Below are 144,179 nucleotides of genomic sequence, written 5' to 3' on the forward strand. Positions count from 1 at the left end.
GGGTCTTCAGGTTACCGATGTAGATTGTGTACTTCTCAGCCGCGGTAATCACATGAGACAATTCCTCAAGTCTCTTTATATCTATATCTATATCTATATCTAAATCACCCCTATTGATTCTGTTTCTCTGGAACCACTAATATAAGAGTCCACTGAACATTGTAGATGGAAATAAACCTATGCTCAGCCAACCTGGCAATCTCCTAAACAACCCCTCTCCCCACCTCCACACACTCGTCTACCTGAATTCCATTTTCCATTTTTCATTTAGTGGTTTAGAAGTGATGGCCCATGTGAAGACAACAGCTGTTTCTCATTTTAGCATCTAACCAAAATATACCATCACTGAAGGCAAAAGCAGCATCTCAGAGATCTGTATTTCCTACAGGGTCTACAACCTAGAAGCAAGTGCTTTGCACATAGGTAGGGGTTTCAGTGAACTAATGAATGCAACTTCCGAATTAAATGCTAATATTTAAGAACACTAATCAGTATTGCATTATTAATCCCCAAAATTAAAGAAAGCTGAATGGCATAAAGCCCATCCTGCCTTGACAGTTCTCACCCAGACTTCTTCAGAATGAGACTGAAGTTCAGGTCAGGAACGTGTAGAACAGACTGCAGTCTCCAAGCTATCAGTTTGGTCCCTTCACCAGCATTAAATTAGCCATGATAAAATGAACGGAAGTCCTATCGGCATGTGATACACATTAGCAAAAAGAACAAATGAAATCATTTTGACAAAATCTGTCTCTCTTTTCTATAGAACTGTGTGTTTGATCTTTATCCCAAACTTTCTTTGACATGATTAAGCAAAGATTGACAACTGAAGATGTGAGACACATAAAAACCTATTTGGTTATCTAGTCTATATTTTAGGCCACATGTACTAGAATGTATTACCTATGGAAATATTTTCTATAACTTTGTCTAATCCTTTTCCAGTAAACTTCCTCTGAATGTTTTAAAGTCTTTTCTGAAGACCTATTCAGTTAGACACATCTTAGATACTTGGCAGTTTTTCTGAAACTTCTATTTTAACTTCTCTTATTTGAATTTTGTGCCATTAATCCAGGTTAACCTCCTTTCCTGTCACTATATTGTAGATAGTTCCCATATTCCTTCTTAGGCATAATTTAACCATGCTTCACACATTAACTTGAGTAGATAGATGGTAGATGGTATAAATTACAAAAAACAGTGATGTGTGAAGACATTCCGTGGTGAATAAATTAAAGCATTAATTTCAGATATATCAAACTAATACTTTTAAAATTTGTGGTTCCTATAATTTTCAGACCTGCTTCCAAAGTCTTTGGAATGAAGGAATTAAATGGAAAAGATCAGTTTAAAATTTCTTTTATTTCATAGGTTGGAGGCCTATGAATATTTAAAAGGGGAAAAAAATTAAAAAGAGGATTTAGCACAGAGGGCCTCCTCAGACTATTGCCAATCTGGAAAGTGCTTTATCACCCCCTGAATATATGTGCAGCTTGGTACAATGAATCTGCATTGACTGAAGAAGTGAACATGTTTATAGTATAAAGGGAAGATTTTAAAAAGGAGAACCTAACTCAAATTTAACCAAAATCTCTATCTGGAAAGGAAAACATTCCCAGCACAGGCTCTCCTGGGATCCTGGTTTCTGATTTCCACAGGAATACACATGGAACTGGCACCAAAACACACACACACAGACACACACACACACACGTTTTTTAAATAGTGAGACAAGAAAAAGAATCACGTTTATCCTCATTCTCAGTTTTATTTTTTCTCCATAGTATTGATCATTTATACCATATTTCCATTTATTCTGTTTACTGTCTATGTCCCCCACCTAACATCCAAGCTCCATGAGACAGAACTATTGTTTTATCTTGTTCACTTCAGTATCCCCAGGACCAAGAACACTGCTTGACCCATATTAGGCAGTAAACACAGAAAGAATTATCTTATTTGGCGCTGATTTCTCTATTTTAAGATTCAAACAGAAAGATATCATGCATACTTCTCTGCTAAAAAAAGATAGACCTCTCCACTCCAAATGGTTATGCTACTACAAGTTCTTTAAATTTTCTAAACTTTATTTAACTGTTTTTAACTTTATTTTTGTTGTTTATACTATTACAGTTGTCCCTGTTTTTCCCCCTTTGCTCACCTCCACCCAGTCCTCAGCCCCCCTTCCCTCTGGCTATCACCACAGTTGTCTGTGTCTATGGGTTTTGCATATAGGTTCTTTGGGCTAATCTCTTTGCCTTCTTTCATCCAGTTCCTACTTTCCCCTTCCCTCCAACAGCTGTCAGTCTGTTTCAAGTTCTTTAAATCTCTAAAGGCAGGCTTTGGGATAGTATTAATCCTTAAAATATAGACTAGGAAGCATCTCAAATCTGACCATCTAATTAAAGGTGCTAAAGATGAAGTTTCATGAGGGCAGAGGCAGGGTCAATTTTCTGTCGATACCTGCTTGGGACATGGGCCTGGTGTGAGTCAGTAAATATAAGCCAATTGGAACAGCTGACTGTGCTAGCCACTGGTCTAAGCACTCTCATTCATTCATTCATTCATTCATTCATTCACTTTTTACTATAATTCCATGTGAGGAGTACAATTACGACCCCCAGTTTTCAGATAAAGAACATAAGGTAAAAGGGAATAAATAACTGTTAGTTATCAATGTATTGTCTCTCACCTCCAAACCCATCTGTCTTTGCCCTTCGTAAGCTGGAGCTGGGGGGATGTTAAGCTATGTCAATAGAAGGCACAAGAGGGACACTGGAAGGGTTCATCCTCCCGGAAACCCCCTCCCTTACAATTTCTGACCCTCCATGGTCTTTATTCCATGTGGGAGCACAGAGGCCAGCCTGGCAGAGTTCCAGCTGCACCTTGGGCCACACTCTTCTCACTGGTTGCTGCTTCTGCAGACCAGCTCTGGCCCCATTTCTGCAGTCTTTTGCTACCAGTAGGCTGCATGTTCCTCTGGTAGCCCCAGTTTCTCTGAAGAGGACTGAGAAGACTGAATCCCAGCCTTGCAGTGGTGGTGGTGGTGGGGGGGGGGTGTAAATTGGCATAACTACTTAAGAAAACTCTTTCACAGTATCTACTAAAGCTAAACACATGTATATGCTATAATTCAGAAATTCCACTCATGAATATATACATGAGATTAAGTGTGCTTATTTCCACCAGAAGAAATGAACTAAAATGCACAAGAATATCCACCAACAGATGAATGAAAGCTTGTGGTATATTTCTATACTAAAATAATATATAGCAATGAAAAAAATGAAATGTTACTATACCTAACAACATAAATGAGCCTCACAGACATAATGTTGAGCAAAAGAAGCCTGACAGAAAATGGTACATACTGTATGATTCCATCTATATGAAGTTCAAGACCAGGTAAAACCAAGCTATGGTGGTAGAGGTTAGAATTGTTGTTTCCTTGGAGGGGGTTATCTGCTGGGAGGGACACAGGGGAACCTGCTGGAAATGTTCCCTTTCTTAGGGGGTCAGGGGGTTACATGGATGTGCACTAAGTAAAAGAAATTGATTGAGCTGTACACTTAAGATTGCTGTTCTTTATTGTATATGTTAGATCTTAATAAAAAAGAACATTAAAATTTTATGTTAAAGAAAGGACATAAAGGTATTAAGGTTAATGCATCATATTTAGGATAGTGAAGAAACCAGCATGCCATTCAAGTTTCACTAAAAATTGTCTTATGAAAACTGATTTTCCTCATTTATGAATTCGGAATATTAATATCTACCAAACTTATATAGCAATTAAGCATATTAGGTAATGTATAAATATCTTTGTGTTCCTTTAAGAATAGACCTATATAAATATAATTATAAACAATAAATATAAATATATGGAAATATTACTTGTAGAGCATGCCAAGATCTCATTTTCACTTAAGTATTCTCATAAACACTACTTCGTTTCTTTTAAAATATAATCGCTAAAATCCACAAAGTAAATGAAAGTAGAAACTTGAGTTAGGCCAACAACAAATTGATAAATTGGGGCTAAAGTAGGGCTGCCTATTCTTTCCATGACCCTTATGGTGGACAATTGTCATAAAACTGGAAAGTTAATGTTTAGACTTATTAATTCTTCCTGAATGATACTAGAATCTACTTAGTGACAGGATTTTCAATTCCAGAGACTCCAATCAAATACTTATAAACAATCTCAAGCCCAATAACACCATACAGTTCATCTTCTTTGTTTTGAGAGTAATTGAAAAAAACAATAATCTGGTTGTAGTCATATCTATGCATAGAGATCACAGAAGTCCTCTAAATTTGAGCTGTCCAATGTGCTAGTCACCAGCCCCATGTGGCTACTGAGTACTTGAAATATGGCCAATGTGAATTGATGTAGCTTCTAAATATAAAATACACACCATTTCTAAACCTTCGTAACAAAAAAAAGTGCAAAATATCTCATAAAATTTTTTATATTGATTACACATCAAAATGGTAAATTTAACCTGTTTATATTTACTCTTTTTTAATGTGGCTAATAGAAAACTTTAAATTTCACATATGGCTTGGATTATATTTCTGTTGAACAGAAGATCTTTAAATAAAGGTGGAAGTTTTCATAATGCTATTCCTTTTGAGACAGTTTTCGGAAAGAGAGTTTTAACAATTACATTAAGAGTATTTAATGTTTTCTGGCCAAATTACATGTCACTGTCCAAGATTAAAACCTACATTTAATTTTAATCTATAATAAGCTGAGTTTTAGAATGGTCATATGATAAGAAATGTGGCTTACATGAAGTCACAGAATACTTGACATATACATTGACATGTGTATTCAATAACATGTAAATCTGCAGTTCTAAAACTTTTGAGGGCTTTGAACTATAGAGGTAGAGAAATGACCTTAGTATATCATCTACAGGACTTCCCAAGACACCCCAACATAAAAACTATATTCAATTAACCAAAAACAGTACTGATATGGACTGAATTATGTCCACCCAAAATTCACTTTGAAGCCCTAATTCCCAAGGTGATGGTATTTAGAAATGGGACCATTGGAAGGGAATTAGGTTTAGATGAGGTCATGAGGATCGGACACTGATGATGGGATTAGTGTCTTTATAAAAAGAGAAAGAGATCATAACTTTCTTTTCCTTTCTCTCTGACATGTGAAGACACTGCCAGAAGGTAGCCGTCTACAAGCCAAGGAGGAAGCCCTCACCAGAAACTGATACTGCCAGAGCTTGATCTGGGACTTCTGGCCTTCAGAAGTATGAGAAAATACATTTCTATTGTTTAACGCACAGTCTATTGCATTTTGTTATGGCAGCTTAAGCAACTAATACAGATACCTACCACTTAAGCAATCTCTTTTTATTAAATATCATAATTAATATTTACCTGTTTACAAATATATACATTTTGTTATATAAAGGTAATGTGACTTGCACAATGTTGAGAATAAATATCTGTTGATTTTCTCTATATGTCAATAGGGCACAACTGACCTATGGCCTCTAGAGACCAGATAGCTCACAGACCATCTTTGGAAAGCCAGAAAAACGATTCAAGGAAAATGATTGTTACTTAAAAATATTAATTTAAAATATTTTCTTAACTGTATAAAAAATATTTTCTTCAGTAAATGGAATTCATATTCCTATTTGAACTGAAAATGCTAAATTGTGAATATCTCCCCTAGGGATTTGCTTCTGGGTATGGCACCTTCAATTATTTCATCACAGTTTAAGCTTAATAAAATCTCATTTATGCTCCAAGGCATGAATGATCCTAAATGTTCCTCACTCAGTATAGTGGCTTTTGGAATAACTCTTTTTTTTTTTTTTTTTAAATAAAGGAAAGGGTCCTAGCCTGGGGAACAAAATCCTATGTTTCTTCGGAAATGTTCAAAATCTCTTTGAATTTTTTTAAAATATGCTTTATTGTTTATGCTATTACAGTTGTCCCAATTTCTTTTCCCTTTGTTCCCCTCCACCCAGTGACCCGCCCCTCCCTCAAGTTGTCCCCTGCCTTAGTCCATGCCCACTGGTTGTGCATATAGTTCTTCTGAACATCTTCCTATCTATTCCACTCCCTCCTACTACGCTTCCTAATTCCTGTATCATCTCCCTCTCTTTCCCCTCTGCCTCCTCCCCACTGACCTCCCCCCAAGATGTTCCCCATACTCATAATTCTTTTCCCACTCTCATTGCCTGCTTAGTCTGCCTGTTTCAATTCCCTAGCTTCTGTTGTTGGTTGTTGTGATACAGTTTTCATTTTAATGTTCATAGTTTTGATCTTCCTTCTCCTAAACAAGTCCCTTTAAAATTTCATATAACAGTGATTTGGATCTGATGAACTCTTTCAGTTTTACTTTGTCCGGAAGCACTTTCTCTGCCCTTCTATTCTGAATGACAGCTTCGCTGGATAGAGTAATCGTGGTGGTAGGTTTTTGCTTTTCATTACTTTGAATATTTCTTGCCAGTCCCTTCTTGCCTGCAGAGTTTCTTTTGAGAAATCAGCTGATAGTCTTATTGGGACCCCTTTGTATATAACTCTCTTCTTCTCTCTTGCTGCTTTTAAGATTCTCTCTTTATCCTTGATTTTTGACATTTTGATTATAATGTGTCTTGGTGTGGTTCTCCCTGGGTCCAGTTTTTTTGGAACTCTCTGTGTTTCCTGGACCTGTAAGTCTATTTCCTTCCCCAAGTTAGGAAAGATCTGCTTCATTATTTTTTCACATAATTTTTCAATTTCTAGTTCTTCACCTTCTGGCAGCCCTATGATTAAGATATTGTCCCGCTTATAGCTGTCCGATAAGTTTCTGAGCCTCTCCTCATTTTCCTCACTTTTTGTTTTCTCTTTCTGCACTGGTTGACTGTTTGTTCCTTCCCTATGTTCCGATTTTTGATTTGATCCCTGGTTTTCTTGCCCTCACCACTAGTTTCGTATGTGTTTTTGTTCGTTTCAGCAGGACTAGCCTTCATTCCTTCCCTGTCTTGTTTAAGATCTGCTGTTAGGTCTGTAGGCATTTTTATAACCAAAGCTCTGAGCTGAGGCTCAGAAAGATTTCCTATCTGCTGAGCCATTAGATTAGATATTTGCTATCTGGTCAGCTGCGTCACCGGGATCTCTATCATGATCTGTGCCATCCTGACTGTTTTGTGTTTACTTTTGCTTCCTGGGCAGGGCTATCACACCTCCTACACTATAGGGGGCAGAGCCCATGCACTCATCAGAACCGGGTAACCCTTCTCACCATGCTGTGACATTTTCTGAGGGGCTGGGGGTCCAAAATGGATTTCTGCCGTTCACTCTGCTGAGAGACCAGGAGCCTCCTCCTCTGTCCCCATCCCCTCTGGGCCTCACAGTCCAACGCAATGGAGGTCTGCCTTCCCCAGCTTTGGAACTGTAAGCTGACAGATGTGGTCTGCAGCTGGGGGTGCTCCCCAGGCGCTTCTCGCCTCCCCCTAAATACGGGTGTCTGTGCTTACCGCTGTCCTGCCTACGTCACTGCTGCTGCCACCATCACAGCTTGAACTCTCCTCCCCGCCTTCGTCCCTTCTACCTGTCTGGATGAGCACCACTACTTTATAACTTCATACGTTGGACTTCCATTTATTTTCTGGAACTTCTGGTTATTTCTGGTTTTGCAGTAGTTGTATTCCTTCTTAGTTGTGGAGGGAGACAGAGCATGTCAGTCTAGGCCTCCATCTCTGCCAAAAGTCCCTCTTTGAGTTTTTAACTGCCTGGTTTTAAAGAAAAAATGCGGTGGGGGGGTAGGGGGGCGTGGAAGAGAACCAAATAGGGTAACTGATCCCTTCTGCCCCCTTTTAGACCTCCAAGGAGTTTAAGAACTCTATGAAATCTATACAAAATTTTGTTTTTCCTATACATATTTTCTGGAGAAAGGGACCTGAGCTTTGGTTGTAATCACCAAGGAGACAGTGACCAAAAAGTTTAAGAACCTCGTTTTGGGGTTTGCTTTAACAAAGTGAATGAACAGTTCCCTTTGAGCTGGCCAGGTATAATTGTCTCCCCACTTGTTGCATAGTACCTAAGACCTCAGGATGTGTACCGGGCCCTCCTTCCACTACGTGGTTGGCTACCTAGTTCCTTGGTTTTGTTTCCCAGGGTGTGTAAGTTTATGCTAGTTGCCTCCAACTTCCCCCTTCCTCCCAGTTGTCCTACTCTGAATACTGTATCCCTGCTTAGTATGAGTGAACCCTGAGTGGCTGTCTCCTTATTTGAGTGAGACTCACAGTAGAACTTACCACATTTATCAACATACCCCTTTCCCTTATTTTTGTTTACTCTTTCAGGGCCACTGAATTTGCCACAGTGCTGGATATGTTGTCCACCTCTCTTCGCTAGAAATGGGTCTAGAAATAATCAGTTTGGCCAGATACTTTATAAAGCACGTCAGGTCCTGTACAGCCATTCCTAGGTGGCATAACGTTTTTTCCATTCAATGGTTTTAGCACTATTACATCAAGTGGCAGTCCCTTCACCTGCTTTGCCGATGTCTTCCCTAAGAGTCAGAGAGATCAAGCATCCACAGACTTTGCACCCCTCACCCTTACACCGGCTCCGAGTCCCACATTCCAAGTTCCCTCCTTTAATATAACTCGGGATCTTTCTACATCCCTCCCTGTATTGGAGTAAAGAATTGAAGTTCATTCTTTCTATACTCTTCTCACTAATAAATTCTAAAATCTCTTCGTTTCCTTGCAGAGCACAGATGGGCAAGTTTTTGGCATTTGTTTTTGCTAAAACTTGCTTAAAACCAGTGAGTCTGGCCCTTGGACATCCTGGATCTCAAAGCAAGGAGGGGCTGGCCAGAAGGGTCCCTGAACCCAGGACTATTTATAACAAGATCGGCCCCAGGGAGCAGCTGGAGCCCGGAGGTGCAGCACCCCGACTCCTCGACCCCCGCGTCGACTGCCAAAGGACCCCCGGGGGAAGGCCGGCCGGGCCAACCGAGGGCGCTGCGGCCTCCGGGTCCTCCGGGCACGCGCGGCCAGGTTAGTGGGTGGCGGCGGCCCGGATCCCCAGGGATGGCCGCGGCTGCGCTCCGCCAGCAGGTGGCCCCGGGGTCCCGGCGGCACCGCCTCCTCCCGGCGCCCCTCCTCCCCCGGGGGCGGTCAGCGCCCCGACCCGGCTTGCGCCCCGCCGCCGCCGCCGCCGCCGCCTTCAGCCCGCCCGCTCCCCGCCCGCTGCGTCCCCAGGGCCGCGCTCGCCGCCGCCACAGCCGCCACCGCCGCGTCCCGAGCTGCGCCCAGGCCGGCCCGCAGCGACATCCCGGGGCGCCCGCCACCCCGGCCCGCCCTCCCCGCCCCCAAGTCGCTCCCCAACGGAAAGTTCGGCTCCGGCCGGGTTTTCCCAGAAGCCGGGAAGGAGCTGGGGTCGGGGGGCGTGTGGAAGGGACGCGGGCGGCGGCCGGGAGGGGGCAACTTCTCCCGGGAAAGCGCCTCCTGCCGAGCTCGGCGCGCCGCAGCCCCAAGGAGGGTTCGAGGTGGTTCTTCCCTTCCCTTGGCCTCCCCCCTGCGGATTCCGGGGACGGACCTTGGTCCCGGCGCTCCTGCTGCGGGGTGACACGAACCCGAGCCGCCGCCTCGGCCGCCCCCGGCCGCAGTCCTGCCTACAGCACCATGGAGTTCTCTGAGAGGAAGAGGAGCAGGAAATCCCAGAGCTTCAAACTGGTGAGCGGAGGTAAGCGGCGCCGGGCCGGGCGTGCAGGCGGCGGGCAAGGACGTGGCGCCGCGTAAACAGCTCCGCGCGCGGCCCGCGCCCCGTTCCGGGCTCCGGGACCCCGAGTTTCCTCCCGAGGGGGGCTGCAGCCGGACACGCCGGGAGGCTAGCAAAGTTGTGCGGGGGGAGGCAGGAGGTTATTCCGCGTAAACAAATCGGAGAGCACTAAGGAAATTAGCAAACAATGACACTTGGGGAGCCGAGAGCCCTCTTTGGTATTCCACTCCTGCGGCCAGGTTGGGGGCTGGGGGAGAACTGCCTTTCTATCAGGCCGTGCGGACACCGATCCCGACCAATGGTTGTGGGCTTGGGGATTTTTTTCCCCCAAAGAGAAGGGAAAAGGGTGGTGGTGGTTCTTTTAAGAATGAGAAAGACGCTTGTGAGCCTTGCAAGCCCATATAAAAATTGTTGATATCCGAAATCTTTTCGATGCGTTATTTGGGTTGCAGAGGTGCCTTAGAATAGATCACTTACCAGTTCAGTTGTGTCATTAAAAAAAAAAAAAAAAAAATCTAGCCAGTTCCTGACGATTTAACAGGTGCACACCAGAGTCTCTAGGCTTGGGTTGATTTTATGAGGGAAGGAGAAAGTTTAATAGTGTCATCAGTTGAACATTTTGTGTGCAATTACTTGTTAGGAGACTTTATTTTCCTGAAATGACTTAAAAAAACAAACAAACCAGGCAGGACCTAAGGTAAGAACAGATGAAAAATGTCTATGGAAATGCATTGTGTCACTTTAAATGAGAAACAGGTGACTTCTTTTTCATGGCAATGTCACAAGTCTTAATATTGAGTTTAGAACCACCTGGTTTAACTATGTTTGAATCAACTTGAGGTCAAAATCAAACCACAGAACCTGTTCATTTTTCCTTGGTTGCTTTGTCTAGCTTTGACATCAGAGTAGAGAGCAGGACAATGGTTTTAACAACCTGGAGAAGTCACATAAAACTGTTGAAAATTAGAGGGCAATTGCTAGTAATAGAGATTTTCACGCTAAGCTAAGCTAACTATGATGCAGTCAATAGATCCTGCTTTCAGTTGGTCTGAAAATGGTTTTCTTAGAGACATTTTGAAGATCTGCTCATATGTTTCCCCTGCTTTAGTTTGACATTGTTTAATGTAAGAGGTCTGAAATTTTATGAATTCAAAATATTTGGCTCTTTTCTCTTTCTATGTACACCGTCCGCCAGCAGTGTTGATTACTCAGTCATTTGTACTTTAAAAATCTCTCCATGTGTGACTCACCTATTAGGCTACCTGATTCATTCAGGAATGTAGGCTGCTTTCTTATTTATGACCTCAGGGACCTTACTACTTTATCTTAAAAGTGAGAGTACTTCTGTAGATCTTGTCAGGTCCAAGGCAAAAAAAAAAAAAAGAAAAAAAAAGAATAGCTGTTAAGAAGGAACTTCTATTTTCTTACGTAGGTGATCTTACTTTTTAGAAATAGGTTACCAAAGCACAATAGCCTCTGTAGAGAAGCTTGTAAAATGTTGTATTTTGAAGTTGGACTGATATAGCAAGTTTTTCTTCTGTCTCTTTTTTCCCCCTAAATTATTGGTCTGGTTCTTCTCTCTGCTCTGCAGGTGCTTTTTTAGAAAATAAACTATTGCATATTAAAGTATAGTAGCTGAATGCAGAAGACTCACTTGTGTGAAAGATGGGAATCTTTCTTATCCTAATTATACTATATTTGAAATAACAAGTCAGTATCTTTCCAGTGTTATTGCCTATAAGATGCTTAAAGGAGGGGATTTTTCTGGGTAAACTGAGAGTGCTAGGTAACTCTAAAGCATACTATTATTCATATGCTCAGGAAAATGGGTTGTGGAGATAAATTCGGAATCCTCCCCTGGTCTATGATTGGACAGGGGTTTCTTTTTCTTATAAATATCCTTATAATTTGAAAGAAAAGAAGCCCACTAATTGGCATCTGTGGGCCAAATTTACTGTGAAAACCATGTGGGCAAGCAAAGCTGTTTCTGAAGTCAGAGAAATATTCAATTTGTGTGCTTTAGAGTAAGCAAAGTTTTAGGGATTATTAGCAACTACAAATTCTGTGATTGACCGAGTTCTGGAAAACTATTTATAAATTAAAGTATAGGTTACCCCTACTGTATAGATAGATTGAGACACTAGTCTTCATTGCTTATTCACATAGTGCAGGTAATTAGAATTATAATTTTTGGTTGTTTTCTCATCCCAGATTATCACCATGAGGTATATAAACTCTCAGAATTCAGCAACGATGTCAATGGGGAGGCCAAAGAGACACAGCCCAGATTTTTAGGTAGGTTCCTATGTCAGTTAATTTCTCAGGAAAACCATGTGGCCATTTGCAATTAGACAGGGGAAAAGGGGGATTGTGCCAGAGCGGGAAATGTCTGCCATTGCTTAGTGTATGACATTTTTTTCAAGACCTTTTATTTTACAGATTGCCAATATAGTCCTTATTAACATTGGTAAAAGTTGTAATTTCAGACATAAATGTTTATTAGTGTCTACACACAGTGCTAATTATTACTCACGCCCAGAGCCAGATGCTGACGGTGCAGTTTTGTCGCTCTGTGCTCACCCCATTTACATTGCATATTCGCTGGCACGCTTCACTGGCGATAGTTTGTGTAATTGGGGTATTACATCTTTGACATCTGGATAACAGAAATTCAATTTCCAGGAAGCTGCTATTTGTTTGGTTTTACCTCTCTGCCTTGGGTGGGATAGAGGATTAATATGTTGTCTTATTATTATGTCCCTTCACCTTTGTGGCCTGGTTGCTAATCCTGCCATGATAAAATTAAATTAACTCTACAGTCAAAAAGCGTAAGGAAAATAAAAGTGTGATTGTCTGTCTAACCCCCTCTTGACAGTTAGTACCAGTTATCACAGCGCAGCTCCTCGTTTTCCTGGCTTTGTGTTCATTTCATGCCAACCTTCAGGGTCAGAGACTAGCCATGCTTTGCTCTCATTGTCCTCATTCCTAGCTCAGCTCGGGGACACAGAGCAAAAGCAACATCTTTGAGACTTTCTCACAAATGTAGCTGCATGATGAATGAATAGGTAGCCCCAAAATGTTGCTCCTCTTTATGTGTAGTTTTTGGTACCTTGCATGTGCAGTTCGTTATCTGCAGATCATCAGCCCCAAATTGGGATTCTGCCTTTAAGAGTGAAGGACCCATAAAATCATAGTGGAGAGTAAATGGTGGCATTTGGCTATGACCTTGCCCATCCTGGACACCTCTCCACTGCTGGTAGTAGGGGGAAGACTGGATACTGCATAAGAAGGAAACAGAGAAGGGGAGAAAGTCTGGGCAAGGGATATTAAAAGCAAGGGCCAGAATTGCCATCTCCCTGGGGAGAGTTGACCAGGCTTAAGGTAGCAGATTGCTGCTCAGATCCAAGGTGTGTTGTGCTACAAAATTAAAACAACGTAAAAGCCAAACACATGTAGTGGTCTGTCATCAAGACCTCTCTCTTTTGCTTTGAGGAAGAGAAAGGGTGGGTGGCAAAAGACTAAGAAGTGAAACAGATTAATAGAGGTAAAATAGGGACATAGGATTTCTTACACAAGCGATCATTAAAGGCACGTGGATCCTTCCATTGAGGGAGAGAATACCACTGAGGCCAGCATTGCTCTCAGCCCCTGTTTATTGTTAAGAAAACTAATGCTATGACCCAGAAGGAGAATATTCTTGGGTTGTACTCTTTCCAGTTCCCTAATCAGTTGGAATTCTATATTTTCAGTCCCCTAAACTTGATCTGTTGGAATTCTGTATCTAGCTACCACTCGATTTCTCCATTTGAAATGAGTTTGCCTATTAGTAGTAGAAAATTTACATTTATCATAAAAATACTGTCATTGGTTTAGTATTCTTCAGTGAAGCAGGCTCCCCTCCCCCCTTTCTGTTGTATACTGGAAAGTAGTGAAATTGCTTTAAGTAGGTTAATTCTGAGTATGAGAGAGTGGTGGATGAAGAACAGGAAGATACTAGTGCTCAAAATTCAGCAAAATGTACACTCTTGAAAGGGCAGAAATTGCTGCTTTTATTTTTCCTACCTCAAGTCCAGGACAATAAGCAAACATCAATGAAAGACCAAGGTTGGAATAAGCTTTCCAAGTTGGGCAGGAAGGCCTTGGACATCAAGAGACAAAAGACAGCACAGCATGAAAGTGTGCCTAGGTTACTTCTCAATCGTTTGCTCATTCTGGGTAAGGTTTGCTATGGTTCCTAAAAAACATTTTATTTTGTAGTCTCCAGTGGAAGAGCAAGTAATTACACAAACATAATTTCTAGGGCAATTGGGAATAGTTATGGATAGCCTATAAAATTAAGAATTTTGTTGTTGATGATGTTATAAAATGGACATTTTTTAGTTTGTAATTACTCTTCTGAAAATGTAGATTTACATCATGTCTGTTTTGTAACTCACCAGTGTCTATCCATAATATCACTTAATACTGCTTAGGAAATGGTGTGAGGTATGCGACATCCAAGGGAGTTAGCAAAGCACCAGAAGAACTGTTTTAAGTATTATGCAGCCCTAACCCTTAGGTTGTTGTATGGGACTTTCTGTGTTCACACAGTGTGTTACCCTTAATACTATCTGCACCTATAAGATTAAAGTTCATGTTTTGGGGAAAGAGAGTGCTCCAGAGTTTGGCGGAAGTCCCCATAGGAAATCTATTTCTCTGCAGTATTTTTAGGCTGTTGACTATGTAGGACGTCCAACATGGGAGGACAGCTCAATCGTGGGAACAGCTTGGCTGTGTGCTCTGGGAGCCACACATTTTTAGTGATAATAGGGCCAGCAGAGGTTACTTTACCCTGTGCACCTTGACTTTGTCAAGCTGGCTGTGATGGGCTAAGGTAAAGATTTGAGCACTGTTTAGAGAAAAACAGCTTAATTCCTTTTAATCAATTCAACAGATGTTTGTCGGGGGAAATACTATGAACTCAGCACTTTTCTAGAATAGAAGTGGGGTTTCTGGAATGGAAGGGGGTTGAGGGCAATGAAATAAATGGATAGAACCGGGTCCCTGCTCTTGAGGATGAAAATCCAGTTGAGGAGATAGGACAAATTTAGGACATAGTGAAGGAACAAGATTCAGTAGTCATAACAATTACAATTGTTTGAGCGCTTACTGTATGCACTCTCTTGAGTTAGGAATGATCTCATTTAGCCTGAGAGCAAGTCTGTAAGAATCATCATCATCCCAGTCTGGTAGATGCAACTTGAAATGCTAGCTAGCTTGCCAGAGGTCTCAGATAGCAGGAGCCACAGCTGGGATCCCCTGCAGGTCTGCCTGAGCTCTAAACACCCCACTGTACTGCCTCTCTATGTGAATGATAATTAAATGACAACTGTGAACCATTAGGACAATGGGCAAAAGCAGAGTTGGAAGGAAGGACCCTGTTCAGGGTCTGGTGGAGAGCTCCTGAGAGGCTAGACCTTGAACTAGGGAATGATTTGGATAGACAGCAGAGTTGGAGAAGATTGCAGGTGGAAGGGGTGGTGTGAGCCACAGCAGCGGATACGGGACGGGGGTTATTATAATCAGACTTTGGGAGAGGGCTGCACCTCGTGGTTCAGAGTGTACTTTCACAGCTGTCATCTTGTAGTTCAGGTGGGTGTTATCAATCCCACTGACCAGAGGAGGAAACAAGCTCTGAGTTAAGTGACTTGCTCATGAACAGCAGAACCTGAAGTAAATTCAAATCTCCTGTCCAAAGATCTGTTCCCTCTAGCAAATTGAACCAGGAAGTTCAAGGGTCATCGAAGAAACCCTAGCTGGTAACAAGGCACTTTTAGAAAGTATTTTAATGAGGCAGTTAATTAATTTATTATCCAGAACAATAACACAAACACTTAACAAAATCCCTTTGTATACATTGGATGTTGGTTTAGGTTTACTATTATATAGTATATCACTTTGAAACAGTCTATTTTTCAGGTGTTCAGCATCAATTATTTATTCGTTTAACAAATATTTATTGAGCTCCAATTATGTGCCAGGCCCTGTTCTTTTCAATATTTGGTTCAGCTGTACAACTTTCAGAACATGAAGCGTAGGCCAAGTGAGCAGGGCTGAGATCTAGATTTTTGAATCTCTTTCCTGCTGACAGCTGCCCCACCAGGATCCCCAGAGTCTCCTCAAAGATGACACGCTCGAAAAATTCCTTCCCACTTTTCAAGTGAGGGAGTTAGGCCCTAACTACAGGGTAATTCTTTTTCCTGAGAAGTGGACGGGTCTGTGTGTGAGACGGGGTGGTGGGGGGTGGTGAGAGGGGTGGCGCTCTTCCCCTAGAGTCCAGTGGCCTGGGTCCTGCCCTATTCTTGTTTGGACTCAAGGACTCGGGAGCTGGGCCTCCTTCCAAGCTCTGATGTTTCACTGTATCTGTGGCTCCAGTTCCACGAGCCAGAAGCAACCTCAAAGGAAATGAAGGTCCAAGAGAGAGGAAAAGAAAGCCCCCTCCCCCAAAGGCACGTTGTTTGGAAATGAGAACATTTCACCTCTACTTCTCCTTTCTAAAGCTCCACCCTCAGCACCATGGCCCCACTATGTCCTCATGTCCCTGACCTTTTTCATATCCGTTCTCCCCTTTTTTGGTGGCAGAGTGAAGGGGAAATAACACTAAGAGTGGCTCTTGGGGTTAGGAATGTGGCCGATAATAGTAGGTGTCATTTATGGAGAGCTGGCTGTGTGTCAGGCACTATGCTACCAGCTTTGTGTGTGTTACCCCATTAACTGTCCCAAGAAAGGTATTATCATTCCCAGTCTATGGATGAGGAATTTGAGGGTTCACAGAGTTACTCAGTGACAGAACCAGGATAAAGCCAGGGCCTGTCTGCAGAACCATGCCCTTAACCCCATGAAATGCTTTGTTCAGTGCATCCCCATGTGGAACCCGCAATATCTCTAACAGTTGAAAGGGGCTGGTGCTGCTTGAAGCAGGATGAGAAGACCCAGAGCACCTGGTACCACATCCCACATTCCTCTGCCTCCCCACCTCTGTGGGTCTCTGCAGATCTTTTAGGCTATGCTCATCACAATTTAAAAGCCTCTGTCTAGATTGTTTCCAAGGTTTCCTACAGCACTAAAAGTTATACTATAGATCCAAAACATGGCTTCAGAAATAATTTCAACGATAGAGGTATAAACAGTTATTTTATTGTAAAATACATTGAATTTTCTGTATTCCCTGGTTATCATACATCTTGTCATTTAAAAAAAATGATGTAGCCCTGGCTGGTGTGGTTCAGAGGATTGAGCGCTGGTCTGTGAACCAATTAATATGTTGCCGGTTCAATTCTCAGTCAGGGCACATGCCTGGGTTGTGGTCCAGGTCCCTGGTTAGGGGAAGGAGAGATGTGTTTCTCTCACACACCAGTGTTTCTCTACCTCCCTTTCTCCCTTCCTTGCTCGCTCTTAAAAAAAAAAAAAAAGAGAGAGAGAGAGAAAGAAAGAAAATCTTTAAAAAATTATGTAAGTAGTAATTTTTACACCATCTGTTAATTTACTAACTACTTATCTTGTAAATGAGAAGTCATGGTAGCCCTCAATTTTAATTAGTTTTGATTTATAAGTTTGGTACTGTGAAGCAACTACTTAAATTTTTTTATTTTAGTTATTTAAAAGGCATTTAGAGCTTCAAGAATTATTTTCGTATGCAATGTTGTTTTAAATTGTGACTAATGTGGTAAATTGCAGTACTCTTTATTATAAGACAACCTGAAAGTCCCTTGGCTATTCTTCAAGACCCCAAACAGACTGGCTTTGGTCCCTTTTCACTTTGGCTATTTTTAAGAATAGGATCTATTGTTTTGAATTACTATCTGAGAATTTCATGGATTTACTCCTGAATGCAGGAGATAAGAAAACATTTAATTCATAATTTTTATATTAACCAATATAGTAAAAAATAAAGCTCTCTCTCTCTCACACACACACACACGAACACACACACAATTGCAAGCAACATCAAAGATGAGAGAACCTCTTGAACAAACCGGCACCGATGGCGTCTTTGAACAAAAGCACGCAAATTACCATGTTTCTGTAGTTACTGATGCAGACTTAGTTGTTCTTAGGTATTAATTAATGCCCAGAGTTTGGAAGGCATTTGCAGTTAGGCCTGTCTCATACTTTTTCATCACTTAGTTAATATCACAACTGCATCATAAGGTTGGTGTTATATCTGTTACACAAACAGGAAGCTGAGCTCAGAGAGGGAAGTGATTTGCCCTAGGTTACACAGTAAGTGGTAGTTACATCCCGTTCTGCACTCTTCACTACCTCAGAGCTCAGTACAGTCCCCACCCCTCCCATTCTACCCACATGGGCTGATCTTAAGTCAGTTACCCCGCATCCTCGCCCCAGCAGAGTGGGACTTCCAGATGTGAGGGGGGAAACCATAGGTGGGGAAAAGGTGGGCAAAAACTTCAACATGGGACACCCCCAGGACCCATTTGGGCAGAAAAGAATTAAGATTTGTTTAACATCTACTCTATGCTCAGCACTTCCCTTACTGTGTCTCACTTCATCCTCACACCAATTCTGAGAGGGTATTGTTATGTCCATTTTTAGATGAAAAAAAAAAAAAAATGGGCCTTTGGAAATGTCAGTTTGCCCAGAGTCATATAGCTCATAGAAAAGAGCCTTCATTTGGACTTGACTTGCCACATTCTGCAGCCTCGGAGGAAGTGAAGCCCCTGCTCCCTCCTTCTTTGCTATTGGCTGACTTTTTCTAATTTACTTTTCTATCCCTGTCCCCTTCCTCCTCCTTACTAAAAGAATTTGCTTGTGTCTACCTGGTCCTTCATTAATTTTTCCTGAAGCACCTTTCCTGTGTTCATCTTGGTTCCTTTCGCTATCCAAGTCTCTCCATGCCAGTATGCAGTCTCCTCCTAGGTCTTACCCATTTCCACATTCCTGCTGGTATTATGACCCTGTCTCTCCTACCAGTCTTTTTTATTTATTTTTTAAGTATTTTTTATTGATTATGCTATTACAGTAGTCCCAATTTCTTTTCCCTTTGATCCCCTCCACTTAGTAGCCCCTGGCCTCCAGCAATCCCACTCCTCTTAGGTCATGTCTCTGAGTCGTGCATCTCCTATCAGTCTTTAAAGCCCAATTCAAACATTATCTGGGAGCCTTTTCAGTTTATGAAGCATAATAGAAAGAAGATAGGTTTAAAGTCAGAAAACCTTGGTTGGGATCCCAGGTGAACAATTAACACCTTGGACAAAACTCTTGAGAGTTTTATCTTTACGACAGGATAGCAACATTGGCCCTACCTCCTCATCAGGCTTCCCTATAGCATGTAGAAAATTTTATGTGGTAAAACAGTTTTTCAAAGTAGAAAATGCTGTATTCTTGTTGTTATTGTCCCTTTTTCCCTCTTCTTCTCAATTGGAAGGTACCTCAAGAAAAAGTTCAAATCTTTGTTTTCTAAATGCATGAACATATTGGACACTGTTGTATAGGAATCTGAAGATTTGTTTTAAAATATACTGCCATATTGAGACTTCAGAGATGTTTAGTGAGCCAAACTAAAATATGCCTCATTTAACTGAAAGAAGCATTTTAACTACACTAAACTAACATAGAAATTTGGGGTTTCTGGTGTTGATTTGTGAGGTGCAACCTGAAATCTTTTTGAAAGCCAGCTACATGTTGAAACACAAAATTGAAAAATAGCATATGCTCTGCTGGTTCGGAATTCTGCTGTAACATTGAGGTGCTTAAGGTAATATCGACCTGTTTATAAATTGATTTTGGCATTGTCTAGTTCTCAGGTCCACAAGGCAACTTTTCCCACCTTAATTTAAGAAAACAACGATGGCATGAAAACAACAGCAGACTATGGCATAAGTCACATTTGGGAGGGGGCTGCCCATGAATACAGCTCGGGCTGGGCCTGCTCCCCAAAGCCCCGGTCTTGAGGGAAAGCTGCCTCCTTCTGTTCTTCATAAAGGCTCGGTGGGTTCAGCTATCACTCTGTAATTGGCATGTGTGATAGTTTGCTTTTCCTACACCGATCGTGAGCAAATCATTAAAAAAAAAAAAAAATTCCCACAAAGGAGATATATTAACAATTTAGCCTCTCTGGTTCCCATGGGAATATAGATTTTTACTTTTGGAAGAGAATAACATGGCCTTCTATAAGATAAAATAAAGATTTGGAACAATGTGTTTTGCATCTCAAGGTTAAAAATAGATCTACGAGTTTACATGGCAAGGCTGCTATTCTTTGAAATTAACAGATTATTGGAGAGAAGATTACCTGGAAAGGAATGTAACAGCAGTAGCAGGGGTTGGGCTGTGGGCTGGGGAAAAGAGCAGACAGGGAACATACAGTGATTTATCCAGAGGCTGCCTTCAAGCTTCTTGGAGCATTGTGCACAGCTCTGAGGGTTGCTCTCCTGCCTGAGCTTCTTCATTGTCCATGGCTTTCAGGTTATGACTGAGGCTCATAAGCATGACCAATGAGGCCCTGCATGCGCTGCCACCTGTCTACTTTGAGCTTCTTCCTGACACTTCCCTTCCCACCTCCCGGGCTTTAGGCACACTTAACCACTTTTCTTGCCTGCAACCGGCCCTACTTCCTCTCTTTTTAGGCCAGTCACTTTCTCACTTCAGTGGCTGCACATGCCACCTCCTCTGCTTGGTATACACTGGCACCTACCTCTCTCTTCTTTGCATGGCTCTCTGTTATCCTTAGACTCTAAATTGATGTAACTTCCTCCAGGTAGTCTTCTCTGATTCCCCTCTCACCTGCCCTTCCACAGCATCCTGAGCATGTCTCTACCAAAGTTTACTGCTGTATCTCTGCCACTAAGTTGGAAACTCCCCAAAGATCATCTCAGTATCTCCATTGCCCAATGCCATGCTGGTCACAGAACAAACATCAATAGATGCTCAATGAGTGAGAAGTCCAATTTTAAATTCAAAATAAAGTGATGAAATCAGCCATTTTGAAACATTATTATTCAACTGTTTTACCACTAAGCTCTTGCCCTGGCTTTTGAGGTGAAAATTTATACATCCTCCTAGTAGCTAACTGGACCTCCAAAGCAGGAGTAAAATATGTCAGCACTGACAAGGGAATGTTTATTTTTCATTACCTATTTTTTTTTCTTTTTCTTAAGTTTCTTTTATTGATCATGTTGTTACAGTTGTCCCAATTATTTTCCCTGTGCTCACCTCTGCCAAATACACCTCTTCCCTCCAACAATTCCATCCCCCTTAGTTCATGTCCATGGGTTGTGCAAAAAAGTTCTTTGGCTTCACCCCTTCCTATATTATTCTTAACTTCCCCCTGTATATTTTGTACCAAGCAATTTTGCTTCTTAATCCCTGCACCATTTCCCCATTTGTCCCCCTCCCCCCTCCCAGCTGATCCCCATACCTATGATTCTATTCCTATTCTGGTTGGTTGCTTAGCTTGTTTTCGTTTTTATTTTTTAAGGTTCTGTTAATAGTTGTGAGTTTGTTGTCATTTTAATGCTCATAGTTTAGATCCTCTTTTTCTTAAAAAGTCCCTTTAACATTTCATTTAATAAGGGCTTGGTAATGATGAACTCCTTTAGCTTTACCTTGTCTGGGAAGCACTTTATCTGTCCTTCCATTCCAAATAAGAGCTTTGCTGAATAGAGTAATCTTGGTTGTAGGTCCTTGCTTTTCACCACTTTGAATGCTTCTTGCCAGTTCCTTCTTGCCTATGAAGTGTCTTTTGAGAAGTCAGTTGATAGTCTTATAGGAACTACTTTGTAAGTAACGCTCTTCTTTTCTCCAGCTGCTTTTAAGATTCTCTCTTTATCTTTCACCTTTGGCATTTTAATTGTCATGTGTCTTGGTGTGGTCCTCTTTGCATCTAGCTTGTTTGGGACTCTCTGTGCTTCCTGGACTTGTATGTCTGTTTCCTTTGCCAAATTAGGGAAGTTCTCCTTCATTATTTTTTCACATAAGTTTTTAATTTCTTGTTCTTCCTCTTCTCCTTCTGGCATCCCTAGATTTGGATGTTGGCACGTTTAAAGTTGTGCCAGAGGTTCCTAAGCCTCTCCTTGTTTTTTTTTTTTCAATGCTTGTTTCCTCCTTCAGTGCTGGTTGACTGTTTATTTCTTCCTTATGTTCCAAATCATTGATTTGAACCCCAGCCTCCTTCCCTTCACAGTTGGTTTCATGTGGATTTTCCTTCATTTCACTTAAGATAGCCTTCACTTCTTCCTTTCTGTGTCTGCCGTACTCAAGCATATCTGTCAAGTCTGTGAGCATCTTTATCACCAGCGTTTTGAACTCTGTGTCTGTTAAGATGGCTATCTCCTTGTCTCTTAGTTCTCCAACTGAAACCTTGATCTGTTCCCTATTTGGGGCCATCCTTCTCTGTCTCCTCAACTTGATAGGCTCCTGTGTTTGTCTCTGTGCCTAGATAGATCTGTGGCACCTGTTATAAGAGGCAGAGCCTTAGGTATTTGTCACTGTGGGGGCACCTGTTTCACCACTTGTGGTGCTGTGGGGGGGGGGGGGGAGTCTGAAGAGGCACAATGCTACTTGCTCAATACTCACCCCTTTTCCAGGCACTTCTTCCTCTTCCCATATGGGACTGGCACCCCTCTAGCTGTTGCCCTGGCCATGGTTCCCAGAGTGGGTGGGTCTGCAGACATTCTAGGACTGTGGGGACCCTCTAAACAAATGGACTCTGCTGAGAGACTGGCAGTTTCTTCCTCTGTCCCAGCTCCTGCTGGTTTTCACAGTCAGAAGCAGTGAGGTTTTATTTTCCTCGACGCTGGGACCATGAGCTGCACAGTCTGGTCTGGAACTCGGATCACTTCCCAGGTGTCCCTCCTTACTTTTTTTAATGTGTGACTGAGCTATTGCTGCCACCTATAGACTATATTCTCTCAGCCCTGGCTCCGCCCCTCCTACCTGTCTGGATGAGTATTTCTTCTTTATATCTTTGTTTGTTGGACTTTCATGCAGCTCGATTTTCTGGAACTTCTGGTTGTCTCCAGTTTTGAGGTAGTTGTATTCTTTCTCAGTTGTGGAGGGAGATGGAGTGTGTCTACCTACACCTCCATCTTGTCTGGAAGTCCTACATATTTTTCTTTTTCATGAAGTTAATTGCAGGACCCTTCTAAAGTTTAACTCTGAAATAGGATGCACCCTATGCCCTTGTGTGGACACCACCCCCGCTGAGGCCTTGCAGACCCATTGCATTATGTGAAGGCACCTCTGGAATACTGCAGTACTGTGGCCTTGGTGTCTGCTGTGCTGGTCTCTGCCTAGAATGACCTCTACCACCCTTGTCTGTGTGATCCTTTATATCCCTCAAGTCTCTGCTTGAATTTTTGCAGGACAAGACCTTGAGTTTACTGCGTTCCTAGTGCATAATACTTGGCCCAGAGTAGACAAATAAGTGATTTTGAATAAAGAATTGAGTACCATTTAAAACATGTTAAAATGTCATTTGCCACCAGTTAGCTGATCTGAGTGGAATGGTCTGTTGAGTCGGGACAGTCTTGTGCAGGACTGCCCTACACATTGCAGGAGGTCTCTATTCCAGCCTCTGAACATTGGCAACATAAATACACATAAATGTTGGGAGCACCCATCCATCTAGTTACTGTGACACTATAAAACACCCCTCCAGCCCTGGCTGCTGTGGCTCAGTGGATTGAGTGTCAGCCTGCAAGCCAAGTGTCGCTGGTTTGATTCCCAGTCAGGGCACATGAATAGTTGCACATCAGGTCCCCAGTTGGGGGCGCGAGTGAGAGGCAGCCACACAGTGATGTTTCTCTCCCTGTCTTTCTCCTTTCCTCTCTCTCTAAAAATAAAATAAATAAACAGACAAAAATACCCCTCCATATATGAGCTAGCGTTGGTCCTTAGCAAGCCAAGGTTGTGGGGTTTTTAGCTTTGAGCAGGAAAAGACCATTGCATTGCCATAGACTGGAAACCCTTCCCTCATGGGTTGCCTCTCAGGTGCCCATATGACTAGAGAACAAAGGACAGGCTGTGGTGGCTCAGTTGAGCCATGCCACTATGTGCAGAAACGAGAGATCAAAGGGCACATTCCATTCATGGTCAGGTTATTGTGCCTCCTTTCTATATAAAGGACAGCTTATTACAAGTATATTTGATCATATATTATAAAATCATTAAGAAGTTTAGACAGATTTTCTTTCAGTATTCCAGACAATCAGCATCCTTATAAATAATAATTCATGAAATTGTTTTCTTGGTATTGCCTATTTTTTTTTCACACACATACAAATATACTGTGCTATTTGAATTCTGAGGGTTTTACAATGTTTTTTTTTTTTTTTTTTTTTACTTGGAAATCAAATTTTATATCTGAAAGGTTAATGGAGAAAACTAATTATGCTACCTGGTAACCAAATGTGTGAGGAGACATTTGTCTCTGTAATTATCGGCAAGGAACTTTTATAGTTTCATAAAATTGAATGCTACATAGGGTCTTCTGTGAGCATTTGTTAGGACGAAGTGTCCAAACAGAGATGTTTATGGATGATATAAAGTTGAACTGAAATGTAATGCAGGTGCTTGTGCATCTCCCAGCATTTCTCATTGTTGAAATGGAAGCCAGAAGATTAATAACTTTAGTTTGTCATGATAAAATAAGTAATGTGTTCTTGGAACAGTGGTATGCACATAAGTTACTCAGTAATTCCAAGAATTTATTCTGTTCCAGGAATAATATCCTTAACAATTTATTTCTACAGAAAAAGTTGATGCAACATAATAGCCTATGAAGTTGCTTGTATGGTTAATGGAATTATATCTCAAATATGACTTTATACCTACATATAAAATGTAAAGAACCCAACAAAAACAAGCAAGGTCAAGGTACAACATAAAAGTAAAAAAATCAGGAGATGCAAAAGTTAAAGTTCTTCTGTTCACATTAACTCATTCTCATTGCACATATATAATTTTTCAATTACTAGCGAGACTTTAACGGGCACCTTAATAAGTACTGCATGAGACACGGTGCAGAGGAGTTGCTACAGGAATGTTGGCTTCAGCATTCTCGATAAGTCCACTATCCCATTGTTTACCCTGGAAGAGAGAGCCTGGTGCATGGAACAACAGCAGATGTGTGGCCCAGATGTGGTGTGTTTCCTTCTGGTTTACTTCAGTCATTCTGGGCAAGCGGCTTAGTCTTCTCATTTGTCATATGGGAGAAACAACTTCCTGCCTATCAACTTTGATGAACTAGGAAGACCATGACAATGAGAAATGTTCCTCTGGGAAAGCTTTCCTAAGAAGACATGATTAAATATAGGCACCAAGTGGCCTCTGCTTGCCACCACCACACACTCCATAGAAAGGAGAAATTCTTTCAGAAATGCCATAGGTGTTCATTTATGTCTTTCACATCTTTTTTTGCACATATTTTTTTTTCAGCTTTCCTCAACTGTGGCTTCCTGTCATATTTGATAGTAGAGTTTACTTATTCTTGTATTCATTTGGTAGGTATTCATTGAGGAGCCATTAATGGCAGGCTAGAACAGCTAAAGTCTACTAGGTTATGATAAAGAAAATTAAGGATTCTATGGGAACATGGAATGGGGGACCTCCCCAGGTCTGGGGGTTAATGAATATGACCCTTGAGAAGATGACATTTAAGCTGAATCTTGAAGGATAAGTATGGGGTTGGGGCTGAGGATGCGTGAATCCAGGGGGTGAGAGCACTTCCGAGACCTTCGTTATATCTAAAGCAGAGGGTCCCCTGGCTGTTCATTATATAGTTTGGGATTTAATTGTCCTGAAGTGAGGCCTGGGCACTGGTCTTTTTCAAGTTGTCCCAGTGGTCCAAATGTGCATCCAGACCTGAGAGCCAAGACTGGAGAAAGAGGCAAGGGGGGCCAGACGCAAAGGGCCACCGGGTAAGTCAGGTGGGCAGCTGGGCTCTGTCCTAAGGTTGTTGGCATTCAGCTGAGGTAAGTCCTATAATGAGATTTGCATGTTTGAAAGATCACTCTGGCTTCAGGGGAAATGTAGATTAGTGGGGAGCAACACTGAAGGCCTTTGACAGTAGCTCCATCAAGATCTGATCATAGAAATGGGAGTGGAGAGAAGTAGAAAGGTTCAGAATAATTTAGACGCTATAATAAGCAAGACTTGGTGATTAATTGTGAGAAAGAGGGGGAAGAGAGATAAGTCCCATGTTTCTGGCTTGTACAACAGAGTAGGTACTACTTAGTAAGGCCTGTGAATAGTTGTCATAAAACACATTTTGGACATGATTTTAAGGTTGCTTTTGAAATGTACATGTGAGCTGTGCAGTAGGCAGTTGTATGTGTGGGTCTGGAGCCCTAAAGTGGGGTCCGGACTGGAGTCCTCACATAGAGAGACAGTCATTGGAGCCGTGAGAGAGTATCGGTGGAGCCCGAAAGAGTGTGGAAGGGAGAGTCCTGAAAAACTTTGACACTTAAGGAAGTGCTTTTACACTGGTGGCTGTGACCTAAAAGTGGGTCATGAAATCGATCAACTGGATTGTCACCAACACTGACCGCAACAGTAGTAGTAGTAACAACAACAACAACAATAATGGTGAAATAGAACAGAATAGAAAATATCAACATGCATTATATACCGGAAGGATAAATTCATGAGACTTGTTTTTAGTTATGTGTATGGCAAACGTGTGTATTAGGGCATCAGGAAAAATGTATTTTCTTTCTTTAAAAAGATTTTTTTTAATCCTCACCCGAGTATATGCTTATTGATTTTAGAGAGAGAGAAAGGGTGGGAGGGAGGGAGGGAGAGAGAGCGCGCAAGAGAGAGAGAACCTAGGTATTTGCCCTGACTGGGGATCGAACCCACAACCTTTGGTGCACGGGACACACTCCAACCAATTGAGCCACCCCGCCAGGGCAGGGAAAATGTATTTCTTGATGTGAACCATGTCAAAATAGTTTGGAAGCCACCAATTGAAGCTTTGGATGCCTTTCCCTTGGAGATTTCTCATTAATTTCCCTCAGGGATGACTGCCACTCTAGAAGTGCCTTTGGTCCCAAAGTTATCAGAGTTCCTTGAAATCCTTTGAAAAAAAGGTGCTGGTAATGTGATTTAGCATTAATATTATTTACATTGAAAATGAAACTGTACAACAGGACTTGTTTTTAAGTTGAGATATTTAAAATTTTTAAACAGATGAAGAAATGTAATATAGCCAGTATTCAACCATGTTCCTACTTAACTGGTCCAAGTAGTAGGGAGTGGAGAGTTGTACTTCTGTATTGGTATTCTTTTGGAAGTTTTCTGTTCAGGATAGCAGAGGATCAGCATTTCAAATTATATTAAAAGGATTATCTCGCTCTAAACAGTAGATTATGAACATTTATTTTCTCTCATTGGATGAAGGCAAGATTTTGGTTATACTAGTACAGGAATATGGAAGCAGCTCTTGAAAACCACAGTTTTTTATATTTTTTCCTATGTGTATTGTCAACCTTTGAAGACTTTTACAGTATGTTTCACATAATCATGAACACAAATTGTTATTCCACTTTTTCCAGGTTTTAATATATGGCTTTTATAGAACTAACAGGATTCTCATGATCCATGTTTCCATTTCCAGTTTGAAAGGAACCATCTGAGCCTTATTCTTCATAGTTTGAAACAGGATAGCTAAGTTGGAATCCATCGAGATAGTTCAGTTGTTACTTCATTGCTTCCACCATGTGTTAACACAACTAGGAGCTTAAGGTGTGGACTAGTTTACACAGCGCCCAGCACCTCACGATGGATCCTGGATACCACACAACTCCCTTGTTTTGTGGATGGAGTCCTTCCTGTCATTCAGTTAGTTCCTTCAGCAGTTTAGTAGAGTAATAAAGTACTTAGACCTTGGAACCTGAGGGATCCAATTTAAACCTGTAATCTCAAAGTCCTTTTCACCTGTGTAAAATGTAGTCATCTATATTCCAACCTCTTAGCTTGTTATCAGGATTCAGTGTAGGTGGAGTGTTTGCCAGAGGGCCTGGTATTGTACATAGTAAGCATTCCTAAATGGTATCTTTAATACTTACCCCCTACATATGTTCAAATTCCTTTTTTAAAAGACATGGCTTATAATGAGCTTCAAGAGGAAGTAACCTTAGGCATGTACACCAGGGGTTGCAGAATATACCGCAGCCAGCACCCCCCTTTCCTGAATTTGTTTTGCTGCCGTCTCTAGCACCCTTGTTCTCATTCCTGCCCGACTTCATCTTTCCTGGGTAACATGACGGAAAATGGTTTTATGTCCAAAGCTTCCGCTACCAATTGCCTTAGACCCAGCTTCAGAATACCAAAGAAGGAAAAGTATACATGATTCTTCTAGATTATTTTTTTCTCACAAGAAAGTAATACATATTTATTTTAAAAACCATTTTTAAAGTTAGAATTTATAAACTTGAAAGCAAGGTGAAAAGAAGAAGATCCTGTCCCAATCACCACTATTAAAAATGTGTGTGTAAAAAGTATGTGTATGGAGTCACTGAGGGAGAGGGTGCGGGGGCGGTCGCCGTGTTCCCCTTCGCGCGCTGCGGGCGGGTGGGCCTCGGCAGGGACCGCCCGGATCCTGGAGAGCTGTGGCGGAGGCGGGTGGGCCGCGCCCGGCGCTGGTCGGCGACCGGCGCTGACCCCACGGCGCAGCCGCATCCCCAGTTCGTCCCGGACCCCGGTCTTTGCCCGTCGGGTCCCGGTATAAGAGTTCGTGTAAGGGCCACGCGGGGGCGGAGTGCCAGGCGCGGGCGCCGCCTGGTCGTTGCGGGAACCTGGAGCTGTTCGCCTGCGGCGGGCGGGCGCCTTGCCTGGTGCTTCTTCCCCCGCGTCCTAGACGGCCCTGCGGCCCCCGGCGGCACAGTGAAGTCGCCCTTGACCCTTTCAGGCCGTGGTGGCCACAGAACAAGGCCCGGCCCGCCGCCTGGCAGCAGACGGGTCCTCGGCGGCTGCCTCCCGGGAGGACTCGACTCCTGTCCGTCCCCACGGGTCGCGTGGCGGCCCCTCCCGCCGGCTTCGGCGGTGTCTGTGCCCGCGGCGCTGGCAGGCGATGACACTGGCGGCGTCTGCAGGTACAAGTGGGGCGCGGACATCTCCGGCAACGCTTTCGAGGCAAGAGATCATACCGGAGGATCCTCTCTCCCCCTTGGTGTATGATATACTCTGCAAACTCAGATTCGAACTCAGAGAAAACGTGACACCGATGGCACTGTCCCTCGGGATGGGGAGTGTGCTGGAGGACAATCCTGGAGCATGTGACTCACCCAGGACCAGACCTGCCTGTTCTCCACACCCCAGACGTCTGCCAATGCTTGCCCTTTAAAACGTCCTGACCTGTGGAATTCCCCTTCTAACTATTGCATGTTTTGGGTTAGAAGATACCACTAAACTGGCCTAACTCCAAAGAGAAAAGGAATTGGCGTGAAAAGAGAAGGATGCCACACGCAGGAGGGAGAGGCCGAAGGCAGGGAGGGTCGGTGGGGCTGCGGCAGCACGGACCTCGGCTCCAGGCCAGCAGTCCAGGCGGAAGAGGGTAGAAAATACAAGTCGTGAGTGAGGCGTGAAATGTCCAGTAACACAGTACACAATTATTTTCAGTGTCTTCCACCCATTTTGCACACTTAACAATAGTTACAGCAATGACAAATAACTGCGCTCCGGCCAGCAGTCCTGTTCCTCCTGTAAGGCTGGCACACCCCAGACGGGAGGGTGTGTGCAGGGCTTCTCCTTGCAGCGTTATTTGTAACGGCCAGATGTCCGGCACTAGGGATCGCCTAAGAATACCATGAAAACCTCAGAGGAATATTATGCAACGGTGAATAAGAGTGCGGAGGCCCAGCTTTCTGCTACCAGCATCTCCGAGCCATATTGCTGAGAGAAGAAATGAGGACCCCGTATTTGCATTGGCTTTTATGTGTGTAAATATTTCTAAAGGTACACGAGGAGTTAATAACAGCAGCTGCTCTGGGAAGGAAAATTTAGTGTCCAGGAGGGAGACTCACCCAGGCTGCTCAGTCTTCCCAGTCGGGCCCCAAGTAGTGGGATGCAGGGAGAACGGGGTTCCCAAGAGTCCTGCCTGAGGTGGCAAGGTGCAGGGAGAACGGGGTTCCCGCAGGGATTTAGCCGGGTTCTTTGCGGCTGTGCAGCCTTGAATTGAGTCGGCTCGGGGCTCGGCCGGTCTGTGCACTCCGCGCCTTCCACGTGCCAGGCAGGGGCCCGTCGCTCTCTTCCTCTGCTGAGAAGGATAACCAAGTAGCTTCTCTGTTTTCCAAAAGGGACCCCTGACCTGTCAGGAGCGCCCTCGTGTAAGAGGTCACTGCAGCCGCAGGGAGGTCAGCACCCCTGAACTTCCAGAAGGACCGGCAGGTCAGCCGCTGCACCGTCACTGCACCTTCCCTGCAGTTCATCGGTGAGGGTGTCGCGGCAGGGCGGAAGGTCACGTGTCGGGAAGAAGACAGCCGGATCGCCCTTGCTCAGCTGTGAAAGAGCAGAGCTTATTTTTTAATGTAATTAACTGTTAATCGTCTTCTGCTGTGTTTACCTGATTTACAGTGTGTGTCCATGAGAACACATAATTGTGAACTGATTGGGTGTGTGCGTGTGTTCTCTATAGCAAATAAGTCAGTATTAATCTAATTAAAATAATTTAACCGTTTCTTAGGAAAAAAAAAAAAAAGTATGTGTATGTGTTACAGAAAAGGAAAATAGAATCGCGTATATTTTGCAACTTTTTTCACTTCACTGAATCTCCATATATTACACACAGGTTGAGTGCATACTTTGAGCGGGGCAGTTAGGCCCTTGTTATCCCGTAGTGAGTGAAATTATCATGATCTCAGCCATCATGGACTTAACAGTTTATCTTGCACATATTTCCAAGTGACAATAAAGGTGTCTATTTCATTCTTTATAGATATGTAAAGATATACCATAACTGAATCATACTAATATACCATAAACAATTTATCTAATGCTCTAAAGAACAATGTTTAGATTATCCCACTGTTTCCCTAGTAAAACGATGCTGCAGTGAATGTCTTTGTACATATGTTATGGGTACTTGTTTGCGTATTTCTGTAGGATAGATTTCTGTAAATGGACTTGCCAAATTTCTCCCCAGAAAGCTTCCCTACCAAAAGCATATGAGAGTGACTGTACCAAAAATCAGCTTTATGAACCTATGGTCTTTGCCATATTAGTCGACAAAGAATTTCACATTATATTTCATTTTTATCACATTAATAATTAGGGAGGTTAAGAGATTTAAACAGCATATTCTCTTGTCAATTACATGTTCATGTCCTTTGCCTGTATTTCTTTTGTTAATATTTGTCTTCTTCTTCATTGATTTATAAGACCTCTCCCCTGTATTTGGGATTTTAACTCTTTTGTTCGATTACTCCTAAACATTATTTGAAGTGGTGGCTTCTGACCCAGTCACTTAATTATGACTGGATTTACACATCAAAGGAACATTAGGGCCCTGACCGGGTGACTCATTTTGTGGGAACAACATCCCGTACACCAGAAAAGGTTGTGGATTCTATTCCTGGTCAGTGCACATACGAGGTTGTATGTTCTGGACATATGTGGGAGGCAGCTGATCAATGTTTCTTTCACATCGATGTTTCTTCTCTCTCTCTCTCCCCCTGACCTTTCCTCTCTCTCTAAAATCAATAAAAACATGTTCTTGGATGCGGATTAAAAAAAAGAAGGAACATTTGGTAGGGCAGCCATGTTATATTTATTATAAAATGAAAGTTAGTTGTTCATAATATAAGAACATTTGGAGGAGAGATAAGTAAATAAACTGAATTGGTTGGATAATTCTAGCTTTGTCATACCATTCTCTTATGAAAAGCCTTCATTGATTTTCTGTCATTTTCAGGATAAAATAAAAACATCATGGTCCTTCTGTCTTTGACTTTGCCCATTCAGTGCCTTAACTTCAACTAAGCTTATTCACCATCACCGTCTTTGTTTTCCTCTGCCCTCAAGCTTGGTTCGGTACTATTACCTCTTTTTCCAAAAGCGTCCATGGAAATGCTGACCATGTTTTTTATTGACCAGCTCAAGTCTTAGCATTTTCCTGAAGCCAGCCATCATCCTCCCAGTCTAAATGCTCTCTTCCTCCCCTTAATTTTTGGAACACTTGTAATTTATGCACTGTCCAAGGCATTTATCATATATCCTCTTGGTTTTGCCTGTTCTTTCATGGGCACTGTAGATGTATTCCTAGAAAGTGTAGTTGGGGATGTTTAAAAGCCCGACTTAAAAGCAGCAGCCCCTTGCTCTCTGTGACGGCCAGCCCCTCCCTCCAAGGCCCAGTAGTAACTGTGGTGCCTCGTGTTCTTCCACGGGCTATGGGAATCTGCACATCCCCGTGGGTGGAGAGCAGAGTATAATATTTGCATTTATTTTTTAAGATAAAACAAAGATACTAAAGGAAATTATTCCTATTCCCCTCTTAGGATGTTACCCCCAAACTTTTCATAGATGTGTGTTCTCCTTTGTAGATATTCTTTGGGGAGCACATTTGAGAAGCAACTTGACAGCCCATTTCAACTGCTGGTCCTTGATTCATTTCCTGATATTTCTCTGCTCCTTTGGCCCCTAATACCCACCTTAAGCTTTTTTAGCCGTTTTTGCCCTGAAGGCCTATTTTCCAGCTAAGATCCATGACATTCTCTCTTAGTACCTGTCCTGGCCTGGCTCTACATTCTCAGCCTGAGTGAAGAGCTCCAGCCTCCTGCCCTGGCAGTAGGTGGCTTATCCTGCGTAAGCCTGTGCATGCGTTCAAAGAGAGGCACTGAATTCTTAGAATTGTTTGTGCATTCATTTGTCTCCCATGTTAGACTGTAAATCCCTGAAGGGGAGAGACTATGTCTTATATTTCTTTCTTTCTTTCTTTCTTTTTTTTTTTTTTTTTTTTTTGGTTACCTAGTATCTCATAGTTAGTAGTAGTACAATAAATATTGATGGAATGAATAAATGAACCAGATATTTATTTAAATAGATTTGAAAGAAACTTGATTGTTCTTTAAATGAAAATGCCATGTATACATTGGGCTGCTTAATTATTCTCTGCCTGTAACATTCAGTTTAACGGTGTCCTCCAACACACAACAATGAATTTGCAGATTAGGTGTTCCGTATCATAGTGTGTGCTCTAACCAACTAAACAATTCTATAGCCACTTTTCTGCCCCTTTCCTTCTCAGTGACATTTAGACTATGCTGTGTAGTGCTCTTGGAATTCTTCAATGGAGTGCAGGCACTGAGTCAGGAATGTGTATTCTAGAACACTCTCTCAAACAGAACTGTGCTCCTCTTCATTTATCGGGGTTCCGCTTAAGATTGCATTAGAAAAAAAGACTCACTTAGAAATCATTGCTATGTTCTACAAACTAATGCTTTTCAGACCATTTTTGTGGGGTTAGAATCTCAGTCTTGCCTGTCCGTTGAAAACATGGCTGTTGTCAGTGAGGGCGGCCTGGTGGGTCCTTGATAGCATGTTTGTCAGGATGGGTTTGGAATCAGTATGCCAACTTCAGGTCCTCTCATAGCACAGTCTTCAATTCCTCTGCTTTTAGACTCATTGGTTGCGATTTGGGGTAGGGGCTGCAGAACAGGTGAAAAGGAGCCTGTCTCCTTTTTCCTCCCCTCTCATTGGTATCACGTGACAGGCTGTGGTTCAGTCTTTCCCACCACACGGCTCCACACCAACTCTAGTATTTGAAAGGAAATATTTGAACCATTTTGTACAAATCCTGGTCATCTTAGTATATCTTAGTGATACATTCAACTTTTTCTGTTTATTTTAATGTGTCAGTACCTTAAAAATGCAAGGAGTTTTAAAGCATTTTTTTTTTTTTTTAGATATATTCACAGGGTTGTGCAACCATCACCACTGTCTGTTTCCAGAACTTTTTCATCATCTTAATCAGAAAATGCATTCTTACCGTCTCTTCTTGTCCACATCTCAGATGCTTCTGCATGGTTTCTAGTATCTATGAGCTGAAGGGTAAGCTCTTTAGGACCATATGTTGTCCAGCCTCCTGCCTGGAAGACACAGTTTCAATCCATTTTTTCTTTGTTGGTGTGTCCTACCCATAATAACCCATCGTATACTTGAAGACAATGAAGTCATTCAATAGCCATTTATTTCTCAGTGAAACAACCCATTTTCTTTCATCTTTCCCTGTTTCCTTAATCTTTTTGTTGGCATTTTCCTTATCTCCTTAAAATTCTGAGCAACCTCTTTAAAACAGTACAAAACTGGACATGATACTATGATAAAGTCAACCAATACGGAGTATAGTGGAGGAATTCTCCCTCGGTGTTTTAAGATTCTGTCAGTCCTTCTGATGGATTTGATGTTGGGTGCTGGGAGAGCCAGGAGTTGGAGATGACTCCGTCCTGACCGTGGTGATTGCTGCTTATTGCAGAGACAGGAGGTCTGAGGGCTAGGTTGACTCTCTTTACCAGCCTGGAAACAAATGAGGTCACAGTTTTTTTAATGTTGAAATGGGGGTTTTGAGCTTTTTACATCCTGGATTAACAGGAAATCTGGTATCTCCATATAAGATGTCTTTTCACCCACTGAATTGTTAGTGAAGTCTAGAGACCAGCTACTACTAGTGTAGTAGCAGTGACTACTATTAACAGAATAGCTCTGGAGTACTGCTTCATCGTCAGCTTTATGTACCTCACAGCTGCATTTTCAATTGCCTGCTATCATCTATATTTTCTTTGCCAAAACTAGGCTCATTATATCTGCACTCCTCTGCAACCTTTCTTCCTAATTTTCTGACTGGTATCAGTATCCATCAGTCACCCAAGCTAGAAACCTTAGAGTTAGCTTGAATAGATTCCTCTTCTTCACCACCCCAACGCCATCCCCACTGCAGGTAATCACGAAATCTGTGTGATGAAACTTCTTAAGAGTTTCTCTCTCTGTCTGACCCCCAAATCCTGGTACAGACTATCATTTTCGTAGCCTTAAATAATAATAGTCTAACTGGTTTTCTGTCCCACACCACTTTCACCATAGTTTTACTGAATTGTTATTCTAAAGAATAGGTCTGATTATTTACTACCCTTATATTAAAAGAGATAATGGATTTAAAAGCCCTGGCTGGTTTAGCTCAGTGGATTGAGCGATGGCCTGCGAGCTAAGTGTCGCTGGTTCGATCTTCCAGTCAGGGTACATCAGAGAAGGAAAACTCTGATTCCAAAAAACCTCCGCTGCCTTGCGGCATACCTCTTCAGGGGAAAGGCTAAGGGAGTAAACCCCGACAGAAAATCCGGAGCCGGAGTCCCTAAGGCGGTTTGACGTTGTAGTCAACACCGGCAACTCCTGCGGCGCACCTGAACCCAAGCTGTATCGACTCCGTCTTTCCCTTGGACCCTTCAGCTGCGAAGAGAGGGGGGGTCTGTTGCATGGGCAACAGCAGACCCTCCATATCACCCTGCCCAGGCTCTGTAGCTTCAGCGTCATCACAAGATGTCGATTCAACACGGGAGGAGACAGATACCATGTCACTCCCGAGTCGGACTGCACAGCCATTCTCGGCGGTGCAGATAGACTCTTAAGAAGCTACACCATCGTCTCTCGAGACGGACGGCTGCCGATGACGACGAATGGATTTAAAATTACCCTGAGTAATAACCCAGTATCTCCAGTGTGAAATTACTCTTCCTTAGCCTGGCAGATAAAGCCCTTAATGGGATGACCTTCCTGTAAGTTTCAGCTTCATCACCTACCAGTTTCCCTTAAGAATCTTAAATTTCCAGCACGCAGACCTGCTGTTCAGGAAGAAGGGTGGGAGATGGTCCAGCTTTGTGGCATCAACTTAGACAACTGTGAGCTTCCTGGGGTGGGAAGAGTGACATTTTGGGAGCCATCCTCCCCAACCAGTGGGAATGGGAGGTGAATAACTTTCACAGAGAGAGCTGCTGGGGAGGGAAGGTCTGTTAGCTCTAGGAAGCAGTGTCATCTGCAATGAGTAGGGCAGTTTGCTCACTGGAGTTCTGGGGCACCAGTGAAAAGAGGTTGGGATCAATAGACTGGGAAAAATCAGGACCATTTTATAGAATTAATATAAAGGGATTTGGGTAGAAGATGTTGAGAGATTTGGAGAGGGGTGCCTTTACTGCATTCTATTAAGATAGTGTTGATTTATAACCTTAGTATTAAATTTAATTCTACTATAGTCATTCAGTTCTGATCAGCCATTTCTCTCATTAATTTAAGGAAGGTTTACAGAATACCTGCTATACATCAACACTGGTTCATTTGTAGGGCAAGGATATGCTGACTGTCCTTCATGAGCCTTCAGAAGAAGACATACATAGATGGACCTATGATCTTCATGTACCACCTCTTGCTGTTTGTACATTGCCATCTTTTTCTTCCATAATCCCAGACCATGAATAATCAATCATGTTCTGTGAAGTTCATCCTTCTCTCCTGGCCAAGTGGGAGATCCTGTGTGATGACTTCCCTGTTGCAAGACTCCGTATGTATTATGTAAATTCTTTGTGTGAAGGAAAGTGATCTGGTAGAGTCTTGAAATTTAGTGAAGCGTAGAATTCAGCCTGTAGTCTTTTTTAGACCTTCTCCAAGGAGTGTAATTACTAAACAGTTAAGGTTGTTTTACCTGGAGGGAGCCACATAGCATAGATCCATTTTGGAAGATTTCTTTTTGTTTGTTTTGTCTAAAAAGATTCCACCTCTTGGGGTTGAATTTAAGTGAAGAAATAGAGAGGTTTGGAAAGAAATCAGAAAGTGCACAGGTTTCCTTATGTAATCAGGCTGCTTTAGATTGCCCATTGTCCCTAGAGCTTCCTCTTCCTGGCACTTATCTGTGGAGAAGACACTGACTAATTAGAACTGGGAAGACAGAGGGTAACATAACTAATGCTGCAAATCTCAATCTCTTTTATACTTTGCACTATTTTTGAAAAAGCAAAGAACTTGGGCTCCCTCAATTAACAAATAAACACACAACTTGTCTCCATGGTGAGGAGAGAATAAGCCCACTTTTTTTTGAGGAGGACACATGTGACTTTCAGAGGCATCAGGCCCGGCCACCCTCCCCAGTGGCTACTGTGCACCCCTGGGTACAGAGCACAGGTCTGTTCTGAAGTTCGAGAACAGTAAGTGACTTGCCCCATATCAAGTAACAGGTTAGCATATTTAAGAAGCGAGTCCAGGTGTCAGGAATACCCACCAGGCCTGTCCATGCCCCGTGCCAGTATCTGGGGGCTGACCTTCTGCAGGCTCACCTACTCACCTGCAGTCAGCACCCACTCCATCCCAGTGTAAGTGTGTTGACTTGGCTGTTTTGATCATCCCTACTTTTAGTCCTCAGGTCTCCTTTCCGACCCTCTGCTCCATCTGTCCCAACTGTGCAAGGAAATACTTCCCCTCACTCTGCCAGAGTCCATTGTCACCTGAATGTCTAATCGGGCTCCAGGACGTGTCGTCACAAGCAGTATTTCCAGGGCTGCTCCTTGCTTCTTTGGCTGAAGACAGGACAGTTCGGTTACTCCAGAGAAACCACTCATTTGTACGTGTCCAATTGTCCTATAGGGATGCCCAGCCTGTCTCCTCCAAGAAGCTGTCCCCCAAGTCAGCCCTCCTTCAGCCTTCCCCACAGTCCCTTCACTTCCCTCTCATTGACTTCCGTAGTTCTCTGTTTTCTGTCCTTTCAAACATCCTTGTGGTCAGATGGACTGTGGGCTCTCTGCTGAGGGCAGTCAGTCAGGGGTGCCTTGGCCTCTGCTGTCCTCCCTCACAGCACTTTCCTCCTCTGTGGGCCCCCAGGTCCCCATTTGTTGTTTGTTTTTTGTTTTGACTTTGGAAGAAATATTTTTAAACATCATAGAGGCAGCTGACAACCAGAACCTCCCTTTCCACTTTTCCCCTCTTTCCTGCTCTCAACCTGCAGCTCAGGATTCTGGTCTTCCCTGTGCAAGTACAAAGTATACATAACTCAAGTTGTATTTTCAGTCCTGTGATTTTCAGAAGTATAACTTCTGGAACTAGGAAACTAGGGTCCTGACAAAGCAGATCTGCTCTTAGAAAGTTCCAGAATCCTCAGGACCACCCCCACCCCCGACACACACACCAAAGACAGCACTTTATCATAGCATTCAATCTCCGTAGCAGAGATGGAACCTTTGAAAAGAGAGTATCCCTTTTGCTGACGTGCCCGGTTTATGTGGAGAAGCAAACTGGCACCAACTCAGCCAGGCAGAGCATGGCCTTGTCGGTACAGCTCTTGCCAGGGAGCACGGAGGGAGGGGTGCTGCGGCCACCAGTCTGCCAGCAAAGATTAGTGTGCTGCAGACTTTGACGGGTGCACAACTTCCCTGATCGAGACCGAGGACAAGATCTCCACAGGAAGAAGCTTCTTCTTGCCCAAACTGTGCTATTAACTAGCCAGAAAAGTATGTGTTTGGTGCTGAAATTAATGCTACATTCACCTGTGGATTTATCTTTCAGAATTCCTCTGGGAACTCCCCCAGACACACCCTGTTGTAGACATCTTGGGGAGGTTGTAAGTTCTGCTGGCTGCACCATTGAAATCGTGCTTGGTCATTCTCATATAATCTGGAATATGATTTATTGTTTCTGTATTGTAATTTTCCCAGGTGCTTGATGTAAAAATGGTCCTATTACAAATTAAGATATTCCTCCTCTTAAGCATATAGCAACATATAACAATATTGTAAATTTAGAAATCTGTATTCACCCATGTTAGATATTAAAGGCAGAACTAATATTTTCTTGCCATTTTCAAAGTGGAAGATATTTAAAAAAATGTTTCCTTATAGTCAGTAGTGTATTTATATAATAACTAACTAAATATCTAACTAGATAACACAGAACACCTAAATTTGTTATGCAGTTACCAATTCTACAGAGAAATCTGGCTTACATTATACCAAGTGCATTAAAACATCATTATATTAAACATGCTGGGTTTATTTGCAGGTGCTGTTTTTCCTGATACTTTCTGTGGGCCTTTTTTTCCCCCCTCATAGTTTAAATTTCAAGCATTTAATAGAGTGACTGCATGAGGATGTATACATACCCTGGCATAATACTTTTACTTTAGCACCCATATTAGAGGGGAAAAATCCACTTTTCTTAACCTTTGTGAGATACTGGCTGATGCATAGTTTAAGAAGTTGTTATGTTTGAAATAACTCCTAATCAATATTGACACCTTCTATTGTTATTATTTGTAGAAAATATTGTAATCTGTATAATTTGACAGTCATCTTTAAGTAACATTTACTATGTACCCCCAGTGCAGTACAGAGATACCTTAGTTTAAGAAAAAAATACCCTGAGGAAAAAAGAATCTTTAAAAAAAGAGTCAGTGTAAAACTTCTGGAGATCTGTTGTGCAACAATGTGAACATGTGCAAGACTTACCTATGTACTTAAAAATTCTTAAGATGGTAAATTTTATGTGATGTGATTTTTACCACTTTTTTAAAAAGTCAATGCATAGGTGCGTGGGCTTTGAAACAACCTGTTCTCTTTTGCACGTAGTTACCAAGTGGAGGTGGCAGTGGATTTGGTCTGGGTAGGTCCCAGAGTGGTGCAGTCAGAAGGACAGAGCTGGGGACATGGCAGGGGTGGGGGCTCACTTCCCCTTCAAGTGCTTGTGCTGCCAGGGGCCCCTGGACATCACTGGGCTAAGTCACAGTCCCTCGGGCGTCTGCCCTGTGAGTGTGAGAAAGACAAGACCTTCCTCCCTTGCTCTGATGTTTCTCTGCTCCTACACTGTCACCTCTGAGGGTGATGTCTCCACCGACTGTGTCATACTGGAGTGCACTCTGGTCCCCCCAAAGCTCTGCATGCCAACCATTGCCACACATTCCTCCTGGTATCTGCACCTGATTGTTGACAGGTGGGCGAGCAGCCCTGAGGCTTCGCTGTTAAAGCGAACAGTTGTAGCAGCTCTAAGCAGGGGATTCGGTCTTGGAGGCCCATCCTCCATCTTCTGCCTCAGTCGATTTTCTTATGACACCCTCACCCAGAAAGCTCTCCCAAGGAGGGAATTTAAAGTATGTCCCAGATGAAAATCACTCAGAAAACCTCTTTTTTCATAAGAGAATTTGGCCAGAAATAGATTAAACTGAGATGCACCAGGAATATAATCGGTTTCTTTAGACCATGTCCTTGCCTTTAATTTTTATGGATTACTTAGTATCTAGAAGCTTGCATCTGGAATCTGGAATCTTTGCCATTTCCAGAGAAGGGGTGGTGGTATTTTTTGGTAGTAGATTATTTTTCTTTTGCTAATTTACAGTGCTCTCTTTGGCCCTGTTCTCATTAGGAGGTGAAAGCATGGAAATTAAAAAACAAATTACAGGAATGAGAAGATTACTGAATGACAGCACCGGGAGGATCTATCAACGTGTTGGCAAGGAAGGAGAAAAATTAAAAGAAGAGCCCCAGGACTTGGACTCTATCTGGCCTCAGCGTTTGAACTCCTCTGCTGAGACCCCACAGAGCCTCCACCCTTCTTCTCGGGGTGCATGGAATGAGTTCCCAGCCCAGAGTGGGCAGTTCTCAGGGCAGTCTGGCCCCCGCTCTAGAACCTTCCAGAGTCAGCCCCACAGTGCTGGCAGCGCCAATGGTATGGTTGTTATCATTTAGAATGCTCTTATGGGGGGTTGTCCAAATGTGTTTTATTCCTAAATGTTCACTATGTTCAGTAAGTCCTCACTTAATGTTGTTGAGTAGGTTCTTGGAAACAGCGACTTTAAGCAGACTGACATGTAATGAAACCAGTTTTACCGCAGACTAATCGATGGAAACAAGAATTAAGTTCCTGTAGCCCATTTCTGGTCACAAAAGCATCACCACACTTCTACATAAAGACCCCAAATGCTTCTAATATTATCCATTGAAGTAAATGGGAGCTATCCATACATTTAAGAAAGATGAATAAAAACAAGTCAGAGAATTCTTTTCCAACCCACTGATTTCGGCTTTGGATCACGGGTGTCCGGAACCTCTGCCCGCAGCTCAGGCACAAGGCATGGACCCACCATGGGCAGGGTGCCCTTCCATCACAGGGCCGCTCACACATGCCCCACACTCACTCAGACGGGGACCTTGTGGACACACCAGTGAACTTCGGGTGCACATCTTCGGGATGTGGGAGGAAACCGGAGTCCCTGGAGAAACCCACGCAGACATGGGGAAAATGTGCCAAGCCCACACAGACAGTGGCCTTGGCCGGGAATTGATTTCTTTTTCTCATCAATGTTACAAGAAAATGACACTAATGCTGTACACTAAGCCCTACCTTAATCACCTGCCTTAGTTGAGTTATTTTAAGAGACAGGGAAGACATAGAGGAAAAAGTTGCAAACTATAAAATTCCAGACTTGAGATGCAGGAAAGACTGGGGGTCCTATAGTAGAAATGATGACTTCTTAGTAGAGATTTTAGCCCTTTGAGGAGTTAGTTGTAGCTATCGTTGGTGCATGTACAGCAAAAGACTGTATGCTATTATCACAAAAGACTGAATGCTAGGGCAGAAAGAGCTCCTTCTCCTTGGTCATTAAAAAAAGATTCCTGGTCATATAGTGTATTATTAATACATCCTCTTGCTTACACCGTTGCTTTCTTCCTTATCAGAAGTCATAGTTAAAGGAGGGACTGATAACCTAGTACCCTAGTACCTGTGTTTTAACCTCACATCCCAGCTACTGAACCAAATGATTCATATTTTATTACTTGGTTCATTGGACTTGAAATGTATTCCTCTAAAGTAAAATTTCCTTAATTGAAATTTCTACTTGTTCAGAAAAAAAATCAAATGAGAAATTTTTTTCAAAGCTTTAGGAAAAAATGGATGATGTTTTTCCAGTCATGTTAATTTTTATCCAGTGACATTGGATGTTACTTGTTCTAGAAGTTATGTATAAATGTGCAAGTCTATAGTTCACAGAAGAAAAAAGTAAAAATGCATTTCCAGTTTCCTTGAAAAGTGAAGGATTCTTTCTCCATTTATCATCCTTCAAGATTAAGAGGATTGTTTTGATTATTATTTTTTAAACACAATTTTCAGTAACCAATTCAGATGCATGAAAAGCCATCCTGAGACACTGTTGGTGAGACAGTGAGGGACCCTGAGTAGTACTGGTGTCTTCTCTTTCTCTCAATATTACATAAGTCAGTATCAGATTCACAGGCTGGCCTGCTTCCAGTTTGGCGGGAGATGGCTCTTGAAAGACTCCTCCATAAAAATAAAGTAAATTCTCTTTCAAATTAGAGAATGATTTATAACAAGCTGAAAGGAGTTGGTTTTGTCATCTAAAAAGAATAAAGACAGTACTTCGAGGAGTGATTAGGAATATTCTACAGGGGTCCCCTGATTCTTCAGCTATGGAAGAAACGAGAAGAGAAATAAGATGCCCTCAGGTATCAATGGAGTTAGTAAACCCACATCGATAAGTTTTGGGTGAAAAGAGTCCTGTTTTCCAGTGCACAACAAGGTGTGTGCATTTACTGTGGAAAATTTGGTGTTAAAAGCTACAACCATAAATTCCCTCATATTCATTTGAAAATAGATCTTTTTTGTGTTTGTTTTCATCTTTTTGAGAAAAATGTATTATGTATAACTGTTACTGGTATTTCATTGAAATTATTTGCAATTTTAAGGCGTATTAACATCTCAGTTTGCTGCAACTTTGAATGTAAATACTGGTGCTACCCTAAACATTGTTATCTAGTATTTCACCAAGAAAAATTCTTGGTGAATTTTTTCTATAGGATCCACAAATAATGAGTATTATAGGATTTAAGTTACATATAATGTAAAACAAAGATGTAACTGAACCAGAACCATAACCTACCTCTTGCACCTATGAAAAAACGGAAGTGATAGCAGTGTCAGATACAATCCACTGCATGGTCATGGGTTGGATGCTGATGGTAGAGGGAACACCACGAAGAGAGTGATTCTCCAAATGCTCCATTTTATTCTAAGGACAGTAGGAAGATGTTTGTTTGCTTATAAGGGAAACAGAATAGGATAGTTATTGTAAGGAAAATATATTTGATTTAAACAGTGAAAAAGAGACTAAAATGGAGGAACTGTAAGAAATGGGAGTAGAAAAAAGACATAGGAAGATTGCCTCTATTAAGTTGAAGAAAAGCCAGCGAGCGCTTCAGTACCCTCTAACCCATTAAGCTCAAATGTATCCTCCCATCCCCTGCTTCCCCACTCTTCGCCCCCTCATACCACACCCTAAAAGTTTTAATGTATTGACAGTTCTTAATTTTTGAGATAACATGCTTAATACTAAAAATATTTTTTAATAGTGAGACACATTTAATTCCTAATATGAACCCTTATAACAAGTGCAATTGCCAGTTTTGTTGTAAGGCGGTTCTCAAGATCTAATTTTTTGTGTACAATAGCATGAGCATGTTTCTATTGAATTTGTAAGTATCATTATCTGAGATGAACTGGTGTGACGACAGGAAGGCCTGCTGTGACAGTGCATTGTTTGCGGACTTTCACTCAGGCTCCCCAGCCCCGTGTAGCAGCCCGCGCCTTATAATAAATACAGAAGACTAGATAATTAGATAAAGTCAGAGTCCCAAATTTAAGTTGTGAAAATTATTGGGCACATTTTCCTTAGGCACATTCTCATAATAATTGCACAGGCTTTGAGTCCTGTCAAGATATCTTTTTTCTCTTTATAATTTTGGTGTTGTTTAGAGTATGTCATTCTTCTCTGTTGTGCTTAGGAGAACTTCCGGTGGTGAATTCGTCAGCTGGATCAAACTGCTGTACTTGTAACTGCCAGTCAACGTTGCAGGCCATTCTCCAAGAACTGAAGACCATGCGGAAATTAATGCAAATTCAAGCAGGTACAAAGATGATACCTCAGATCAAGTCCTCTGATTCTTAATACTTATCTGACATCTTCAGTTGGGATGTTTATTTTGCTTTCATTATTGAGTTCTTCCCTCTGTGCTGTCTTGCTGTGATTTTTCAAGTATCTGTTTTCTCAGCTTTCTCTTCAATCCATTTTCCCTTTAGCAAATCTATCGATTTCTCATTGTTAATAATACTACTACTATACTTAGGTACATGTGCTCTGTATACCTCACCCCCTGATCTCCTAGCACCTTACAAATGTCAGTTCATGATATTTTGAAACAGCTACACATGAATGTGGGCCAAGTTCTTCAGCTCATTGTGTGAATGTGAATCAACAAAGAGGTTCTGATCAGGAAAGAAAACGAGGCTTCCTCGTCTTGCCCCTTGAGGTGCTCAGGGTGGGGTCGCCTGCATCTTGACAGCCCCCACTCCTACATGGGCCCCTATTGGGGCTTGCATGGCCATGGGGAAGCCCTTTAGGAAGCATGGGTCCCAGTGGTGAAGAGCGTAAGCTGATGAGAGGTGCTGGCCCTCACTCTCTGCTGGCCACCTTTCTCCCAAGCATTCAGGACATAGAAGCTCAAAGACACATTGTGTCTCTTTACTTACGTGGTGCCTTTTCTTGTCCTCACTCCTGTTAGACAAGTTGGGGAACAGAGGAGTCATGAGTGTGCAGTTTGGGGTCAGAGTGCAGTTTTCCTCTTCTCCCTGTGTGACTTCTCTGAGACTCAGATTTCTCCTCTGTCACTGGAGTGTTAATATCTCACTCTCAGGGTTGTTTTCAGAAGAGAATGAGGTAGTCAATGAACTCTGTAAAGCATGACACGAGTGTAAGCTGTTTTATTAGTGTTGTTAGGAAGATCACAGCATTTCATCAAAGTCTGGATGTCTAGATCTTCATGATAGCAGCTCTGTTTTCTAATCTTCACAATTAGGGGGTGGGGGAGAACTTTTGTGTCACAGGTTCAGAAAATAAGCAATCACTTTATTAAAACTTTCCTCTTGTCAGGGAAAACTGCTCCTTGACCTTGGCCTAAAGCAGCCCAGTCGTGTATGACTAGCATTCCCATCCTTCCCTTATAAAGGCATGCACAAAGGTCAGTGTTCAGAAATTGTGCGTGATGCCTTTTCGTGAATTCTATTAAAATTTTAGTATTCAGTGATGTGGTTTTGATATTAAAAAGCTTAACTCTCAAGACATCTCAGTCACCCAAGATCACAGGAAAGTAAGGTGAACAAAAGGCTCCCTGAAAAGCAGCATCTAATTTTATGTGCCAAATTTGGTTTGATCGCAAGGGGGAGAAAGCATTTTGGGTCAGTAAAGCATTTACTTCACCTTGTTCCACCATGATAACTTGTGTTCTTATTAACCTGACAAAGGCTCACATCTCCTAAATAAGGAACTCGGAAAGAAAGGTTACTTCACCTTGTACAGGTTCTCTTTGCAGAGGAAGAATTTGTTAGCACCTAAGAAAATATGCATAGGAAATTGTAATGATTTATTTAGTTACTTAAGCTCCTTAGCACTAAACTTGCAAACTACAAAAGCCGTTTTAGAAACTTTTAGTTAAATGCCACTTTGTTGCCATGGTTTCTTTTCTGAACCTTTGAAGTTTAGAGTAGTACCTGAGTCCAAAGGTGTAGGAAGGCAGAAAGGATCAGCGGAATAAATTACTCTTCTTTAACTTCCTTAACCTTAAGAATTTGTGTTGTGTGGCTTGGGTTTATTGCCTATAAGGCTCAGATTTGTTATATATATTTAGAAAGTTTCATCTTTAAGAAGATAAGAAGTAGAATCAAGCGATAAGATCTAAATGCAAGAAACTTCGGCTCTGTCTAGACTTGCAGAAGAAGGAAACTCAGATAGTCCCTTGTGTTCTCGAAGCCAAAAACACTTTCACTTTTCATTTGGAATAGTGAGGCTTGAGAGGTGTGTGTGCTAGACTTGACAACTGCTTCAGTTGTCCACTTGCCTTTTGGGGATAGAGACCCAGCCTTGGGTGAAAATTTGGAGAGAACAGAAGAAAGTTCCCTACTCCAACTTGCACATTGGAATTACCTGAGGAGCTTTAGAAAAATCTCAGTGCCTGGGAACCAACCCCGGATATTCTGATTCAGTTAGTCTGGGTGAGGCTGAGGCACTGACACTTTCTTCAAGCTTCAGGGTGGTTCTAATGTGCAGCCAGGTGAGCTCATACACCAGGGAGCTCAGTGAATTCCTGCACAGGTGATTAAAACTTTTCGGTTTATATGCAGTGCAAGTGCAATAGTTCATTTCTAACACTTAGTTATAAATTTCCTTCCAGCCTGGAGATGAAAATACCAGATTTAGAGTATGAATATTCTTTGTTTGCAATCTGTATTTATTTGTATTTAAAGATCTTCAATTTTCATTTAATGTATTTATAGGTGTTTTCCTATAAAAAGGCAAGCATTTCCTATAATCACATTTAGTAATCCTATAATCACATTTAGTAAACCATATTAACACATGAAAATTTAAATAACAAGGCGATTTTTTCCTATTAAACTTTCCATGAGAGTATTCTTCAATGGTTAACAAACATTACTTTTCAAAGTCCACCTGTGAATATTATAATTATTATCCTTATTTCTTTAAGTATATTTTCAGTATTAGTACTTTGTTTTTGTTCAGTGCTTTTTGTCTTTTCTGGATTTTACTCACTTGCTTGACTTGCATAGAACTATATTATTTCTCTTTTGCAGCCACATAAAACGGAGGTATGGAGAAGCAGCCTAGTCTGAACCAACAGTGTAGTGCTGTGGAGATAGTTAATGTGCGGACAGTATTGGTTTGTGGGGCAGGAGTTACTGGACCTGACAAGTGACTAGCAGGCTTTGCCCACATGCTTACTGGTGCATGCATACTGGTCCTTCCAGACTGATTAGTTTGCTCAGTCTCGCCCAAATGATTGTCCCTGTCCAGTCTTTGCCAATTTCAGTGCAAGCAACTGACAATTGGAACATTCCTGAGGCTGGCTTACCCCAAGGCATGGACAGGTATACCTCAATTTAAGTTCGGAATCCTCATTGATATAAAAATGTTATATGACTTGTAAAATTATGCTCAGATTTTTCCCCACAGCACATCGTCCTTTCTTTCATTGAACCCCGCAGTAGCGGTACAGTCGATTACTCACCAGCCTCTACAGCAGAATTCTCCCTTGGCTGTTTTTCTGCCTGTAGAACTTTAAAATGCTCTGGAGCCTGCATTTGGTAAAGTCAGGTCCAGCGTGCTTTATTTTATTCTGGTGTGCTTCGTTCTCAAGTGAGCCCCATGGAGGTCTCAGCTTGTGGAGTATGCAGTTAGACGGGTGATAAGTTTTCCTAAGTCGGACACAAGTGCCTGTACCATATTTTTGTTTATTGTTCACAGTTGGAACCCAAAACAGACAACAACCCCCAATTTCCCTTATGTGCTCCCAGCGAACTGCCGTCTCACGCAAGAGAAATAAAAAGAAAAAAGTGCCCCCTAAGACTGTTGAACCTCTTACTGTGAAACAGAAGCCCAGTGCATTAGAGACTGAGAAGAAGACAGCTGTGGCCTCAGAGCAGTCCGCCCTGCAGGCGGCTGAGCGCACCTCCGCTGAGAACCGCGTCCTGGGATTTGGCATTGTTCTGGAATCACCTTCCTCAGATGTAAGTTGATGTTTTCTGGCTGCTGACGCTAAAGTGATGTAACTGTCAGGAAATTTATCATATTACAATACACTTTCCCCTTAACTCAGTGGTTTTCAACCTTCCTAATGCCGCGACCCTTTAATACAGTTCCTCATGTTGTGGTGACCCCCCAACCATAACTAAAGCATAGTGATTAATCAAAAAAACAGTATGTAATTATATATGTGTTTCCCGATGGTCTTAGGCGACCCCTGTGAGAACCGCTGCCTTAACTCATGCTGCCCACGCAGACTGGAAAAACTTGCAGTGGGAAAGAGGAAAGGAAGACAATGAATAGTTTCCTTGCCTAGAATTTTCTCTTCTGAAAATCTTCTGCCTTATTTATTTAAACATGCTTCTATTCTGTATCTCTGAAAGAAGAAAGGTTATGGAGTAAGTAATTGACTCACTAATTTCTCTAACATTTTTAATTTTGAAGTGGCCATTTTCAATTTTCTCAGCATAGTGAGCTAAAAGAACATAATTAAATCCTTTGTAAATGGGCATAAATGAACCGAACCTTACAGATAAGGTCATACCTTTCTGGAAACACAAACTAATAATAAAAAAGAAGCAGTAGTGCTAATTCTATTTTATAGATGCAAGCTACACTGCTAATTAGGCTGCAGAGCCATGTCGTTTACTCTGTGTAATGATAGGTTAATGCTCTGCAAAGTTTTTTCTATTTTAATGTCATAGCCAGAATGTTGTTGCAAGTCCAAGATGTCGGATGACGTCTAAGATATCCATCTGACTTGCCACTTTATATTCAATGACCATACACTAATTTTGTTAATAGTGTGCTCTATGTGCAATTGCATACTCTCTTTACAGTATCTAAATACCTTGATATTGTGATCTATTATTATCAAATTGCATAGAATGAGAATCCTGCTGAGAACTCCCACAGCCCAATATGGGATTGGAATTTTGCCCTACCTGTTAAATAAGAAATGAATTGCTGTTTAAAAAATGTGTTCCCTTTCACATTGCACAGGAAGACAGTTTACTAAAATGTATCGACTTTGGGTAGAGAGGCAACAAAAATAATCATCTTGTGACTTTTTTAGACTAGAAAATCATTTGAACTTTTATACAATCCTTAGTGTCAAGTTTTTTTGTTTTCGTCTTTATTTAAGAACACATGCTATAATGGTTAAGAATTTCTTCTAGACTAAAGATTAATTTAAAAATATCATTAATGATGATAACGTTTTATTGTGGACCAGTCAACTCCTTTGATTAGATCATATTGTTATTGCAACTAAAGCTCTGGTTTCAAAACCCATGTAGATCACATATTTGGAAACAAGGTAAATTATTCCATAACACAATGTCCATTCAATATTAAGCAGTTTTCTTAATACTGTAATTTTTTCTTAGTATTCTTTTTTGATAGGCATTGATGTCTCAAGAGCAATCATTTGAGTTGTATAAAACATCTCTTAAATGGGCTGATCTAATGCTAGTAACGGAACTTAGTCTTTTTTTAATTTTTAAGCTCCAAATGTACTTCAAAGATAAATTGAGGAATAGCTGATAAAGGCCTTATGTACATTAATGAAACAGAATTTTTTATCTTTACCAATATCAGTATTATAATTTTATTTATATACCAAATAAATATAATTTGCTTTTTATTAATGATTATTTTTATGCTAACAAGAGCTATTAAATTTAATAATGCACATTCATAGTTGTCCATGAAAACTCAGTTAGGTGCTTCCTACCTTGATGAAAGAATAACATACTTGTAAAGAAAAGCAAAAAATATGTATGGATTTTATCTGCACATTATTCAACTGACAAGCCATTTGATTCTGCTGCTCAAAAGAAACTCATTGCAGCTAGGAGACTGTGCAGTGTGTCCCGTCATTGGATAAAGAAATTTTGTCCATGGATAGTGCCCACTGGCATTAATGAGGCTGGGCTACACAGTCCCTGGTGGAGGACATTGTCTCCCTTAGGTGACAGGGCCATCAGTGCTCAGGCATCCAAACTTAGGTGCCTTTATCTTGTTATTTCTTAGCCATGAGCCCTGAAAATTTGGTGGAAGTCCAGAGGAGAAAACAAAGTACATAATAATGTTATAGGAATTTTTCTATAAAACAGATTGGATGGGAATTGAGTAATTGAAGATGGACTCTGAAAAGTGCCCAGCATTGGGAGGATTAGGTCCAAAGTTGTAGGATTGGGCAAGTGGTCCTGGGTTGGTAGAACAGCTGTCTGGCCGGCATTGGTAGCAGATGATGGTATAAAAGTAGGGCGGGGCCAGTTGATGAAAGGCGTGCAGTATCTTGCGAGTGCCTTTGGCCTTTATCTCATGGGCACTAGGGATCCATTGCAAGTTTCAAGTAGAGGAATAAACATACCTGTGTTTTAGAATGGAAACTGGAACAATGTTGTGGATGATAGATGGAGAGACTATAACAGAGACAGAGACCAAAGGAAGATACAGTCAGCCAGGCAAGAGCTTGGGAGGGTCTACACTCGAGCAGTGAGCCTGAAGAGAAGAAATGAGAGGCATTTGGAGGTATCCTTGTGGAGGACGTGGTGACTAAGTAGTTAGATATTTGGAGCACAGGAGGAAGATTAGTGCTAGAAGCAATGAAAAATGACAGATAAAACCTGTGCTTTATTACTCTTAAATGTAAAAAAATACTATACATTTTTTAAAATTCACAATGTATCAAGTTATCATTTTTATGTTGTGACTTTTAGAGCCACCCAAGTACAAATTTGTCCATCTATGCCCAAGCACAAACATATGCGCCCACGTGGGGCTATAGATGGTTGCAGGTGGAACACCGAGAGTGGTTATCTGTGCTTAAAGGCGAAACTACAGTGAGCTCTAATCACAGCCAACTCTGATGTCAATGCCTCAGAGTCTTGTAAACACCAGATAATATAGAGAATGTGGGGAAATCCTATTGCAGTGCTTGCAGTAAGTTCAATATACAAAATAAACTTACAAAACTTTGGGTCTAGGACTTGGCTTTAATTTAGAACCCTCCCCTCAATTTAACTCCCATTTCCTCATTCTTACCACCTCCCTCAAGGCACCAATATAATTTCAATAGTTCTTCTTTATAGAACTTTTTATACTGGTTTGTAATATTTGTTTACTGTCCTTTGCTAAATAATTAATCACATTTCATGTTTACTCTGAGGCATGATTTAAGTATATTTTATTAATTATACTGTTACAGTTGTCCCAATATTTTTTCCTTTGCCCCTCTCTGCCCAGTACCCCACTTCCCTCCAGCAATATCCCCCCCCGCCTTAGTTCATGTCCATGAATTGAGATCCATGTAAGTTCTTTGAGGCATGATTATTATTATAGTCATTTTATAAGTAAGGAAGCCATGGCATAAAGGGCTTTCAGCACAAGTTCACACAGACAGAAGGATGGAGTTGGTTCTCAAACCAGGTCGGCAGTGAGCCCTTATTTGCGTGGAAGACTCAGGTGCTGTTCTAGCACAGCTGTTCTCCATGCCCGACACTCAGTAACTGTTTATGGGATGATTGTTACACGAAAGAGAACTGAAAGGTTAGACTACGGCTGTGCACTCTCTTCGAAGATTCTGGGTGGCAGAATTTAATGGTTAAATGTCCAGGCTCTGAGGTCAGACTGCCTGGGCTAGAAGCTTAGCTGTACAGCCCTGAGCAAGGGCACCTACCCTCACCTTCCTCAGCTTTCTCTCCAGAAAATGGGGACAGTGCTGGCCTCACAGGGTTGGCCACTGGAAGAGTTAAATAAAGTAAACCAGGTAAAGCACTTTGAATGGTACCTGGTAAATTTTAAGCGCTCGATAAATATTGATTCTTTTTAAACCTTAGCAATCTTAGCTAAGTACCTTTATAGGGAAGAATATAAATATTTGTTAAATAAACTTATGTGTACATATAAATGAAAAAATATACACGAACAAATAGTGGGTTTTTTTGTTTGTTTGTTTTGTTTTTTAAGAGTGGCCAGAAATGTTTCTCTTTTTGGGAAGGATTATTTGACTCATTTTTAATTAGCACATTAAATAAAATTGAAACCTAAACTACACAGACACAAAGGCAGAAACTCAAAACCCAATTTTAGATTTAAGTACAATATTTAATCCTTTCTATATAGAGTGCACAATCCAATACTCTACTCAGATAAGACAGTTGTGAATTTTGTACAGTTACTGTTTTTTCCTACTTAGTTGGATATATTCATTTGTGTTTTTCAGGACAGGTATACATGACTTAGGTCTGTTTCATAATTGTTGTTTGTGTTTTGGCTTTGGTGAAACACTAAGATCTGTTTTTTTTAAACATAAAAATCATTTTTCTATGTATTGTAATAACTATGAATATTTTCCAGAAATCCTAAATTACACAAAAGTTATCAGAGGATAAATTTATAGAAATCCATCAACTTAAGATACTTTTGTTAATGTTTCTTTTATGTCATTCTTAAATAATTTAAAATATATTAGTGCTTTCAACATAAGAAGCTTCTGAATTTAGAACCTGTTTTCTTAACTTATTCTTAGCCCAGTAAGTAAAGTAATTCATTGGAAACTAATAAAGCAAATCAATCAAGCAAGCTATTTTTAAATTTATTCATTAACACATTGAATTAAGGCAGTTAATGTTTGTTAGTGTAAGTTCCATCCTGTACTGCCTGGGTTCAAATCCTTACCTCATTACTTACTAGCTCAGTAATCTTAAAAAGTTACTTAATATCTCTAAACTTTAGTTTTTGTGTCTGAAAATTGGGTATAATAATAGTAGCCACTTCATAGTTGAGAGTTAAATTAGAAAACCCATGTAATGTGTGTTACTAGGGCCTGGACTATAGTAAGCAGCAAATCACATTAGTTATAGCACCATTTTCCAGGACATACTGAAATGAATGAAATAGTTCTTGCCCTGAAAGGAGCATATGAGGAAAACACAAACAATGATACATTATAAGAGGTCCTAAGCTTCAGCATGGGCTGTCAAAAGCAGCATGGGGCCTGAAAGAACAGACCTCTCCCCAGCCTGGAGAGACAAGGACAGGTTCCTAAAAGTGGACATCTCCTTGGAGGAGCAATTTCACTGGAGTTATGATGGAAGAAGCTAGATTGCAGTGGTTAAAATCTTATGTGTCCAAATATCTTTAGCATAAATCAAGCTGTAGTCCTAAGGTCATTAATTTTTACCTGAGGAAGAAAAAAGCTAAAAACATCTCTAAATTTCTTTGGACCATCTCATTATGCACTTGCATGAAGAAATTGTTTCAAGGAGCCCAATTGTATTGTCTTTTCCAGCATTAATTCTTAGTTCTACCAAAAATTTGTCAAATAATCTATAAAAAATTGGCTCTTTAATGGCTTCTTGTAATTTTTGTCCTATTCAAAATTAAATATATGCTAGTGTGTAGATTACACATACATTTTTATAGAACTTTTTCCTGAGCATTTTTTACTCACTACAGAGCAACCAACCTACAGTATTAGTTTTGAGGCAGCACATTCTACGTGGAGCCTCTGCCCCATCAGCACTGATTGTCTGAGCTGCCACCTCCCTGTATCACACCTGTTTTGAGCTGCTAACAGCTGTGCTAGCTGGACCAATTGGAGCGGGCAAGCCTTACTTGTGCCCATGATCTTGGAATAGTATTTAATAAATGGGAATAGTAGTTCTTGCTAAATCCACTTGGCGCAGACCTGGTTTATAGGAAACAGATTTTTTCTTCCCCCCAAACAGAAACAGATCACATTTGTGAGCAAAATCAAATCAATTATGGGGGGTTTTGTGTGTAAAAAAATTTTTTTCATAAACTAAAGTTTATTTTCCTAGAAATATACCTAATACAATGCTAAATAAATACTAAATGAGAATAAGGGTCAATGGATATGATAGTATTGTGAAGAGAAAGACTAAATTCACAGCCTTTAGACTTTCTTATAAATTCTGTTGTTTTCAGTCCCAAAACAATTAGTTTTAATCAACAAAAAAATCCTGCTTTTCAGTCACAATTTTCTTCTGGGTTTCAGTCTTGAGCCAGTTTGAAACTTGAGTAGCTGGCCTGCCAAGTATACAAACTATTGTGTCTAATTTATTCATTTACAATTGAAAATCTGGGGCTAGTGCTCAATATGAATATTCATGCACTTCTTTTTACTCTTTTAACCTATGACCACATACAGCTTTTTATGTCTTACTAAAATTTGGTATTAATAATACCTTATATAAAAATCCTGTATCAGAACTGTCCCCTCTGGAATTAATTTGTATCATTTCTTTCAAATTGTTTTACATATTTTTCTTTATGTTATACAGGGAAGTCACATGATATTCTTATAGGGACATAGGAGAGAAAATTTTTAATTTACCTGGTTAGGGGATCTTCCACCCAAGCTAGGTCTTGACCCCACCTACAGTTGACGCTTAAAAAGAATGCTGGGTAGGGGTGCCGATCCCCGACAGTCAAAACTCCTCGAGAACTTTACACAGTTGTCCCTCGGTACCTAAGGGGGATTGGTTCCAAGACCCCCTGTGGATACCCAAATCCATAGATGCTTAAGTCTCCTGTGTAAAATGGCTCAGAACAGTACATACAGCCGGCCTTTCACATCCCCGGACTTCCAAACATAGATCAAAAACGGTACAGGTATTTATGAAAAAAATCCACATGTAAGCTGACTCAGTTTCAAACTCATAATATTCAAGGGTCAACTTACTTCTAAGCAAAGGGAGACCACAACTGAGATGGAAAGAGAGACAAGACAATTAATGTCCACAAGCCTGGGTCTAGGAACATGTTTAAGGGTCCTTACGACTCTTGCAGTTCTTGCCTCCAGAACTTCACTCAGTGTAAGGTGTAATGCCACTGGATAAGGAAAAATCAGCCTTTGTTACATTATTGTGCTGAGTAGCTGAGGTGCCTAAAATAGACAAGGCATACGTGAAAATCCAAATTTACAGTGGGAATTTAGACCCTTAGCTCTTAAAAAGATAACTATAGGTGTCATAAATTCTGCCCATACTTTGGTTGTCATCAAAGATCTCACGTATTCAATAGAATTTATTGAATATATTATTACCTCAGTAATCAGTGGAATCTGTATATTAGTATGTTAGCTATATGTCTTCACATGAGCATCAAATAGTGATGCTGTCAAAGGAAATGTGGTTTTTAAGAGGTTATTCATTTGGAATGATGGTTTCTATCATAACCATGATTCGTAAGCACAGAGATCTCATTTAAACTAGAGACAGTAAACAAAATGAGATTCAAAGATACAATTAATGACCTTTATCCTGTTTTTAAATATTCGTACAAAGATGTGGATCATTACGTGGTAGCAATCCACTTATATTTATAAAATGGAGGAAATAAAAGGTTTCAAGTGAAAATTTTAGATTAATCTGTTTTCTTTATGTCTCAGAAAGTAAAGCTGACCCCTGTTTTTTTTTTAAAGAACTTGGTTTGCTTTGTGGCACATTGTGGATATAATGTTAGCACCCGTTCACTATCACCTAAGAAATCTGTATGAGAGAGAGGACATGAAGAGCCAGAAGGGGGCAGAAATTTGTCACCTCTGCTTTTGCTGCTGCTGGCTTCCACCTCAGCTAATAAAACTCACTCCTTTGTAAGGGGCTCATAACAGGGCGAGTTCATGTTCCTTGATCTGGAAAGAATGCTTGATAATAATATTTTTCTGGCAATAGAAAGTGGAACAGGAAGCATGGAGAACTTCTGTTTGGGGATAATGTCCCAGAAATCAAAATATTGTAATGATCTCGCAGGGAGTCGCTTGCCTCCACAGAAACTTCTAGATATTTAGTTTTAGGACTCGCAGCAGATGCCAGAAACAGCAACTGCATCTCTGTTTCCTAAATTGTACCTCCAGGGCCCTGATGCAATGCTGTCCTGTTCCCTCCTGAACCCCTTCATCCCTCACCAGTCAAATACTGCTTCGTGCCCTCTACCTCCCTTGTGTAGCATTTATCACTTTCTACTTTTTGTTTGTGAGGTATTTATGTACCTTTCCTATCTGCTGAACCCGACTTTAAACTCCTTACACACAGAGGGTGCTCACTAAATATGTATTGATTCACGCAGGCCCGTGTTCTCCAGGTACTCTGCTCCCCGAGGCAGCGCAGGGGCTGTGAGGAGACTGGGATGCCGAACTGCGGCACTCAGACTTTCAAACCACTTTCTCATTTGTACAGGGATAAAAAATCGCTAAATCAATACTAGTCGTGTTGAATGAATTCCTACATAGTGTTTTGTGTATTCTGACAAATATCTGTTGGGCACTAACTGGCGGTTTGCACTCTGAATACAAAAGAGTGCACATTCTGATGAGAAACACAGACTCCCAACTAGATGGATGCAGTGTGAAAAGGGCCATAAACGTAGCTCATAAAAAAGACTGTAGGTGGCTAGTTCTGCCTGGTGGCTAGTTATGGTCAGGGGACCAAGTCTGACAAGGTGAGACCCAATGGAGGTTCTGGGACTCTCAGAGGTGACTGGTGTTCAGAGCCTGTGGGATGACACCAGAGGTACATGAATAAGACAAATTGGTATCTTTCCCGTTCCTCTCTTGCAAATTTAAGAGCTTCTGTTTCTCCCTAGACTCTCAAATAACTGTGAGTAGCTTTTTCTACAAAGTAGATAGGGATTCTTTTTTTCATGACTTTCAAATGATGTGGAAGCACTTGGCAAAAATCTGTGATCAGTTCATTTAGAATAAAACGTCTAAATTCAGCCATAGAATGTGCAAAATAAAATTCTGGTTATAAATGAAACTTTGAGATTATGATGGTAAAATTCTCTTAATCCTAATATTTTTATGTTGAATCATTCAAAAAATAGGCACAAGTGCCTGGGGTGTGTCAGCTTTTGCTCTGGGAGCTGGGGGTCCACCCCCCAGTTTCCACCAGCCTCCTCTGCTGACCTTTACCAGAAGCAAGATGCAAACGTCAGGAAACAGTCTGACAGCACTGTTTTCATAGTGATATTTACCAAGCATTCAGAGACCAAAAGTGGAATGGCAAAGGGAAGCAGAGAAATGAGATGTCTTTCTGGATAATCCAGTCGGGAATTCCATTTGGGAGGGGCAGGGCCCAAACTATTTCCCACATCATCTGAATAATTTAAGCCCTTCTCTGACCACAATGTGCTAGGACAAACAAAAATAATTTCTATTTTCTCCAGGAGAAAAACTAATCCTGAATCCTCACATTTCTAATATGATTTGGAAAATGTAAAGTAGTACCAGGTTTGCAAAGTGATAAATATGATAACTGAGAATAAGCTTTTCTTCCACGTTTTTTAATCTTCATTCTTTTACTTCAATATATTTAAGTTTACTTATACTGGTACTATATATATTTTTGATTTCTATAACTTTAAAGTGAGTTTTCAAATTGACTATAGTAATTTCTTCATCTTTATGATGAGAATAAGCTTTTATAATACATTTTACTTAAGTGAGGTTTCCTTCTGAACTTTTTTTTATCAAAAACTTACCAGTTGCATTTCTTCATATTAAAGTTATTTTAAAGTCATGTTATGACCAACAGCGAATGACTTAATAGTTTAGATTATGACTAATGAATTATTATCTATTGGACAAGAATTTATTGAGTACCTACTATATGCCAGGCCCTAGAGATACCAAGTTGGAGTTCCAGGCATCAGGAAGGGCTGCAATCTAATAAATAATTCTAATGCAGTATAATAAGTACACTCATATAAGCATGGCAGATAATTAGCAGGGACAATGAGCACACAGCTGCCTTCTTGGGAAGAAAGGAGTTCGGAAAGGCTTTGAAAAGGAAATGGTGTGAGCTGCTGGGTGGGAAGATGAGAAGGCGAGTTGTAAACATCCATGGCGTGATGACAGAGCATGTATTATTTGTGTCTGAGCATATATGGTCAAGTCCAAGTTGAAAGGCACCTTATAGGTCTTCTGACCCAGTGTCCCAGCCATGAAATCCCTGATAGGGAAGCAGTGTGACTGGTGCACTGGTTTTTCAGTAGTGCTCTGGGGTGCAACAGATCCTCCCCAAAGTAGGGGTCAGCATGGTTTAAACTGCCTGGGGCACCTGCCCATCATTTATATTTACTTCATTTATTAGTTTACATAAGTTTTCATTTGAGAAAAATAATATCGTTCCGCAGCTAAAAACCACTGGTCTAGTACAAAGAGCACAGGACCTGTGGGAGAACCCCATATTTGTGTCGTTAGGCAAATGAAATTAAATTGTTTTATGTAGGAGAAAGTGATATGTCAACTGTAATGCACTAAGTACATTTAAATTATTTTTAAGTCATTTGGGTGTAAGTTCCTTAATTTGAAAAATCAGGGTGTTTCACCCAGAAGTCTCAAGTCCCCTGTGGCTCCAGAATTATGATTTTGTGATTATCCAGCTTTCCCTTGACTAGTTCTAAAGACAAGAATGCTTTTTCAGTGTACTCCTTTCTGTTGCTTTTGACAAGACTTAACATTGAAATTGGGACATCTTGTTTTGTGAATTATAACTAGTAATTGGTTTTGTAAGTTGCAAATACTGACACACAAAGCTGAGACTGTGGTTTGCAGGCTGTGGACATTGCAATGGCTAGTAATGTTTTTTTGTTGCACATATACCCAAAGTCAAATGCTTCCAGTTTTGCTTTTAATAAAATATTTATGTTCTTTTGGTAGCCAGAAGTGCAACTTGCTGAAGGCTTTGATGTGTTTATGCCTAAATCTCAGCTGGATTCTATATTGTCAAACTACACTCGCTCAGGAAGCCTTCTGTTTAGAAAACTGGTGTGTGCATTTTTTGATGACAAGACTTTGGCTAACTCCTTACCCAATGGGAAGAGGAAAAGAGGACTGAATGACAACCGGAAAGGACTAGACCAAAATATTGTGGGTGCAATAAAAGGTTGGTCTGCATCATTTCATTTTATGGGTTCTTTGTTGAGCTTTGCTTCATTCCATAAAGATGCAGCTGAAATTGTAGTAGACTAAGTAGAGGCTCATTTAATGGGCTCTTGGCAGTTTACCCACTGGCATGGCTTTTGAGTGTGAGCTCTGTAACTCACCACCCCATTTACCATTATAATTTGATAATTCAAAGTGATATTCGTCTGTTAAAAATCATAAACTAAGAGCCAGTTTGGTCTGCTGCAGAACCTAAAAGAAACTGTTTCGTAATTGATTTTTTTAAATGAAGGTATTTTTCCTCTCAGTAATTTCTAACTAAGAACTTCATCAAATACAATTTCAACTTCAATTTTTAATCATAAGTAAGAATAAAGCTGTGATGCTTCTTTTAAAAATAAAGAAAAACAGTTCTCTCCAAAGGTCAGAAGTTGCTTTTAGAAGGTCGCTGTTTCTAAAGACATTTTAAATGTAAGTGAACCCACTGTGAAACCAAACCCTGTGCATCTCTCCATGCTCCTGGTCTCCTCTGCTCTCCTGGCTTTGTGACATGGAGTCATACCAGTTACATGCAAAGAAGACCACGGGTCTCTCCCCTCCCACCTGTGAAATGTATCTGAGTTCCACCGTGTTACAATAGCCATGCAGGTGCATGAGTAAGTAGATATTCATTTATATCCAGTTCCACGTCCTAGACCTATTTCTTAATTTTAAAATGTTCTTACTTAGGTCTCTGATAAATGTTATTATAGGTAATAGAAGTATATGAATGTTATTTTTAAAAGAATGTAAATGAATTCTCAAATATAAACACAACTACCACAAAAATGTTGTGGATCAGACCTTAATACTAGAATCACTACTTTAGTTCCTGCACCTTGTGGATTGAAACTGGGTGCAGAGATCCTTCCCTCGCCACCCCCGTGCCCCATTATTCTGTAGAATGAGTAAATTAATTTAATAGTACTTAAAGGATACTTGGAAACCCACAATTAACTTTACAAAATAATACAATTTTTAAATGGAGTCAGCAAGTTTCAGATACCCTTTGTTCATGGTCAGAAGGACAGGAGCCTTCATTAAAAGAAAAATTTTCATTCTCCAACAGAATTTCTTTCACTTAAAAGTGACAGTTGAGTTGTAGTAAGAAAAGCTACAGAGATATCACACTCAGTGTCATTTTTTAAAAGAATGATTCAGCCTGAAGTGACACTAAAAACAAGATTACAGAATTTGAAAAATGGTCAATGATGTAACTAGGACTTGCTGAAGTGAAGAAGGGGTCCCATTTTGATGTAGTATTGCTGGAGCCTTCTGGAACATGAAAGTCAAGGCTGATAATGCTTTTCATTGCTGCAGCTTTTAAACACACTGAAAAAAGTAGTCAGGATTTGTTTTAATTTTCTTTTTTTCAGGATTGTATATTAAGATTATGAAAGTATTTGGAAATTGGGGAACCATGAATGACCATGTTCTGATTTAATAATAATAGAAAAGTTACCCTAATAATAGATGGTAATGACATATATCATTACAAGTAGACTAATATGGGTTTTCTCCATCATTTTCAATGTAGACTGGAAATCATACAATGGTCTGAAAAAGTATGTTACAAACAGAAATAGAGAAGATGCCTTAATTTTCTTCACAGCCCTACTCTAGCCAGAAATAAATATGGCAATGAGGCTTCTGCTCCCAATGCATAATAAAACAGATTATTCAAATCAAAGAACTTAAAGGTTCTATACACTTCTTATATTGTTGAATTAAATTTGCATTAAAATTATTTTAGAAAAACAAAATAACTATGAAACAAGACAGATATCTACCCATAAGCCACCAACAACCTAAGTCAACAAATATTTTATATTCACTTGTTTCCTTGTAGTGTTTATTTATAGACATATTTTAATTTTGTTTCTTGTTTCAATGTGAAAAGTTCTACAACCTAGGAATATATGAATTCTGGTAGATTTTATAAAATCTAAGAAGTGAGAATAACAGTGGAGGCTGGATTTTGTTTCAAAGTGATAAGGTTGGCTAAGACAACAATGGGGAAAATGGTAAATGAGAAGTTTAAAATGCTTATAAATGGGAACAAAAATGGACTGAAAAAGAAAATAGTTTATTGTGCAATAAATACAGAGCTCTCTATAGTGGTAATTAATATTCCCCATGACAGTACCTTGAAAATAAAACATAAAACTCTTTGTAGAGATCTCATTTTTCAGAGTCTCATCTGTTTTATGGAGGCTAACAGTTATCGGTAATTCGTTAAAAATTCACTTATAGGTATGGCCCAAGGATCCTTAATTAGAAACACACCTGAACATTTTGAGTTCAATTGGGAAGAAGCAACATATGCTCTTCTTAAATGGAGTATGAGGTCATAGCGCTGAGGATAGTTTAGCATCTTGGATTTGATTCGGAATTGATTTTACAGCCAGAACACAGTGGAGGTTAGTACCCAGTTAAGCTCTATTCACTTCATGCTGTCCTTGCTGAAGACCATCTGATTCTTGATATCATATCCCAGGAGACCATGAGTTTGACTGAGTGAGAGCCATCTAAATAGTGATAGAATTTTTGCCTCTCTGGATACTCTTCAGAAAATATAGTTATGGCAAAGCTGTGTTTAGAACCTGGGCTACGATTTTTAATTCAGCTTCATAGGCATTAGCTGAGATAGTTTTATTAATATCAAACTACACAAGATTCTTGAATCCTCTTATATTCAAAGGAAATGACATGTTTGTCAAGTGAAAGAATTGGCTGACTGCTCCAAGTTTTACTCTAGGCAACACAGGCTACCAGTACACGTTGCTCTCCTGGGGAGCAATCTATGTGGTGGTCTGCCAATCTATGTGGGGGTCAGAACAGCCCTAGGAGGCAGCATTCCTTGGTTGGTGGTTCTACAGAAACTGAGCTGTGCTCCTTACTAGATTAGAAAGCCCTGACTACATTTGAAACTCCCTTTCATAGGTGCTGAACTGACCACCAAAGCCTCTTATTTCATTTTGTCAGCTCTCAAGACTTGTGGGGTCCATATTTGTCATTTTAGAATACCTTCCTTTTCCATTTTTACTGCCTATAATTGTTCATTTCCTTGGATTTAATCAGGAAAAGTAAATAGCTATTTTCTATCTTATCTCACATAAACTTAAATTAATTTGGTTGGGGTGTAATTTACATATGATTTATTTCTTGATAGTTAACTTCTGGATTTTCTCAGAACTCTGTGTAAGAACAAGGCTGAAGCATCAGTTTGCATTTAAATATCCTTACAATGTTAATTTCATTTTCACTTACAGGAGAGGAAACTAAGACTAAGAGAAATTAAACTTACTTAAACTAACTTAAACAGCTAGTAAGTGGTAGAGCCAGCATTTAACCCCAGGCCTCTCTGACCGTAAGCCACTGTCTGGCATGTTTCATTCCTTTTATGAGGAGTATTGAAAAGAAAGAGACAGGCATCCCAAGTTTATAAATTTCTATCTTAAAATTTAGCATTTTGGATTCTTTATAAATTCCACTAGAAGGCTGTCATACTAATTATTTAAAACAACCATTCAGTTGTGTATGCAAAGCATACTCAGAGTGAATCTGGGGGGAAAGTACAGCTATGTCTTAGTTTACTTATTAGCTTCAAGGGCAGGTCTTCCCTTAAAGACAGTGAGACTCAGTCCCATCATGCTAGAGAGGAAAACAGAAGTGTGACCCCTTCCGAGACTCTTCCAGGACATAGAACCACAAGGAAAGAGCTTGGAAGTCACCCTGCATGTAAGTAGTCTTTCAAAGGATGTAGATTCTAATTGTTTGGAACCCATTGATGAATGCTTTAATTCAAAAATCCTTTTGGAAGATGAATAATCATTGTCAACTTATCTGTTCATGTTTTTACTTATCAGATCTGCTTAAAACAGGATAGAACTGCATAATATATATAACCAAAATAATATATAGCAACCATATCATGACATCAGAAAAATAGCTTGTCTCTCAGCTCTGTTTGTAACTATGACCTAATAGTTGTTATTTTTAGCTTCCTACTTTTTAGGGCATCCCAGTAACAGAGAGATGATGTTGAATCTTGGCCCTGAAATATGAAGAGCACTATACGTTGTCTTTTCCACAACACTTCTCATATTTTAGTGAGCATCAGAATTACCTGAGGCATTGGTTCAAAATTCAGATTCTCAGGGTGCATCCTTAGAGAGAGATTTCATATGTGCAGGCTAGTCCCAGAAATCTGACTTTTGAACAAGTAACTGCAGGTGACTGACACAGGTTGTTTTCAGACCACCCTTAAGAAGCAGTGCCATCCCAGCTCCTGAGCCGAACAGCCCATTCCGGTGTCACCATCTGCATGGGCCACGTGCGGCAGCCCTCCTGAGAAGCTCTTCCTTATGCTATCCCTTAAGGGCGCCACCTTTCTGAAGGCTGCCCTGCTTCTCTCCTGGAGCAAATGGAAAGATAGCATGTGTCAGTGGCCCTTGTCCTTTGAACCGCTGGGGCTTAAAATGATATTTTCTGTCATGTCACACAAGGGCCCTGGTTTCCGACATGCCTGCAGTGCATGTCCAAGACTTGATTAGATAACTGCCTCATACACCAGGGTGGAAGGAAGACGTTCCAGACATCATCACAACTGTAATGGGTGGATCACCAAACAAATGTCCTGTCATTTTTCTTATGGCCTTATTGTGGTCGTCTTGAAAAAATGTAGTCTCCATACTAGGCCAGCTCCCAGCCAGTCTCCCTGATTGCATATCTGAAACCCTTGATTGGTCAACTTTCTTCACCAAACAGTGTGATACAGAAGACATTGTCTTTGCTACTTTTCTGATACTGGATGAATCATGAGAACACCAAAGCATTCGCAGTATTTTCATTGATCTTGTAAACTTACAAGTCATCAGCAGGCATGAAATTTCTGTTTACCACACTAATGTTTAGTGTCCACCCACTGTTAGTCAGGAACTGGTAACACACTGAAGATGACTAAGACATGGCCTCTCCCCTACGGATGTGCATTCTGTAGACATGTAAACAGTGAGCTGTAATACAGAAGCATACTCCCAGGCAGAAAAAAAGTAAGTGTGAGGTGCCCATTACCAAATGGAGGGGGAAAGCACAGAGGATATAAATCCTTCTGAGAGAAGACCTCAAGGAATAGGATATATCTGAACTAGACCTTGAAGGATGAGCAGTGTATCAAAAGCAAAGAAAATAGAAAAGGCTGAAACACAGAATATGTTTAATGAAGCTTAAATTAAATAAAGCAATGAGTGAAAGCTTTTTTCCTCCAGAATTGTTTGAAGTCTATTTTAAGGGATAGAGCTTGAGTCTTCAGCAACCTGTTTACCTTCGGGTGTTTAACTTCTTGACTATAAATACCAATGAGATGGACTCATACACAGTTTGCACCCATGGATTTTCAACCAGAGCTGTGCTTCTTCAAGTTGCTATTGAGAGCTTTCTAGGCCCCATCCCAGACCTAATGAATCAGAACTGTTGGGGTCGGGGCCATAGCCAGTCAACAGGCTATTCCTGCTTTGTCAACGGGATTTCTCCAAGCTCAAAAAAAGGAATCCATCAAAATTGCAGATCCATCTTCTTGGTACAGAAGGAGCAAGTGGAAATGTAGAGAAATTTGGTAAGAAGGTTGTAGCTTTTCTTGGATCTTTCTTTAACCTGTCGGGTTACCAGTTGTGGGTTAACTTGCAAGGACTCAACTAACATCCAGTTGCTAAATTCTTACAAAACCTACATTTTAACACCACTGTTAGGGTTGACAAAAACAGCTTCCTGTCAAAAAAGAGAGTTCCTGTAATACAGACAGAGCAACTCCAGCATGATGTTCATTGCACATCACAGGCATCCTTCCGTTGTTGACATTGTCAGTTTGTATATTTATTATGACAGCTTCCTAGCAGAGGCCAGTAAAATGCCCTGAGGAAGGGACACCTTTCTAATTTGTGCAATGGCACCATTGGGCTAGCCATGGCCCTAATCATAGAAAGCAGTGTTTTCTGCACAACAGATCACCATTTTCTTTGAATCCCTGAATTGTTTGGCTGATCTAAGATGCTCACCAGCATCTTAAGGTAATGCCACTTCTATTTTCCATTGCAGGGAAGCAGAATTTTATTACACATCTAGAATTGGCCAAATTACATTGCTTGTAGCTTTTCTCCTGTAATCTGGCAAATGTTTCAGTTCCATGAACAGTTATTGACTAATTCACAGAAGGTCTGCATCACAAATCTGAGAGACTCAAGAACTGAACTTCACTTATATTTTTACCCTAAAGGTGCATATGCAAATAATCAAGGAATGGTTGTAGTTACTGTAGTACCATGGGCTAATGGTAAACCCACAATAAAGTAGGAATATATATGTTAGCTTCCATGAAGAAAACCCCTTAAAAATCCATAGACCTTTGGTTAATATTGAACTAACAGATGCATCAATTTTGACTACCTTAAAGACGTCTTTGTATAAGAGCAAGCATGGCTGCATCTAACCTGTTAAAAGCACCTAGACGAGAGAGTGCTGCCTCTAGGATGTAGGTCTTCCCACTGACTGATCCCTACAGTCAAATCTTCTGTTGCATTGACTGTTTCCAGGTTCCTTCTTACATCTGGCTCTTGGTCAGATTTCGACACCTCTCCATGGCCAGCTCCTGGTATTACTCAGAACCTTAGCATCTCCCATCAGCCCTCCCCTTTGATACTGAGTAAATTCAGCATTGGTTATTTAAAGTGAATCCTTCCCTCCACATACACTATTCTAAATCAGCGTGTTGGGTGCAACTTAAATGGAGACAAGTCCTAATTAGAAATGTGAACAGAGTCAAGAGCAAATGAGATAGTTGATGATCAGTATTAAGAAATGTGGGACAGTCTAACTTAATTGCAGAGCTTGGGACCTGGCCTGGCCTCTTCCTAAAGAATCAGCTGTGGTCCTTCTTACGCACATAGTGCATCACATGAAAGGTGGCATCAGCTTCTGGCACTAACACCTCCTTACAACCACATTACTTTGAGAAATACAGCAACATTCTCCTACTTCGCAAGTTTGAAAGCTCAGAATTAGCATCAGTGCCTTTCTATCCTTTCCCACTAGTCCCACTTAATAACCCGGCCACGCAATTCCGTGTCCTTCCTTGCTCATTCATTACTTTTGAACTTCTCTCACACCATCCTAACCCAGATGTGCATCACCTTGTCCTTGAAGTTCTGCAAAATACTTTTCATTTTTTTAAGATATAAGTGATATATGACATTATATTAGTTTCAGGGGTAGAACATGATTTGTATGTATTGCAAAATGATCACCGCAGTACGTCTAGTTAACATCCGTCACCATAAAACACTCTACATACCCTCCCTACCCCTCATTTTCCCCTTCCAGTTCATAGTGTATCCTAACAGCTAAGTAACATTTGTAAAACAAAATTTTGTGACATTTTCCTGCTTAACTCCTCTTTGCCTATAAATCAAGCCCAAACTGTGGCTTTTTTCCAGACTTTCCATGACTTGATTTCTCTCTTTTTGCAACTATATTTCCCAGTGCTTCTACCAGGTGAACCACCCTGGGGTTGACACTACTCCTCAAGCATCACATACTCATTTTGAACTTGGAGTTATGCTGAGTTCCCCAGGGCTACCATACTCACCTCTCTTGTAGACAAATTCAACTCATTCTTCATTTTCTGGCCCAAGTCTCATCCCCTCTACTGTGAGACTTTCTCTGGGTGCCCTAGCCTGCATTAATTTCCCCTTTCTCCAAATTCCTATAGCACATGTTTCCTTTATATGTCCAGCAATAAATCTCAATTAACCCTTTGCTATTCATGGTTTATATGGAGGATGACTATATTATTTGTTTCCCAAACTGGAACACTTTTGAGAGTGAAAATGATGCTGTTAATCGTTTCACTGGGAAAGCAGGCATTTCGAACTGCCCTGGGCAAATCAAGATGTATGGTCATCTGAGTTGTGTTTGGACATCTTGTCTTCCAACAAGACTGTAAGCTCCTATGGGGCAGAGTCCCTGTTCTGTATTTGATTTGCATATTCCTTGGCATGTGAAACAGTGCCATTCACAGAACTAATGATTAATAAAGACAGGAAGGAAAGAGGGATAGAGGAACTCAGGCAGTCAATTTATTCTACTGAAAAAAAAAAAAGTGGTTTCTTAAAAATCAAAACTCAACTCCATTACATTGATGTGTGCAGGACAGAATAACAAGATAGCCACAAAACTTCTCCATGACAAGTTGGAGGAAGCCAGCTGAAACTCAGAGAGGCAGAATGTAAGTTTAAAGACTTGAAGAGACAGCAGCAACAGACAAATCAAGTGGTGCACAGCATTCAAGGATGGCACAGATCTTGACAATTAAAAATATCGAGGGGATCCTGCATATTGTATTCAGTAGGAGCTGTGAAAGCATTGGTTATTGTTAATTATCAAAGGTGAACCTACACAATATGCAATATGGAAGGTATAGTTTATCATGCATTTAGTCGTACCAGAGAGCATTCTTCAAATGGTTAAAGTATAATAATTGCATTGAGGGATTTTGATTTAAATAAACCCAATGATAAAATCCATAAGCAGTCTAAATGTGCCATTTCATGTTTTTACCATCTCAAGACTTGATACATCAGTGTTCTTATCCAAAAGTGTTTTTAAAACATCAAAGAGAGAGTGTAAAAGAAATGTTTGAGAGCTTTTTATAATGAGCCTCAAAATGTGAGCCCTGATTTTTCCTAGAGCTGCTCTCAATTAGGAGTTGCCACCATTAAAAAAGAACAGACAATAAAACCCTTCCTCTGAGGCATCAGCCTTGTGCTAACACTCAGCATCTTCACCCTGATGGTCACAGGGACGGGCCCGTGAATGGACCTGATGATCTGATCCTCAGACGAGACTCCCATCACCACCACTGCTTTTCTAGCTCATCATTCTTCCTCATCCCACCTTGCCCAGCTCTGAATTAGGGTGGTTGTGAGGGATAGGATGGTACCTGAACTTCCTGAATATGTCATAACTAATTCTGGGTGTTACTGCCAGACTTCCAGCTACTGGGTGAACTCAGTAGTACCTCATACATGCCTTTAAAAGTTCATATAACCAAGAAACTCTAGCTTTAAAAACAGAAAAACTCAGTACTTTCTCATTTGCTTATATAAAGAACAGATGTAAACAAAGACCTATTCTGTGGAATGGTGCTTGGGCACAGAGGAGCATTAGTGTACATGCAGTTTTATGCCACTTGCCTAACTATCTGAGTTGATGATTCCCAATCTTTTAAATGTTCTTTCACTTGAACCTCAGTTATTGACCTCTAAAATGAGTTGCGCTATTTTCAAGATGCTTTCCAAGTAGAATTTCTATAAATCTATGATCTTGATACATGTTTCTTTGCCAAAAAGGGGGTAAATAGTAAGGTGTCATTACATCAAAGCCTGTTTTGCCCATATCTTAATATTTAGTCAATATAATTTATTCCCTTGAAATATACCAGGTAGACAAATGTATGTTGTAACTCATCTAGCCAAAAGAGTGTCTGTCATTTTCCTAATAACTGTATTATAAATAAGCTCTGCTGTAGACTTTCTTAAATTGAAGCAAATTAAAATTAACTTTATTTAATTTGAGAAACCACTAAAGGCACTTTATTTTAGACAGAGATGCCACTGTAGCGGAAAAACAAAGGAAGACAAAGGATGTTGTTCCTTTCCTCCAGATGACTCTGGCCTCAAATATTTGAGAATCGCTGTGATAAAACAAGAGTGTTCAAACCTCAAAGTCCCACCCAGTTTGGGGACAGTGAAAGGAGCATTGTGGGGTGTGGATTTACCCCTAACTCTGCTATTTAAGATCTTGAAACTTAACCTTCTCTTGAAAAAAACAAACAAAAAAACAGAGTGTCTAGGCTAAATTTTAAAGTCTCTTCCCAGTTCAGAAATTCTGTGGTTCAGTAATTTTTGTCCAAATTCTCAGAAGTAAAGCTATAGAATGAAAGAAATATGACTGGGGATCAGTTTTATGGATCTTTAGTGACCTCTTCATTACAACCACCACTGCAAGTGACAGTCCCATGCAGGATTGGCACTTGCATTTGAAGGTCATGGTAGTCAGCTTTTACTCTGCTCAACCAGCTGACTGCCCTGCAGTCTCCCAGTAGTAGGATATTCTAATTTCATCCATAATACATTATTGTGTACCTTACTGTCTTCCCTTAGCTTTACTTCTAATATAAAGATTTTGTTTTAGGTGCATTAGTTGATGAACTCTGCTAAATCTTATTGTTAAATCAAACCTGAAATAAACTTCAGGGCTCTGTGTATGTCAAGACCTGTGGCTACTTACCGAAGAAATTCTTTCTTCTGTTTTTCAAATCAAGCCACAGAGCAAAGGAAAACAGTATTTCAGGTTTGTTCTTTAACAGACTGTGCATCTGTGCTGCCTATTATGTGCTGTCCATGAGCAAGAGTGCCAGGATTTCTACCCTTGTTGAGTCTATGATCTAGATAATCAGTAGATGTTATTATTTAAAAACCACTGGTTAACAAACTCTGAGAGACCTTGCCTCAGAAGGTCATGTTTCAGCTGAGACCTGAGGGATGATGGCCTCATATCTTCACCCTGTTAACCCCAGCTGTCTTTTAAAGATAGTCTTGGTGCTTATCCCAGCAGAGAGTACATGTAAGGCATTTACTTGACATCTGGTCAGTTTGACATTTTTACAGCATCACCCTCGGAGAAATTTTCTGATTTGTTCAGATACTGATTGAAGAATGACACTTGTCCCCATTAGCAGTCAGTCGTCTTTAGATCAGAAGTGCAAATTATATTTCTCTTCTTTTTGAGTGTGTTAAAGACATTTTTCAAGATGCATTTTCTCTACACCTTACCACTGGGATTTAAAACAGATGTTCTATTTACTTCATACTCATCTTCCTTTTGTTTTGTTTTGTTTGTAAGACTCAAAATGTTCCTGTACTGTTCATTCCCTTTCTCTTTCTCCTTCCTGCTCCAGAGTAACCTGAAGTTGGTGTGACTCTTTCTCATTCGTATTTTTCTATTTCACTAAATATAAAGCACATTTACTATATTTTGTGAATTTATGAGTCGACATCTCAGCCTCTTGCTGTACTTTTGCAACTTTGTGTTCTTTTAATCAAGATTTATTCATATAAGTAAAGAAATTTCTTCAGTCTTCTATGAAGAGGCAGTCAAGTTGCTTCTCGTGTTTCACGAGGACCTGTGGCAGCTGGGCTCGTGTGTGGCAGTATCCTAGGGGACACACCAGGGGAACTGAGCCATGGCGTACAAGCATCTTCAGCTTCAGTAAGCATCGCCAAATGGCTTTCTAAAGTGACCAATATCATTCACCATCCTCCAGCAATGTGTAAGAAATCCTATTTTTCCTCATTCTTGCCAACATCTGGTGTTAACAAACTTTAACTTTTGCCAGTCTGACTGGTCTCAAGTGGCACCTCAATGGTGCGTTTCCTGATTATTAATGAAATTGAACATCATTTCATATTAATTACTATTTATTTAGCTTCTGCTGTTAATTTACATTGTTTTCTAGTTTTTCCACTAGGTTGTTATTTTCCTATTGATTTATATAAATTCTTTTGTCAGTTCTATGAGTTACAGATACCTTCTCTTACTTTTTGCTTTGTGAAAACTTTGCATATGATCTCTTTTATCAGACCAAAGTTTAGATTTAAAAGTCAGATTATTTTATGCTTTGTGCTTTTTATGTGCTTGTTTTAAGGAAGTCTCTGTATCCTGATTATGTGATGATATGCTCTTTTCTCCCTACTATTTTAAAGTTTCATCTTTTATATTCAGATCATTCACCTACCTGGAACTTACTTTTGTCTAAACTGTTTAAATTCCACCTGGAATTTAATTTAGGTTTCTCTGTGATTAGCCCATCATTCTAACACACCATCCTTTCTTTTTTTTTTTTTTTTTTACATGAATTGAAATTTCACTTCTATTGTATATTGAGCTCCCATTTCACATGTTGACACTTGGTCTGTTATCTCCCTCTGAGCCAATACTACACAGTTTTCATGAGTTTGGCGCTATAATAATTCTTAATAGCTACAGGTCATGTCCTCCTTTCTTCTCTCCAGCCCCCATTCTTTCTTCTGCTTTCAGTTTTCTTCTTCATCAATACAACTTTTAGAAATTCCTTGAATGAGGGTCTCTGTGGTATATTCTTTCCAATTATGTCCTGAAAATTTCTTTATTTCCCCTTCACTATTGAATGATGTACAGTTCAGTTGGGTAATTTATTCTGGATGGAGGACTTTTTTCAGAGCAATTTGAAAATATTCCACTGTCTTCTAGATTTCGTTGCTGTTGTGAATCTGCTATGTCTCTTGTTCTTTTGTAGATAATCTATCTTTTCTATCCAGTTGCCTTTAATATCTTTCTGCCTTTGGCATTCTCTAGTTTCTTTATTTATATTTAGATATATCTTTGTTTTTATTAATCTGCTTGGTTGTTGTGCTTCTTACCAATTATGGTAATTTTGTAGCTACTATCTCTTCAAATTATGCCTTTCCTTCATTCTTTCTCTCCCGAAACATCTGTTAGTGTTAACTGGACATGTTTATTCTGTTCTTCATGTCTCTTAATTTGTCTATTATCTTTTCCATCTCTTCACCTTTTGGTACTACATTCTGGTTAATTCTTCAGATCTATCTCCCTTTTCTATTCAGTGATATTAATTTGTTAACTAACCCATCCTTTCACTTTTTAAATTTAAGTTACCATATTTTTAATTTCTATAAGTTCTTTTTGGAAATCACCCTCACTGTTTTCTTAATGATTTAAGTCCTTTAATATCTTTTATCATTTTAAACATATATACTTTGTAGTTCCATTGCCTTAAGTTATTGGTAATTTAATCCAGTGCTTCTGGGTCAGCTGACTCTTGCTTATAGAGGATCTTTCCTTACGTGTTGCACTATTTTCACATATGAGCCCATCTGCAGTGGGCCTCTGTTTCTTTTGCTTGCCATGAGAATCTGTTGGGGCCCAAGTTATAGGAGCAATTCTGCATTTCCTTTGTCTGTAGCACAGGGCTATCAATAGCAATGCTTACATCCATTTATGCAGGTAATATAATTTCAAATTCCAAACCTATGGGAGGCCCAGGCGAAGCATTAGAATTTTCCAAGGAAACTCTTTTCCTCCCTCCAAAGACTAGACAGAACTCCTTGTACTGAGGGACAGATGGTTCCCTTCTCACTGCGGGCAGCCCTTCCAGGCTCTCAGCATCACACAGAGGCTTTGGTTCTAACCTCCACCTACAGGACCACAGCCTCCTCACTTCCTTTAGAGCTGTAGAAACCTGGCCTTCCCAGCTACTGAGACTGCCTCTCTCTATACTCTGTCCTTAGGGCAAATGCACATGTCTGGAGCATTCTCCTTCTCTCACTCTTCATCTAACCTCCACTCTTTCTTGGGCTTCAGCTTGGCCACCAACAGCTTTCTCAGATACCGCCCCCACCAGGAGTGGGCTCAGTGCCCCTTGTCTGTGCATCCCATACCCACTTGCATATAGCAGCTTCACTCTGTACTTCTCTTGACTTCATTTGCCTTCATCCATTTCATTAAGAGCCTTTTGAGGACAAGGGACCATCAGTTCACTGGAGCCTAGCATAGCCTTCTGGGTGCTTGGTAAATACTTCTTGAATGGATGTATGTTATTTTTATAATAAATAAGTAGGGTTCAGGTGCTAAATGTGAAGCACTCAGCTTCTGTACAAGATCAGAAAACGTCCATTGTCATTGCTTTAATAAGAATCAACACAAACAGGTGAGATAAACCATAGACTGAAGTAATCGTACCTCAAAGGTCATTTGTGACTGTGTGTCTCAGGATGTGCCCTGAAGATCTTCGTACACAGAGGCTGGCACAGAGACTTGTCGATGCCCACTCAGTACTAGAGGCCAAGGGCATTAGAGTGTGTTGGTCACTGATAGGCCATTGATGGTGGATTAAGAATCAGGCAAACTCCAACCTCTGTAAAAGGCCCTTGTCCTTAGGGAACAGATGTACCGTGAGGCTGCATACAGAATGGTAGGAACGGAGGCTGCTCCCAGACTTGCCTGTGCTCCACATGCCCTCCTCACCAGCCACGCTCAGCCTCTCTGGCTCTCTGCTGCACATCTGCCTCACCCTCCTCTCCTCACCAGCTGGCTTCCTCCTTCTTGCATCTGACCCCTCGCAGTTCTGGTTTGCACAGGGTGTCGGGCCTACCACATCATCATGCCACAGCTTTGCTCATCCCCTCTCTGCTTGCTATTCTGAGGAGGATGCTAGAGTTTCCTGCTCATCCTTTTGGGCAGTCTGTGGCTTTGGCTTTCCTTGGCTTAAGTACCTGTCTCTGCTGCACTCAAGCTCTGGCTTGGAGGGTACTGATGTGACACATTCCTGCCCACAGTGGCAGCAGGGCCAGGAATGGCCAGTTTCCCATAGGCCTTCTCAGCTGGGTAGCCCCACACCACTCAGCAACCTTGGTTCTCACTGAGCAACCTTCTGTTACGCTCTTCATTCCAGCCCCTTGATTCCAAAACGTGGGAGTACTGGGTGATGACATCAAATGTTTCAAATGCTAGAAAAATAGTCACCCCCGTTACACATTAATTCATTGTCATCTTAGTTTAAGTATCAATCTCTTGTAGGTTTAGTTGTTGTGAACTGGTTTCTAGGCCTGAGCCCCTGGTGGTTGGAAAAATCAATTTCTGAACCTGCACAGCTGAGAACCAGTCCCTAGATCAGTATCAGTTGCACCAAGATATGGAGTACCTTAAGGCCTTGCACCATAACCAGACTTACTCTAGCTCTTTTCCCTTGCCTCCTAGTGCCTTAAGTGCCAGGTTTATGGTCATTTTAGTAATAATTAGAATGGATGTCAAGCCTACAATTTATAGTTTTCACCTCTTTCCATGAAATTGAGGAATGAAACACTGTGATGTCATCAAATAAATTATTTACTGTGTTAGAACCATATAAAATTTGGATCCTAGTCATCATTCTCAGGTACCCATATACCACCCTCCCTGCCGGTTAGGGGGAGGGCTGGGTGAGCTGACAGGCTCTCTTGTCCCTGCCATGCTTCTGTGACCCTGTAGCTGAAAGTCAGACCAATGTTCACAACTTTCTTTCTCATGCAAGTATTACCTTAGCTCTTGATTTGCTTAAATTTAGAATTCAATCACTTTTATTTTACTGAATCTGTGTGCTCATTTACAATGTAAAGTTAAAAATTCTTTTATGTGGAAGATAATCCCTGTTAGCTGTGCCATCTTGGGCCGGTTATATACCCTGCTTATACTTTGATCTTGTCATCTGTCACATGGGATCACAATACCTCTTCATCAGATTACTGAGATTAAATGAGATAGATATAAAGTGCTTGGCTTATGGGAAGTTTCAAAAAACAGCTTTAAAAAAGTAAAAGGAGAGGGAAATGTGGGAGGGGTGCTGGTTTTCCACACCCTCAGATGTAAGGAGGTGGAATAATTCAAGCACCCTGCAGGGAACCTGGTCTCCCCTCCTCTGCCTGTGGGCTGGTCCCAGGGCTGCCTGTCCTTTGCACGCTCCCAGCCGCAAGTGGTGCTGCAGACAGCTCTCTCGCACGCTCCTCCTGGGCCCCTCAACCTCTGGGAGTTAGGCAGACTAACGAGGACCCCGCTTTCAGTTCTGCTTGATGGCGATGTGACTTTCATTTGTCTGTTTGACCAGAAGTTAAAACTGAGTCATCAGATCAGAAGTTGAGCACTCACTGCTGGCCAACGTTTTCACCTTATTAGGAGATTTCAGAATGAAATTAAAGCTCTGCTGTCTCCTCCTGCCCTTCAAGCGTCTGTATGATCCAATGACTCCCTTTAAAAATCCATACCATATTCTGCTTTTCCCAGCATAGAGAGCCAGAAAAATCTAAATGAAGAGTCCTCTAGGACTATTGTGAGAGCACACAGCTGTTTGGGGGAACCCGGCCAATCTACTCTGTTCTCAGCGTGTTGCATTCAGACACGCCTCACACTGCTGGGCTCATTGATGATTATGTTAAATGCCACATTCCTAGGGAAGGAAGGATCTGCTCAGCCACCACTAGCTTATTCATTATTTATATACAACTAAAGGGCATGGCTCAAATGAATACAAGCATCTGAGAGAAGTCATTATTCATGTATGGCTCAAATTGAACATTTGTCATTTCTCCAGTGGCTTAACTTACTCTCTGTGCCTTGGGACCTCAAATTATATTAAGCAGTGTAGATACTTGAACTCTTTTATTTAGTTTAATTGTTGGCCTTCATCCACTTGTTTAGACTACTTGGACTTGCTTAATATTAGCCCTTGCTTCCCCTTAATATGTAAAATAGAAAAGAAAGAAAATTTCTTTTTAGAACGTATTGCATTCTAAGAATGAATGCAAATTGTTCTTCTATGATTCTTAATGACCCGCTATTAACATAGCAGGAAACCGTGCATTAATGCAATACCTCTTTTCACATCATTACTCCAAATGGAACTGTAACCAGGATAACAGCTTGACCTTTAGCCATAGATTCAGATAGCAAAAATATATTCTGCTTCCTCAATACCTCTCTTCACATAGCATATTGAATGTTTTCAGGTCAATACAATCTCAGTATTTTGGCCTAAGGCCTCATCTGTGTGTGCAACAGAATAAGATTTCATCTTCAGAAGGTAGATTCCAGTTAAAAGTTGTTCTTGAGTGTGAATGTAATCCATGAAATAGAATGTCAAAATAGACCCAGTGGGAATATTTGTTTGTATCGATATTTTTCGAGAAGCTTCATACTTGTGCCTTCAACCATCTGAGATACAGACCCAGGAGACAGAGACTTCCCTGGCTTCTTTTGATTGAAACTAGATAGGTTTCAACTGAAAAAAATAATAAAAATTGTTGCCTTTTTCGTGAGTGACAGAGTACCTGAGCTCAAGATTAGGTTCAAAAGAGCTGTTTGGAAGCTCTTCACAGAGTGGGAAAAACATTCCAGAATCTTCCCTTTGGTTTTCGTGGCTGGGAGTCATTTTGATGTGACCATAACCCAAAACTACTTTGTTAATTTGGAACCACTACTTTCTAACAGGTGCCAATTTGGACATCTGCATTTTACAAGCCAAGAAAAGAGGGGTTGCTATGGAAATTAATTATATTAAACAATATTACAAGGAGGGAGCTGTTTGCCTGCTAAGATGGTATATTTTATCCTTTTGGTGGTACACATTTTCATATAAACTAGTAGATGCTAAATACAAACATTTGTTTATATTCATTAAAGCAGGACTTCCAGAATCTTTCGGCAATTCTCTGATAAGTAAACGTTATTGGGGCCTTCACATGTAATAAAACCTTGTTTCCTTAACTATATTCTATTAAGACTTCCTACTAATTCAGATAGGCCTTCCTCCCAAAATTAGTATACATTTGTGAGCTGCTGTGTTTGCTTCCATTAGAAACAAAACTAGATGTGTTTGTTTATTCATCAAATGTTTAGTGAGTAAGAACTCAATCAGTACAAGGAACTGTTGTACAGTGCTTTGAGGGAAACAATAAATTAAGACCCTGAGGTGTCTATAACGTGGTGTGGGGGATTCAAAGGCACACCCAACTCCCAGGGATATCGTTCCCTCTGCATGTATCCCAGGTGGAGCCTGCTTACACGCCTAGGCCACATCACATACTAGGCAGCACCGTTGATACTTCCCCTGATCCTGAATTCTGCTTCCTAACCATCATTCCTCTACTCAGTTTGGCTGGGCTGGGTCCTTTCCACTAAGGCTCTTACTACAGCTACACATCTTCCTCTTGTTTCCTCTTTGCACTGTCATCCTGGGTATCTTCACCGTCCACGTGCAAGATCCATCTGACCCCACAGCTGCATAGCATCCGGACCTCAAACGCAGGGACATTCACTTCTGCTATGTTTCGGCCCCACCCCTGACCACACCTTAGCATTCCCATCCAGAACCGCTCTACCACCACCACTTATGCTCCAGCATTACACACTCAACTGCCTTTACTCCACACCTTCTTGGCAACCCTGCTGATATTTCCATTCCCTGGATTCTATAGATTTCCTCAAGTCTGTGAGCCTTTTTCTGGCTTCACTTCCTTCTCATATTTGGGCAGGAAGGGGGAGAGAGGAAAGTTGAAGTAATTCATTCCAGGTGGCATCTTCACCAGCATCCTCAGGTGCTTTGTGTCCCTGTCCTCCTGCCAAAACTGTCCAGCAAAATTCTAACCCAAGACCAGCCCTATTGTTCAGTGTCTCCACTCCCAAGGAAGGGCTGTAAGGCGTCATGGGAGAAAGCAGGTTGCCTTGTTGCCAACACCACCGTCCTGCCAGCTGTCCTCGCATCCTCAGTCTGCTGCTTTCCTCCTCCTGTTTTTCTTGGAGGCAATTCCAGACCTTCCCACACTCTCCATTCCTCTCACCACAAGCTGAGTGAGGTCTCAGGAGAGATTACTTCAACCTATAACCGCTTCTCAACCCATCCCCATCTTCCCAGCCTCTGCGGTCAGAGGAAGAAAGAAGTTTCTCCTGTTTGAGGGCGACCCCTCCATTTATGTCCTGACCCGTCACCTCACAGTTCTTCTGGGATGGTTCCTTTGATTGCCTCCTTTTTCCTGGATCCTGTCTTTCCCACAGTGTTGCTGCTTTCCTCAGCCAGTAAACATGTTCAGGTTTCCCGTCCCTCAGCCCCCACCCTCCAGGTCTTCTCTTCCTTCCCCCACGGAACGCTGTTTTTTGAGTGTCATTTGTGGCCACTCCCACCCCTCCTTGATGACCTTCAGTGGACACTTTTCCAACCTCCCTTTCTGGCCCCTCTTCTGCACTTAGACTGTGCGTCCCTCCTGCATCAGCACCACTCGCTGGCCTACAAGTCCCCTTGTGGATCTCCAGACTCTGTAGCCTGTCCTAGGCTCCTCTGTGGACTCCTTTGCCTTAATTTCCACTCAACCACTGGGCTACTCTCTGGCCCTGTGTTTGACCCAGTGCTCTGTTCACTCATTACGTTCTCCCTGGTCAGCGTTCTTATCTGTCATTTTAACTATCACTTACATGTTTGTGCCTCTCAAACTGCTATCAGCCTGGAGTCTTCTCTGAACTGCAGGCTTCTATACAGAAATGTCTGCTAGCCCTTTTCACGTGGATGCTCCATAGACATGTCAAACTCGACCTGTGCCAAACCAAGCTGAATACATCTGCCTGCCCTTACAAGCCTGCCCTTTCTTCTGTAGTTACCAGATCATGTGATTCAGCAGAAGTGCCCATTCTAGATACAGATCTGGTCACCTCCATCCCCCCCCCTCCGCCCCCCGTTTTCACTAGCATGGCCCTAACTCAGATAACAGATTCTCTGCATTTGAATGTGGGTTTTTTTTCCTTTCAAATTATTGCCTTATGATAAATCTCTAGGAGTAAGATTACCAATCCAAAGGTAGGACAGTTTTATGCCTCTCATCATATATTACCATCTTATTTTCCAAAAGGGTTTTGCCAGCTTATGCCAATAGTAATGTTTGAATGTTCCAGGTCCCCACAATTTATCAATATTAAGTATATTAGCTTTTTAATATCATTCTTCTAATTTAGTAGGTATAAAGTGTGTTTTGTAATTTGGGGGCTTACATATTAGTTGAATATTTTTCCTAATATTTTTTGCTAAATACACTTTGTTACCAATAGAGATTTTTTAAGTGGCTTTTTTATTTGAATGAGTGCTTTATTGGGGGTAGATCTTGAATCTTTTCAAGTCAGATTTAGTGCAGTTAGCTTTTCTTATTCTAATGAAATATTATGGTTTTACATAGTATTTTAATTTGTTAACATTTTCTCTTGTCATTTCCTTTTAAAAGAAGCCTTTAAAACATTAAAATCACCACTATTTTAAATAGCAAGAAGGCAGTGTGATGTGAGTACATGCTTGGTCTTGACCTTACGAAGAGCAAGTTGAAAAGCGCTCCGGAATGGCATATGAAGCAGAAATGTCAACATCAGCACCTGTATGTGTAGTCACACACTGTATGGCTTTAGTAAGATAATTGCCTGGCCTCTCTTTTGTCTTATTCTATGACTCTCCATACTTTCTTTTGTGCTTAATAGGTGGCTCTTTCATGGAAGCCAATGAACTATTGCAAGAGGTTGACTTAACATGGAATTGGAACTTCCATTAAGATACAACTTCATTTTATTATTCTGAGAACTGATTGAGTTAGTGGGAATCACCATGAGAACGTCACCTTTTTGCGTAATTTCACATTAGATTTTTAATTAATAACAAAAAGGTGAAATATTTTAATACAGGTGCTGAATTTTGTCATGGGGCCAGTGGACCCATAGGAAACACTTTTTTCTGTGCTCATAAGACATGTATACATGGACATGGAGCAAGTAGAAAATGCACTTTCCATAAAAATTGCTAAATATTTATAGCTGGTTTCATTTTGAAGCACAGCACATTTATATAGTCAGCTATGCCAAGCTCCACCTTCACCAAAGGAATGAAACATTGAATATTGAAGATAACTACTGCAGAACCTATGTATTTTAGCAATATACTTTTTTTTCTTCTGGAATATATTCCTATTTCAGATCTGTGTTTTTTATTTATTAAATCATTTAACAATATTTTACATTTTCTTTCAGTCTTCACAGAAAAGTACTGTACTGCTAATCATGTGGATAAACTTCCTGGCCCGAGAGACTGGGTACAGATTCTACAGGATCAAATTAAACTGGCCAGAAGAAGGTTAAAAAGAGGCTCAGGTATGAATAAGCTGCAAGAAAATGATTGCAGAAGCCCTTTGTTGAATTCTCAGACATTGCAAAGTACAATGCTTTGCTCTATGCGCTCCATCGTCTCTTGTCTTTTGAAGAAGATGCTCTGTGTAATGTGCTATGGTTTTGTATTTTAAAGTTCTATTCAAATGAATTTTGAAATTCACCTGAAGATTAAATAGTAAAACTATGTCAGGCTGATCGTTCACTTTGAATAGTACAAAGGAAAAAGATACTGCTAACCGCATCCATGGGCTTACATGTCTTATGGATGGAAAGCAGGTCTCTCTGTGATTTGCTTCCATTGCCTGTTGATTTTTGTTTGTTTGGATCTGCCTGACTTTACAAAGAGTACTGTTTGTTTAAGGTAAAAAATAACAATAATCACCCTACCTGAAACACCAAATGAAATAGAGATCTTAGGTCAAATATTTATTTAAATTGATTTAAATTGTATTTTTAATCTGGGCTTGGTGATTCTAGGATTTCTTCCAGGAAAAGTGAACACTGGTTGAATTGTGACTGTTTAGTCATTTGAAGTTTCAACCTCCCCAAAAAGACAGTGGCCAACTTATCAGTCAGGAACCCCTTTGAGGTCAGCTTTCTGTCATCATGTAAAATAATCATCTCAGCCTTGGCCAAGTAGCTCAGTTGGTTGGAGCACCATCTGGATACATCAAGATTGCAGGTTTGATTCCCAGTGAGTGCACATGTAAGACTCAACCAGTGAAGTCATAAATAAGTGGAACAACCAGTTGATGTTTCTTTTTCTCTCTCTCTGCCCCTTCCTCTCTCTCTAAAAATCAATAAATATGAAATTTAAGAAGCCCTGGCTAGGTAGGTCAGTTGGTTGGAGCATCATCTAGTGCACCAATCAGTTGCTGGTTTGATCCCCAGTCGGGGCTCATACCTAGGTTTCAGGTTTGATTCTGGGTCGGGGAGCATATAGGAAGCAACAGATCTCTCTCTCTCTCTCTCTCTCTCTCTCTCTCTCTCTCTCTCTCCCCCCACCCCTCACCCCACTCTCACCCCGGCCCTTTTCCTCTCTTTCTAAAAATCAACATGTTCTCAGGTGAGGGTTTTTAAAAATACAAATAAAAAAATAATAAAATAAAAATAATCATCTCCAGGAGGTCAGAAACCTCTAGATTTTTTTAAAAGTCTGATCAAACTTAGGATGCCTGGCCTGCTCAGAGCCTTCTGTGCTTCTGTGCTGGAGGTGAGAGTCTAGGAGATGGACCTGAGGTGCTGAAATGTTGCGGGCTTAGATGTCATGGGGGTCTGTGAGAACAGCAGTACAGAAGCATGAAGCTGGGTCACCAACAGATCCCTTCATGTGAACTCACAGTGAGCAGCAGTCACTGCGTCCGAGCCTGGGGAGGAGCACAGACGACATCCTTGGGGAGAGCTCCTGGCACAGGCTGGGAATGGCCTTGTCACAATGAGACACATGCGTACCAAGGGCCTGAGTGGTTTTCAGTGTGAGAAACCTTATAGCTCTTTTCTCTAAAAGTAGCCATCAGGACTCTTAACTAAAACCTTCAGCTGTAGGGTCCTCTCTCTAGGCTCTACCTGAGCATCCTCTGACCTAATGCTGATAGAGTTAGATAAGTCATATGGGTCCCAAGGTCATGTCCGAAAAATAAAATAAAATATTTAGCTCTAGATGATAGTTTATTAAAAATCTCTCCTTCATCTTTTTTGACTTTTTGCTTTCTTTTATACTTAATTGATGCTTTTTGTATAATACTTTTAATTAGTAAAAAATGTATTATCACGTCAGGTGATAAACTATAATGGGGTCAGAAGATCTAGTTTTCAAATGTTACATCTGTTCTTTGCAAGCTCTTGACCTTAGGCACATCGCCCCCACTTTCTAATCCTCAGTGTCGCACTTGTGAAGTGGACATAAAAAGAAAGCCTGCCTCAGAGTTGTTGTGAGGCTTCAGATGCATGCTGTCTACAGATGTCTTTATATATGAAGCTAGTGTATCCTCTCTGAGAATGTCAGTATCGTACAGAGCAGTGCCTGGCAGCAGTGGAGGTCACTGAGGAAGTCATACCTCATGGGCCTCTCTATCCAGGCCAGGGGATCACCAACCTGCTGTGCCTGGGCAGTCCTGCTTTACCCGTTTCCTAGGCATAATTCATAATGCCCCTTTCACTTGTGAAGGATTTTAGGCTTGGATGAATGATCTGGTCATCCTCCTAGGTCTCTTGGTGTTCACTGCCTTCCTCTCCTTCATTACAAATTATCGCAAACAAACACAACATAATATAGTGGAAAGAACAGTTCTGAATTCCTAGCCCTGAGCCATCATTTATAAATTCCTTGGACTTCTGGACAAATTATTGAACATCTCTGAGCCTTGCACTCTTCGTTTATATGAGGCTAACAGCTACCTCAGGAGTGTTTTCAGGGTTAGAATTAGACAATGTAAGTATTGCCACTAACAGACTGACATAGAGTGATGCTCAAAATATATCTATGACCTTGTTCTCCTCCCCTTTGCCAACTGAAAGCATAACGACTCCTTTATCCTTGCCATTTCTTAAAATCTCTACCTTCTCTTTCTCTTAACACTGTTAATCAAAATTCTTCCACAAGGGTTTGCATCCATGTGTGCCTGCCCCATCCCAGGTCACTTTAGAATCCATTGCACCTTGCCCTCTGACCTCACTCCTCAATGTGAACTCTTGCTGCATTCACATCCCAAAGATCAGATTTCACTTTCTGTTTATATTAACACTCCAACTTGACCTTCATTTTGATTTTTACTCTGTGGAATGTCATCCTTCTTGAGACTCTGTTCTCCTGGGTTCTATGACTTCATTCTCTTTGTTTCTTCTCCAAATTTTCTGGCAATGCCTTAGGTCTCCTTCACTGCCTTCTCTACCTGTCTTCTACACCCAGCATTTCCAAGTTTCCATCCTTGGTACTGTTCTCATTCTAAATCCCCACTCCTGACTTGGACTGTCCCATCGTCAGTGGTTCTCAGGTCTGAGACCCTAGATTTCCTTCTCTGTAACTCAGCAAATGAGATTTGGTCTTTCTCACCCCAGCTAAATAGTTCTGCTAGCTTCCTGTCACCCCCAAAGTAAAATCCCTTGTACATACACCTCTGCCCTCCAGTATGGCAGGCAAGTTTCTTCATAGTCAGCCCCACGCCCCTCACCAGCCTCATCTTCTGTAAAATATGCTAGGTTTTCAAACTCATGTTTTCCCTCTACCTGGGAAACAATGCCTCCTCCTGTCATAGCATCAAGGTTCTTTCTCCTGGATGCTCCTTAGGTGGCCACAGCTCTTTAGTCTTTTGCCGCCGGAATAGTCACCCACCTGTTTGCTCCAATGACCATAAGAGCCTGAGGAGCGGAGATGGCATCAGAGTCACGTTTCTGTCCCAAGTATCTAGAACATTGTGTGGACAACATGGAACCAATGAATGAACCAACGAATATGTCAGTGAAAAAGAAGAGACTGTAGTCCACAACAAAAAAGTCTTATTGTCTAGGTCATGTAAGATCTTGGAAAATATTCTTTCATCAGTGTCTTCCTTGAGGTTCAAATACTTATCCCAAAACCCACAGGGCAGCAATGTCCCTGAGCTCTGTCCTCAGGAACAAGGTCCTCAGGGCTCCTGTGGCTTCTTAGGGGATCTCTTGCTGCTGCATGGTCATCACAGAGTGCCCTTTCTTCCTCCTTCTCCAGTCCTTTCTTTTATTTTTTTCTCTGCACCCCCATCTCCTTAGTTCTCTGCCAATTTCCTGTCTTCTCTCTTCCTCCCTCAAAGATTGAGAGTCCTATATCATGATTCCTGAACTCACTCAGGGTAGGTTAACTGAGTAACACCTACAAAGATTCACTCCTGCCAGCAGAGTCTCAGATTCTTTCTTAGGCTAAAGGTCTCCTACCTCAGCTTTGAGTTGCCTCACAAAAGCCCCTTGTATTATTTTAACCCCTCTAGATTTCAGGCTCCAGGAAAGCATTGGGGTGAAAAAATATTTTACAGTGAGTAACAGGTTGTTATCAAAGGCAATTGCCCAATCGTCTTACACAGGAAATAGTACCTTTCTGATATCATGTTGGGGGCTGTGTCTCATCGGTTTTCTATCTCAAATTAAATTTCAAGTATGAAGCCTGAGTGGTGTGTTTGCTAGTATTCAGCTGGTCTTGTGTTGCCTAAATTCTGCCTTGGCAGTCTTGACTGGGTATGTGAGAGCTTCCATTTGCCTATTGATTTGCAGGGGAAAATTGTTGACCTCCCTCCAAAACAAGATGCTAGTTATAATATTCAGATTTGAGAGAGATCTAGTCTGTCATAGTGAAAAGACCTAAATTTAACACTCATCCCAAAGGAAAAGCAAGGGCCAAAGTACCCCAAAAGCCAGTAACCCTTGGTTCTTCACACAGTGTCCCAACTGTGCCTTCAACTTCTAGCAAATTCCTCCACTCAGAATCCACAGAAGCATGCTGGTCCCTTCCTGTTCCACAGGCACTGGTAGGAGTAAATGGAAAATGTGAAAAATACTTGGAGATCCTTCAGAGCATGAGAGGAAAGAACTTTAAATCCAGGATGCTGGTATTACTGAATTAGGTGGAGAAATCAGTGTTACAGAATATGTGTCTCTTGCTGGAGGTGATTATGAGTCACTAAAGGACCTGAAACATTGAAGACAAAGGGTGGGTAGGATGTTCAGTGCCCACTGAGTGTATTGGAGAGGCTGCTTCTCAGAGATACAGAACCAGTCTTTCTGGCAATGGGCCACGTGACTAAAATAGGAAGTTGAGTTTAAATTGTTTCCCTATACTATATATTAATACTTTATACATAAACACACCCTTTTTTTTTTTTTTTCTATTTCAAATGCTGAGACCAATTATTATGAGTTCTGGTCCCATTCCCTTACCCACCTCCCCACTACAAACACACATACACACAGGTGGGAACTTTTTTCCACATTCCTGTTTCTCTTTGCCACAAACAGATTGCCATTGAACACATCATTTAATCAACTCAGCGTGTGTATTAGTAAATTACATATGCCAATGCCTGTTTTACAGAATTGTGCCCAAATGGTACACTGCTTGCACACCCTTCTCTTCTGGTGGGAGCCTTGCAGGTGCTCAGAACATTGTGTGTCCTTTTCCGTAGTTATCAACATATTTGATTTTGGGTATTTTCACTTTGACTAGATTTAGATTATCTGCCTAGGTATTTGGGACTGGCACCGTGGCACTTTTCTGCCCCTCTAGCAGGTTTTGTTAGCATCTGAAAGGTGGACAGTGAACTTCCGGCCAAGATGGAGGTGTAGACAGACACGCTCCATCTCCCTTTACAACTAAGAAGGAATGCAACTACCTCAAAACTAGAAACAACCAGAAGTTCCAGAAAATCAAACTGCATGGAAGTCCAACAAACAAAGGTATAAAGAAGAAATACTCATCCAGACAGGTATGAGCAGGGGACCTGGGGTGCAGAGGACATGGTGTGTTGGTGGCAGCAGCAGCGGTGGCAGTGGCCGGCTGGTGGAAAGCACAGTTACACATTTTAAAAAGTCAGGAGTGACTTCTGGCCAAGATGGAGGGCTAGACTGCCACGTTCTGTCTCCCTCCACAACTAAGAAGGAATACAACTACCGCAAAACCAGAAATAACCAGAAGTTCCAGAAAATAAAGCTACATGGAAGTCCAACGTATGAAGTTATAAACAAGTGGTGCTCATCTGGATAGTTAGGAGGGGTGAAGCCAGGGTGGAGATGTCAAGCTGTGCTGATGGCAGCAGCTGCAGCGATGGGCAGCGGGACTGAGGTAAGCACAGACACCAATATTTAAGAGGAGGTGAGAAGCACCTGGGGAGCACCAGTCAGATCACGATTCCAATGCCGGGGAAGGCAGAACCCCTTTGCCTCGGACTGTGAGGCCCAGAGGGCATGGGGATGGAGGAGGAGGCTCCTGGTCTCTCAGCAGAGAGTGAATGGCAGGAATCCATCTTGGACCCCCGCCCCCACACAAACCGCCACAGTGTGGTGAGAAGGGTCACCCGGTAGTGACGAGTGCATGTGGCTCCGCCCCCTACAGCATAGGAGGTGCGACAGCCCCGCCCAGGAAGCAAAAACTGTCAATATGGCAGGTATAATGATAGAGATCCCAATCATGCAGCCGACCAGAAAGCAAATACATGAATTAATGGACAAACAGATAGGTAACCTTTCTGAGACTCAGTTCAGAGCTATAGTTATAAGACAGCTTACAGAAATAACAGCGAGACTTAATCAAGACGGGGAAGGAATGAAGACTAGTCCTGCTGAAGTGAACAGAAACACAGGGAAGGAAAACCAGGAATCAAATCAACAAATCGGAACATAGGGAAGGAACAAACAGTCAATCAGTGCAGAAAGAGGAAACAAAAAGTGAGGAGAATGAGGAGAGGCTCAGAAACCTCTGGGACAGCTATAAGCGGGCCAACATCCGAATCATAGGGTTGCCAGAAGGTGAAGAAGGACAACTAGAAATTGAAAACTTATGTGAAAAAATAATGAAGCAGAACTTCCCTAACTTGGGGAAGGAAATGAACTTACAGGTCCAGGAAGCACAGAGAGTTCCAAATAAACTGGACCCAGGGAGAACCACACCAAGACATTATAATCAAAATGTCAAAAATCAAGGATAAAGAAAGAATCTTAAAAGCAGCAAGAGAGAATAAGAGAATGATGTACAAAGGGGTCCCAATTAGACTACCGGCTGATTTCTCAAAGGAGGCTCTGCAGGCAAGAAGGGACTGGCAAGAAATATTCAAAGTAATGAAAAGCAAAAACCTACAATCACGATTATTCTATCCAGCGAAACTGTCATTCAGAATAGAAGGACAGAGAAAGTGCTTCCGGACAAAGTAAAACTGAAGGAGTTCATCAGATCCAAATCACTGTTATATGAAATGTTAAAGGGACTTGTTTAGGAGAAGGAAGATCAAAACTATGAACATTAAAATGAAAACTGTATCACAACAACCAACAACAGAAGCTAGGGGATCGAAACAAAGGCAAACTAAGTAGGCAATGAGAGTGGAAAAACAATGATAGGTATGGGGAACATATAGGAAGGAGGTCAGCAGGGAGGGGGGAAAGAGAGGGAGATGATGCAGGAATTAAGAAGCATAGGAGGGAGTGGAGTAAACAGGAAGATGTTGAGAAGAACTATATGCACAACCAATGGGCATGGACTAATGGGGGGTGGACAACTGGAGGGGGGCATCACTAGGTGGAGGGGAGCAGAACGTAAAGAAAGTGGGACAACTGTAACAGCATAATCAATAAAGCATATTAAAAAATAAAAAAATAAAAAGTCAGGAAGGACACCTCGGGAGTGTTTCCAGCTCCTCACCAGATGGTGCAGCTTATGGTTCCAGCACCGGGGAAAATCAAGCCTCATTGCTTCTGATTGTGCAGACCAGTGGGGGTTGGGGCGGAGGCAGAAACTGCCAGTCTCTCAGCAGAATCCTCTTGTTTAAAGGGCCCCTACAGACCTAGAACGTCCGCAGACCCACCCACTCTGGGAACAACAGCCAGGGCAACAGCTAGAAAGGCACCAGTCCCATACGAAAGTGGGAGAAGTCCCTGGAAAAGTGGTAAGTGATGCCAAGTGGCATTGTTTCCTCTCAGACCCCTCCCCCACCATGGTGAAACAGGTCATCCTGTACTGAAGAATATCTAAGGCTCCTCCCCTTACAACATAACAGGAGTGACAGCTCTACCTAAGACACAGAGGCAAACAAACACAGGAGCCTGTCAAGATGAGGTACAGAGATGTATGCCCCAAAAGAGGGAACGGATCAAGGAGAAGTAAGTGATGAGATAGCCAACCTAACAGATGCAGAATTCAAAACACTGGTGATAAAGATGCTCACAGGCTTGACAGATATGCTAGAGTATGGCAAACACAAAGAGAAGAAGTGAAGGCTATGCTAAGTGAAACGAAGGAAAATTCACACAAAACCAATGGTGAAGGGAAGAAAACCAGGGTTCAAATGAATGATTTGGAACATAAGGAAGAAAAAAACAGTCAACCAGTACAGAAAGAGGAAACAAGAATTGAAAAAAATGAGGAGAGGCTTAGGAACATCTGGGACACCTTTAAACATGCCAACATCTGAATTATGGGGGTGCCAGAAGAAGAGTAAGAGCAAGAAATTGAAAACTTATGTGAAAAAATAATGGAGGAAAACGTCCCAAATTTGGTGAAGGAAATAGACAAGTCCAGGGAGTACAGAGAGTCCTGGGTGAGCTGGACCCAGAGGGGACCACCAAGATACATGATTAAAATGCCAAAGGTGAAAGATAAAGAGAGAATCCTAAAAGCAGCAAGAGAGAAGTGGAGAGTTACCTACAAAGGGGTGCCTATAAGACTATCAGCTGATTTCTCAAGACACTTTGCAAGCAAGAAGCGACTGGCAAGCAGTATTCAATGTGATGAAAAGCAAGGACCTACAACCAAGATTACGCTATCCAACAAAGTTATCATTTAGAATGAAAGGGCAGATGAAGTGCTTCCCAGACAAGATAAAGCTAAAATAATTCATCATCACCAAGCCATTATTATATTATTAGATGAAATGTCAAAGGGACTTACTTAAGAAAAAGAAGATCAAAACTATGAACACTAAAATGACAACAGACTCACAACTATCAACAACTGAATCTAAAAAATAAAAACAAAATCCAACTAAGCAAACCAGAATAGGAATAAAGTCACAGGTATGGGGATCATTTGGAGGGTTATCACCTGGGAAGGGGGAAGGGGAGAAATGGGGATATGGTGCAGGGTTTAAGAAGCATAATCAGTTGGTACAAAATAGACAGGGGGAAGCTAATAATAATATAGGAAAGGGTGAAGTCAAAGAACTTACATGCATGTCCCATGGACATGAACTAAGAGGGGTGAGATTGCTAGAGGGAAGGGGGGTACTGGGCAGAGGGGAGCAAAGGGGAAAAAATTGGAACTACTGTAACAACATAATCAATAAAATATACTTAAAAAAAAGAAGTGGACGGTGCCTACAAAACCAACCCTGTCATACAGACCAGACCAGAATGACAGCACATCAGCAGTGGCCTGCCAAATGGGTTTTGTCTTCCAGTTTTCTCACATCCCATTACATTTTATTCTCCCCAAGCAACACAAAAGTGGGACCCCACCAAATTGAAACTAGAGCCACTTGCATTTCCATTGTCATGCTGATAGGAACTGAGGCCTCTTGATAATATTGCTTTCTCTCCTGCTTTTTGTCTTATGTTGGTTCTAAATGACAATTCAAATAGTGTCATAGATATTTCACAACTCTAATGTTATTTATCATATTTATACATACGACTCCAGCACGCTAATTAGCGCACTGCTTCAGAAAGCCTCTAGAAAAAGGAGGTGCTCCACACAGACCTGAAAGGTTGTTGTATGAATCCAAATAGAAATTCATATGGGGCTCTCATAACATGTAATAATTTTTCCCTATAATTGGAATGATTCCTTTCCTGGTGTGGATTTTTATCATTTTCATTAGATTATTTCCTCAGAACTGAAATCACAGTTTTGTGTGTGTGCTAGATCTAAAAGTAAAGCTGTCACTGCTATTAAATTTTATTGGAGACTTCCAGTCAAGATGGAGGAGTAGGTAGACACGCTTCACCACTTTGCACAAACACAGAGAAAATTACAGCTATACCTCAAAACAAATAACAACCAGAACTGTCAGAAAATCAAGCTGTATGGTGTCCCACAATCAAGATTTAAAGAAGCTACATTCATCCAGACAGGTAGGAGGGGCAGAGTTGTGGATTCAGGCAGAGAGGCGAGAACACGATGTAGCACAGAGAGGTGGTGGAGGCAGAACGGGCAGTTCCACACTCATGTGTTGTGGATAAAACTTGGGAGGGATACTTTGGGAGTGAGAGATCCCAGTCCCAGGCCAGACTGCACAGCCCAGGGTTCCAGCACCAGGAAGACAAGTCCCCATAACTTCTAACTACAAAAACCAATGGGGGTTGAGGCGGTGGAAGAAACTGCCAGATATTAAGGAGAGTTTGTTTAAAGGGCCCATATGGACTTAGAATGTACACAAACCCACCCACTCTGGGATTCACCACCAGGGCATCAGCTGGAAGGGTCCCAGTTGCATATGGGACATGGGTAAAGTGACTGTAAATGGGGTGACTGCCGGGCAAACCTCCAGAAACCAGGCAATGGCATTGCCCCATCTCCAAGCCCTTTCCCCCCAACACACAGCCACAGAACAGTAAAGCGCGTTGTCCCACCCTGGCAATTATCTAAGGCTCTGCCCCACATAATTTACAGTTGCCTTTTCTAAGATGGAGTCAAAGCAGCTCTACCTAATACACAGAAACAAACAGGGAGGCCGCCAAATTGAGGAGACAAAGAAATATGGCCCAAAGGAAAGAACAGAACAAAACCCCAGGAAGAGAATTAAACAGGGACTTCTGGCGAAGATGGAGGCCTAGACAGACATGATGCATCTCCCTCCACAACTAAGAAGGAATGCAACTACCTCAAAACTAGAGAAAACCAGAAGTTGCCGAAAATCGAGCTGCATGGAAGTCCAACAAACAAAGATATAAAGGAGAAATACTCATTCAGACAGGTTGGAGGGGCAGAGCCGGGGCAGAAAGGATGTGGTGTGGTAGCGGCGGCAGCAGCGGCAGGCTGGCAGAAAGCACAGTCAAACATTTTAAAAAGTCAAGAGGGACACCTGAGGAGCGTTCCCAGCACCAGACCAGACTGCACAGCTCACAGTTCCAGCATCAGGGAAAATAAAGCCTCATTGCTTCTGACTGTGTAAACCAGTGGGGGGGTTGGGGCAGAGGAAGAAACTGCTGGTCTCTCAGCAGAGTCTGCAGGTTTAAAGGGCCCCCACAGTCCTAGAACATCCGCAGACCCACCCACTCTGGGAACAATGGCCATTGCAACAGCTAGAGAGGCACCGGGCCCATATGGAAGTGGGGGAAGTGCGAGGAAAAGGGTAAGTGCTGAGAAAGCGGCATTGTTCCCTCTCAGACCCCTCCCCCACACACAACACCACAACGTGGTGAAATGGGTCGCCCTGTATGATGAATACCAAGGCTCTACCCCTTACAATGTAACAGATGCGACAGCTCTACCTAAGACACAGAGGCAAACAAACAGGAGCCAGTCAAGATGAGGAGACAGAGGTGTATGGCCCAAAAGAGGGAACGGATCAAAGTCCCAGTGGGAGAACTAAATGATGAAGAGTTAGCCAACCTAACAAATGAGGAGACATCCAACGTAAGCGTTGCAGAGTTCAAAACACTGGAGATAAAGATGCTCACAGACTTGACAGATATGCTTAAGTGTGGCAGACACATAAGAGAAGAAGTGAAGGCGATGTTAAATATAACAAAGGAAAATCCACACAAAACCAATTATGAAGAGAAGGAAACCGGGGTTCAAATCAATGATTTGCAATATAAAGAAGAAAGAAGCAGTCAACCAGTACAGAATGAGGAAACAAGAATTGAAAAAAATGAGGAGATGCTTAGGAATCTCTAAGACAACTTTAAATGTACCAACATCCAAATCATAGGGATGCCAGAAGGAGAAGAGTAAGAGCAAGAAATTGAAAACTTATGTGAAAAAATAATGAAAGAAAACTTCCCTAATTTGGTGAAAGAAATAGGCATACAAGTCCAGGAAGCACAGAGAGTCCCAAACAAGATAGATGCAAAGAGGACCATACCAAGACACATGATAATTAAAATGTCAAAGGTTAAAGATAGAGAATCTTAAAAGCAGCAAGAGAGAAGCAGAGAGTTACCTACAAAGGAGTGCCCATAAGGCTATCAGCTGACTTCTCAAAACAAACTTTGCAGGCAAGAAGGAACTGGCAAGAAGTATTCAAAGTGATGAAAAGCAAGGAACTACAACCAAGATTACCCTATCCAGCAAAGCCATCATTTAGAATGGAAGGGCAGATGAAGTGCTTCCCAGACAAGGTAAAGCTAAAGAAGTTCATTATCACCAAGCCCTTACTATATGAAATGTTAAAGGGACTTAAGAAAAAGATCAAAACTATGAACATTAAAATGATGACAAACTCATAACTATCAACTGAATCTAAAAAAAAAATGAACAAACAACCACAACAGGAACTGAATCGTAGATATGGAGGTCATTTGGAGGGTTATCAGTTGGGAGGAAGAAGGGGAAAAATGGGGGAAAGATGCAGGGATTAAGAAGCATAATTGGTAGGTACAAAATAGGAGGATGTCAAATATAGTTTAGGAAATGGAGAAGCCAAATAACTTACATGCATAACCCATGCATATAAACTAAGGAGGTTATTGCTGTAGAGAAAGTGGGTACTGGGCAAAGAGGGGCAAAGGGAGAAAAATTGGGAAAACTATAACAGCATAATCAATAAATTATATATTTTTAAAAATCCACCAAAAAAATTTTATTGAACTTGCTCAATTTTTTTCAAACTTTAAAACTTGTTTGTCAGCAGGGAAGAAGGATGATGAACTCATTATTATAGACAGATGTTATAATTAAATTTAAGTAATACAGTCATGTTCTTCCTCTGTGACACTGTGCCCTGTTCATGCAGCTAGCATATACCAATTTATATACATTTTTGTTTATATATGTTCTGTTCATACTAAAAAAGCTCATAATTACACTGGCCTGCTTTTTAAGAGTGAGGATAACTTAATGACAAAGGGAAGATCAACTTATACTCAATAGTGATTTTTGCTATAATTAAATGAAAAGCAGATATACATGATACATGTGGTATATGTTTGCATGATTAATAGCAAAGAGGTTAAGAGCCCAGGCATAAACCTGAGTCAAACCCTTGGTAGTGTCACTTACTAGCTATATCACCTTAAGTACATTTCTTAACTTCTCTGTCTCAGTTTCCTCAGTTGTTAAAATGAACATAATAACAGACCTTCCTTGTGGAGTTTTTCTAAGGGTTAGATGATACAATGTATATGAAAGCATCTAATAAATGGTGATGACATCGCTATTATTATTATTACTGGAGAACTTTTAAAATCCTAGATGATGAAAGAATTACCATGTAGTTCAGCTGCCTATTCAAATCCATTCAAACCAATTGAGAGAAAATAATGTCTTTTAAATATAAAAGTAACATGTTTGTTATTTTTTTAATATACAGAATGATTTTTAAAACCCCAGGAAAAATTGTAAATACCTATAAGCCTTTCATCCAGAGAAACACTGCTAACATTTTATTTTGTCCTGTATTTTGTCTATAAATCTACATGTAAATTTTTATTCTTAACCCATTTGACTTACTGCTTGACTTGAATGTTTTTGTTGTTAAATATTCACCTACAACATAATTTTTAGTGGTTTCTATTCTTTTCCAACAAAAATTGGTCTTGACTATTCTGTCTCTTCTGTGTTTTCTCTTTGTGGTGGATTGAGCAGGTCATCAGACAATGAGTCTCTCACTGAGGTCAGTGTGTAGCAATCAGAGGACAAGTTGTGAGAGGGTGAACTAGAATGGAAATCTTTGAGCCCTGATTGTGTTTAAAGCAACAGCAATAAAAACAAGAACATAGTATGAGTTTGCTTCCCCCCAACTTAGCGTTACAATGTGATACAAATGGCAGCCCTCATTTGTCTGACCTCGTGTGCACACGCAGGACCCAAGCGGAGGCTTGGGCAGGAAACTTCCCGCGGGGCCACTAGCCCTGGGACATAGGAGCATTACTGAAATTATCCAAATGGCCATAATGAAATGTTTTGGCCTGTTCTGTAACCCATTCAGTTCTCAGGAACCATATGGGCACCTTCTTTCTTGCATTTAGTGGAAGGTTTTCTGTGACTGGAGGATCTACCTTGGAAAACTTTGAAAGAGATTGAAACGTATCAGAGATGAGCTAAGGTTTGCGTTTTATTTTTTTTTAAGATTTTATTTATTTTCAGAGAGAGGGGAAAGGAGGGAGAGAGGGAGAGAGGGAGAGAAACATCAGTGGATTGCCTCTCAGAATCCCCCAACTGGCCCTGACTGGGAATCAAACCAGCAGTCTCTTGGTATGCAGGCGGGTGCTCAATCCCCTGAGCCACACCAGCTACGGCAGGTTTGCATTTTAAAACACAGAAGTGACAGATCTTTTAAAGAAATGCTTATTCCCTTTGATTTTCATAACTGAATTGATGTCAACTTAGACTGGCAGCTGTAGGATCTGAATTTCCAGGCATCTCCAAAGATTTATTCTCAAGGTGTCCTAAGCTCACCCCTCAGGAATGGTTCTGGAGAGGACAAGCAAAATTCTGGCCCAGGAAGTCACTGACCTCCGTGCCTTCAGTGATTATATTTAAACAATTCACTTTAAATTCTGGGTGGATATTTAAGCCTATGTAAATAAATGAAATGCACTGCAGTCATCAATGATTGATAGAATAAGTTGCATATAAAAATTTTTAATACAGGAAAATTGATTTTATATCATTTTAAAAATATTTTATTTAAATATTGGTACAAAAATCTGTAATGTGAACTGACTGGAGCTAAAAAGGGAAAAGAAAGGTGAAAACTTGTATGTGTACTGGGGTTTTTAAATTGTATTACTGTATTCAGTAAAATGGATGTGCTCCCTGAAAGTAATGAGATTTGTGTTTTATGTTTGTAACCAGCAGAGGTAGCTGACGGTGATGAAAGACTGGATGGTATCTCTCTACCACCAACAGGTAAAACACATTTACATTTTCATTACCCGCTGGAAAATACAGCACAGGAAAATATTTGCATTGAAAATGTTAACATTAAAGAGGCAGATGCTTGAGCAAATGCTTTTGTAACAGTCATCAGAGGTTCTCGATGCCCTATGTTTAGACATATTTTTCACATTGAATGTGAAAAGCTACATTTTTGTCACACTGTTTCATATTCTCAAAAAACCTCAGAAGAGCAAGTCCTAAGAATTTAGTGTTACAAGGTTTTGCCTCCCCAAACCTTTGTACATTAAAAAATAGTTTAACATGATATGACATTTCTTTTTAGAACAGGGATCACCAATTTTATGATGAAATTCATGTCCATTCTGTCTTCTCCAACCCGCCCCAAAGGGCTTTGAGAAGCAATCAGTAATCCTCCTTCATACAATGGGCATCCAGTGATATTGTGTTTTAGTTGAGCGGTTGAATAAGCCAATCCATCTGGCATGGGTGGCACGTTACTAGTGTTATAACCAGCTCCCCTGAATGCAGTATTTCACTGAAGCATCTGCTACAATGTTAAGCCATAGGGTGGGTCTGACTTCATATTATTTAACTCTCAAGTGATAACACTTCTGACCCTCGCCTCCTGCCTCTACATCGGCTCATAACTGAGAGCCAGAGGGACAGGTTTCTGATCACTGAGCCATGTGGCCAACACTATTCCCTTAGTTGGCCTCAAGACTCTTAATTGACTGCCCTCAAAAGAATACCTGAAGATTTTCTGCCCAAAAAACGCAGATGCCCAAAAACCCCTCTAAGTGAAAAAACTCAACTCAATGTTTTCTCCTCTAGATTTGGGCTGCTAAATTTTACATGGAAATTAGCATATATGAATGGAGTAGCTAGTCTGTGTAGGCATGCTACTACTTACTCTGAGATGGTGACCAAAGCGCAGTTCTGTGGTGTAGGACAGATGTATGTTAGTGAACTTCACAGCAGCAAGAAAGCCCAGCTGTGTAAATGATACAGAGCTTTCTGTCACTGAGTGGCTAAACAAACAGATCGATGGACAAGTAAAAAAGGATCTGCTTGTATCAAGTTTACCATACATAGTCATTACATAAAAGGGATTTCTCTTCTTGTTTGGCTATGCATCCACATTTATGAATCAAGAAAATTGAAATGCATGATCTCCACTGTTCCTTCCCATTCTGTCCTCTGAATATCAGGACAACTCATATTAGCCATATGCTTATCACCCCTGGCCCATTCCCAGTAGACACATGAAATGCAACTAATAATAATGCAGTTGTGCACTTCAGGAGGCCCCTGGGAGGAATACAGTGCTGCTCTGGCTGTGCTTTCCAGGGTTACTCTTCTCCAGCCTGTTGCCCCAGGGCAGTTACACTGCCTCTCCTCACTGTCATCTGATGCAGTGGGCTTTTAAAAATTACTACTGGAAAACCATTGCTCTTTGCATTTTGCTATCTGAGGATGGAGGCAAAGAGATGCTTCAGATGAGAAAATTGAACATGGGATGGTAGAACAACCTCACGAAACTGAAAATAATTTCAAGGAACCTGAGTGTGAAGGAACCTTAGAGATCATCTAGTTCCATACTTTCTTTTTATTCAGTCCTTTTATTTTACAGGTAAAAAAGCCTGAGGCCCAGAAACACTAAATGACTTTCTCAAGGTCTCACAGCTGGTTGGTGGCCCAAGCCTCTCAACTCCTGGTCATTACACCGCATAGCTTTCTTACACCTAAGCCAAAGCCAGCTTTTCTCTGCATGTTTTGTAAAGATCCCAAGAGTTGGATGTACTAATCCCTTTAGGATGCCATCTCACTGTCTCAGTCTCCAAAATTAGAATGTCCATCGTAAGTCCTCCTGAAGTCCACTGCAGTTTCAAACTCATGGAATTCTTTCTCGAATGTTGCCCAAGGTCATGAGGTCATGAGGAAGACAGGAGTAGAACAGCCCGGCACGTCTTGTCACTAGACTTTTGGTAGATATTTGACACAAATTACTAAACAGCATGATAAATAATATTGTTTATCATTGAGAAAAGGGGAAAAGAATTCCCAGATTGGTGCCCCAAATTTGCAGTAATGAAACTAAATGATCTTAATTAGAGCAGCCAGTCTCTTGATTGCCCCCAAGGTAAAACCCCAATCTGGCAGCTTCTCTGAACACAAGGCTACTACTGATCCCTCTCTCCTTGGGTACACCCCAAGGAGACTGTCCTGTTCAAGTGGATAACTCCACCTTTCTTGTACAAGGAGCTTCATCCCGGGATTTGAAACTCACTGGCCAGACCTTCTTTCTCACATTTATCTGAGCTGGCAACAGTTGTTCCTTTTCAAGGATTTAACAATGCCTTTACAGTATTAACTTTAGGTCTTTTTTTCCCTTCCAAATTCATGTGTATTGAGGAGGGTAGGGGAGAGGTGTAAATCCTTAGTGTTTCTGTGAAGCAGAATCAAACAGGTCAGGATTATAGTCTGGCAATCAAATGACATTTGTCTCAATCCATTACATTTAAGCAAACTTCTGTATCTAATCTTAACAAAAATGGATACAAATTTTATAGTGGAAGAACATTTTCTTAATTTCTTTGTCCTCAACCCTGTTGGTGAGCATTTTTGAGCAGCTCCCAGGAACCAGCAGCATGTTAGGTTCTACTAAACAAGTGCCCACCCTAAGAGAACCCCAGACTGTGAGGTGGGTGGAGGCCACAACACCCTGCAGCTGGGTGTGGACTGAGCACTCTGATAATAACAAAAAGTATCCAGGATTTGGGAACAACTTGTCCTGGAGAAAAGTAAAGTCATAACAGTGCTTTCTAAAACTTAATAAGGAGGCTTCTGAATTTGAAATAGACTAGTACAGAGCTCATCTGGGCTTAACAATCCTTGTCATAAATTGTCATTCATTTACTTACGTATGTTTTAAAGTTATTAAAAGAAAAGTATAAGTAAGAAAATGTAAATTAATTTTACCACCTAGAGACAGTCATTATTGGGTGTTTTTTTTTCCCCAGACTTTTCTCTATATTTATTTGATTTATCCAATGGAGATCAAATACATAAAATTTTGTTTTCCTAAGTTGTTGTTTTTAACCCAACAAGTATTTTTCATTTTATTACAAATTTTCATACACATTATTCTAATAGCTATACGATATTCTGTTTTATAGGTAACTCATATTTTACTTAGCCATTTTCTGTTACTGGACAACATATGAACATTAATAGTAACACACAGTCAAGGGCTCTCTTGCAAAAATAATCATTACAGATTTCTAATGGCTAAAATTGTTCATTTAACACAACTAAAGCCTTGGCTAAAAATTTATGATTTAAACATGAAATACAGACAACGTTCTTCACGTATCCAAACTACCTCTAGCCATGTCACAGGAAAGTGTACAGTTCTCCTTTAGAGAAGTGCCCCCCCCTTCATTTTCTTGTCTCTGTTGTAGGTAATATATTTGACACCAGGAGGGAAAACATGGAAGACACAGAGCCAGATTTCACTGCCTAGACTTTCATTTAGTGACAGTGTTCATTAGAATTTGCATCTCTTCCCTTTGAACTTCCTCAAAGATGCACATTAGCATTTCAGTTTACTGCAAAGTGTGAGTGTTCTGTGAAGTTGACCTGTCCTGTTTGAGTAGTTTTCATGTACTATCTTTGTCATCTGTGATAAGCCTCCAATTTGGTATAAGGTTTTTAAAAATCATTCTTAGAGTTGATTCATCACCCTTGAAATCCAGCATCTGATCCAGTTAGCTCATTGTCCATTAAAAAGAAGCAGCTGTCATCCCTGTTTTTTACCATAACCTCAACATGAATATATGGAATTTTAAAACATACTTATTTTAACATAAATTGCTTAGATGCAAGATAAGGAGAATGGCACTTTCTAGTATTAAGAGACAATTGTTAAGGCCAAAATTAATTAGACCTTCACGAGCTTAAAAGATGAAAAAGAGGCCCTTGCTGGGTAGTTCAATTGATTGGAACATTGTCCTGTGGTCAGGGAACATACAAGAATCAACCAATGAAATGCATAAATAAGTGGAACAACAAACTGGTGGTTTTTTCTCTCTCTAAAATCAATCAATTCTTTTAAAAGATGTTTTGGCAGACAGTATAGCTCTGCTTATTAGATGAAATAATTTGTGACATTAATTCCCCTAAAATAACCATTTGTAACTGTATAAGGGCAAATGATATATGAATTCTTAGGAGGAAAAAAACCCTTTCATGTAGGTTGTGTTGACACACTGACAAAATAACTCATTGAAAGGTGAGACACTCAAAGTAAGCAGTTATCTACATGATACCTAACAACTATTTTGACAGATGGTTTTAACTGAGTGAGTGGTTCGGTGTTTAGCATTGTGTGGCAACCAGCCACACATGTATTTAATTAACGTTATGTATTTTATTTGGTTCCTAGTACACATACACTCCACTTTACATAAAAGCAACACATGAAAATCTGGATTCGTTTAAAGAGATATCATGCCATGTGGATATTTGTTTTACAGAAATATTTATGTCTGGATTCCTTTCTCTAATAAGACAGTGACTTTAAAATGCCATTTTATTTAGAAATATTGCATTTACACCTCATTTATTGCATAAAGCAAATTACCTTGAATCTTTGGCGCTTGACCCCAAGGCCAAAATTTGGCTTGAAAGAAAAGTAAACTAGAAACACCAAACCCCGGGGGAAAAAATTGCTGTGCTTCTGTTTAACATATTTTCCTAGCACTGATCATACCAAGTCAGAGAGTGTTAGAGCTCAGAGTTTTGGTAGATGTCCCTTGGTCCCACCCCTTCATTTTGCAGGTGAGGCAGCTGAGGAGTGAGGGTCATGGTTGCCCAGAGCCAGGCAACCATCAGTGGCCTGGCCAGGCCCAGCACCTAAATGCCTTACTCCCCTGTCCAAGGTACTTGTGCCACATAGCACTGAACAGCTAAGCCTGAATGAGAAAGGGAGCTCTGGGATGAATCAGTTTCCCACTGAAAACCAGCTCATCAACCAATGGTGACTGGAAACTGGCGCTGGGTGTGGCTTGTGGAATCCACCCAACTGCTAGACAGCTGCATCCCATATACGTGTGTCTTTTATTTGTCTTCTTTTTGAAGTTCCCAGGGAGGTTCAGAGGGATTGTTTCCATCACTCCCTTAGCTGGCCTTCCACATTTGAGGCTAGCTAGTGAGCCCTCCCCTGAAACCAGTCCCTCTGCTCATCGAGTGTCTGGTGAGATCCTATGAACCAGGGTTTTTGTTTTTCTGCAACATATGTTTTAAAACTCGTCTGCTGCCTCTCAGAAGAAAATTTGTCTCAAGGGAATTGAAAAGATTAATTAGTGACCTTTCAACTCTGTTACAATAGATGAATATGTTGCTAATAAAGGTAGAAACTTTCACCTTCCCACTGTGACATCTGTTAAATATAAAGTATGAATGTTCAAAGCACGTCCTTCCAAGACTGGGTGACAGCTTGGAGTTTTCACCACTTGAAGAGGGGTGGGGACTGTTCAACTCACAGGAATGTGCAATGGATCCACAAATTGGAAATACATATCATAAAACTGCAAGAATGAAATCATATTTTGTAAATTAAAATTGTATTTGTGTTTACTTACTGTGACTACTGTTCAGACTTTATTCAGAAATCCTTTCTATAGGCTTTCTTAGCAAAAACAAATTATTCCTTATCTAAATAATATCTCAGTGTTCTGTATATATGTTTTATTAATATGTAAATATTTAGATTTTTTTAAATTACTATGTTCTTTTAAAAAATTCAACACAAGGCTAGTTGTGAAAATGGTGTATGACATTGTGTTGTGACATCAATCCCCAAGATGCTCTTTATGTCCCTTCTGGAAGAATACAATAAATTACTTTAATTGAAAGTGCCTGTTTCATGCCTGTTTGCCAGTCCTCCCATGTTTATGGAGTCCATGCTAGTCGTTAATTAAAAGGTATTTATTAATACTCTGGTGATCTTACCCAAGACGTTTTATCTCTTTATGAAGGAGATAAATTTTTAAATAAATAAACTAGATTGCTACCAGTAAGAACATCTTCAAATGGAGACAGTCTCACAGGCTCTGCCTGGCAGTCAGATCAATGGCCGTAGCAAGTCCCCCAGAAACACTTAAGCACTGATATGCTTGAAACCTAATTTTACATGAATTAGGTAGCTTTATAATCTTCACTTAAGAGGTTAAGCCCTGCTTCTATGGAAACAACACATCAGAAGGACAAATCAATCTTCTCTAATGCAGAATGCCTGTTATAACATAATTGCTTTATTCTCCACTCTGAACACAGGAGGACGCCACTCCTCACTGGGTACCTGCTCCCTCCTGCATCCAACAGGCTTTCCCAGCCCCCGAGCCTACCGCAGCCCCAGGCAGTCAGCTGTAACAGGGCTTCTGCTCAGGGTCTAGTCTGGTGGCTCTCATTTCAGAGGGCCCTGAGCTATTTCACAGCTGCAAGCAGTGGTGAGCGTGGGATGGTGGGGAGTAGCAGCTCCATAACAGAGCAGCTGTGTTGTGGGAGAGAAGGTGACAGGGTGACCTGCTTGCAAAAAACGAAAATCTAAACTACAGCCAGCCTTTCATGTACCTGTACCTGTTGAGAGTTGGGAGCCTGGCACCAGCCTGCCCTTCCTGCCACAATGCCCCCTGGGCATCATGTGGCCCTTTGTGCCATGGAATTATTTGTAAGGGGGCCACCTCATGTTATTTGGCCCAAGGTCTCTGGGATGCCCTTGTTCCCACACACTGATGAGGATCTGTGCTTTACACGTCAGCTGGCTGACAGCACTAAAGGGCTTTCTAATACAGTATGAGGGGACCCAGTTCCACCACAGGAGGCTCCACCAGAAGGGTGTTCTCATAGAGTAAGAGCTCATACACCTTCCTCATTCATCTCCCCCACTACAGGCCCAGACCTACGAGTGAGGTTCCAGTCCTTACTGGGGTTTGGATGCAAGAGAAAGCAGTAAGAGCCAGCCTGGCTGGGGAGATTGGCCTGGTCCCAACCACACCAGGCCTTGTGGACCATCCCAAGAAGCTGGGAAGTCATGGGAGACCATGGAAACATTCTAAGTAAGAGGTTTGATCACATAGACTATTCTATTGCTCTGTCTGGCCAAAGTATGAAATATTAGCTGGAGAGGGGCAAGCCTGAGCAAGGAGCCTCTAAGAAGCTGTTGGAATGGCTAGACATAGATCAAGAGGACCCAAGAGGACAAAACCCCAAATGCCCAAGCAAAAGAAAGAACAAGTGGGACTTGGTGACAGGCCATCTTAGGGTGGAGGAGGGGAGTGAGCCTTAGGAAGGGGAGGAAATGTCAGAGTGGACACACAGGTCTCTGCTTGGGGAACCACGAGGCTCACCATGACTGGAAACACTGGGAGGAGCCATTTAGAGGACGATGACACACGTGTTCAGGTCAGATGCTGTTCCATTTATTCACTCAACAAGTGTTTTCTGAACACTTAGGGTAGGCCTGGCGCTGTGCTAGGGGCTGGGTACAGCACTCATGGAGTTCGTTCCCATGATCATTCACAACATGTGACCCCAAGGAAACACCATCATATCAGATACGTTGTGTCAGGAACTAGAAAGTGGGACTTAAACTTGGTGGCTTTGTCCCAAACTAGAGGCAATCGAGATTTGCAGCACAATTCATTCCGCATAATTTGTCTCAAATAAATACCATCGCAGAGATTTGTGACCACCAGCACGCAAGTAACCACTGTCTCCACCATCCAGTCACAGTGTCCCTTGCCATTCTCTGAAATTGTCTTGCTTATTCATGTGTTTTTATCATAATTTTTCCTCTGCAGTCTAAGCGTCATGACATCAGAGATCTTATCTATGAGGCCATTAAGATTTCAGGCCCTGGTGAAAATCCACTTTCTGGACTCTCCCTCTTCCCCAGCAAGGGTGGAACTGGGACAGATGGGGAGGGTGAGTTACTATACACTTCCCTTCTTCCCTGTCCTGTAGTCTTCGGTCACGTGTACTTCCTTTGTCCCTATATCACCACTCTTCATAAATGGTGGCGAAATTGTGTTAGTAGACCAGCAAAGAGATGCTGGGTGTAGTCCATGAGAATTTGAGAATAATTCAGAGCAACACTATGAATTGACACAAATCAATGCCTTCTGTATTTTTTAATCTCAAAAGCTTGAAACTGAACATCCCTCCTAACATTTATAATATATACATATATGTGTGTTTATTTATTTATGTCCATTTTGTTATCAGTGAAATTAAAAGAATGTAAAAAAAATCAATGAAAAAGCCAAAGATTGATGTCGTAATGGAGCCCAGTAGGAAAACCACAGTATGATGTGTTCCAGACAGACTCGATACTCAAGGGCCTTTTTAAATGTTAGGGGTGCGGGCGTACCATTTTTAACCTGTTAATGCTGAGATATTGAAGGATATTTTAAACCTAAACTTTGAAATTGAGTTTAGATAATTCCTTTAAAATACTTCCCAAAAATGAAGCTGATGCAAGCGTGCTAAGTGGGGAGCTGGTCAGAAACCAGCTTTCTTGAGTTCCAGTTTTCCAGTTGTGCCTACTCTCCACCACGATGCCATAACAGATTGAAAGTGTGGAGGGCCCTTAATGTGAATATGGAGAGAAAAATCAATTTTACAAAGGAAATTGAGCATCCTAAATTGGTACAATGAAGTGGAGGACCAATTGCATATTCTGGTAAAAAAAAATAAAATAAAATAAAAACTACTTTCTGCTGTACTCTGGCAATGGAGGAAGAAAGAGAATACATCGTATCAAATGGCAGTTACTGAATTAGGCATCCTGCAAAAGTGATGTACTTCTGACCACTGGATAGGGAAAATCAGGAGTGACTCAATTAACAGCCCTCATACTAACCCCACCCCCATCTTGTGATGAACACAGTAATACTGCACCACCTTTAGGAGAAATGTGTCACTGGTGTGAAGCAATGCCACCTTCCTCCACTCCTGCCTGTCACTGATGCTCCCTGTAACATGGACCTACAGCTGTGGGTGGCCTGGACCCTCATTAAGATTATGTTTGTTTCTGTGGTTCATGTCATGAACTATTCAAGTGTGTTTTTCCTACCCATATCCATGTTGGTGTTCCTTGGGAGTGATAAGCACAGCTGGCCTTTCCCTTACTTTGTCCTGGTGGTACTAGCTCACCAATTATGGCAGAGTGTGTGAATTTTAAATGTCAGACTCCTGGACACTGGCTTCTGATCATACTAAGAAACAGGAGACAAAATGCACTTTGATCATGCCTAGGCTTGCATTATAACACAGCTTTAGAAAGTGAACAAAACTTTCAAAGGCCAAGAAATGACATTTTTTATTATATATTTTTAATCCTCACCTTAGGATTTTTTTTTATTATTATTACTTTTAGAGAGAGAAAGGGAGAGAGAGAAGTATCGACTAGTTGCCTCCCATATGTTCCCTGACAGGGATCAAACCCACAACCTAGGTATGTGCCCTCACTGGTAATCAAACCTGCAACCTTTCAGTGTACAGGACAATGCTCCAATCAACTGAGCCACACCAGCCAGGGCCCAAGAAATGACTTTCAATTGGAAAATTCCCAGCAACTTAGGAGGTGAAAACTAGGAGGTAGTGGAAGTTGATAAAATTAGTTTAGATTTATTTGAAAGACTGAATGCAGGAGAAAAGCCAGAATATATAAAGAACTTTTACAACCCAAAAATAAACAAATAACCCAACTTAAAAATGGGCAAAAGATGCCAACAGCCTTTTCTCCAAAGATATAAAAATGGCCAATAGGTTGAAAGAAAAGACACTCAACATCATAAACCATTAGGGAAATGCAAATCAAAACCACAATGAGTTATCACTTCAAACCTACAGAGATGGCTATAATCAAAATGAGAGAAAATAAGGAGCGTTAGTGAGAATATGGAGAAAATAGACCCTGAAATATTGCTGGTGGGAATGCACTATGGCCCAGACTCTTTGGAAAAGATTGACAGCTCCTCAAAAAGTTAAACATAGAGTTACCATATGACCTAGCAATTACATTCCAAGAGAACTGAAAACATGTCTGTACACAAAGACTCGAGCACAATTGTTCAGAGCAGCACTATTCACAAGAGCCAAAAAGTGAAAACAACTTGAATACCCATCAACTGATGAATGGATAAACAAAGGTGGTATAGCCATGCAATAGAATATTATTCAGCAATAAAAAGTAATGAAGAACTGATACATGCTAACATGAATGAACCTTGATAACATTATGCTAAATGAAAGAAACTAGACACAAAGGTCACATATTCTATGAACCTATTTGTATGAAATGTCTGGAATAGGCAAATCCACAGAGGCAGAAGGTAATTAATACAGTTGCATAGAGCTGAGAGGGGAAACAGTAATGGGGAGTGATGCTTAATGGGTGCAGGGTTTCTCTTTGAAATGATGAAAGGTCCTAAAATTAGATAGTGTTGATGGCTTCACAACTCTGTGAATATATTATTAAAATCCACTGAGTTGTACACATTAGAAGGGTATATAATATGTGAGTTATATCTCAATAATGTGGTAATTAACAAATAATAATAGTTAGACACTACAGCCTTACTCTGTATGTGGCAATTAATTCCAGATGTTTAAAGGATTTAAGTAAAAGTCATAAAAATACTAGAAATGTTTAAGTTCATATTTATAATAAGCTTGAGGAGATAAAGGATTTCCCAAACATAAGGCCATAGGAAGAAATTATCAAGTAAAAATTCACTCAACTAAAAATTTTAAATTTTACTTCAAAAATTTTATAAAATTAAATAGCAAATGAAAAAGTGAAAGTTATTTGTAGGAAAAAAATGGTTTTTAAGAAAGCATATGCTTAGTACATATCCAACTCATAAATCAAATGGCCAATAAACATTAAAATGCTAAAGTTAAACCAAAATGCTAATTTAAGAAGCAGTATTAGGCCTAGCCAGTGTGGCTCAGTTGGTCGAAGTGTTGCCCCATGGACCAAAAGGTCATGGGTTTGATTCCTGATTAGGGCCCATGCCTGGGTTGCGGGTTCGGTCCCTGATCTGGGTGTATGTGAGAGACAATCAATCGATGTTTCTCTCTCTCTCTCTCTCTCTCTCTCTCTCTCTCTCTCTCTCTCTCTCTCTCTCTCTCCCCCCTCCCCTTCTTCTCTCTCTCAAATCAATAAATATAGGATGTTCATCATAACATAGTTTAAATAGTTTTTAAAAATTAATGTGTATATCGAACAATATTTTAAATTATAATACATCCTTGAAATGGAATACTATGCAGCTATTTTAATTGGTGTACATAGAGATCCACAGTCAATTAATTGGAAAAAGCACATCACAGAATAATAAGTACTATATGATTTTTTCCACAAACTCATGGAAAAGTCTAAAAGAACACACACCAAAATGTTTATGATAGCTACATCTGTATAGTGAGATTATGGGTACTTTAAATTTTTTCTATTGTTTACCCAAATTAACTTTTTTGTAATGAACATGTGCTGTTTTTGCAATGAGGAAGTTATTTTTTAATTTTTAATAATGTAGAAAAATACTTAATGACATTGAGAAATGTTCATGACATATTTACTGCTAAATAGTATGTTCAACCCAATCAAATTTTATTTCAGAAACACGTTTATTTTTATAAAGTTAGATTTAATTGTATTTGTAACTGCAAACACCAACAAATTGCATGTCCAACAAATATATACCAACAGCCACCAACAGTTTTTAAAAGGTTTAAATTATGTGTTAAACATCAGCCTGATCAATTTTGTAAAAGAAATATTTATATGCATGCACATAAAAAAGAATAGAAAGAAGTTGTTTTATCTTTGGATAGTAGAATTACATGTGACTTTTTTTATTTTTTTTAATCCTCTCCCAAGGATATGTTTATTGATTCTAGAGAGAGAAAAGGAAGGGAGAGAGAGAAAGAGAAAGAAATATCGATGTGAGAGAAAAACACTTATCAGTTGCCTCCCGTATATTCCCCAACTGAGGACTGAATCCACAATTTTAGGTACATGCCCTGATCAGGCATCAGACTTGCAAACTTTTGGTGTATGAAACAATGCTCCAACCAACTGAGCCACCTAGCCAAGGGCACATGTGATTTTAAAAGACTATTCATGTAAGTTTTCTAAAATGAACATATATCATTTTCAAAAGAAAGAAATAAAGTAAGGGAAGAAAAAGGCTCAGTGGTTTACATATCTGCAGATATGTAATGCTCGCCATTTGGATACTTTTAGGAATACTTGAAATATCAATGTAAACTCTTATGATACAAGCTTCTGAAATGTCACATAAGTGCCAGTGAAAACTTAAGGTTGTTCCTCCAATAACATATACCTCCTTGTTCCAAAAACACATACCTCCTCATTACTCTAATAGCATATACCTCCTCATTACTCCAATAACATGTAATTCCTTGTTACTTCACTAATATGTAAACATCCTTGTTGCTCCAATAACATATACCTCGTTATTCCAATAACACATACCTCCTCATTACTCTAATAGCATATATCTTCTTGTTACTCCAATAACATGTAACTTCACTAAAATGTAAACATCCTTGTTACTCCAATAACATATACCTTGAGCCTCTTTACAGGACTCTGAAGATTAATACTTTACTTTGAAGCAAAAAAAGAAAAAGTATTCTGAAGCTTAACAGAAAATGGATATTCTCTCTGTAGCTTGAAAGGAAACTGGAGATGATGCTTTATAAAAAATGTATTAGTTGCAAGACAAGAAGAAACTCATCTGAGGTATCAGTATATTTGAAACATCAGTTTAAAAAACAATTCTGTCAGGGCCTCTGGAATTTGGAGAGATTGACTACCCCAGAAACATAAAACACAGGGTGGGTTGCAGTAACAAACAAGTGCAAGAACCTAAGCAGTTGGTCAGTGATGTCTGTTCTCTCACAGGTGTGTTCACCAGTGCATTTCTGCAGTGGCCTTACAGGTCATGTGCTTCAGAAAAACCGAGCTGTGGCTGTCGAGCCCACATGTGCACCAAGTCTCTGCAAACACCTGCTAACGTGCGTGGGACACATGCGCACCAGGCACAGTCTAACACCTTAACATACTGTTTAACTCATATAATCTTCCAAAAACCATAAAGTATATACTATCATCCCCATTTAACACATTGTGTATGGGTGGTGAGAATTCTCATCATTTCTAAAAGGCATTTAAATTCCCGGTACGCAACATGTTAACAGATGAAGAAAAGAGGCAAGTTGTTCCAGCTCACATAACTAAGGAGTTTTTAGACAAGATTAGAACCCAGAAAGTGTGACCCCAGCTCACATATCCAGTGGAGGGAAGCATTCACAATACCCGCATTGAGGGCTTGGCCATACGAGGCTGTTTCTACTTAGTTTGCACATAAGCACTGAGCCAGGAATCACAGCACATGTTTATTGAGTGCCTCTTATGAGCCAGGAACTGTCGTGGGTATTGTACAGGTAGTAATTCAGTTGAACCCCATTATGAGCCTAGAAGTACTATGATCAGCCCCACTTGACAGATGAGACTGAGTTACAGAGAGTTTAACTAACTTGCCCAAAGTCACATAGCTAATAAGCGGCAGAGCCAGGACTCAAACTCAGACACCCTGACCTAGAACCTATTCTTCTAATTTCTGTGCAACAGGGTGTCTTTCCATGTGAATGTGTTGGGTGCTTGTTCTGTATTAGCCTTGTAAGTGTTTTTACTTGAATCATCTAATTTGAAATATTCCCAAACATGGCCAGAAAGAGGCTAGGAAGTAGCTGGTATCTTCCACCTGATAACAAGATTTTTATTAAAAGTTTTCCAAGAGAACATAGCAGAGTATAAAAGATGGAGTTTTGTGACCTGAATGACCAGAGCTTAAATACTGGCTCTACCATTTACTTGACTCTGGTTTATTTTTATCCCTGATTTCCTCTCACTTTCCATTGTCTATCGGTCCACCAAAAGAATTAGAGCTGACTGAAATGGAAGTCAAGCTATCCCCAGAATGCTGATAGCCACTGAAATCACTGAGAACCACCCCCCCTCCACACATACACACATTTCAATGGGGAGGTATTTGCTGCAGGTAGCAAGGCTGAAGAGCGGGAAGGAGGCGATACCAAAAACCAGTGGTCCTCAAAGTGTGGTCCCCAGCCCGGCAACATCAGCATCACCTGGGAACTTGTTAGAGAGGCAAAATCCCTAGCCCTGGCCTGGACCTGCTGACCCAGAAGCTCCGAGGTGGGATCTAGGTCTTTTAAGCCCTGCAGATCATCCTGATACCCACAGCCCTTGAATACCTGGAAGGTATGGCAGGACCCCAACCTCAGGGCCCTGAAGTGGATCACAAGCTACTTACAATTAGAGAGAACAATATGTGAACTCACTCCCTTAATGAATCAGAACAGATTCAAAGCTTTGCCTGTGAAAGCATTACTTCCCCTTACATTCTGAGTGGAGAGGACTGGGTGGCATTACAGAAGTCCTGAAAGTTCCAGTAACCCTGTGGCCCCCTGGAGTCTGGGCAAGTGTGGAAACAAACAGTTGGGTTGACTATGGGGAAAGGTTGAGACCCAGCCTCCTCTTTTGTGACTGCTGGGATGAGGCCCCTAGAGGGCAGAAAGCAGTCAGAGGCAAGACGGACACAAATTTTCTCACTCCCTGTAACACAGGAGCTTCTCCCCATGGAGCTTCGCTGCACTTGTGTTCATGATACTCTGAAAAGAAACCACCTGGAGGACCAGCAGATGTGAACATGCTCTGGACATGCCATGTATTACACACATTCTAAGGGAGTGCACCCACAGCAGTGGATCCCCATGCTACTTACAAGGTTCGGGAGGGGCAGTGGTAGTGGGGAGGGAGCAGTAGCGTATGAAATGCTGTAGGGTTGTGATAAGCGCAGGTGCCTTGAGAAGTCTGGGATTCCAGACATGGGTTGTGTTCCCCGCTCCTTATGGCTACTGGCCAGGCAGCCACCTGTTCTCTGAGGTGGAGGGACCACATCTTGAGCTACCTCACACTCCCTAAGCCACATCATCAGTCTGTCACTCCCCCAAGTCCTCAGCAGCTTTGTTCCCTCTGGTCTTTCCTTTGCATGGTTGCCCTAGAAAGTCACATAACCCATTCAGTGGCCTTGACCAGCATTCTGCCCTCTGGAATGGCCCTGAGTCCCATGACCTTATGCTCCAGGAGGTCAGGCCATACCACTTGCAGAAGAAATCAAGACCACAAGATTCAAAAGACATTGAACAAATCAATAACTGTTTGTGGGACACCTACTGTGCAGAAGAACTTGCACCAGGACTGAAAGAGGCTACATGTGGTCCCTGCTTTCAAAGGGTCAGTGAGGAGACAAGGCGAAAACCCAGCACAGTTACAGCAGCAACACAAACCCCAGGAACTCCGTGCAGCAAGAGGCCACAAGGGACCACATGGCTTCTGAACAAAAGGATGCACCAAAGCAACAGAACTAGGGGCTCAAAGGATGGACACACGTTGGAAGGCTTTGTGGAGGAGGAGGGACCCAAGCTGAGTCTTGGCAGATGAGGAGAATGTGCACAGGTAGGGACAAGGGGTAGCAGCCGCTCCAGCAAAGCAGCCAGTGCGAGGAGAAGGCCAGGCAGGCAGTTTGGCAAAGTTGTAGGTGTATATAGAGGCATGGGAGAAGATGAAGTGAAGCTTGGAGCCAAGTGGTCAAAGCCTTGAAAATTCAAGTATGAAATCCTGAAATTTATTCTATAGACCAGGGTTTTCCGAAGTGTAAGTATAGTTCTCAGAATATCCTCTTGGTAGAATTTTAATAGATGTTATGGGACTAAATGGGGCCTGGTACCAATTCCAACACAGGGAGGGGGTTTCCCCAAACCAATCAGCAATTCTCACACACCTGCTGGATGTCCTATCATTCAACTCAATTCCAACACTGGCTGCCTGGAGAGGGCATCAGATTCCACCGATTCAGGGCTCAGTGCTACAAGACTGTCCCTCTACCCCTCACTTCAGATGCCAATGGCAAGCCCAGGTTATCACCTGTGCTTCTGACTGACCCGTTATAAATCAGATTCCCAAGCCCCCCTCCTCAGGTTGAATTAATGTGCAAGAGTGGCACACAGACCTCAGAGAAATGTTTTATGTACCAGATTACTGATTATAAATCAGAAACAGCCAGACGAAAGAGATGCCTAGGGCAAGGGATGGGGAAAGGGTGAGGAGCTTCCATTTTCTCTCCAGGTGCACCTCCTCCCTCGGATCTCCACCTGTTCCTCAATCCAGCCCCTTGCTCGTCAAACCCTGTCCTTTTGGATTTTGGTGGAGGCTTCATTACATAGGCATGATTGATTAAGTCACTGGCCATTGGTGATTGACTTAAGCTCCAGCACCTCTCCCCTCCCAGCAGGTCAAGGGGTGGGACTGAAAGTTCCAAACCTCTAGTCACATGCCTGGTTCTCCTGGAAAACAGCCCCCATCCTTAAGTGCTTTCCAAAATCCAATCGTTAACATAACAAACACCTTTGTTGCTCCCAACACTTGGGAAATTCCAAAGGGTTTGGGGAGTTCTGAGCCAGAAACTGAACAAAAAATGAATATATACAGGCAAACCTCAGAGCTATTGTGAGTTTGGTTCCAGAAGACTGCAATAAGTCAAATATCACAATAAACCAACTCACAGGAATTTTGTGGTTTCCCAGTGCATATAAAAGTCGTTTACACTGAGGAAACAAGATGACAGAAGAATAAGTGGAACCTACACTAACCTCCTCCCAGAACTAGTCTGGATTTACAACTTAATTTTGGAAAAATCATCTGGAATAACCAACCAAACACTAGCTGGAGAGAAGGAGAGAAGTCATAACCACAGAGAGACAGAAAAGGCCGCTACATCACAATGTGACCGGTAGGGAGGGCGGAGACGCGGAAGCGCTGGCTGGGCTCACACAGGTGGCAGCTGAAGGGACTGAGAAACAGCTCAGCAGCCAGGGGTTCCCCCTGAGAAGGGCAGGGTCTAAACCCCCAGCTGAACTTCCCAGCCTACAGCAACAGAGTAGAAAGTTAAATAGTATTCAGTTGTGAAAAGTGAAAAGCCACAGGGTTTCTTGCTAGCCGGAGAAGAACAGCTGGAGAAAAAGAGCTCTTAAGCGGATCACATACGAAAATATTTTGGCCCCCACTTACCCTGGGCTCGAGCGGAGGGAAGGCAGAGAGGACTAGAGACGCCTGGGGAGAGTTTGGTGTGGTGGCTTTGAGGAGAGAACTGGGGGAGCAGCCGACCGGGTCCCAGTGCTGACTCATCCCCAGTGCTGCAGGCAGACCATTCCCCCCCCCCCACTCCAAGTGGCATCAGCCTGAGGGGAAGCAAAAGCCCAGCCTACAGGAAGTAAGCAGCCACACCCACGGTCCTTAAGCCTGACAGCTAATCACAGATTGAATAGATTAACAACTAAAGAAGTCAGACAAAGGCAGTAGATCCCTGGAAGTCTCCAACAGGCTGCCTAGGCCCAGACTGGTACAGGATCTGATGCCACCAGGGACAGATCCAGGAAGTGCAGATCATTCTAAGAAGCACCAACAAACAATAGGAGTCACAAAAATGGGGAGACAGAGAAACAACCCCCCATCGAAAGGAAAGGTAGAATCCCCAGAAAGAGTGCTAAATGAAATAGAGGGGAGCCAACTATCAGATATGAAATTGAAAGCATGGATTATGGAGAAGCTGAATGAGCTCAGTAGAAACTACAAAGAACTCCAGGGAAACTACAAGGAACTCCAGAAAAGCTACAAGGAACTTACTGAGAATTACACCAGCATGAAAAAGGACATAGAAGCTATCAATAAGAGCCAGGAGGAAATGAAGAATACGATCTCTGAATTGAAGAACACAATAGAAGGAATTAAAAGCAGGCTAGAGGAAGCAGAAGATTGGACCAGCGAGCTGGAAGACAATGTAGACAAAAACTCGTAGACAGTGCAACAGAACGAAAAAAGACTGAACAAGACTGAAGAGGCTCTAAGACAGATGCAGGACAACATGAAACGTAATAATATCCGTATCATAGGAATTCCAGAAGGAGAAGAAGAAGAGCAAGGGATAGAAAACCTCTTTGAAAAACTAATGACAGAAAACTTCCCTAACATGAGGAGAGAAAGAGTCATGCAAGTCCAGGAAGCACAAAGGGTCCCAATGAAGATGAACCCCAACAGGCCCACTTCAAGACACATCATAATTAAAATGCCAACATTCAAAGACAAAGAGAATCCTAAAAGCAGCAAGAGAGAAACAACTAATAACATACAAGGGAGCTCCAATAAGGCTATCATCAGATTTCTCAGCAGAAACACTACAAGCCAGAAGGGAATGGCAAAAAATATTCCAAGCAATGAAAAACAAAGGCCTACAACCAAGAATACTCTACCCAGCAAGACTCTCATTCAAAGTGGAAGGTGAAATAAGGAGTTTCCAAGACAAAAGAAGGCTAAAAGAATACATCTCCACCAAACCAGCATTGCAAGAGATGCTAAAGGGTCTGCTTTAGGAAGATGAAGAAACAGAGAGAGACAGAGAAGAACACGAGTACAAAGGGGGAAAATGACAATGAATAAGTACTGAAAGAAAGAAGGAACTTCTACCATTTGCAACAACATGGATGGAACTAGAGAGAATTATGCTTAACGAAATATGCCAGGCAACGAAAGAAAAATACCTTATGCTATCACCTATTACGGGAAACTAATGAACAACACAAACAAATGAGCAAAATTGAACCAGAGGTATGTAAACGAGGAATAAACTAACAGTAACAAAGGGGGAGATGGGAGGGAGAGAAGAGGGTAAGAAGAGGAAGAGTCTAGTCAAAGAACATGCATAAATGACCCATGGACATGGACAACTGGGTGGGGACTGAATGTGGGAGAAGGGAGGGCAGGGTGCAGGGAAGCAAGAGGGGGAAAAAAGTGGGACAACTGTAATGGAAAAAATAATTTTTTAGTGGGGGAAAAAATAAAAATATAAAGAATGGAAATGCAAGTTCAGTGAATATTAGAAGGACAAGATTTTCCTTCACGCTGTATATTTTTCTCCCTATCCGATCCCTCCAGAGTTTGGCATTCTAAACAAGTAAGTAATGACATAAGTTTCTTTGCATAAAACTAATAAGACCAGTTGTTAATAGAGGTTTTTTTGACTAAGACTTTGACTGGAATGTCATGCCTAAAGGAGACATGCTTGGGCTCTGGTTGTTACCAAAAAGCACTGAGGAACTGGGATTGACTTTCAAAGGTAATAAAAGCCCACAAGATAAAAGGCCTGGTACCTTGGTTGGATGTGCAGTCCATGGCAGTCTTTCCAGGGAAGGAATGAAGGTTGTATCTGAAAGATGGCTAGAAGGGACCTTAAGGCACAATGGAAAACCAGAAGGACATGGAAAAGACAGGTGTTTACAGGCAAGGCTGAATGCCAGGTATGTGGTTCTGCTTCTGTGCCCTGAAGTGCAGACTGAAGGTCACCCTAAATATTCCTTGTGTAAGTACCAGCAAAGCAGAACTAAAGATCATAAGTGATCATTTCCTGCTCTTGTTGTGTTTATGCAAATGAACAAGATAAATTAAAAATGGACTTAATGCAGTCCCTTTAATGACAAGGAGGGTAATCTTAGGGAGAAAAATTGCGATTCAAGGAGAATCACAATGCTCAGTGGTAGACTATAAAGCAGTGCAGCTAACCATCTTTGAAGTTTATCTTCATTTAAAGTTTGTTTTGATTTGAAAATTAAACTATGTCTGTGGTATTATCAAAGATGTTTAATTTACAGGCAAGAAGAATGTCAAATACCTTGCAATTGGATGTCTTTCCGATAAGACAGTCCTACAGATTTAGAGACTTGTATGTGGGTTATGTTACATAAATTAACATGTGTTTTCTGTTTTCAAAGGGCATAAGCCTATGATCTCATTGCCTGAGTGACTGTCTGTACGTATAGGCCTCACTTAATCCTGTCTGCATCGCTGCCTCCTGAGACTCAATGGTTTGGCTGAACTAAGTGGCTGGGTTGGTGAAGAATGGGGTGGTCTGTGGGCTTCACTTTAAAACTTGTTTCTCTTTTCTGTCCTAATGGCTTGGACAGAAAGGGCCCAGAGGTCTGAGAGGGGGGAAACCTAAAATATTCCCCTCAGCCCAAACTAATTATAATGGGCAAAAGGGTTTTGGACAAGTGTGACGTCCTTGCACACCTCCCTCCAAAGAAGCCCTTCTTTTCCCTAATGTGGGACATTGAAAAATTAATACCTGCCTTTTGTCATCTAGTGGTTATGGATTGAATGATGTCTTTTAACCCTGTTGCCAGATCTGTTGCCTCCAGAATACAACAAGGATGCCAGCCTATTAAATCAAGCATGCCGTTGTCTGGGGACAGCCAACCGACCTGGAGTCTGCATGATCCTTCCCCATGTGGGAAGGCCACCCCCACCTCCACACCCCCACTCTTATTAGGGATTTCTGGACCGAAGGGTAGGTAGGACGACGACCATGTCCAGCTTGAAGCAGCTAGAGGAGCTCGAGACCTTCACCCATTGTCCTTTATAAGATTATAAAGGGTCTTAAGTCTGAGAGGGAGGGATTGTTATTTTTTATTGTTAAAATAATTAATTAATTAATTTTTTTTTAAAAGAGGAAGAATATATGAAAGGGTGAGGCAGGAGAGCTTGTATGTACGACCCATGGGCATGGACTTGGGAAGGGGTTATTGTTGGGGGGGGTGCTGGGCAGAGGGGTGCAAAGGGGAATAATTGGAACTATTGTAACAATATAATCAATAAAATATACTTATTAAAAAAGTAGTTTACACTGTAGTATACAGTAGTCCCTCTCTATATCGCAGTTCACTTATCGCATCCTCACTGTATCGCGAGATTTTTAAAAATATTATATTTAATTATTTATCATGAATTTATCGCTATATCGTGGGATTTTGCAGTACTGTATATGTATGTTGTTAAAGTTACATAGCTTTAAGAGTGTAGAATATGTTTAAGAACATTAGTGTTTATAAAAGTGTGGAAAACGTACTAAGGGAGTGGGAAAGGTTAATAAAGGACTGGGAATGGTTTATAAGTCTGTGGGAAGGGTTTATAAAGCCTTAAAATATATATAAATACTAAAATAAATGTAAGGTTCCTACTTCACGGATTTTCACCTATCGCGGGGTGGTCTAGAACATAATACCCGCAATAACTGAGGGAATACTGTAGTCTGTTAAGTGTGCAATAGCATTATGTCTTTATAAAGTACATACCTTAGCCCTGGGTCAGGCTCATGCCTGGGTGTGGGCCAGGTCCCTGGTTGGGGGTGTGCAAGAGGCAACCAATCTCTGTCTTCCTCTCTTCCTCCCTCCCTTCCTTTGTTTAAAATAAATAAAATATTTTTAAAAATATTTTAAGTACATACCTTAATATAAAACACTTTTACATAAAAATTCATCAAGCTATAAAAATATTTTATTGCTAAAAATGCTAACCATTCACCTGAGCCCTTAGCAAGTCATAACCTTTTGCTGGTGGAGGGTCTTCAATTTGTAAAAGCACGGTATATGCAAAGTGCAATAAAGCAAAGCACAGTAAAACAAGGCATGCCTGTGTTTCTTCCTATAAATCACAGTATCGCCAGGACTTAGACATCCTGGGTTGGACAGTTTCACAGGTCTCTTTCCTGCAGGAACTCTTGATTATGAATCTCCAAGCGGCAGGTGTTGTATGCTGTGTTTTCCAAACTTATCGCAATACCGAACCCTTTTTTGAGGCTTTTGCTCCAGGTATCAAACTCAGTTTGTAGATTCCAGTTGGTAGATCAGTTATTGTTGTGATCTCCTCCATAGCTTGGTAAGGATACAGCTTCCAAGGGTGTATTATGTGCCTTCTGAAGCCCAATGAACTGCCCAAGTGACTCCAATGTGTTATCAAGTTTGAGGCTGATTGGTTTCCATTGGTGCAGCTGACTTCTAAGATGCTGGTGGGGATGCAAAGAGAATGGTGGTGGGAAAAGGTGCAAGAATAATGAATAAGACCATATGGCTTGGATATGGAGGCACTGAGGAGATATGGGGGTCCTAAGAGGATATGGGGCACTGAGGGGAACAGAGATACAAATGGTCAAGAACAGAACAGAGATGAAAAGAAAAACCTCATTTTATAATAGAAATAACATCCAGTTGCAGAAGAGCTCATGATTTACAAAGAATCATCCCAAATACCAGCTCTGCCTTCCTTACAATCCCATAAGGTGGGTCAGAAAATTATCATCAGCATTTTCTTGGTTTAAGGAAACCCAGACTAAGAGAAATGGACAAGTGCTGTTTTTCTCTGGTACTGTCCCATAGCCAACTCCTCTTCTCCCTCTTGGGAATTGCTAGTGGGACAATGTCCCACCTTCCTCCAAAGAGGTGCATCAGTGTCCAGGCAGCAGCAGACCCTGCCGAGGCTGCACTTGGGTCAGGCTGTGGAAGCTGCTGGGTAGCTCCCAGAATGCCACACTTACTGCTCCTCTTCCAAATCTTGTTCTTTAGCCCTCCTTCCTGCCTATTGTGTGAACTGCCCTATGTCCCCATGTACATGCCTCTTCTGCCTCTGTTAGCCTGAGTAGCTTTCTGTGACTTTTGGGAAGCTTGACTTGAATCAGCTAAAACTAAGGAAGTGTGGGCAGATTCAAAGTTCTGCACATCCTCCTCTATGGCATTGAAAAGTATAATGAGTTCGATTTTAGTCATGATAATGTCAGTGGTGAATATCCAAGTGGAAATTTCCAGCAGGCATTCGGTGATCCAGGACCAGTTTATGGGATGGAGGTCAAGATAAAGATAGAGATTTAGGAAGCATTCCATTGAAATCATATTGTTAATGAAAAATCTTATAATGTAGGGCAAGTTGTGACAGCAGGCACTGCAAGCTCTCTGGTGATCTGAGGTAAGCAGATTTGTTTGAAAGGTCCTCCTGAGAAGACCTTTGCAAAGAGAAGGAACATAGCTCGGCAGAGAAATGTGGAAAGGCAAGGCATTTGAGAAGACTTCGAGTTGGGTGTCACCAATGTGCAAAGAGGCAATTTCTTAATATAGAAAGAAAAAGTCACAGTAATATAAAACAAAGCTTTCCTTCAACAGTATGTTCTATATGATCCCACTTTATTTTTTAAAGATGTATGTATTTGCATAAGAGTCTGGAAGGCTCTACATCAAGATATTTGCAGTGCTTACCTCTAGATGCTACGCTTGCAATTTTGTTGCCTTCTTATTTTCCACATTAAGCATTCATTCATTTTTTCCCCCAGATATAATTCATATACCATAAAATCCACCACTTAAAGCGTACCGTTCAGTGGTTGTTAGGATAGTCATAAAATTGTACAACCATCAACACTCTCTGATTCCAGAAAATTTTCATCATTCCTAAAAGAACCCTGCACCCATTAGCAGTCACTCCCCATTACTGCTTCCATCGCAGCTCCAGGCAACCACTACGTACCTTCTGTCTCTATGGATATGTCTGTTCTGGACATTTCATATACATGGAATCATACATGTGTGGACTTTGTCACTGGTTTCTTTAACTTAGCATGATGCATACAAGGTTTATCCACATTGTAGCACATACCAGCACTGCATTGCCACTTGTTGCCAAATAACATTGCACTGCATGGAAATAGCACATATCCTTTATCCTTTCATCGGTTGGCAGACATGAGTTGGGTATATACCTAGGAGTGAATTTCTGGGCTGTAGAGTAACTCTCTGTTTAGCTTTAGAGGAACCACCAAGCAGTTTTTCAAATGGTCTGCATCATTTTACATTCCCACCAGCAACATAGGAGGGTTCTGGTTTCTCCACACATTCACTAATGCTGGCATCCTTTCTGAGAACGGACAGAGAGCACATGTGCGAAGGGGGCCCAAGACTTACTTTTTTAATCTCAACAAATTTAATACTTTTTGTGATTCCCACCCCCACAGATGAAATATATACATGCAAAGATTCTCTATAATAATGACACAAAAGCTGACATTTACCAGATTCCTAACCCTGGGAGGGCTCATGTAGATCTTTCTGCATGCATTATCCCATTGGATATCTACAGAAAACCCTCAGTTTAGGACCTATTCTAGAGTTGAACAAAATGTTGTTCAGAGGTGAAGTCACTCAATGAGTATTATAACACTGCCCCAAAACCAAAATTCTTAACCATCTGTCATGACATCTAAAAACACACCTCTCACCCTGGCTGGTGTGGCTCAGTGAATTGAGCAACAGCCTGCAAACCAGAGAGTCACCAGTTTGCCTCCCAGTCAGAGCCCTGCTGTGGACCAGGTCCCCAGCTGGGGGCCCATTAGAGACAACCACATATTGATGTTTCTCTCCCTCTCTTTCTTCCTCCTTTCCCCTCTCTCTAAAAATAAATAAAATATTTGTAAAATAGTTATTAAAAATAAAATAGAAACCCACCTCTCTCTTCCACTGAGTTTTTCAGGCTGCACACCTGAAAACCAGTTTCAATAAAGCTCTGCCATGTGTCATCTACATATTTTCCCACTGGAAAAAAATTTTTCTCAAGATCAGTTTTCACAAGCAAGTCAGGTACAATTTATCATACTCTGAATGCTAACAAATTCTGGAGGTGTGAAACCAATGGCACATGTATAAATAATTTCACTTGGCAGTGTAAACAGTAATTCAATGCTCTTTAAAAAATTAACAACCTTGTTTCTCTGAATTGTTGTTATACTGCTCTGTCCTTCTGGATTTTTTATTGGTTCACTGGTGCCAATAGAAATGGATTCTAAAACAGATCAGCCCCAAGGAAGATTATGTCATCAAATAAATTCAAAGTGAGGCACGCTTTCAATTTTGTTTAGAGGTGAGCTATTTTTTCCAACTATACCTTCTTGCCCAAAGAAAGCTTGGTATCTTTTGTGTTCTAACACACGTCCACTTCCCTGATTTCAAAGGACTGCATAACCAATTCTGTTTGTAACTGGCCAATTTCAGCTCCCAAGAAAGACCCATGGAAAAAGCGGTATGTGAATAAGACCTAAATAAAGCATATTATTAGATCTCAAAGAGAATCAGTAGAGTCTAATGTCGTTTTCTTTGCACTGCATCAATAAAGCAGCATTGTTAGAAGGCATTATAATCTTGTCTTCTCATGCTGTGAATGCTTGTTTTTTGTTGTGGTGGTGGTGGTTGATTTGCCCCTGGGTTGTCCGTCCTAAGGACTAATTTGTTTGGTTTTTCAATGCATCATCACTGCAATCATGACTGAAGGCTCCAAATGCCTGGGGAGATAAATAGATGTTATTTTTATTATCTCTGCTTTGTAAATAAAATTCAACCTGAAAAGATTACATGGCCTCAGTCACACTCACATCTACATTTGGAAGGTTGATGCACAGTTCTACACTGAGCCTTAATCTGCTTAAAATAAGGAGGACTCTGAGGGGGTCACAGCTCACCCCTTAATTTCACGCTCATAAAATTTAGGACAACTGGGTAAAGGGCTGTTATAGGGTGAAATGCCCCTCCCTCCAACACACACACACACAGTCATGTTGAAACTCTAACTCCTAGTATCTCAGAATGTGACTTTATTTGGACGTAGGGTTTTTAAAAATATAATAAAGTTAAAATGAGGTCAATAGGGTGCGCCCTAATCCAACATGACTAGTGTCCTCATTAGAAGAGAAAATTTGGACACAGACACGCACAGAAGGAAGTTGATGTAAAAACACAGGGAGAAGAAGGCCATCTACAAGCCAAGGGAAGAAACCTGGACCAGATCCTTCCCTCACAGCCCTCGAAAGGAACCAACTCTACCCACACCTTGGTCTTGGATTTCCAGTCACCAGAAAATAAATTTCTGTTGTTTAAGCTGCCCAATCTGTGGAACTTCGTTATGGCCACCTGAGCAGATTAACACAGGGGCATTTACTGCCATTTCATGGATGATGAGGCAGAGGCCCCAGGTCTCCTAACATGCAGCCCCACACCCCAGGTTGGTGCCTGTGAGCCTTACTGTGCTGGAGCCCAGGAACCATGGACACCCTAGTTGTTTGGTGCTCATAAGCCTCATGTTTATCTTGGACAGTTAAAGGAACAGTGGGAATGTGAAGCTTCTGTCTTCTCCATCAGGGCTGCCTTCCCCAGCAAATCCTAATACAAGATTTGAAATTTGAGCCTTTTGGTCAACTGGTCTAAGGTTGGGTTAACATTCTGCTGATCTCCCTCCAGTTGTCCTGCCGGGGGAAGTTTCTCCTGGGAAATCTTTCCTCCTGTCTGGATTCCCAGAGGCTCCGTGCATCCAGATCACTGCCATCCTGTGATTTTGTGAAAAAGGACCCTGTGTCCTTGTAAAGCTCATGGCCATGATCACTCTCCTGCAGAGCAGTCCTGCCTCTTTATTAGCACCCTCACTCAGTCATTTTCTGAAGGAGGAACAGAGAGAAACAAGGCACTGTGCCAAGCACTTGCCAGGCACGGCCTCATTTAAGCTTCACAACTTCCTTGAGAGAAGGTTTATCATCTCCATTTGCTAGATGGAGAAACTGAGGCATGTACAGGTTCAAGCTCTCCCCAGATACACAGCTCACAAGTAGGGGAGACTGATTTGTCTTCCAGTATTTGATTCTAAGGCCTGTGCTTTTGCCACTTTAGAATGCTGTTAGAGCCATCCTCCCTTATGCACGGTTTCGCTTTCCGCAGTTTCAGTCGCCTGCAGTCAGCTGTGGTCTAAAAATATTAAATGGAAAATTCCAGAAAAAAACAACTGATAAAATTTTAAATTATACTTCATTCTGAGTATCGGGATGAAATCACGTGCCGTTCTGCTCTATCACATCCAGAATGTGAATCATCCCTTTGTCTAGTGTCTCCATGTTGTGGACACTCCCTGCTGGTGAGACACTTAATAACCATCTCAGTTATCAGATCTGTTATCTGAGAGAGAGAGAGAGAGAGAAGAGATAGACCTCATTCATATAATCTTTATTACAGTATTGTTATTATTGTTCTATTTAATTATTGCTGGTACTCTCTCACTGTGTCTAATCTGTAAGTTAAACTTTATCATAGATATAGATGTATGGGAAAAAAACATACTATATGAGGTTTGTCTGGAAAAAGTTCAGTCATTGTTAATATAACAAAAACAGTTTGCATGACATCAGCAACATCGTTGTAACCTGGCAGCCAAGGAGAGTGGACTGGAATGCGCATGCATGAACAATGATGACTTCACTGTACTAGTCAGTAGGAGTGGTAGATACCATTGAGTGAGCATGTGTACTGTGTGGCTGTCGCATTCAAAATGACTGAGCATCAAATTTGGTGTTAGGTGTGAATATTCCTCCATGGAAACTATTCAGATGATTCAGAAGGCTGCAGCTATGGGCTACTAACTGATGATTGTCAGCTTCATCACTGCAATGTGCCCACTCACACATCAAATCTCGTGTAGAGTTTTCTGGCAAAACATCAAATCACCCAGGTGACTCTGCCCCCCTACAGCCCAGATTTGGTGCCCTGTGACTTCTGGCTTTTCCAAAAACTAAAATCACCTTTGAAAGAGAAGATTTCAGACCATCAATGAGATTCAGGAAGATACAGTGGGTTAGCTAATGGTGACTGGGAGAACTGTGTGAGTTCCCAAGGTGCCTACTTTGAAGGGGACTGAGATGTCATTTTCCTATGCATGATGTTGCTTTTATCTTGTATCTCGTTCAATAAATGTCTCTATTTTTCATATTACATGGCTGGATACCTTCTGGACAGACCTCATATGTAAGGTTTGGTATATCCATGGTTTTAAGCATCCACTGGGCACCTGGGAGCATATCTAGTGCTCATGACATCTTGTCTGTGGAAGCTTCAGAATCCCATCACTGTAGTGGCTGAGTGCATTTCACGGGGCTCCAGAACAGGACCACTCAAAGGGTGGTCTGTGCAAGAGGCCCTCGAAGGCTTGGTCACTGCTCCATGACAAGATGAATACAGAGGTAGGAGTGAGCATTCTGAAGCATCTATAACAACTTAATACCAATGCTGTGTTGGTGAAAATTAATAATCAAAAAAGAAATGAGCTTGTATTTCATAATTTTTTTTTAATACAATAATTTCACTTTTCTCATCACACATCATACCCCATTACAAATAAGAACAAACTGGTCCTTCACCACAGATAGTCAGAGAAGTTGCTGCCCAGAGGCCAGCATAAACTCACTGAGGAGACATGAAGATAATGGACAGGCACAGAGCTCAAGCATTATGGATGTTTGTTCACCACCACCACCACCCCTAAATTATATGTTGAAGCCTCAACCTTCAGTATGATAGAATTTGGAGCTAGGATCTTTGGGTGGAATTTAAGTTTAAATGAGGTTGTTACCAGACAGGGGGCCTGGCCCTGAGCTGGTCTGCCTAGAGCCAGCCGTTACTGTGTGGGTTCTTGACTTCATGTGGGAAAGATTTCACAACATGAGTCCAGGTGACTATGAGGGTACATTTATTAAAACTTAGCTTAGCATAGAAGAAGCAACAGGAGAGCCCAGGCTGGGCTGCCTTAGCTTCATGAGAAGTCAGAGAAAAGGAGGCCTTGGGGGCAGGTTCAGGGGGTTAGCCTCGGACAAGCTGGTGCTGCCATTGCTCCCCTGATCACACGTCTGGCAGAGACACTTAGAGTTTAGGAAGAAGTGAGGGAAGAAGAGGGGAAAGGGAGTGGCGGGGGCTGCTCCCCAGAGGGAGAGTCCTTGCCAGGTTCTTTGTCTTGAGTTTTTATCTCTCTCTTGAAGGCAAGACTCTTAGGAGATGTCTCGAGGGAGGGGTTCAGCAGATTACTCATCAGTTTTCCAGGTGTGCTTTTTTAGGGTCATGGTCTCCACTGACTGGTCAGTGCCATTACCCACCCGGTCCTGCTGCTTTTGTGGGCCTGGAGCTAAAACATTCATACAACTGTTATCTCTAAGGTGGCGACCTTCTGTATCTGGTTGTAAGTTTGCTGGGCCAGTTTGTTCAGCTATCTGAATCAGTTTACCTATTCCACTTACCAACAAATTTTTCTAGCTTCTTACTATCCTGTCTCAAGGTCATAAAGGTAAAGCCCCATGGTGGGATTAGTATCATTACATAAAAAGAAAAAAAGACCAGAGCTGTGTCTCCCCATCACGTGAGGACACAATGAGAAGGTGGCCATCTGCACGCCAGGAATAGAGTCCTCACCAGGAATGGAATCAGCCAGCTCCTTGATCTCAGACTTCCAGCCTCCATCTGTCTGTTGTTTAGGCCCCTCCATCTGTGGCATTCTGTTATGGCAGCTCGAAAAGACTGACACCCTGGTTCTGTTTGCCTATGACAACCCAAGGAGCCATGGCTCAGGCAAAGCCCCCTGCTGTCTGGTGCTACCTCCACTGGCAGCATTTGTTCCCTTGGGTCTTTGTCAAAACTGGCCTTGATTCCCGTGACATGACATGACAAAGCCAGTTCCCCAGGACACAAACCTGCCCCTAAAAGGTGCTGTGCTTAAAAGTAGGTTCCAGGGCACAACACACCACATTCTACTCCTACTGCCTGATGTGCGTCCTTGTGCCTGTCCAGCCCACAGTTTCTATCTCAGGAAGGAAGGGCTGGAGCTCACAGCCCCTTTCCTCCTACAAAGCTGGGCCCACCTCCAGGTGAGGTTCCTTTTAGACACCCTTCTGCTCCTTCCTTTGCAACTTAAAACTTATAACATTAGTTTCCTCTTCTTAGACATAAATTATAAGTTCCATTTTTCCACAGTTGTGTAATAAATTTGTATCAATTTTTCTATAATGCAATCCATCTGTTGCTGTTTTAGAAAAAGATCCAGATGCTTTCAAAGTTGAAAAGCCATCCTAGCTCATGACAACAAACCTCAGCCTGCACCTCTAGTCCTTTCTTCTCAATTACATTGGGAGAAGTAGTAGGTCTGCAAGGCTGGGGGTGCAGAAGGACAGCAGGAGCCTGGCCCTGCCACTAACTAAGGTGACCTTGGGCAAGTCCATGAACCACCATGTACCTGCCTCCCCTCATAGAATTTGGAGCTCTGTGACCCCACACTTCTTGATGCAGTCACTTCCAAACATGCCCCTCCTGTCCCACAGGTAACCAACAAGCAGCCAGATGGCAGGAGTTGAGCCTCCCCCTCTACCTCCTTCTTTCTCCAGACAGGCCTGTTAATAGACAAGTAGCCGCAAGATACACTGCAGAGAAGGAAGAGGCACCACGAGGAACAGCTGCCAGTCCCTAGAGAGGACCTCACCTGCCTGCCCTCCCCACCACCACCAAGGGTGGGCAAGATGAGCTGTGGTTTCAGCCTCCTGGACTTTGCCAAGAATCCCTACACTTGCCTTTGTAGTTGTTCCTGCCCACAAAGCTGTGCGTGGCCTCTCCCGCTCCTTGCTGCCCAACCACTACCTGAAGTTTCCATCAGCCTCCTGCTACTCCCTTTCCTGGAGTGCCTTCCTCCCTCCTGGCCTGCCCCTCCCCTACATCCCTGTGTTAGGCAGGATAGATAGTAAACCAAGGCAGGGAGGAGGAGGGGGACATGTCTCACCCACTAACTCAGCAGTCACGAGCCTGGTCTGATAATATTGCTGGGTGTTACATCGCTAGAAACACCATGCTAACACGGGAGGAGGGCAGTCCTTGAAATGCTATGTATTATTTCCACTATTTGGGAAAGAAAGGCTTTAAAACTGTACTTTCATCCCAAGGCTTGAAAGGTGGGAGAGGGCCCACAGTGCTCAAAGGAAGAAGCTCATAAACACCTTTGGGTTTCACACCACACCCCACCCCAACCCGGAAAGCTGGTGCCTCCTTTACCTGTCAATCAATATGTAACTTCTTCATCCCCATCCTACCAACTATGTAAGTCCTCAGAACAGAGGACTGGGGGCTCTTGCCGCCCCTGTCCTTGCCACCTTTGTTCTTGCCTTTCTCCCCCGCCTAGGCAAGGCCCATTCTCTTCCATGAGAACATATCATCAATAAACCCTGCTTGCTTCCACACTAATAGACTTGCTGATCTGTAATTCTTTACTGCGTTGACAAGAAGAACCGAGTTTCTCCCATAATGCCTGCATACTCCTCCTCTGATGGCCCTATTCTCCTGCCCCTGTCTGGCAACACGTCCTCAATACTTACATAGCATCTATATTGGACAAAGCACGTTTCTTGAATCCTCACAATATCATTGATTTATTGCCTACTGAACAAAAGTCACCAGACCTGGGGAACTGAGTGTAAGTTTTGCACTCTGTCATCCCAGTGCCACTGTCCTCAGCATGGCCACTGGCAGAGGGGAGTGGCTAGGGGGTGTCACATGCTTTACATACATACAGCACCTCCTGTGAGTCTGGCAACTCCTGTGAGGCAGGTGGTAGTTCCCTTTTTATAAACGTGGAAAGTGAGGCTCACTTGGATGCCTGGGTGTAGACCGGATGCCCTGGTGTGTCGATTGATCTTAAAAAGAAATAAGCACAGGGTGGTCATATGGTGACTCAGGCTCAGCCCTGAGCCTGTGTGATGCCACAGCCCCTTTCCTCCACCAGCCCTCCTGCTATGACCCCACCCTTGGTTTGGGCTCTAGGATGCCTCAGCAGTTAGGGAAGGTAGGGACCTGGAATGCTTGGTGATGCCAGTGAGGAGGAGCATGCAGACCAGGAAAACCAGCTATCCAGCCAGGGGCCACAGAAGGCTTGCCCTACCCTTAGAAAGTAGGTCAGAGGCAGCTGCCAGGCATCTGGTTCTGCCCCAAGGAAGTGTGTGGGGATGTAACAGTGGGAGAGGGACCCCCAAAATTCCTCCCAGCCATGATATGGCAGATGGAGGAAGGAAATAATACAGCTTTCAAGGTACTTTGCATATATGGCAGGCTGGCAGCTAGGGCCAGATAAAAAGGTGTTACTGTTTAAGATACTTTGTTTATCAATGACAAGGGGATAGCCAAGCCTTTCCTGAAGGAGAGAGCCATAAGGAAAGGAGCCAGCCATGAGGAAGGGGATGCCATTTGAAAGGATGTAGAGGGGCCATGCTGTTTGAAAGAATGAAGAAGGGTCACCGTCCACCATGAGAAGAAGCACTATGGAAGGATCATGTTGGAGGAGCATGATGGAGCAGCAAGCTGTATCAGCCATGCGTGAGGCAGCTCTGCAGTTTGTAGTCAGGATCCAGCCATGCGGCCTGGGCTAGTAAAAAAGCAGGCATGTTGCTGCTTTGATCGTGCCCACTCTAGCTGACTCTGAAGCCACCAAGGACTCTGCCTTACAGACCTAGGCTCTATCTGGACTCTTGGAACTCGGGACATGAAGAAAGGACACTCTCTTAGGACTTGTGCCTTTCCTGGACTTCACCATGATCCAGTGCAACATGGCCCATGCTTTCCTGGACTATCTATATGGAGGCTGATGACAATGTACCCCAGATCCTGGAGGAGAGAGCTGACAGTTAAGGGATGGGGAACTATTGGGCTTGGTTTTGGCTTATAGCCTTTTGGGGAGCAAGGGAAGTGCTGGGTCTCATGGGAGAACAGGGCACTGAGCAGAAGTGCTCCCAGCACCGCCCCCCACCCCAAGGTTGGAATATTGTAAATAAAGACCCGTTTTTCTCAACACTAATTGTTGGGTCATACGCCAAGGCACCACATGAGTGAGCCCCACTTTGCTCGGTAACAGGGGCATTGGACTGGATTGAGCTGGCCCAGCAACTTCGGTATAAAAACTTACAGGGGTTGAGGACACTGACAGGTCAGTCCTTCCCCAAATTCCAGAAGTGCCCGGTGAAGCATGGCTGAGCCTCTACAGCGGGCCTCTTCCTTTGTATTCACTCCCTCACTTGACACTGGCCCAGAGAACAAAGTCCAGCACTTCAGGGACCCATTGCCTGCTTTCAGGCTGCTGGAGGAGCCGGCACTCAGAAATCCATGATGGGGCCTCTCTACTCTCAGGGTTTTTAATCTCCTTAATTGAAATTGATTGGCCTCTTGGGAGGCAGTTCTTCATTGGCCCTGAGCTTCAGCATGTGAACAACTTCTGTTTCTTTTTTAAAAAGACCAATTGCCACACCAGGGCATCTAATCTCCCTGAATTCCATGCCCCTTTCCTGACCAGAAGCAAAATCAGAAACAGGCACACTTACAAAAACAAGTTAGGAAATCAAGACAGCACTAAAAATAAAAGAGAATATTCTTGTCTCATTGTATCTTAGCATTATACAAAAGGCCAGTCAAAACCCCATTACCAAGGGAAGATATAATCAGATGGGAAGGAGCCACGGGAGGTAGAGGGGAGTGCACACCTTCTGAAGCTCACAAGATAAATAGCCTGGGCTGCAGCATATTTAAGAACCAGCTAAAAAAAAGATAAAATGGGAAGAAAAGTGAAAGCCCTTCTTAAGTTAAAAGCAAACCAAACATTGAGAGAATTGTTTGAGCATCCCGATTTGCATTCATCCAGACGCAGGACAGTTACCCCTAGGTGACTGAAGCTGGTTTACAAACCGGTTTGGCAGGTCATATCTCTTGGTGAAACTTCCAATAGGGCCCCTTATTTTCCTGAACTATCCTGGAAATATCCCTCTGGGACTCGCCTGTGCCATGATGGTGGGTCATCTCATCAAATGGGCACTGGGCCTAAAAGTAGCTACTCCGGGAAGGCTTGGGCCAACTCGTGGCTTCCAAAGCCCTGGACTCTGTCCCTACACTGACTATGCAGGGTGGCACCAGGACAGAAGAAGCACCTTAGAGGTAAGGAAGCACAGCACTGACGAGTAATCATTATGATTGACAAACTTATTCTATGAACATCTTGCTGCCTGGCCTTCTGAAGATCAAGTTGAAGGGGATCCAGATATGCCACCCAAAACATGCCATTTGGGCATAAGGATTATTTTAAAGTGAAGGTAACAGAGAATCAACAAATGCAAAGAGCTCTCTTCCCTCCTCTTTTCTGCTTAAAAACAGGATATGAATTTCCCTTGTGAAAGTGTCCCCTCTCCTGTACTAGGAAGACAGTAGTCATTGAGATGAGTCTGCATATACAGATCTTATTAAACCTATCTTCCATTAGTTCCCCATATACATACATTCTAATCACTTTTCTACAATGTATCATCTTTGAAACCCAAACCCACTTTTCTTTGTTAAAGATGGTATATAAGCCCCCAAATCAAGTCTAACTGCCTCTTTGAGTTATACTTCTTTTGTGTGAACTCCCAAGCAAAGAAGATATTAATATTAATAATGCATTTATTTTCTCCTGTTTATCTGTCTTTTGTTGATTGAATTTGCAGGCCCCTTAGTACTGAACCTAAGAGGGTAGAGGGAAAATTTTTCCTCCCTAACCATGTTCCAGAATTCAGATTTGAAAAGCAAGGACCCACCCTGGCCCGGTGTCTCAGTTGGTGGGAGCATCATCCCGTACACCAAAAGGTTGAGGGTTTGATTCCTGGTCAGAGAACATACCTAGGTTGCAGGTTTGATCCCCAGTTCAGGTGTGTATGGGAGGCAACCAATTGATGTTTTTCTCTAACATTGATGTTTCTTTCTCACATCAATGTTCCACTCTGTCTGTCTGTCTGCCTCATCAATAAACGTATCTTGGGTGAGAATTAAAAAAAAAAAAACAAGCAGGGACCCAGCTTTTGTTTGCTGTGAAAAGCTCCATTTTCAAATGAATTCAAGTTGAAAGTGGCTCTTAGTCTGCACTTCCCCTAACAACAGGAATGTGATATAAGGGTGAAGGGGCTGGGGAGCTCTATAAAAACAAGGGCTATATCTGTCTCAGTCATCATGGAACCAGTGTCTAAGGGTGCCTAACACATAGTAGGCTCCCAGCAAATCTGTGTGTGGATGGATAGATATTGGCTGAAATAGAGTAGAGCAACTGCATAGTGTAGAAGGTAAAATTTCAGCTTATTAAATACAGGCTCCCCAAAATACCACCAAGGCACCCTGTTGATAAGACAAAGCTCTTGGCAACAAGAGAGGTCACTACTTGGCAGTCTCGACAGTGTCTCCAAAGTCAGGATATTCATCTAGTTTAAGGTAGGAGTTTCAGTGTGAGGTGGATGAGGTTTGGGTAAGGTTCATGATACAATCATTCAGGATTTGGGGGAGAGCAAGTTGAGGTAACAGTTATTTGAGGCTATCTATTAAAGAGTTAAGCAGTTTTAAGTGGGTTTTGGGGAAGTTCTTAAAACAACAAAGTTATTTGCATCTTTTTCTTCCTGGACCAGTATCTCTGTGATAGTAAAACCATGGTGGCAAAAACAGTGTAATCAAGTCACATTAGTGAAGACCACATGGTAGTAGTCACATTAATGCAGCCTAAGTAAGCTATGTGGGCATTAATGGTTTCAGTGCTCAAGTCATTGGACCTTTAATGAACCACTTTCTTCCCACACTATGACATATACAGATAAGTAACCATGTTTGTCCATGAGAGGACAGGAGAGCTAAGTGGGCCCTAGGTTAGGTATGGTGGCTAATTTATGATGCACAGAGGTAATTCAGATATGCCTCAGACCTTGGTATTCTCTGACAACAGCCCTGAGAGACAGGATTGGCTATATAACTCGGCAGAGCCTGGTGCAAAATGAAAACGCAGGGCCCCATGTTCAAGCACTAAGATTTTCAGCGTTTGGCAGTTCCTCAAAAAGCTAAACATAGAATTATCATATGACCCAGCAATACAACTCCTAGGTATACACCGAAAAGAATTAAAAACAGGGACTTAATTATATATTTGCATACCCATGCTTATTACAACATTATTCCCAGTGGCCATGGCCCTGGCTGGTTTAGCTCAGTGGATTGAGCGTCGGCCTGCGAGCTAAGTGTCGCTGGTTCGATCTTCCAGTCAGGGCACATCAGAGAAGGAAAACTCTGACTCCAAAAAACCTCCGCTGCCTTGCGGCATACGTCTTCAGGGGAAAGGCTAAGGGAGTAAACCCCGACAGAAAATCCGGAGCCGGAGTCCCTAAGGCGGTTTGACGTTGTAGTCAACACCGGCAACTCCTGCGGCGCACCTGAAGCCAAGCTGTATTGACTCCGTCTTTCCCTTGGACCCTTCAGCTGCGAAGAGAGGGGGGGTCTGCTGCATGGGCAACAGCAGACCCTCCATATCACCCTGCCCAGGCTCTGTAGCTTCAGCGTCATCGCAAGATGTCGATTCAACACGGGAGGAGACAGATACGATGTCACTCCCGAGTCGGACTGCACAGCCATTCTCAGTGGTGCAGATAGACTCTTAAGAAGCTACACCATCGTCTCTCGAGACGGACGGCTGCCGACGACGATTCCCAGTGGCCAAAAGGTGGAAACTGCTCAAGAGTGTCTGTCCATCAACGAAGGAATAGGTAACAAAACATGGTCTATACATACAATGAATTATATACATACAAAGAATGAAGCTCTGACTCATGACACAACATGGATGAACCTTGAAAATATGCTAAGACAAAGAGCAGAATAGCAGTCAATAGGGGGGAGGGGAGAGGGAGAGAAGGGGGATTAGTAAGGGAAGGGTTTAGTCAAAGAAACTGTATAAAAGACTCATGGACATGGACAACGGGGAGGGATATGATTGCGGGAGAGGGGGTGGGTTGGGTGGGGGAGAGAAATTAGGGGAAAAGGGGACAACTGTAAATGAAAAACCAAAATAAAAAAAAAAGAAAATATGCTAAGAGAAGTAAACCTAACACAAAAGTAAAAATATTGTATAATATGATTCCGCTTATATTAAATATTCAGAATAGTACAATTCATAGACAGAAAGTACATTAGAGGTTGCCAGGGACTGAGGGAAGAGAGAAATGGAGGGCTACTGCTTAATGGATTTAGAGTTTCTAAAAGTTTTGGAAATAGTGATGATAGTAGTACAATATTGTGAATATAATTACTGCCACTGAATTGTGTAAGTTAAAATGGCAAATTTTATGATGTGTACTTTATTATTAATTATGGTAAAGTACTATGTCATATATATTCTGCCACAATAAAAAAAAGTATTTAATAAGAAAAATTAAAATATCAAGAGGGCTGCAGCCAAGCACTGACCAAGTACAGGGTCCTTCTGAGCATGGGGTCTGTATGCTGCCAGCCCTGATGGGAGGACAGAGACACTCAGGTTTGGGCAGCATGCTGCATTCTGGAGACTAGGAGTGCTACCAGGTCACTGAAAATGCCCAGGATCCAGAATCAACTTGGTGCTCAACAGGGATGGTACAAATCTGAAATCTTCAACTTCCTGCTGCCCCCAGTGCCCTCCTTAGCCTTCTGAAGGTCAAGTCCAGGATCTAGATTCAAGACTCTGAAGATTTTTCAATGTCAGCCCTGGAGGTGAGCATGTTTATGGGATGTTTTTCTTCCTACCTCTTCCCTCAGTGATGTAGCTCTAACCCTCTGGCACTGTTTACAGGGCAGACATGTGTAGCCAGGGGTGCAGAGGAGCAGTACTCTCCCCTGAGTCCCTTGGCTGATAATTAGGTCAGCAGTCCATCACTGGCTGCATTTCCTCATCTGGTATTCGCTGTGCACACTGCCTCCCATTCCTTCTGGTTTCCCCTCACTGGGCCTTCTTTTCACTCTCTAGCATGCTCAGTGACTGTTAGATGGAACCTCATGGAGTCCTGCAGGAAAGCACTAGAGGGGACAAAGATGGGGGATGAGAAGGTGACAGAGACAACTTTGGAGACCAACCAGTAGCTGAGAAGGATGTCTGACCTTGTCGTCCAATTCAAGCAGAGTCCACAAACATAACCTATAAGGTGCCGATGAGGGGCAGGAAGACAATGAAAGGTGAGCAAGGCATAGCCCTGCCCCAAGGGACTGAAGGCAGTCAGATTGCTAGCCACCTTTGCCACCCACGCCCTAGCTTATCAGACCTTCATCTGGGGCTCCCTGAGCAGAAAGAACGCCTTTCTTGTGAGACAAAGCAAACATGGGCACCATGAGGTAAGTTCTCAGAGCCCTGAGGCCCCTCCTGATACTCCCACTCACTGGTGGCCTTACACTCTTCTGCCTCTGGGTGGCCACTTATCAGGAGGGTGGGGACTGTGCTTGCTGGCAGAGGACACACCAAACATGAAATTTCGCTTTAAAGTCGTAAGTAGTCCTCTGGCCCCCACCCTGCCTCCAGTGGTAGGATTCCCTAGCCACCCCAAATCCTCTGTCATCATGTCTAAAGCATCTCAGAGGGACATCTCATGGGTATTGATGAGCCTCTCACAACCATGTGGCACACACCACTTCCTCCAACTCAAACGCTGGTTCTCTACAAGGATATGTGCTGCCCCAGCCTCTAAGGGCTTGGTGGCTCCAGGAAGGTGCCTCATGCCATTCCTGTCCCTTCCTCACCCACGTGCAGCAGAGCAGGGGCTGCTCTGCAATGCCCTGAACATTGAGACAGCCCACCTGCTGACATGTTCGTGCTAAAGAAGAGAGAAGCCTGAGTCACCCCATCCCTTGCCAATGTGGGGCCATTGTGTAGGCCTTCAAGCACTGCTACATTCTTTGAAGAATTTCTGGGAGGATGCTGAGTGGCTCTGCTGTGTTACAAACTGCCTTTAGGGTTGATGCTTGGCCTAGGATCTGCCTCGCCAGCCTCCAGGCAAACCCAGATGAGGCCTGAACCCTGGAGATTGAAGTTCAGTCTTCAGGGGCTGACACACTAGAAGGGTGGGGCCTGGGGATGGCACAGCAGAGAAATACCAATATATTCTCAGTCCTCCTCCCCTTGTCCTCTCAGAGCAAACAGTAAGTTTTAGCATCAGAGAGATGAGCCTATTTGAGGAGATTGGAGCATAAAACTGCACCACGCTCCAACTACTTTTGTTAGAGGGTTTAGGGAATTTAGAGGCAAAGCATTCTTTCAATATACACTAAACAAATCTAATATATATATATTTAAATCCAAAGACACTATCTTTGGAAAATGTGCTGAAAGCTCCCCCAATGGAAGGGGTCCTCACCACCATCCCCTGCTTTCAAATCCCCATCATGCACAAGAGCCTTCCTTTGCAAAAATATACCGTTAATAACAAAAGCTAACATTTACTGGACATTGTCTATGTGTCAGGCATGGTCACATTATCTCATTTGATCCTCACAACAACCCTATTATTATTACTCTCTCCGCTTTACAAATAAGGGACATATGCAAGGAAATTAAGTGACTTCCCCAATATTGTGGAACTGGTTGGTGGTGAAGCCAAGATGCTTCTTTCTCTGTACACTGCCAGGATCTACACCCGAGTTTTAATTCAGAGGAACCATTGAGCAAACATCAAACATGATCACAGTGGGCTTATCAGTAATAATAACAGCCAATATCAGAGTATTTACTGTGTGCCAGGGCTTTACAGGTGTTCTTTCATTTGACCATTTGAGGATCTCGAGGCTCAGAGGCTTTGAATAACATCCTGATACTATAAGGGGGTCATTAACAACTTGGCCTCTGGAATCCCACTGCCTGAGTTCAAATCCTGACTCCCCTACTTTTAGCTGTGTGACCTTGGGTAAATTATTTAACCTCTCTAAATCTTCATTTCCCCATTTGTTCAATAAAACAATAATGACACTTAAGTCATAGGATTGCTACAAGCATTCAATGACTTAGTACACAGGCGCTTAGATGTTTTCCTACTACATAGCCAGAGTTCAGTAAAGATGAGCTATTGGTATTTCTCCGAAGCCCATTTTTTTTTTTCATCAGACTATTTTGTCTCTCAAACTTTACTGAGAGCTAAGAATAAATTACACATTAAGATAAACAAGGTTTTCACTGTAATGATGTAAAATGCTTAGGTAAAAGAAGAGATTGACAATAGTACAAACTTACCGATCTGTATTATAAGCCTCCCTGAATGTTCTCAAGGCAGTGAAGCCAATGAAACAGAGGCCCAGGAAAAGCAGGATTCATGGTGAACATGGGTACATTTAAACCTCTCCTTCTTTTACCTCATCTTCTTCCTTTCCTTCATCCCCAGGCTCCAAGGGTAAATTCATGATTTTGGCCTTGCAAGGACAAATGTGCTGTAAACACGCACACGCATTATGTCATCGTAGACTAGTCCCTTGTCTAGTACAGGGAGAAGGGTCTAGGAGTCAGAGTCTGAAGATCTGGACTTGATTCCTAGCCCAACTTTTCATGACATGACCAGGCGTAAGTTCCCTCATCTTTGAGTTTCTATTTTGTCATCTGTGAAAAATAATGTGTGTGAGGACCAAATTAATGTGCATTACAATGTAAGATGCTTTGAAAACTGTAAATCACAGTGAGTGGGAGAAATCATGGGCCTGGCAGGGACTCTTGGGTCTTGGTGTCCCCAGTGACCACACTCAGGAGAAGTCACTGCAGGCTTCCTGAACATATTCCTTAAGAAGCTGCTTAGAGCCCTGGCTGGTGTGGCTCAGTGGATTGAGTGCCAGCCTGCAAACTGAAAGGTCACTGGTTTGATTTCCTGTCAGGGTACATGCCTGGGTTGCAGGCCAGTTCCTCCTTTGGGGATGTGCGAGAGGCAACCAATTGATGTATCTCTTGCACATTGATGTTTCTCGTCCTCTTTTTCTCCTTCCTTTCCCCTCTCTCTAGAAATAAATGAATAAAATATTTAATAATAAAGAGATTAATAATTTAAAAAAAAGAAGAAGCTGCCTAGAATGTCACCTTCCTTAGGTGAAGGGTGAGTATCAAAGAAGAAGCATACATCACTTTGAAAATGCCCAATCAGCCTGCTCCAGAGTAGCACAGAGTGGCTTAAGAGCAGAAAAATGTATCATTTAGTACCTTGTCACAGGAACATGGACTCTGCCAAATGAGCTATTATCAATGGGAAGATCAGCTGGGCCCTGTTTGGGATCCCTGGTAACACCAGAGCATCCAGGACAATGGCAAACATGGGGGAAATAAGTCAGCTCAACCATCTGAGGCCTGGAGTGACGGTGCTAGGAGGGCAGACCCACGGGCACAAGGGAGGAAAGGAAAACCCAAAGAGAAGGGGAAAAGAGGGAGGAGCCTGAGAAACACCTATAACATGCCAGGTCCTCGAGAAGGCCACAGTGTTCTAGAAACCCAAATAGCCCCTCACTGTACCTTCGTGATCTCCCAAATTGTTTCTTTCCAGATACTCATGGAACCCGAACAGTTCATGAAAATGTGCACCAACACTGTGGTCGGATTGGCTGTTAGGTGGAGCACAGATTCACCCTCCCCCTGAGATACACCTAAGAGGGCAGCCTGCATGATCCCTTGGTTTTGCACAAATGTTAGCCAATTGTACAAAGACACCCCTGACCTTAATCAGATAAAGGCAAAACCAAGTGTGCGACTTATCAACCCATCTGTGTAAATGGCCTCTAGTAGGTCAAAGTTTTTAGACACCGTGGGCCACTTCTCCCAGCCTGTTCATACATTACCTCTGTAATGGCCTTGAGCACTGGGGATTATAGTTTAACCCACACTTCTGTGCAGCACAAACACCAGAAAAGCCATAGAGCTATTCTTAAAACTTCGGGTGATAAAAAGTTTTTAGTGTCCAGGAATATGTCCCCAGCTTCCTCCATTTCTGGTCTCTGGGTGATGCCACTGTTCGTCTTTTTGCTCTCCCAGCCCTTCCACCAGTTTTATGGCTTAATCCCCCACATTAAATCCCTCTCAGTTTGAAACACCTGAAATGGTTTCTTTTTTTTTCTTTTTCTTTTTCTTTTTTGACCAAACACTTACTGAAGGGCCTTTTTACAATTTTTTTTCTTTGAGCCATTTGGGTCAATACCCAAGTTTTCATGTTTGAGTCCCTGTCTTTTGTCCTGGTTTTGCTATGTTCTTCGACAATATCTTTCTGTTTTTAATTTTTTGCTTATAGCTCTTTCTTCCTACCACCCTCTCAACACTGGCAAAATTTGCTGCTTGCACCTAATGGGGCTCCTCTACTTTTAGATCACTGTTTACATTAAACTGCAAAATAGCCTTGAAACACTGAGTGGGCCCCATCCCTTCCTCCGGGGATGCCTCTGGGCTCCACTGAATCTTTTGTTCCATTGGGTCATTAACAGAAAGAGTCTGCCACAGCAGGACTCTGCCCCTGTGGATGGGAGCTATGCATAATTAATGAAGAGGAAAATTGGTAGCAAAATGGCCTGGCCAGTCTCAACATGTTTCTAACAACTTCTATATCTCCCAGTCTTTATTCCCTGACATATCTTCTTTTCTTCCAAAATTATTTCTCCAAATCCTCTTTGGCAAGTCTGTATTTTCTCGTCCTTTCCTCCCCATCTTGTGGCACTGTGTTTTATAGAGGATTACCCCAACTTTTCAGTCACCCTGTACACACTTGGAACACCACTTGCCTTAGTCTATAGTTGTGAATGCCAAGATGTTGTAGATAGCAAGCAACCTGGCAGATTAAGAGCAGATTTTATCTTATAGTACTGCAAATAACACAAACTGTAGGTATTAGATCTCTGCTTGGAAAAGTTTACCACTTGTCTTAAGCCACAGAGATTGTAGGAGGCACAGCCAGAGTCTGAACGCCAGAGCTCCTGCTGGTTCCACCATTCAGAGGTGGAGCCTCTACCAGTGACAAGGGAGACCAGAAAGGCTTCCCAGAGGCAGAAGTGAATGCCAGAGACCAGTGGCCAGCCAGGAATAATGAACAAAAGCACTAGGTTTTAAATTTCTGCAAAATTCTATCACTACTCTATCAATATGAGGTACCCTTGGGTGAATATTTCATTCTGGTGTTTCTCGGCAACTCCAAAAGCATTATCGTGAAGACCTCCAGTTCAGAAGTGTCTTTGAGTCCACTTCTCCTGAATCATACGTCTATGAGGAATACAGTTATGCCAGCAAGGAGAAAGGTGTGGCGGGGTATACAAGGAAGGAGAAATGAGGGGAGACTGGCAGTAGAGAGGTGATTAGTCTCACCTTTATACACCCATTTCACTTGTTACTAAAGCATGTAGTATTTTATAATTTGAAAATCATCAAATTAAAAAATTAAGAGCTTGTGGCAAAGACAATACTATATGTTCACCAAATCCCCTTTTCTTCTTCCTGCATACACAAGACTACATTTCCCAGCCTCCCTTGCACTTAGGTTGGGCTTGTGTAACTGGGTTCTGACTATAGAGATATGGGCAGAAGTGAGGTATATTCCTTCCAGACCTGACCGTAAAATTCCTGTGTCATCATCCACATTCTCTCTTCCTCTTCTCTGGGAAACTTTTGAAGCCACATGAGTAAGATGAAGCCATTTCAAGATGGATGGAGCCACAATCCCTGAATCAATTATTGGAAGAGAGCCACCAAGGAGAGTAACTTGACCCACATCAGACAATGACCGATGTATTAAGCCACTGAGAATATGGGGTTTCATCACTTACCATGGCCCTCCTTATCCTGACTAATATGGCACTCATACATGCCAGGTATTTTCAATGTCTCACAGAAGTCCCAAGAGCACCTCTTGGATACCTCACATGTGGAAATGCTAACTGGATTTTTTCAGATTCTAAGTCTGAATGAGGACATATTTCTAAGTATACTTCTTTTCCCTTCTTCTAACTCTGAATTACCTTTTCATTCTCACTTTGTTGTGGTGTGTTTATTCCAAAGGGAAATAAATCAAGGACTTCTCAGAGAGGAAATAGTACACGTACTTTACATTCTTGTTTAAACAAGACCTGAAAAGGAGGAAAATTTACTACAATTTTATTACCCCTCAGAGATCATTCTGAATTTTACTATCTTAACAATTACTTTCTGTTACAGTAAAACCTTGAATAAAACATCAGGGACTGAGTTTTTCCAGACAGCCCACTGTTTCACAGAACTGGAATTTTTACACTTAGCCAATAAAATGCTGTTGGCTTTAAAATGTTTTGAAGAAAATACTTATGAAGCATATTAAATGAAGAATGGTGACATATTCCGCCTTTTGTAGGTGATTGAGGATTGATCCAAGTTCCCTACATGCACCATGCTCCCTTCACGGTCTTCTGCATGTAGTTACCTCTGCCTGGAACAGTCGTTCCCTTTCTTTGCTATCAAATCCTCCTCATCCTTTGAATGTCAGCTCAAAGACCAATTTCCTTAGCACAAGTATATAGATTTACAAAAATTTAACAAATTGTTCATTTAAAACAGGTGAATTTTATGGTATGTAAGTTATACCTCAATTAAGCTATTAAAAGCAAAACATATTCTCAAGAAGGGGGAAAGCATAACACACACACACCCCTTAAATGTGGGCTGCAATATAGTATGGAAAAGGAGAGGAGGAGTATGTTTACACTGGAAACACCTGACAAAAACTACATCAACCAGATGATCAAAATCAACATCAACAATGACAAGTCATGGAGTGTGGAGACTTCCAGCTAATGGAGCCCTAGACAGACACACTGCATCTCCCTCCACAACTAAGAAAGAATACAACTACCTCAAAACTAGAGACAATCAGAAGTTCCAAAAAATGGAGCTGCACAGAAGTCCAACAAACAAAGATATAAAGGAGAAATACTCATCCAGACCAGTAGGAGGGGCAGAGCCAGGTGGAGAGGATGTGGTGTGGTGGCAGCGGCAGTGGTGGCAGCAGGTTGGCAGAAAGCATAGTCACATGTTTTAAAAATTAAGGAGGAAAACCTGGGAAGTGCTCCAAGCACCAAACCAGACTGCACAGCTAGTGGTCCCAGCACCAGGAAAATAAAGCCTCATTGTTTCTGACTGTGCAAACCAGTGGGGGTTGGGGTGGAAAAGAAACTGCCAGTCTCTCAGCAGAGTCCACTTGTTTAAACGAGCCCCGTGGTCCTAGAACGTCCGCAGACCCACCCACTCTGGGAACGACAGCCAGGGCAACAGCTAGAGAGGCACCAGTCCCGTATGGAAGTGGGAGAAGTGCCTGGAAAGGGGGAAACTGCTGAACAAGCAGCATTGTATTTTCTCAGAACCCACCCCCACATACAGTGCCACAACATGGTGAAACAGGTCACCCTGTACAGACAAATACCTAAGGCTCTGCCCCTTAAATGTAACAGGTGCGACAGCTCTACAGAAGACACGAAGACAAACAAACACAGGAGCCTGTCAAGATGAGGAGACAGAGAAATATGGCCCAAAAGAGGGAACAGATCAAGGTTCCAGTTGAAGAACTTAGCAATGAGGAGATAGCCAACCTCACAAACAAGGAGATAGTCAACCTAACAGATGCAGAGTTCAAAACACTGGTGATAAAGAAGCTCACAGGATAGGCAGATATGCTAACATATGGCAAACTCATAAGGGAAGAAGTGAAGGCTATGCTAAATGAAATCCTCATCATTTAACATAGCCTATGCTAAAAGAAAAATCCACACAAAACCAATGGTGAAGAGAAGTAAACCGGGGTTCAAATCAATGAATTGGAACATTAGGAAGACATAAAGCGTTAACCAGTACAGAAGGAGGAAACAAGAACTGAAAAAAAATGAAGAGAAACTTAGGAACCTCTGGGACAACTTTAAATGTGCCAACATCCAAATCATAGGGGTGCCAGAAGGAGAAGAGGAAAAGCAAGAAGTTGAAAGCGTATGTGAAAAAATAATGAAAGAAAACTTCCCAAATTTGGCGAAGGAAATAGACATATAAGTCCAGGAAGTACAGAGGGTCCAAAACAAGCTAGGCCCAAAGAGGACCACACCAAGACACATTATAATTAAAATGCCAAAGGTTCAAGATAAAGAGAGAATCTTAAAAGCAGCAAGGAAAAAGCAGAGCATTACCTACAAAGAGGTGCCTATAAGACTATCAGCTGATTTCTCAAAAGAAACTTTGCAGTCAAGAAGGGACTGGCAAGAAGCATTCAATATGATGAAAAGCAAGGACGTACAACCAAGATTATTCTATCCAAAAAAGCTATCATTTAGAATGGAAAGGCAGATAAATTGCTTCCCAGACAAGGTAATGCTAAAGAAGTTCATCATCACCAAGCCATTATTATATGAAATGTTAAAGGGACTTATTTAAGAAAAAGAGGATCAAAACTATGAACATTAAAATGACAACAAACTCACAACTATCAACAACTGAATCTAAAAAATAAAAACAAAATCAAAATAAGCAAACCAGAATAGGAACAGAACCATAGGTGTTGGGACCATTTGGAGGGTTATCAGCTGGGAGGGGAAAGGGGTAGAAATGTGGAAATGGTGCAGGGATTAAGAAGTATAATTGGTTGGTACAAAATAGACAGAGGGAATTTAAGAATAATATAGGAGCAACAACATGGATGGAACTAGAGAGAATTACGCTTAGTGAAATAAGCCAGGCAATGAAAGAAAAATACCATATGATATCACCTAATATAGGAGACTAATGAACAACACAAACAAACTAGCAAAACTGAACCAGAGGTATGTAAACAAGGAGTAGACTAACAGTGACAAGGGGGGCGGGGGAGAAGAGGGTCAGAAGGGGAAGGGTCTAGTCAAAGAACATGTATAAATGACCCATGGACATGGAAAACTTGGTGGGGACTGACTGTGGGAGAAGGGGTGGGCAGGGTGCAGGGAAGCAATAGGGGAAAATGTGGGACAACTGTAATAGAAAAACAAACAAACAAAATTTTTTAGTGGGGGAAAAAATGAAAACAAAATAAATTAATAAATGAGCCAGCAAATCCCCGCCCCCCACACACACACATCAAAAAAAAAAAAAAAAAAACAACAACAACAAAAAAACACCTCACATGTGGGAAAGTGAACAAAAGAAAATGTAAAGTATGGAAATGCAATTTTAGTGAATATTAGAAAGACAAGGATTTTCCTTCACACTGTATATTTTTCTCCCTACCTGATCCCTCCACAATTTGTCATTCTGAAGAAGTAAGTGATGACATAAGGTTCTTTGCATAAAACTAATAAGACCAGTTGTTAAAAGGGGTTTTGTTGACCATGACTTTGACTGGAATGTCATGCCTAAAGGAGACGTGCTTGGGCTTTGGTTGTTACCAAAAAGCCCTGAGGAACTGGGATTGACTTTCAAAAGTAATAAAAGCCCATGAGAAAAAAGGCCTGGTACCTTGGTTGGTTGTGCGGTTCATGGCAATCTCTCCAGGGAAGGAACGAAGGTTGCTTTCCTGAAAGATGGCTAGAAGGAACCTTAAGGCACAATGGAAAACCCAAAGGACTTGGAAAAGACAGGTGTTTACAGGCAAGGCTGAATGTCAGGTATGTGGCTCAGCTCCAGTGCCCTGATGGGCAGACTGAAAGTAACCCTAAAGGTTCCTTGTGTAAGTTCCAGCAAAGCAGACATAAGATCATATGTGATCATTCGATGCTCTTCTTGTATTTTTGCAAACAAACAGGATAAATTAAAACTGGACTTAATGCAGTCCCTTTAATGACAAGGAGGATAATCTTAAGGAGAAGAATCGTGATTCAAGGAAAATCACAATGCTCAGTGGTAGACTATAAAGTAGTGCAGCTAACTGTCTTTGAAGTTTATTTTCATTTAAAGTTTGTTTTCATTTGAAAGTTAAACTAGGTCCGTGACATCATCAAAGATGTTTAATTTACAGGCAAGAAGAATGTCAAATGCCTTGCAATTGGATGTCTTTCCAATAAGATAGTCTTGCAGACTTAAAGACTGGTTTGTGGGTTATGTTGCACAAATTAATGTGTGTGTTCTGTGTTCATAGGACATAAGCATATGATTTCATTACCTGAGTGATTGTCTGTACATATAGACCTCACTTAATCCTGTCTGCATTGCTGCCTCCTGAGACTCAATGGTTTGGCTGAACTAAGTGGCTGGGTTGGTGAAGCATGGGGTGGTCTGTGGGCTTCACTTTAAAACTGGTTTCTCTTTCCTGTCATAATGGCTTTGACAGAAAGGGCCCAGAGGTCTGAGAGAGGGGAAACCTAAAATATCCCCCTCAGCCCAAACTAAGTATAGTGGGCAAAAGGGTTTTGGACAGGTGTGATGTGTCTTGCACACCTTCCTCCAAAGAAGCCTTTTTTTCCCCTAATGTGGGACATTGAAAAATTAATACCTGCCTTTTGTCATCTAGTGGTTATGGATTGAATGATGCCTTTTAACCCTGTTGCTAAATCTGTTGCCCCCAGAATACAACAAGGATGCCAGCCTTTTAAGCCAAGCACGCCGCTGTCTGGGGACAGCCAATTGACCTGGAGTCTGCATGATCCTTCCCCATGTGAAAAGGCCACCCTCCCCACTACATTCCCCACTCTTAATAGGAATTTCTGGACCAAAGGGTAGGTAGGACGACGACCATGTCCAGCTTAAAGCAGCTAGAGGAGCACGAGACGTTCACCCATTGTCCTTTATAAGATTATAAAGGGTCTTAGGTCTGAGAGGGGGGAATTGTTATAAAAAAAAACTAATTAATTAATTAATTAATTTAAAAAAGAATAATATAGGAAAGGGTGAAGACAAGGAAGTTATATGCATGACCCATGGACATGAACTTAGGGAGGTAGGATTGTTGGGGGAAAGGGGGGTACTGGGTGGAAGGAAGCAAAGGAAAAAAATAGGGACTTCTATAACAACATAATCAAAAAATATACCTAAAAAAAACCCCAAAACAAAAAATCAATGTCAAGTGATGTTGACAGTGTGTATGCACCCTTGATATGATGTGATGCAAATAGCACTTTACCTCTGTGGTCTTCCTCCCAGAAACTAAAACCCCAGTCTAATCATGAGAAATATTCTATTAGAGGCACATCCTACAAAACACCCAACTAGTAGTCCTCAAACTGTCAAGGTTATCAGAAGCAAGGGAAGTCCAGGAAACTTTCACCACCAAGAGGAGCCTAAGGAAACAACTACAACGTGGGATCTTGGAACAAAAAGAGCATTAGGCACAAACTATTGACATCTGAATAAAGTATGGTTTTAGTTAATAATAATGTATCAATATTGCTTCATTTCTTGCAACAAATGTTAATAATAAGGGGAACTGGGTGTGGGTGTGGAATTTTGGGGAACTCTCTGTACCATCTTCACAATTTCTATGTAAATCTAAAACTGTTCATGTAATTAACATTTTAAAAAATTTCCCCAGTCTCTCAAACCAGATTAAGTCCCCCCTGCTATATGTTCATATGGCAATCTAGTCAATTGCCTAAATGAATTAATGTATCACTATATGTAATTCTACATGTGTTTTGCTCACTGTTGTATCTTTGGTACAAGATTAGGGCCCGGTGGTTGATAGGCGCTTTGTCATAACACATAGTCAGTGCACCTTCATAGAATGTGACTTTCATAACAGCAGCATTTTGTCTGTTTGGTCCTCTACTGTACGCTCATCACCTAGAGTTCCTGGTACATGGCAGACACTCAATAATGACAACTTCCTCCCTAAGTGAACCAAGGAATCCTCTCCCCAGTGGTTGGAGTTTGAGACAAAAACATTTTCACTCACTCTGCCTAATTTCCTCAATAAAGCCTATGGAAGTGTTGATAGCAGCAATATTTTTACCAGATGAACTGAGAGGCATAAGGGACTGGTCTACAACAGGAGAGAAGAATGATGCCAACCCTCAGAGTAAAGGAAAGACAGAAGGAGAGGGAGAGGTTCTGCTGGACTCCCGCCAGGGCTGTCCTCTCTGGTTCCAGACAACCCTGGGACCCTCTGTCCAGAGAGACCCTCCCGTTCTGTGTAGTACAAAGAGCCCAGACCATCAGGCCCTGCCAATGGGTTCCAGGTAACCAAGACTTTATACGTGTCATGTTGTCTAGCCCGTGTTTCTGTTATAAAAGATGTTAAATCAAATTAATGTAGGGAAATGCCACTTGTGGTATGATGAGGAGAGAGAAAAAAGGCAATAGGGAGCAGAAATGGGACTAAGAAAGGGAAAGTGGAGACTATAAAAAGGAAAGAAGAAAAAGTAGAAATCAATGACAAGAGCCTAATAAGGACACAGAAACAGGATACAGGGTTCAAAGGGTTGTGAATTCATTCATTTGCCAAATATGTAATGAGCACCTACTATGTGCCAGGTTTCATTCTAGGTGTTAGCGTTACTGAACAGCAAGGTTCTACTGCCTGCTGCCCAATAGACAAACTCTGGAGGCAGAGGTTTATTGAAAAGGGAAAGAGGTCGTTTACTCAAAAGCTACATAATTTGGAAAAGTGGCAGGCTTCTGCCTTAAAGCACAT

At 41.6% G+C, this 144,179-nt stretch overlaps 1 protein-coding gene across 2 annotated transcripts; it reads left to right on the forward strand.

Annotated features, from left to right (window-relative positions):
* The first annotated feature begins 9,062 nt into the window (after positions 1 to 9,062).
* Positions 9,063 to 101,128, forward strand: BEND7 (BEN domain containing 7). 2 transcript variants are annotated; one of them, XM_090266514.1, is made up of 9 exons: positions 9,063 to 9,717; positions 11,965 to 12,048; positions 40,132 to 40,434; positions 43,566 to 43,688; positions 47,099 to 47,361; positions 58,071 to 58,296; positions 79,032 to 79,151; positions 93,859 to 93,912; positions 100,857 to 101,128. In XM_090266514.1, the coding sequence occupies exons 1-9, from the start codon at positions 9,063 to 9,065 to the stop codon at positions 100,916 to 100,918; spliced, it is 1,890 nt and encodes a 629-aa protein (XP_090122640.1). In that variant the 3' UTR covers positions 100,919 to 101,128. The 2 variants fall into 2 exon arrangements, with proteins under 2 accessions (XP_090122640.1, XP_090122641.1); XM_090266515.1 differs by lacking the exon at positions 100,857 to 101,128 and adding an exon at positions 95,534 to 96,818.
* The last annotated feature ends 43,051 nt before the right edge of the window (positions 101,129 to 144,179 follow it).

The sequence above is a fragment of the Furipterus horrens genome, unplaced genomic scaffold, assembly GCF_987537825.1.
Source record: "Furipterus horrens unplaced genomic scaffold, mFurHor1.1.pri manual_scaffold_2, whole genome shotgun sequence".
Lineage (NCBI taxonomy): Eukaryota > Metazoa > Chordata > Mammalia > Chiroptera > Furipteridae > Furipterus > Furipterus horrens.

Coding starts and splice junctions, on each gene's coding strand:
- BEND7 (XM_090266514.1), top strand. CDS start 9,063: ATGGCCGCGGCTGCGCTCCGCCAGCAGGTGGCCCCGGGGTCCCGGCGG. Junction 9,718..11,964: donor CTTCAAACTGGTGAGCGGAG/GTAAGCGGCGCC, acceptor TTCTCATCCCAG/ATTATCACCATGAGGTATAT. Junction 43,689..47,098: donor ATTAATGCAAATTCAAGCAG/GTACAAAGATGA, acceptor TATTGTTCACAG/TTGGAACCCAAAACAGACAA.